Source organism: Mus musculus, chromosome 19 (genome assembly GCF_000001635.26).
Source record: "Mus musculus strain C57BL/6J chromosome 19, GRCm38.p6 C57BL/6J".
NCBI lineage: Eukaryota > Metazoa > Chordata > Mammalia > Rodentia > Muridae > Mus > Mus musculus.
In genome coordinates this window covers 57,431,245-57,575,423 of record NC_000085.6, presented here as the reverse complement: position 1 = coordinate 57,575,423, position 144,179 = coordinate 57,431,245, and the positions used below count along the sequence as shown (strand labels likewise).

Sequence of the window (144,179 nt, the reverse complement as noted above, 5' to 3'; positions counted from 1 at the left end):
GCAGTGTGGAAGTAACTTTAGTTCCAAAATGTAAACACCTAGCCACATATCCGTTTCTAGAGAGCCTATTCTGAATTGGGTCACTTGCTTTCTGAGTGTTTGGCCTGCGCTCAGATGACGAACTCTGGGAGCCTGACTCAGTGGCTACAATGTATCCGGTCCAGGGTAATCTGAAGACATTGCTTTTCAGGATCAAAGCAAACACAAAGCCAGAAGCCTTGATTCCAGAGGTCTGGGACAAGGCAGCCACCACAAGCACTGAGCAGCGGGAAGGGAGAGAACCGTGCAAGGAGTCTCGGCAGGAGCAGCCTCCTGCAAGCTTTTTCTCAGGGACTTGTTGCCTCAACAACAAACAGCTCATAAGCTAGCAAAGGTACTGAGCTCCAGACACCACTCATTCGCTTTATCTCCTGCCCTCCTGAGCTGGTTTATGGAAGCTCTTACAAACTGTAGGAAGACCTCAAGGGACACTGCTCTCAACACTTCATACTACCAGCCCTTGCCCCAGTAAGCTCAGCCCCATCCCCAGCCCTCCTAAGACCCACTAGCACCATTAACACTGCAGGAAGGCAAGGGTAGGCACACGGAACAGAAAATGATGGAGCCATAGACCCCACAGCCATGAGGTGTTAGAGGCTAAGACCTTGATACCAACAAAGGCTTTAGTGTGCCTCTCTGGGTTCTCTTTGTACTGGTCCGAGCAGAGAAGCACAGCAGTAGGTGATGGTAAGCGCCTCCATGGAGATGTTCTTCCAAATGATGGCAACAGTTGGGGGTGAAAAAGAGAAAATGGAATAATCAATCAAGAAATGTCTGCCGTGGACCTCCTTTGCGAAAGGCACTGATAGGTGCTGCATGGGGCCTACAGATGGGTAGAATATGGCCGACAGCCTGAAGAAAACTACACTCTATTTGGGGAGATGAGGCATGCACACAAACAGAAGTTACCCAAATAAAGACAGCCGATACCAAGAACTGTAGGTGGAGTAGACCACACAGCTCCACAAGTTTGAAAGCAGCATACAGCAGTGCAAGCTGGCGCTTTATTAGTTCTTGGTTGCAAGGAGACTTCAGTCAATGTTGGCCAAAATAAGTACTTACTGGGGAAAAAAAAGAGGCAATGACCTAGACTGGATAAATTGAACAGTGGGCACTGGAGAGATGGCTGAATGGTTCAGAGCACTTGCAGAGGTCTCGTATTTGGTTCTTAGCATCCACAGGGCACTTCATAAACTCTCATAACTCTAGCTTCAGGGGACCCCACAGCCTCTTCTCCTACAAGTGTCCTCATGTACACACACATGTATGCACACACACACACCATACGCATACACACATTCACACACATACACTCACATACCACACACACATGCACACACAATCACACACACATGCCCACACACACCACACCACACACACATGCACACATACATATACCATATACCACACACACACACACACACACACACACACTCCCCACAGTCACACAGACTCACATACACACACTCATATACCACACCACATAAACATTCACATACTATACATACATGCACACACACACACACACACACACACATACACACCACATACCACACACACACAGACACACACACCATATACACACACACCACACACAGACTCATACACACATTCACATACCACTCACACACCACACCACATACACACACTATACAAACATGCACATACTACACACACACACAGACCACACCACATATCACACCACACAGACACACACTCACACACACATGCCACACACACACCACATACCACACACACCACACACTCACACAGACTCATATACACATACACCATACACACACACTATACACACATACCACACACTCACACAGACTCACACACATTCACATACCACTCACACAACACACCACACCACATACATACTCACACACTATACACACATGCACACACTACACACACACACAGAGCACACCACACAGACACATAGACAACACACACACACTACACCACACCTATCACAAAATGAAACAAAATGTTCTTTTTTTTAAAAAAAAAGAGTTAAACAACAGAGTTTGAGAAGGAAGGAGGCAGAGTGACCCCAAATAACCTCCTTGTTGCTCACCGTGATGATGCATGTGAAGAATCAGGCCTGGGCTTGCCTGGACAGTGGAGTAAAAGGGGCAAGGACAGGGATGTAGAGTTCCCACATCCTCTAACCAGAGAGAGTTTGTACTTATTGCTCTGAGAGTCAGGGAAGAGATGACTGATCAGTGGTAATTGATGCAGGGACTGAGGAGACCGGGAGGTGCTTGTGTATCCTGGAGGGCAAAACTATTATTATGGCTGTCATGTCAGCCATAATGAGGAGTTCTCCAAAACCGTCAGAGAGGGAGCGGCTAGGGATTTTTAACTACTTATGAGCCAAGAGCATCTCTCTGAAACCATCTGTCTGTAAGCTTTTCTGTGCTGGGACATCGGTTCGGCAATCAGTATGCAGGAGGAAACACTTGACGTTCTGGTTTTATTGAGCAGTATCGACACGCCCATGCATCCATGACAGCTAATCACAAAGTTCCAATTAGCTCCTGTCTCCTGATGCCCTTCCACCAGGATATGCTGTTCAAACAAGGACAATGTACACTCTCGCTCTCGCCTGGAAGAGACCCCACAGAGGAAAGCAAACCTGAAACATTGCCAGGAGGTGGTGAGAAAACAAGCCTGCATTTACAGGGTTTGGACACTGTGCTGTGTTTTATGGAAGAGGAAATATATTTCAAATTTTTTAAATAATATTTTTAAAAGTCTTCTGGCCACAGGATGGGAGTTAAGGAGTGGGTGCAGAAATGACAGCATCATATGCAGCAGTCACAGATGGCTGCTTCAGCTCGGCCGAGTAGGCGGCAGAAAAGTTGACAAAAGTCTCCCCGAAATCTTTCTTTTTTTTTAATTAGATATTTTCTTCATTTGCATTTCAAACGCTATCCCCAAAGCCCCCTATACCCTCGCCCTGCCCTGCTCCCCAACCCACCCACTCCTGCTTCCTGGCCCTGGCATTCCCCTGTACTAGGGCATATAATCTTTGCAAGACCAAGGGCCTCTCCTCCCATTGATGGCCTACTAGGCCATCTGCTACATATGCAACTAGAAACACAAGCTCTGGAGGGTACTGGTTCGGGTTGCAGACCCTTTTAGCTCCTTGGGTACTTTCTCTACCTCCTTCATTGGGGGCCCTGTGTTTCATCCTATAGATGACTGTGAGCATCCACTTCTGTATTTGCCAGGCACTGGCATAGCCTCACAAGGTCCTGTCAGCAAAATCTTCTTGGCATATGCAATAGTGTCTGGGTTTGGTGGTTGTTTATGGGATGGGTCCCCGGGTGGGGCAGTCTCTGGATGGTCCTTTCTTCTGTCTCAGCTCCGAACTTTGTCTCTGTAACTCCGTCCATGGGTATTTTGTTCCCCATTCTAAGAAGGAACTTAAGTATCCATACTTTGGTCTTCCTTCTTCTTGAGTTTCATGTGTTTTGCAATCCAGAAAAATCATTTAGAAATTTAAAAAATTTTAAAAAATGGGGTACAGAGCTAAACAAAGAACTCTCAATTGAGGAATACTGAATGGCCGAGAAGCACCTGAAAAAAATGTTCAACATCCTTAATCATCAGGGAAATGCAAATCAAAATAACCCTGAGATTCTACCTTATATCAGTCAAAATGGCTAAAATCAAAAATTCAGGTGACAGCAGATGCTGGCGAGGATGTGGAGAAAGAGGAACACTCCTCCACTGCTGGTGGGATTGCAAGCTTGTACAACCACTCTGGAAATAAGTCTGGTGGTTCCTCAGAAAATTGGACATAGTACTACCAGAAGATCCTGCAATACCTCTCCTGGGCATATACCCAGCATATGTTCCAACTATAATAAGGACACATGCTCCACTATGTTCATAGCAGTCTTACTTATAATAGCCAGAAGCTGGAAAAAAACCCAGATGTCCCTCAACAGAGGAATGGATACAGAAAATGTGGTACATTTACACAATGGAGTGCTACTCAGCTATTAAAAACAATGAGTTTATGAAATTCTTAGGCAAATGGATGGATCTGGAGGATACCATCCTGAGTGAGGTAACCCAATCACAAAAGAACACACATGATATGCACTCACTGATAAGTGGATATTAGCCCAGAAACTTAGAATACCCACAATCTTTCTAAGAGTTTTCTTATTACTAAATGACTCAGTGACTGCACTATTAGGAAAGGAGCCCTATTCTCCCACAACTTAAAAGCCCATGAAGGATTCCAGGAAGCTAAACCTACTTGTCTCCTTTCATATCACTGGTCCTGGCTTTACCCAGATCATCATATGATCATCTCTTAGCAAGAAGGGCCTGACTCAGTGTGTCCCACTGACTTCTGTGCTTGGTTCTTTGAAGTAGTCTGTCTTTATCCAACCTTAGCTACCGCCAGGCTGTAAAAGTTCTGGTGAGAGAGACATTATGTGTTCAGCTCTGCTTATGACAGAGTGGTGACTCTGTCCTCTTGTTTGGTCATGAAGAGCAGGAAGCCCATTGGGGGCCACACAACAAAGCCATGTTCTTCGGTGTCTCTGGAAGCTCCGCCCTCCTCCACGGAACTCCTGAAAGAATCCCGATGGCTTCAGAACTCAGGGGTAAAGGAAAAGTGGTATTCCAGTCCCAGTGTCTCACGAACTTTAAAACAAGCAGAAATATTCGTGAATGGTACTTGCTACTTTAAACAGCATACTTCACACATTTGCAATCACTATGTGCTCTGCAAGGTCCTATTAGTGGTAATGCAGTTGTTATTACTATAGTTTTATAGATCAGAAATGAAAGATTCAGAAAGTTTAAACTCCTCACCTTATAGAACCATATAAGGTTTCTATATGGGTGAAGCTAAGGCTCCCACCTGAGTTTCCACCCCACCCGGGGTTCTAAAGGAACAGACAGTGGTGATTCCGTTCTCTGAGGTAGGCGCGAGAGGCATGCAGGCTTTGAGCCCCTGTGCAGCCTTTCCTCTGCTCGGAAAGATGCAGAGTTGTCAGCTCTCCTCTCCTGAGCTGGAAGGTAACCCTAGGATCGTCTGTGTGACTTCACTGAGTAACAAGGGCAAGTTAACCAGTTGGTGAGAGCCAAGGTTCAGCTTTCAGCATGGATATAAGTGACCTGAGAAAGCAATCTATTTACCAACTTAGGTTCAATGCACAATCAGCTCATCCATAACTCTACAAGATCACATAAACAATGCAATGAAATCATTTTAACCTTGAACTGAAAATACTCTGTGTTCCCCCTTTTAAATACTTGAGATGTCTCATCCGATATAAAGCCCTCTTGAACAGAATCTAATTTTTGGTAACGTTTCAGCAACATATAATATAAAATGTAAATTGGTATAATCCTCTTAGGAAGCATTTGGGAAATTTATATTAAGAATCAGAGAAATGGTGATACTATTTGATTTAGTAATTCCACTGGTGGGAAATTATGTAAAATATCTAAGAAACCATACTCTGTCACAGGAGTATTCAAAATAATATAGACAAGCATAATTCTTAGCAATTTGTCTACCGTTTATAGATGTTCTTGGTGGCAGAGAAAACAAATGAGCCCAAGTATATTCAGTCAAGGAAAATAGCAGGGAGTAGTTCCTGGACTGAAGGACACAAAGAAAGGTTAGAGTGAAGGTCTATCCAGTTTCAAGGTCCTTGGCATTGAGGTCTCATGAACCTTCAAGTTCAGGTCTTAAAATGGGCCACTGTAGAGAGAATATAAGATACTTCCTCAGTCTCATGTTTGGCCCCATTTGGGGGCACAGCCTTTGGGGCTCAGAGAGGCAAGCTTCTTTGAAGGAGCTCTGGAGGTAGGCCCGGAAGCCTTGGGGCCTGGCCTATGTCCTCTGGGCTCTGTGCTGACGGCAGATGCTATGTGACGTTCCTGCTACCACCACTCACACACCCCGCCCCGTCATGAACTGTATCCTTACGTTGCTGTCTGTCCTACATTTAGCCACAGCAACAAGAAGACTAATGCACATACCCTCTTCCTACCCACACTTGAGCAATGGGATATGGTGCCCAAGGCCCTATTATCTAGTGATTGCTCATAACTGCATGGAAAGAGTCTCTCTAACCCCTGAGTAACTCAAAACTGGGATGGAAAATGCTGTGCTCAGTGGCCTGTGCAGACGAGTGCAGAGGAGAAAATGGCATTTCCCTAAAAGCAAAAACGTAGAGCAGGTGTCCACCACCAGGGCAGGTGGCCAAGTACATTTTTAATGTGTCAATTAGACAACATCTTGTGGTCATAAAGATGGCAGTTACAGAGACTAGAATGATTGTTCTGTCGTTTTAAATAAAAACGCAGGCTAGTCAAAATTTTACCTGTTGTGCTTAGGAAAGAAAAAAAATCACTCAAATCTCTATGAGCAGCTAGGTATGTTTCTGTCTTATCTATGCTGGCAGGAGAAAAGTGCTTTCCTTCATGGGCTGAAACCAGAAAGTGGTACAGGGGCTGGTTCTGAAGATGCCACACTTACCACAGGAAGGTAGGAGGGTGGGATCTCGTAGGATTAGAAGGCTGGCCCGTGTCATCTAGTCTGATAAGTCAGAGATGGAGCTGAGAATGAAAAGGATGCCCAAAGTCAAGGGTTGAGAAGGGGACAGTTGAACAGTCGCTGCCTTTGGTCTGAGCTTGGCTGGGTCGCCCCACATCCCTCTTCACAGAGACCTTAGTTATAGGAGAAGGCCTCAGGGAGGGAGCAGGAGAGGGGAGAAGTAGATTGATTCCACTTTGTGAACATTTCCCTTTTTTACTTGATTTTCAGGGTGTAGTTTAATGGTAGAGCATATGCTTGGTGTGCACAGGACCCTTGGTTCAACCTTCAGCACTCCCTAGCCCAAAAGTACTAGTACTCATGAATAAGAAGAACAAATAAAAATGTACTGCAGTTTTAAATTTTTGATCGATTCTATGTGCTTTCTTCTTAAATGCCTGGTGCATAGTCTAAAATGCTTTGCATTTGGAATATGAGAAACGTCTATTAAATTCAACTGCTGTCGATATACGGGAACTGTAAAAATGTTATTGGTTTGGTTTAGATATTACCCACCTTTCTCCAGCTCCCAGAATGCAGTCTTCCTATTCTATAACTTAATGATCCAAAAGGAAATCTTTCTCAATGCTCAGCTGAAATGACTTCATGATTGGTTCCTTCCAGGTTCAGTAATCTTTTGTTTTTATAATGCTCCAAAGATTCAAGGATGAAAGCATCGCCTACAGCCTTCTTTCAAATGTCTACAATGTTTCCCTTGACAACACGAAGACAAGGAAACTGTGACTAACAAGTCACTTTACACGAAAATGGATTCTCTGTAAAACAAAGTAACTGCAAGACTATATGAATTTGTGTGTGGTTAGGAACATAGCACCCTTCTGAATCTCCATGTAGTTAAAATAGACATTACTTCTAGCTTCAGATTTTCCATAAGGGAGGCAAAAAGAAGAATGTCCAATCCATGCAGACATAATTATATAAAAGTTTTTGAGGAATTTGAAAAAGAAAGTAGCAGTGTTTCCTGACAGCTGATCATCATTTTTAAGGTTTATCTTTTGCACTGGCTAGTTTTGTGTCAACCTGACACAGCTGGAGTTATCACAGAGAAAGGAGCTTCAGTTGGGGAAATGCCTCCAGGAGATCCAGCTATAAGGCATTTTCTCAATTAGTGATCAAGGGGGGAGGGCCCCTTGTGGGTGGTGCCATCTCTGGGCTGGTACTCTTGGTTCTATAAGAGAGCAGGCTGAGCAAGCCAGGGGAGGCAAGTCAGTAAAGAACATCCCTCCATGGCCTCTGTATCAGCTCCTGCTTCCTGACCTTCTTGAGTTCCAGTCCTGACTTCTTTCAGTGATGAACAGCAATGTGGAAGTGTAAGCCGAATAAACCCTTTCCTCCCCAACTTGCTTCTTGGTCATGATGTTTGTGCAGGAATAGAAACCCTGACTAAGACAAATTGGTACCACCATAGTGGAGTATTCCTGTGACAACCTGACAATGTTTTGGAGAGGACTGTGGAAGGACTTTGGAACTTTGGGCTAAAAGATCAGCATTACAAGCTCTGTGGGATGTTGTATAGGAGCTGGGAAGATAATGTTGAAAACAGTGCAGAAGATGAAGGCCTGGCTTGTGAAATTTCAGAGGGAAGATTAAAGACTCTTTTCAGGGCCATTGCTATTTTGATTGTGAAGATCCTGTGGTTCTGGTTAGAGGGGGCTGAAGGATCAGCTGGGATTAACAAGATACCAGAACTACTAAAGTGAAAACTTTGCATTGCTGGGACTATTGATGCTGGTTAGCTGGAGCTAAGAAATTAGCAGTGATTAAGAAGAGACCAGCATCGTTGAGGTGACATCTGGGAAGTGTTTTCTGAAAGCACAAAGAGGCTGTGTTCCAGAGATAGCCAAGGTTGTACTCCTGCTGCACTGGGACTTGGTAATGTGTAAGGGTCACCCAGGTGGTACTGGTTTTGAAGGCATGAAGAGATCACGCAGAGCAGCTGAGGCTCAGCAATGTGAGAGGCCATGGAAGGCCATAGGTGAAGGTGCAGCCTCAGTTGCAATTGATGGCCCTGGGTCATGCAGGGTTTTAGAGATGCCAGGACCATGAATGACCACCAAGAACAGCAGCAGCAGTGGAGTACAGGCATCTGGAGCCTAGAGGAAAAACTGTGTGCTACAAAGGACAGGGCTGAAGAAGTGACCCAAGCCCTTGGAGGAGCCCAGAAGATTGTGAATGGATCCCAGACATTGGACAGTTGGAGTTTGATTTTGTTTTTCATTGTGACTGTGCCCTGTGATGCTTTTCCCTCTTGAAGGAAGTATTTTAGTGGAACCCACAGTTAAGAGACTTTTAATTGTAAAGACTTTGGATTTTAAGAGAGATTGGAATTTTAAGAATTTGCAAAGACTGTGGGACTTTTAAAGTTGTTTAGATCTTGGGGATGAATAAGAAAGTAAGGGTTGAGGTTTACTAGTGAAGTGTTTGTGTGTCAAGTTGAGAAGGGGTCAATTGTACTGGCTGGTTTTGTATCAACTTGACACAGGCTGGAGTTATCACAGCTTCAGTTGGGGAAATGCCTCCATGAGATCCAGCTGTAAGGCATTTTCTCAATTAGTGATCAAGGAGGGAGGTCCCTTTGTGGGTGGTGCCATCTCTGGGCTGGCAGTCTTGGGTTTTATAAGAGAGCAGGCTGAGCAAGCCAAGGGAGGCAAGCCAGTAAAGAACATCCCCCCATGGCCTCTTCATCAGCTCCTGCTTCCTGACCTGCTTGAGTTCCAGTCCTGACTTCCTTTGGTGATGAACAGTTATGTGGAAGTGTAAGCTGAATAAACCCTTTCCTCCCCAACTTGCTTCTTGGTCATGATGTTTGTGCAGGAATAGAAACCCTGACTAAGACACCTTTTTATTTTTTAAAAAAATTATCTAATTGTAATTACATGTATGTCTATGTGTGAGTATGTGAGTTTGAGTGTGGTTGCTCTCCTTGATTCTCTAGGACTGAAGTAATAGGCTGTGAGCCACCTGATGCTCATGTTTGGGCCTAGCTCTGAAACAGCAATGTTCAGCCTTCCCACAGGAGCCAATCTATGCTCAGTTTTTAGAGCAAGAGAAGGGAAAAAATTACAGAAAGATGCCAACCCTATTGTACAGAACTCTTTAACACTTCCAAGGGGAAAGATGTGCCATAAGTCAAATGAACTTAAAAAGTCAGGTGAGTCTTCCTTTAATATAAAACTGTATCCTCTATTCTCTGGCATGTCCTTCAACCGCAGAATTCTTTTTTCTTTTCACAAAACCCACAAAATTTAAAGTGGATATCAGGAGGCAGGTACTAAGACAGAAGATAGTCTCTGTGTGCACAGAACCCTCTGCACGACCCAGGACACCTTGAGAACTGCACACTTCATCTTCAGTGCTGTTAGAAAGCTTACAGTCCTCAAATACAAACCAAAGGTTCCAGGGAAAATTAACTTGTTAAATTAGAAGAGGGGGAAGCCAGCTTGTCACTGGGAATAATGAATACCATAATTCAGCAGTCAAATGATATGCCCCAGACATGAATATTCAAATACTCCCAATGGGTTTGCAATTCAGCTTTGATGTAGCTTAGTATTCTTCTCTTAAAGAGAATACTTCTCTTCCTCCTCTTCCTCTTCCTCTTCTTTCTCCTCCTCCTCCTCCTTTTCTTCTTCTTCTGCCTCTCCTCCATGCAAGCACTAACCCACAAATCTGCGTATCTAAGCACTAACTCCCACAAGTTGGCCTTTTGACATAGGCTTACTGTGGTGGTTTGAATAAAAATGGCCCCCTTAGACCCAAAGGGAGTGACACTAAAAGGAGGTATGTTCTAGTTGGAGTAGGTGTGACTTTGTTGGAGGAAGTGTGTTATCAGAGGGTGGGCTTTGGGGTCTCAGATGCTCAAGCCATGCCCAGTGTGGCATTCACTTTCTGTTGCCTTTAGCCAGATGTAGAACTCTCAGCCTCCTCTCCAACATCATGTCTGCCTACACACTGCCATGTTTCCAGCCACAGTAATGATAGACCAAACCTCTGAACTATAGCCCCAATTAATTGGTTTTATTTTTTATTTTTATTTTTGTAGAACATGATTTTAATATTTTCAAATTAATCTTCAACAAACAGAATAATTATTTTAAGATATATTTCATTGTTATATCTCCCTTTCCATTACTTATTTCATTAATTTGGATACTGTCTCTGTGCCCTCTGTTTACTCTGGCTAAGGGTTTATCTTGTTGATTTTCTCAAAGAACCAGTTCCTGGTTTTGTTGATTCTTTGTATAGTGTTTTTGTTTCTACTTGGTTGACTTCAGCCCTGAGTTTGATTATTTCCTGCCGTCTACTCCTCTTGGGTGTATTTGCTTCTTTTTGTTCTATAGCTTTCAGGTGTGCTATCAAACTGCTAGTGTAAGGTCTCTTCAGTTTCTTTTTGGAGGCACTTAGACTATGAGTTTTCTTTTTACCATTGCTTTCATTGTGTCCCATAAGTTTTGGTATGATGTGTCTTCATTTTCATTAAATTCTAAGAGTCCTTTAATTTCTTTCTTTATTTCTTCCTGGACCGAGTTACCATTGAGTAGAACGTTGTTCAGCTTCTATGTGAATGTGTGCTTTCCGTTGTTTTTGTTGGTATTGAAGACCAGCCTTAGTCCGTGGCGATCTGATAGGGTGTATGGGATTATTTCAATTTTGTTGTATCTGTTGAAGCCTGTTTTGTGACCAGTTATATGGTCAATTTTGGAGAAGGTACCATGAGGTGCTGAGAAGAAGGTATATTCTTTTGCTTTAGAATGAAATGTTCTATATATATATATATATATATATATATATATATATATATATATATATATTAGTTCCATTTGGTTCATAACTTGTGTTAGTTTTGCTGTGTCTCAGTTTAGTTTATGTTTCCATAATCTGTCCATTGCTGAGAGTGGGGTGTTGAAGTCTCCCACTATTATTGAGTGGGATGTGATGTGTGCTTTGGGTTTTAGTAAAGTTTCTTTTATGAATGTGGGTGCCCTTGCATTTAGAGCATAGATGTTCAGAGTTGAGAGTTCATCTTGGTAGGTTTTCCCTTTGAGTAGTATGAAGTGTCCTTCCTTATCCTTTTCGATAACTTTTGGTTGAAAGTTGATTTTATTCAATATTAAGAATGGCTATTCCAGCTTGTATCTTGGGACTATTTGCTTGGAAAATTATTTTTCAACCTTTTACTCTGAGGTAGTGTCTGCCTTTGTCACTGAGGTGTTTCCTGTATGCAGCAAACTGCTGGGTCCTGTTTACATATTTCTAACTCCAGGGCTGTATCCCTTTCTGATTTCTTTATTGTTTCTATTTCAATTTTTAGGTCTTGGATGGTTTTGTTCATTTCCTTCAACTGTTTGGTTGTATTTTCCTGTAATTCTTTAAGGGATTTTTGTGTCTCCTCTTTAAGGGCTTCTAGCCGTTTACCTGTGTTGTCCTGTATTTCTCTAAGGGAGTCATTTCTGTCCTTAAGTCCTCTATCACCATCATGAGAAGGGATTTTAGATCTGAACCTTGCTTTTCCGGTGTGATGGTGTATCCAGGACTTGCTATGGTGTGAGAATTGGGTTCTGATGATGCCAAGTAACCTTGTTTTTTTGTTGCTTATGTTCTTAATGCTTGTCTCCCACCATCTGATTATCTCTAGTGCTACCTGCCCTTGCTATATCTGACTGGAGCCTGTCCTTCCTGTGATCCTGGGTGTGTCTGAACTCCTGGGAGTCAAGCTGCCTCTGAGACCCAGAGATCCTGGTGTGACCAACCTCCTAGGATCCTGAGATCCTTAGATCCTGTGGCATATTAGAGTGCCTGGGAGTGGAACTTCTTCTGGGTATTGTCGGACTGGCTGTGGAGTTTACACCCAAGGTCTGCTCAGGGCACCAGCCCAGACAGGAAGAAACCAGTGTCACTGGTCGGGTGGAGTTCCTGGGTTGCCCAGGTTCCAGTGGTTGTAGTTACTTCTGGTTTTGGGGCAGATGTTGTGTCCTCCTCACCTCTGATCCTATGATCCTGGGCGTGTTAGAGCACCTCGGGGTAGAGCTTCCTCTGGGTGTTGTGAGTTTTCTTTTCTTTTCTTTTCTTTTCTTTTCTTTTCTTTTCTTTTCTTTTCTTTTCTTTTCTTTTCTTTCTCTCTCTCTCTCTCTCTCTCTCTCTCTCTCTCTCTCTCTCTCTCTCTTTCTTAGTGGCATGGTCATGGTATCTCCTCAAAGCAACAAAACCATAACTAAGACATTAACTTTAAACTCAGTATAATTAAAAATGACCTTGAATTCTTGACCCTTCTGCTTTTATCTCCTAAGTGCTGGAATTACCAGGCATGGACCACCATGGTTTATATGGTGCTGTGGACTGAACTCAGGGCTTTTGGCATGCAAGGCAAACAACCAATAATTGAGCTATATCCCTAAACCCAAATTGAATTATACTTTATTTTCTTTTTCTGTTTTCTTCTTATTCTATTTCCCCTTCCACTTCTCTCTTCAGTGCTGGTGAGTTAAAATACTAGCAGCCTGCTTGAAGGGCATGGAGATACTGTTAACCATCTCTGTTGAAACAAACCAGTGCGCGCACACACACACACACACACACACACACACACACAAACATACAGGCACACATATCACACACTCACAAACACATAAACACACACACAAACACACATAGACACAGACACAGATGCACACATGTGTAAATGCACAGATACACACATGCACACACATACAAATATACAGATATACGCAGAGATACACACACAGTACACACACACAAATACACAGAAGCACACAATGTACACACAGACACACATGCACCCCTTAACTTTCCAGGATCCTCTTAGAAAATGAATTCCCTTATCACTTCAAGCTATGAAACATGGTCTAGGTAAGTATGTTTAAATGAAATACACCTAGATTTCCAGTTTTAGAAGAAGACGATCTCCTTATGCTCCCAACACTCTGGTCAGTGGCAAGGAAGATCCCACAGTTGAGGATCAAGGAAAATCTGTTTCTCTTTTGTCTTTCTCCTCTGACCCAGGGATTCTCTCCCTCCAGCTCCTTGCTGCAAAGAGGAAGCTGCGATAAAGGGACTTCACTCTCCACTTACCCACTTGTCTGGTACGGTGGTGGGGTGTGATATCTGAGTTTTCTAAGTTTGCAGTCCATTTACACTTGAATGTGTCTGAGAGAGAGACAGAGACAGAGAGACAGAGACAGAAGCAGAGAGAGACAGAGAAAGAGACAGAGACAGACGGAGAAAGAGAGAGGGAGAGACAAGAGAGACAGAAAGAGAGACAAAGAGAAGGGGAAGGAGGGTGAGAGACATAGACACAGAGAGAGAAAGAGATAGGGGAGCGAGGGAGAGACAGAGACAGAGAGAGGGGAAGGAAGGGAGAGAGAGACAGAGACAGAAATTGACAGACAGACAGAGACAAAGACAGACAAAGAGACAGAGAGAGGGAGGGAGGAAGAGAAGGAAAGGGAGGGAGGGAGAGAGAGACAGAAGATAGAGAGACAGGGAGAGAGACAGAGACAGAGAAAGAGGAAGAGAGGGAGGGGGAAGGAGAGGGGGGAGGGAGAGAAGGGAAGAGGGAGAGAGAGGGAAAGAGGGAGGGAGAGAGGGAAAGAGGGAGAGACAGAGACATAGACACAGAGAGAGACATCAGAGGGGGGAGGGAGGGGAAGAGAGAGAGGGGGGAGAGAGAGACAGATTGGGCAGTTGTACCATGAGGCTGTGATTTGAGTTCTCACACAGTCACCACCTATGTCAGGAGTGAAAGTCAGATGTCATCTTAAGCAAGTCTGCTTGCCAGGTCTGTCTGGGTTCTGGCACACCCTATTGGAAGAAAGCCATCGCCTCACTGAGTGCTGCCTCTGAGTTCCTTCATGTGACACTGTGGTTGTTTCTAACCCCCTCAAGCCCCATCACTGGGGATGTAATGAGCCGGCATCTTGCTAATCTCTCTCCACAGGGAATGGGAATCCAGGCTCCTGTTGCCTGCTGACTCCTCTTTCTGTGCTGAGGGCATCTCCTCCTCCAGGCCGGTGCTGTATAAAACTCTAACATTGGGCTAAAGAAAGGACTCAGCCAAGGACCCAGGTTCCAACGGACCTAACACTCTCTCCTGACCTCCTCAGGTACCAAGCATGCACACAACGCACATGCATACATGCAGGCAAAATACTGAGACACATAAACTAAAACAAATCTTTGTTTAAAAAGCCAATAGAAAGCTGTATGCTCTTCAGGGACCTCTTAAATACTTCTCAGTGGAGGCCATTGTGGCCATCTCTCTGAGGGTTAATCTCCCCAAACTGCAAACTAGAAACTGGACCACTGGGTGATAGTTTCCACCCCTTAGGCCATTGGGATAGGTTGGTGAGGTCCCTCTCCACGTTGCTGGAATGAAATGGTAGGTCCTTCTTGCCTGTCCATGGTCATAAAGTAGGATTCATTTACAGCATAGGAACACTACTCTAAAAACATCTCCCATCTCATTTCCAGCTCCCCCCTCCAACCACCCAGGGTGGGAATACTTAACGTTGGTAACAGATCTTCCTCGCCGCTTCCAGACCACACAGATGTTTCTTTTCAGCCCCGTATGGCCATCTGATGTGCAATTTTGGAACAACCTGTTTTAATTTTCACTCCATCTTAGTGAAAACATCTTAGTGAGTACCTTTTAGGAGAGTATTCTAGCTGATCACGGTGGGACACACCTTTAATTCCAGCACATGAGAGCAGAGGCAGGTGGATCTTATGAATTTGAAGCCAAGCTGTGTCTACCTAGTGAGTTCTAAGCCAGCCAAGGCTACAGAGTGGGACCCTGTCTCAAATAATGATGGTGATGGTGATGGTGGTGGTGGTGGTGGTGGTGGTGGTGATGGTGGTGATGGTGGTGGTGATGGTGGTGGTGGTGGTGGTGGTGGTGGTGATGGTGATGGTGATGGTGGTGGTGGTGGTGGTGATGATGGTGGTGGTGATGATGGTGGTGGTGGTGGTGGTGATGGTGGTGGTGGGTGGTGGTGGTGATGGTGGTGGTGGTGGTGATGATGGTGATGGTGGTGGTGATGGTGGTGGTGGTGGTGGTAGTGGTGGTGGTGATGGTGGTGGTGGTGGTGATGATGGTGGTGGTGGTGGTGGTGATGGTGGTGGTGGTAATGATGGTGATGGTGGTGGTGGTGATGGTGGTGGTGGTAATGATGGTGATGGTGATGATAAATTTAACTGACTTACAGTTTTAAAAATATTGTAATTCAGCCCCAACCTATAGAATGCAAATATATTCCAGGTATATAATGCTCCATATTGTTAATAAAAGTTACAGTTGCTATAACCCAAAGGTAATACAGTGTGGATGTAAAAATTCAACGATATAAAGTAAAGATACCAGAAAGGCAGTGCCAACAAGGGTGCCCTGATCCGTCAATATCAGAGAAAGGGTGTGAGACCCACGTTATCTGCAGAGGGTGTTTGCTTTTATCACGCTGCCTTTGTTTTCCTGCCTATAAATTTTCTTAGCAGGAGTCCTCCCTTGCTGCCTCCTCCGGACCAGGCCTCTCAGTCAATCACCGGGCCTCTCTTTCTCACTCACTTCAAGGCCAGGAGGAAGCCTTTTCAAACACAATGCAACAGCCTGTTTCTTTTGAAGCAAATAAAATGGGACCATCATCTTCAATATGTTTTTTTTTTCTTTTTAATTTTGTTTGAAAAGTGACAGGAAAAGAATGTATCTAAAGAGACGAGCCTGGGAACATTTTCCTCAGCAGACCGAGCAGCACTACATTAACAATGCACTCCCTGATGGGGAAGCAGCGAGTCCTTTTGTTTACTAAAATACCTCAATCAATTTTTCTTTTAATGACTTTCATCCCCACTGCCTATGGGTGCTGCTGAAGGACGTGTTCGCCCTGAATCTTATCTTTCCTCCTGTTCTTTATTGTTCAGGACAAGCCCACGCCGCAGTCATGTGATATTCCTTGTTAGCTGTAACTGAAGCTTAACGGATATAATTAATGGATTATTCCAAGGCTCTCTTTGGTTCCACGGTTCCTTTTCTTCTTAAAGAGATGAATTCTAATAAGGGCCTTATCAGATTCTAAGTACAGTGGAGGCATCGTAGAGGACTGAACCCCCTCGTGACTTAGCACGAGGCTTATTGTGGTAATGAAGTAAATGCCTTTCTACGGGGAGAGCGCTGGATTTTAGACCGTCCCCCTCCGACACATTGCCGGAGATGAGAAATCTGGTCCCGACATCTTACCAAGCCCTTTATGCACTGTGTATGATCGGCAAGTGATGTACCCTCTGGCTTGTGCCATCTGCAAAATGACCTCATCATGCAGCCGCCTAGCTGGATGATCGCAGTCAGCCACGCTATCCCAAAGCTCTACCCCTCCGTGCTACATCGTGTTCCTTGAATTTGTTCCTGAAGGGTTAAGAAGAATACCAGGGCCGTGGCTATACCTTAGAGTTCTTGCCTAGCTTGCGTGAGGCCCTGAGTTCAGTCCTCACTGTGCAAACAGAACATGGTAGTACATGCCTGGAATCTTAACACATGGAAGGCACAGAAGACATGAGGGGGTCCAGGGCTACTCCCAGCTACATTGCCAATTTGAGGCTAGCCCGGATTACATGAGAATCTGCTTCAAAAAAGAAAGAAAGAAAAAGAAAAAAAAGGACATGTGGCTAAATTTTGAGATAATTTTCAAAATTTAAATTTCAAAATAAAATTAATTTTATTTTGTTACTGTTTTCTAGAGTTTCTGTTATTGGTGCAAATTACTATTAGAATAAGAGAAAATGTTACTTTTAAAGAGGACAACAAAAACCTAAAATTAAGATTAACTAAAAATACATTTGGGATTATACATAGCCTAAATCTTCACACATTTATCTTGTTTTTAAAAATTGGTACGTAGCACTTATCATGATGATAAAACCTAGTCAGAAGGCCAGGGTATAACGCTGCACTGGGCGTCAATAGCATTTGTGGAACATTTACATCTAGAAAGAACATATATGCAAAAAGTAATTTTAAAGACAAATCATATGCTATCCAACTTCATGTAAGTTAGTGGTTCTCAGCCTTCCTAAAGCTGCGACCCTTTAACACAGTCCCTCATGTTGTGGCGACCCCAAACCATAAGATTATTTTTGTTGCTACTTCATGACTGTAATTTTGCTACTGTTACCAATCATAATATAAATATCTGTCTTTTCCAATGGTCTTAGAAGACCCCTGTGAAAGGGTCATTTGACCCTCCCCCCCCCAAGGGGTCATGACCCACAGGTTCAGAACTAATAACATAAGTTGACAATTTCAAAGGGGAGCAAACTGTGATCAGAAAACCTCAGTTTTACTCCATTTTGTTCCCCCAACATTATTGGGCCCGAGGCCTTAGAGTGAAGGTGGCTGAGATTAAGGCGGAAGGGGAAGACAGGAGGGTACTTAGACAAGAGTAGTGAGAATAGATGTGCCACAGTATGAGAGCTGGTGTTTAGAAACATTCTAACTCTTTCTAAATGAGTTCAGAGTTTGGGTTTTTGCTAAGGAACTTCCATGTGGGGGCAGCCTGAGACGTTAAGCAAATTATTTAACTGTTCTTTGGATATTCTGAGTTGACAACTAAAGAATTTGAGATTTCAATTTTATATTTGCATTTTGGATGTTCTTGAGTCATGGTCTCAAGTTGCCCAGGCTGGCCTTAAACTCTGTTCTTCTTTTTCTTCCTGCTGCTGAGATAAAATACCCTTACGTGCTGGTTATTTTTATGCTAACCTGACATAAGCTATAGTCATCTGAAAGGAGGGAACCTCAATTGAGAAATTGCCTCAATCTGATTGGCAAGCCTGTAGGGCATTTTCTTAATTAGTGATTTAAGAGGGCCCAGCCCATGGTGGGTGGTACCACCCCTGGGCTGGTGGTCCTGAGTTCTATAAGAAAGCAGATTGAGCAAGCCACAAGGAACAAGACAGTAAGCAGCACCCTCCATGGCCTCTGCATCAACTCCTGCCTCCAAGTTCCTGCCCTGCTTGAGTTTCTGCCCTCACTGCTTTCTATGATGAAGTACAATATGGAATTTTGAGCGAAATAAACCCTTTCTTCCTCAAGTTGTTTCTGGTCATGGTGTTTTACCAAAGCAATAGGGACCCAATTAAGACAGAAACTGGTACCAGGAGTGGGGTATTGCTGTGACAGACCTGACAGTGTTGTTTTGAGGCTTGTAGAGGACTTTGAATCTCTGGATTAGTAAGCCATTGAGTGTTCAAAGCTTGGTGAGTGTTCTGTGGGAGTTTGGTGATAAGAGTGTTAGGAGACATGGAGTTGTATAGGCCTGGCATGGCAAGCTCCAAGGGAAGTTTGAGAGTCATTTAATGACTATTGGAGTCATTGCATATTTTGAATTAAAAATCTGTGATTCTGATTAGCTGGGGCTGAAGAATCAGCTGTTATTAATAAGATAGATCAGAAAAATGATGCTTTTGCTTTGCAGGGACAATGAGGACCCATTAGTTAATGGTATATCTGTGTGTGTATATGTGTATAAGACATACATACATGTTCATATGGGTGTGCAAACATGTGTGAGCAGGTAATATGTACCCTAGACCAGGGGTTGGGTATCTTCCACCATCACCCTCTGTTGACTTTTTTGAAACAGGATTTTTTTCACTGAACCTAGAGGTCACTGATTCTACAAGTCTGGTTGGCCAGTGAGCTCCACAGATTCAATCTAACTTCCTCAGTCCCAGGGTTAGGGCTGCAGGCACATGCTGCTGCATCTAGCATTTGCATGGGTGCTTGGGATTTGAACCCAGATCTACATACTTTAATTAATTTGTGGAGTCTCCCTGATCATTCACTACTATTGACGCTCTATGCAATTAAGTCATGTCTTACACTTCTATTCCCATATCTCCACATCTATTAAACTATCCAGGTACCCAATTTGCAGATAGGAAACTGAACATTTAACCTAAGTATACACAATAAAGCAAATTTGACTCAGAACTTCCCCTTACAGATAATTTCTCCTCAGATATTACTGACTAAATGCGGTTATAACAAAAAGCAAATATAAAGGCCTGTTAAATTAGGGTCTTTAGAAAATATATATGTAATTAACTGGCTGGAGCTTTCTTTCTAATTTAGAGACACGCAGAAAGTTCATACTTTTTTTTAAGTCCAAGATTTTTCCAGTTTCTGTAAATCTCACACATTAACCTTGAAGCCACGAGCTTTTCTGAAATTCTTCAAATTCTTTAAATAGATCTGGGGGCTGGGCAGGGCTGACTTTTACAAGCCTCATGGTTTCAGCAGATAAAACCCACTCTCCTTTGTTTAAGGCGTCATCACTGGACAAATTCAAAGGGGAGAGCATGCAGTCGTTTGACAATCCACTCAGGACCAACACAAGTCTTACGTATGAGAAGCCATCTCCTTGTTATTTATTAAAACATGTTTGAAATTAATGTTTTAATCTATTCACTATTTAATTAAAATATTTTTTATGGAGCTCCTGGTATGTGAAAGGCAAAACATTATTATAAAACATGCCCCAAGCTTTCATGTGAATTTATTCCTTTCTTTTGACATTAATATGATTCAGCCCTTTAAAAATTCTCTGCAGACTGCTGGGGGCTAGAAGAAGGTTGGTGCTGAAAGGGCAGCCACTGACCATGGTGGAGACAGCCAGAGAAAGTGGAGCAAGCTTTGGCACTACTGACATTTCCAGCCAGACGATTCTTTGTTGTAGGGATTCATCCTGTGCTTTGAGAGGTATCTAACAGCTTTCCTGGATCCCACCCACTGAGAGCCAGCAGCGCCCTATCTTTCCCTTCCCCAAGTTGTAACATAGCTAATGGGAATCAAGTTCACCTCTGATTAAGACCAGATGAGCTACAACGATTCTCAGGTAATGTACCAATCTCCACTCCAAGTATATTCTTGGGCCAGTGATATGGCTCAGTAGGGAAAGGCACTTGCTGCCACCTGACAACCTGAGTTCAATTCCTGGAATCACACGTGGAAGGTAAAAACCAACGCTTCAGCCCTCCACCTGCACAGTGTGGGATCTGAGTAGCACACACACACACACCCATAGGCACACACACACATACACATGACAAACACACACACACATATACCACAAAAAATAAAAGCAGTGTTTTTTACAATGTATGTCTTTTGCTTCCTATAGATGATAATAAACCCATATAATCTGTATAAGGAGGCTTCACAAAGAACAGATTTTCATTCCCATTTCCCCCTCCAGAAATAATGGTTTCAGGTGATCTCTTCATGAAAGAGAGTGAAGACGTAGCCATTGGCCTACAGTTAGAAGTTACCTTTCCTAAACACAAGTCATCTATTGCCATCTAGCCTTCCTGTCTGGCAGTCCCTCATGCCTTGGCTGCTTCACCGGCATGACAATGTTGAGATGATGTTGGTGCCTAGTCCTAGAGGCCAGAACAGCCTCCGGGTTTGGTGAGGTCTCTCTTCCTGTTTTCAGCTTGCCAGCTTCCCATTGCAGACAGAGCAGCCGCTGGCCCCTTTAGAAGGTTCAATACCGTTCTGAAGGTCTCCGTCCTCATGACCTCCTAAAGGCTCCAGCTCCTAACACAATCTCACTGAAGTCAATATTAGGATATTTCTGTAGGGAGATAGGCCAGAAATATTTATTTCATAGTATTTTTCATGACTAATACAAAGAAACCACCACATAGTGCCACCAGGAACTAGAGAGTCCAGAAGTGCATATGTTCTGTAATTAGCAGAGCTGTGAGAAGGAGTCTCCAGCCCTCACACTGCAGTATATAAAGTACCTAGAAATCAGATTACATTGCAGATCTCTAGGCCCCACCAGGAAAGAGTTTGACTTAGGAGATCTGGGGGAGGCATCCGTTTTGCCTTCTTAAGATATATCCAAATGACCCACACGCAGGCAGTTTAGAACTCTTTGAAAGTATCAACCTGGGTCTGAGGATGTAGCTTAGTCATTGTATGAGGCTCTGAGTTGAATTTCCAGCACGGGGGTAGGGGGTGGGGGGTGGGGTGGGGTAGGGGAGGGTGGTGCGGCAAAACAAAATAAAAAACATCCCCCCTTAAAAATAAAAAAATAGCTAATAGGTCTTGGCTTTTAACCCAGTTGGAGCCATTGCAAGGTCACAAAAGGGAATTAAGAAGTTACCTGGGCACAGTCAGCCTTAGTCATGCCATAGTGAGTCTCTGAAAGGACAATGTCCACTTAAGCGCAAAGAGTGAGCACAGCCTGTGCCTTCCTTAAGCCTGCATCTTCACTCTGGAAATAAGTACTTAGTATCTTGTCACTAAACGTTCAAAATATTTAACTAGCTCCTTCTGTATTCCTTTGGGGAAAATACCCTAGGGCAAGTCTCCTCAGAATAAATTAATAAATTGATATTCTGATGGTATATATAGATGACGGTGATTCTGGGTGACACGGATCCTCCCCAGAAATACAGCTCTATTCTTAACATGCCGAGAAAGCTAGGTGCTGAGTCTAGAATCCAAACTGTGGTAAGTTAATAACCATGAAATCAGTGGTTTGTTGGGAAATCTCCAGCAGACAGCAGGGAGGGGGAGGGAGTACCTACATTTGCATCTTTGACCAATCTTCATGAGCCAAATACTTGCACTCACGTGCCAGTTGCGGGCAGCTGGGCAGCAAGCTCTGTGCTGCGATGGACTTAGAGTCGGGTCAATCATGTTGTTTACTGCAAGCTTAAACCATTAGCCTGGGGTCATCAATCCTTCCTGTGTGTGTAGCCCTTGTGCAGACCAGAAATAGCCTTCAGCACGTCATTTCAACTGATTTTTAAAACTCCATAAGCTAACTATAAAAGATATTGTTCTCTTTTATATATGAAGAAATGCTCAACTGTTTGCCCATGGTTAAACAGCTGGTGCATGGCAGAGCAGAGACTTACGGCAGCTATATTTGTTAAGTGTCAAACTGGAGGCCAGAGACATGAATATCTTGTCTAATCTCGAAAGCAATCTTGTGACGTAGGCCTTCTCGGCTTATTTTGTGTGTATGAATGTGGAGGTCACAGGTCAGCCTTGGTGGTATTCCGTCTTGCTTTTTTGTTTTGTTGGTTTGTTTTGCTTTAGAGACAGGGTCTCTCACTGCCTGAAACCCATTGTCTCAGGATCTACTGTCTGTCTGGGTGAGCTCAAGGTGAAGATAGAAAGCCTTAGGTGTCTTGCTGAAGGTCACCTGCAGTCTTAAAAGCAACAAGGATTCCTGGCTCAGGACAGCACACACACACACACACACACGCACACACACACACGCAGGTGCATGCACATGCACACTGCACACACATGCATGCACACACATGTACACACACATGTACGTACATACACACACGCACAGGCACACATGTACACACAAAGGTGCCCGCACACCCACACGCACACACACTGTTCAGTTGAGCAGCCTGAAGTGGTCTGTACCTGAGGCTCAGCGCGGTTACTTGTTAACATCTTAGGTCAAGGTGAGAGCACAGAAGAGGGTAGGTAAATGTTTTCGCTCATCCTCCTCCACTTCCCAGTTCCAGGGGGAAATAATGAGTCAGCATTTATCTTTACGGTTTATCGAGTGCGAGCTACGGATGCTTCCATAGCTCCTGAAAAAAAAAATGATGTTTTGTTAAAAGAGCTTTGGTTCAGTGTGTCATATCTGCACACTAACAATTATTAGGCAATTTGTTTTTTAAATAATAAGGGCCCCAGGAGTGCTTGCCCAATTAAAAATTATAATTATGTTCAATTGCAGCGTATGATTGGAGGAAGTTTTTGACCCAGCCTCACTCTTCCTCCCTCGCCTTCCTTGTCAAACACCAGGCAGTCTCGGTGAGCGTTCTTATAGCAACTCCTTCTCTCTCCAGCGTTCATTTCATGGATGACCCGGGACGGCAAGGCTCACTGCATTTCCAGTGTTCAACCCTATCCAAATGATGAGTGGCTTTCTCACTGGAGGAGCTTGGGGTATCTTTTTTATCATCCCTCTCCACTGTGATAGAATGCTGGAGTGCCATTTAGGGACTTCCAAAGTCTAGGCCTCACATTACCAGGAAGCCCTAGCCCTACATATTAAGAGCTTGTGATTGTCTCTGGACTTCCGGGCCAAGTGTACAGCTTATCTACAGGAGAAACACAGAATCAGAATTTGGAAAAAGGAGGGCAAATTCTCGGGTTTGAGTGAAAGTCCCTTCTTGTCTACTGAAACCGATGGATTTGGATTCTTGCCATATCCAGCGTGTGCCCTGTGGCTGAGACATCACTAAACTATCACAAGCTCTCTGTTCTTTCAAGAGCACACTTTTTCGCCCACATCCAGTCAAGTTTCTTCTGGAGTCATCCCGAAGTCTACTGCCTGTGAAAGATCCTGACAAAATGTAAAAGGACACAGAAGCCCTGAAATTGGCAAGATAGATGTCAGTGTTAGCAGAACTAGCTTCACTGATTTAGAAAAATAGAGGTGCACAATGCTCTGACCACTCCTTGAACTTGTGTGTCTGCCAATGTTTTGACCATTCCTTGACCCATGTGTGTGCCCACTGATGAAGCCCATTGCCAGGTGTTTGTGATATTGGTTGTTGAGAAAGAGTCAGAAAATCTCCCCAGCAACCACAGTCCAGCCAATCCTGAGTTGCTACACCTGCACCAGACTCTTTCCTTGTACCCCTCCCATATCCATTTCTTGAGAATAGACATTGTTTAGATCTGGAAATCCCCTACTCCCCTCTTCTCCTTTTCCCCTGAGGGCCTATGAAAACTGGGACCTCTTTCCTCTCATATCCCTGCGTGGGATATGAGTTGACCCCAGAGCTCTGGCTTTCCCCGAATAAAGCCTCATGTGGTTTGCAACAAGCTCGGTCTATCATGAGTTCTTGGGTGTCCGCTATTGTCCTGAGGCCTGAGTGAGGGGCTCCTTTCGGAGTCTTTCACCTGCTGGCATCCATCATGTGCGACACAGGCTCCCAACGGACATCAGAACCAAGGGACTGCATACTTTAGGACATTGCCATCTTAAGCACTCAGCATTCCTCACCCGTGTGTAGCTCTTGGATGGTGATGGCAGTGCAGAGGCTATTCCTCACCCGTGTGTAGCTCTTGGATGGTGATGGCAGTGCAGAGGCTATTCCTCACCTGTGTGTAGCTCTAGTATGGCAGGTAGTGCTGAGGCTGGAGTCAACAGCCCCACCTTGAAGCGGTGTCTCATTTGATCACAGGCTTTGGTTGGTTGGTGGGTCAGTTGGTTGGTTAGACTTATCGCCCTTGATTTTCTAAATCGGAAGAGTTGGGGAGGAGTCAGTTCTCTCCGTCCACCTTGTGGTATCAAATCTGGGTCATCAGCCTTGAGGGTCGGAACTCTTACCACTGAGCGGTTCCCGGGATCTTCTTTCTGTTTTTTAATTAATGAATTAATCAACTTGTTTGCTTGTTTGTTTGTTTGTTTGTTTGTTTATTGAGACAGACTAGCCTCAGAATGGTAGGACCTTTCCTGGTACCATGCCTGGCTTGACTGGTACTTTGACAAGCAGCCTATTACAGATGTCCTTTCTCTGACTGGCCCATTCATTCTATAACACACACACACCAGGAACAGATAGGATGCATAGCATCAGGTAAGATTTGGAGGGACCTGACAAGGGTTACCAGTCCAATATTTGCTATTGAAGTTTGCCTGGTACCTGCTATTTCTGATAACGTGTCATGGCTGGTACAAGGAGAACCCTCCAGATGTGCTTGAGAGTATCTTCTGTGTCCCTCTCAGTGGTGCCAGGATAAGGACCATGATAGGGACTTCACTTGCAGCAGCAAGGACAAATCAGTTTGGCAAGAGGACATTCTCTGTGTCTAGGGAGAGATGGGAGCTTCAAGCCTAACCTGCAACATGTCCTTTGGAACCTCTGCCAGGTTGTCATTTTAGAGCAGTTAGCAAAGGGGAGAGCCACTGGCAGCCCACTAGATATTTGGTTTCAGAATTGTAGCATCTGTATGAAGGCACAACTCTACCATTTTCCCTCCCTATGGATTCTAATTGCCAGCACCTAAGCCTTGCAAGAAAGACAGCAAGGATTTCCTCCCTGGGTGTGAGGGAAGGCCATCAAAGGCTGCAGAGCAATCACCCCTAGGAACCTTGCTATCAGATCTAGGTTAGAGGACGGCTTCCACCAGGCCTTTCACCCATGCAAAGATAAAGACCTTAAAGCATGTCTCTGTGATGAACTGCAGCCTAGTCAGCATCCTTCCATCAGAAGCCAGGGTTCCTTCTAAGGGGTAAAGAAGCTGACAGTGAACTGGTGTGTGTGTGTGTGTGTGTGTGTGTGTGTGCATGTGTGTATGAGTATGTGTATGTGTGATGTGTGTGTGCATGTGTGTATGAGTGCATGTGTGTGTGTGTGTATGAGTATGTGTGTGTATGTGTGATGTGTATGTGTGTGAGTGTGTGTATGTGTATGTGTGTATGTGTAATGTGTATGTGTGTATGTGTAATGTGTATGTGTGTATGTGTGATGTGTATGTGTGTGAGTGTGTGTATGTGTGTATATGTGATGTGTATGTATGTGTAATGTGTATGCGTGTACATGTGTGTGTATATGTTTGTGTGCACAAAGAGGGAGAGGAGACAGAGACAAAGATAGAACCAGGCAGGCGGGAGTGAGGAGGCATTGAACAAATGAGTGTTCTCTATAATGGACATGGAGAACATTCTCCCACAAGCCAGCTCACAGCTCACCAGTGCGTCTGAGAGACCAGACTTTATGTACCGTTTTTTCCTCGGTGAGCTTTCATCCCCTCAGTCTGCCCGGCAGTTTCTTGAGAGCATTTCCCAAACAGGATGATGCAGCACAGTAAGTGACCCCAGGGACTGCTTCCTTCAACCTTAAATCAAAAGCTGTTAATGCTGTCTGATGGCTGCTTGGCAGTCTTCGAGAGGAGTTCACAGAGCGGCTTCCGACCTCACCCTGGCTCCCGTCAACTGACCAAATCAAATGGAGTCGCTGCTTTGGGGCCCTGGGCATCAGAGGCAAATGGACCTGAGGTGAATCTTGCCTTTCCCTTCCAACCTTCAGATTCACACATTCGAGACCGTATAAATCTAAGCAGGAAGTGGGTCAGAGACATGGATATTTACTCATGGTCATGTGATCCTCCCAATTCTCTATGTCAAACCATTCCGATACACCAGTAAGAATATGGGTAAGTATGTTTGGACTCTTACCAAAGTACAATTAAAAGCCACTCATAAATTTAAGATGAGTCAAAGTTTTTACACAATTATCTGTAGAAATAGAGCTAGTAAACATTAGATAATGGAGCCAGTGAGGGGGCTATGATTGGTTGGCTCAGCTGCTTTGGGGCCGATGGGGAGACAGGACCTCACCATAGGAGTGCAGAGCAGGAAGCTGCAACCGGAAGTAACTTCTTCCTAGGAGGCCCAACCTCAAGATTCTACCAGTGCCGCAACTGAGTGGCCACGTTGTTTCACAAGACTTTGCTGGACATTTAAGGCCAACTCTAGCATTACTCACGTGACATCAGTCACGTGACAGCAGAGGCGAGTGTTCTCCTCTGAAAGTCATGGGTGCAAATGCTACCGGGCGTGCCCGGTGCGCAGCAAAGCAGCTCTCCAGTGGTAAGGAGAGACCATTCCTGTAGTGGGGGTGGGGTTATCATACAAGGATTGTTAGGGGACATGTTAATAATTTTGTCTTATAATAGGTAACAAAATACCTGACTCGGGGAAGAGGGCTTATTTTGCCTCACAGTGTGGTCCGTGAAGCCAGGGAAGGCAAATTTACACCGGGTAGTAGGAGCATGGAACTAGCATTGTCTTCGTGTACATGCACCAGGAAGCAGAAGAGGCTTGACTGTTGGCAGGGCTAGGCTCCAACTCTCAGGGTCCACCGCGCAATTGTGACAATTGAGCTTGTCCACTCGATTGCTGGGATCAACTAAGAGACACAGCTCTGGGTGGGTTTGTGAGACTGTTTCCGGAAAGGAGTGGCTGACGTGGGGAAAAGCCTTCGGAACTGGCAGTCCCTTCTAATGGCAACCTACCTAGATGTAAAGAGGTCTGCGGAAATCCAGTGCAGCTTGCTTTCCCACCGAAGACTCTTGCTGGCGAACGGTCTATCTTGCTGTTGATGTGGCCACCACCACCACATTTTGCCACCACCACCACATTTTGCTACCCCAGGATCTACTTTCTTTGGCATTCCACCAAGGTTTGAAGACCAGTGGCTCCCCAGGATTACCACCCCTCCCCCACCCCTCCCCCACCCCACCCCTCGGACTTCAGCACTATTTTGGAACTGCTAAGGCAGCCAGCATCACAGACTGAACAGCTTCCGGGTCCTTAGCTTCTTCAGTGTGAGACACCGCCCACCACTACTGGGCTCCCTGGCCATTTCCTGTAAGTCAGTCTAATAATTCCCTTATACAGTGGATTCACTCTCCTAGTCCTTTTCCTCTTGGGCACCCTGACTGGCTCATTTCTTCTATCTTAGCCCTGCAACAGGAACCCTAGTTTCCTAAAACAGCTCCCCCAACTTGGGAACACAGACCTATGGGAGACATCTACCTCAAACCTGTAGTGTTTGCCAGTGGGCAGGAGGATTCATCTTCACGAAGATCAGAATTTAGTCAGATGTAGGCAAGGCAAATTTCCTTCTGTATTATTAAAGTAGAACAATTTTTCATTACAAATGATCATCACTATTTCTTTTTACGCTGATAAAATCCTGCTGAAAGCATTCAGAGCATGCATTATCTTTTCAACTATCATTTATGATTCGGATGGTGGAAGTCGATGTGAAATGCACGAGGCTACTCGTCTACCCATTTGAGAACAGAAGTGTGTGATTGTTCTGCGTGCTGGAACCCTTTATAGCCTGGGAGCCATTTTAATTTTGCCAGTGTTAGAATTTGCTGTTTAAGAGAGCTGAGCTGATGATGTTTTGAGCCTCTTCCCCCGAGCGCCAAAGCACAGCAGGCAGAACCATTTCTCGTTGGAAGCTGCAGAGCATCCAACACCGATCAATATGTTTGCACGGTGGCCAACGTCCAGCTCTGTTTCTTATTGCTATGAATCATCCAGGAGACCAGGCATTTCGTTTCAATGCCTTGTTCCCTCAGTGCCAATGGTTATGACTTTTTTCTTATTTACAGAATCACAGAAATGAAATTCAGTTCATCACGAAACACTACTTAAAAATGTACGTATGGTTTCCTGAAAATCAGGAGTCAGAGATGGAAGCTGCTGCAGCCTGTATCTAGTGGATCCAAACCGGAGCGTGGCAGCACAGGAACCAACCTGCTGTAGCAACTCAGGGCCTTCATGCTGATCACCAAAGATAACCACCTAGGTGATCGGTGATCCCAGAAAAAGAAACTTTGCCCAAAACCTTGGACACTTCTGCTCTAGTGTTCAATATCCCAAGCAAACACTGGCTACAGCCAGAACCACCCCTGTGTGATTCTGTTCTTCCTGGTGTGGTCACATGGGTGGGGGTAGGGGCCCATACCTGGGCTCTAACTCCACCCACTGGGGGGCGGGGACCAATGCCTGGGCTCTGACTCCACCCACTACTTGGGAGTCTCTGAGAACTGAACCTCTGTTTGCTTTCTCTAATCAGTTATTTGTGTTGGTTTTTAAAGGCATGCTTAAGTTTCAAAACCATTTCTATCACTTTTCTTAGAAGTGTTTTTGTATATTTTCAGTCCACAAATAAAAATAAGGGAAACAATTGGCATAAACTACGGGTATTCCAAATACTCCCATTCCTATGTTTCCTAATCTGATTCTTTTTTTTGGGGGGTGGGGGGTTCGAGACAGGGTTTCTCTGTGTAGCCCTGGCTGTCCTGGAACTCACTTTGTAGACCAGGCTGGCCTCGAACTAAGAAATCCGCCTGCCTCTGCCTCCTGAGTGCTGGGATTAAAGGCATGCGCCACCACGACCGGCTCCTAATCTGATTCTTACACTAACTTTATGAAGTGGGTATCATTTCCCTTCTGAAATGGAAAACTGAGCAAAAGCAGAGATGCTAACTGGCTCAATCTAGTACAACAGGGACTCAGGTATAAGAAAGTCTGGCTGTAGAGGCCATACCTCCAGCCTTTTACCAAGCTCTTCTATATGCCAGCTTTCTGTTATGTGGCCCTGACCTTCACGTAGCCAACACTTCTTTACCTTTTGTGACTACCTTTTCATGGTTGCCTCTGTGACTTCCGCTTTACCACCCCTAATAGAGCCCCTTCTCTACACAGTAAGAGAAGAACTAGAGAATTGACTAGTGGGGAGTGGGGGGGGGGAGAGGGAGAAAGGGAGAAAGGGAGAGGGAGAGAGGGAAAGGAAGAGGGGGAGGGGGAGGGGGGAGGGGGAGAGGGAGAGAAAGTGTACCAGAGGAGGAAGTCACAGAGCTTGGTGAGAACTTTAAGGTCCACTGATCACCTGCAGTGGCTGTCACTCAGTTCTGAGGCTGATAAAAATAGCCAGACCCCATACAATTCACTGTCACCAAATGTGGCTGGCAACCAAACCATAAAATTCCACACCCAGTTTCATGAGGTGAAATGTCCCCTAACTTGCTAATTAGAGTAGATCAGAGAGAAAGGCTGCTCTTGAACAGCGACCTCGTGGTAATTTCTCCTGTTGTCCAGGATAGCCTAAGGCAGGACTGATTTTGTTGAATGAATGAATGAATGAATGAATGAATTTTGAATGGCATCATGTCATTTTCTGGACTGTCATAACTAGGAACATTAGAGCCAAACCAAAAGGTTTTCCTGACCTTATCCAAACTGGAGGCCCTCCTTTGCTACAGAGGGTATCTACCTTTGCTGTACAATTAGACGTGTACCTGCTGCTGTGACAGTGTCTCTCTGTGTGTGACGCTTTGACCCAAGGAGACTACAGAATTGTCTGATCAGTCCCAGAAAGTGCTAGGAGTGAAGCACCTGTCATCTGCCTTGCCCCTTATGTGTGCAGAATGAGAAGACACGAAGGAAGGTCAATGTCCTGCCTGAGGTCACTGTGCTTGTCCGGCTCAGCCACCCTGAAGCCTGCTTCCTAACGTGTGCTGGCCCCGAGCCATCCCATGGTTCTTTTTGCTCTCTTTGGCACTTAATGCCATTTGCGGGCTCTGGTCATTTACGCATTTCCGTTTCCTGGTATCTGATTCTCTTTTAGTGCCCACGAAGAACATTTCCACTGTGGCAATTACTCCATCATCCTCTCCAAGCAGGAAGGTTTGAAAGGAGGGCTGCTATTTTTCCATGAGTGCAATTATTTATGTGCACAAATAACTGTGCACATAATTGGCTAATGGAAAGTGCAATCGGCCACATGTGGGCATAATTAGCCACTTGCCCCTCGTTCTGAGGGTGTAATTATCAAAGCGGGCAATTTTATATCTGCGGATAATTGTACATGCAAGAGAGAGTCGGCTAGGAAATTCAGTCCTTAATTACGTTTCATGTCCTTGTTACCGGAGAAGCAACACAAAGTAAAGGTAACATTCACGTTTGGGATGAGCCATCCGCTCTAGCAGTGCAGAAGATGTAGTGTTCCTACCTAAGCAGGGATGGGCCTGGATCTCATGGATGAAGCTACACAGTCCTTGCCAGAAAAGCCCCAGCATCCAATTACCCTGGCGGCCTCAGTGAAGGCCTCCTAGTGGTCAGCCATCTGCCTTGGCAGACAGGAAGCCTCCGTTTCGCTCTTTCCCTGTCTCGGGTATCATCTTTTGCCTTCTCTGTTTTAACATTTCCCCCTGCTTTGAGGTTTTATAATCTGAGAAACTCCTGTCAGCTTAGACCGGTAAGTGATTTGTTCGCTGCTGGGAGTGGGTCATTTAAAAAGCTTAACAATGTCTTTAGTCATCCGTCCAGGCACGCACAGAATAATGAAGTGAGAATGCGCGCGTGTCTCTGTGGTTCTTCTAAGACCTCAGATGGCAGAGCTTCCTCAGTCTCTGCTGTGCCCCCTGCATTCTGGTTTAAACAGCTCTGCCGAACCCTTCCCACTCTCCCACTCAATCACACAAAAATACACTCGCTAGCAGCAGAACCTAAAAATACATGTCACATGCAGGCACAACGGAGGGTTTAAAAAAAAAAACATGAATTGACTCTTTAGGAATATGCAGGCTGAATGCAATTTTAAAAAAAGAAACTAAACATCTCTGATTACACGCTGCTTCTCCATCAGACTGGTGTCTTCTGGACGGGGCGGTGTACCGATGTGGTTGGGGAGGGGTCTTCTAATGTTACAAAGACCCATGTGCAATGCTGTGGAACGGTAGATAAGTTGCTTAAACATTTGGTTGGGTTTCTTCATGTAAACAAATGCAAGCAGAGCCCTGAGCCCAATACTCAGGTTCCTTGTAAAGGCTCTGGTAATGAAATCTATATCACAAGTATTATGAGTGTCCTTCATCTCTAGTGTACCCTGTCTCTACCAGGCCCATGACACTATGCATATGTGTGTAGTGCACAGGCTTCATTTTATTTACCAAATGGACAGGAATGTGGGCTTACACATCTCTGAAGGGCACATAGCCTCATGCCTGTAAGAGGTGCCTCCAGAGCAAGTGATGCCTAATAGTCGACCGTCACACAGCACCACGTGGCAGCGTATTAGCATGTACTGAGCTCAAGGCCAAGGTCCTACTTGCTTTTATGGTTTCTGGACCTGAATGCAGTCTTCTATTCTTTACTATTCCCTCTGGGACCACCCTCACAAATGTAGTTGGGGATCTCAAATCTCTGTTTCTATTTCCTTAGCTTGAGGACCACTGACGCTCTGTCTTTCCTCAATGGAAAGTCTCACGATCAGAATTTTCATTGACTTTGCTGATTCATCTTTCTGACCTTGCCAAAGACCTGTGCCTATTTCGTGCCCACACTACTTTGCGCCACTTCATGTTGATAACTTGAAACTGGTTGTAGTTAAAATATTTATAGCATAGAAGCAAGCAAATGAAACATAGCAGGGCACCTCCTCCAGAAAAGTCAGTTGTTAGACATTTTCCTGAGGACTGTTATATATATACATGTTTATATTTATCTCAGACCTACCCCGCCCCCATCCCTTCACACAAGTGTTCTTCACCAGTTCTCCCTGGCTTCATTTACCTTCCTATTTATATCATAACGGCTTTTTTCAATAACACAGTGACTTGGTCTGTTTTGTGCTGCTATGCCAGATACCTGAGTTGAGTAACTCTTGAAGAATGGAGACTTATTTCACGGAGGATACAGCGTCTAGCTGAATACAGAGGGTGTACCAGCTAGATGTTGTTTGGGGGTTGGTTTGGTTTTTTTCAACTTGACACAAACTAGAGTCATCTAGGGAGACAAGGTTTGCTTCCATTCGATTGCCTATGGTCAGGTCTGTGGTGTGTTTTCTTGATGAATGGTTGATGTAGGAGGGCCCAGCCCAATATGAATTGTACCACTCCTGAGCAGGCGGTCTTGGGTATAAGAAGGCAGGCTGAGCAGCCAGGAGGAAACAGATCAGTAAGCAGCACTCTTACCCGTGCCATGGCTTCTGTTTCAGTTCTTGCCTCCGGTTCCTGCCTTGAGTTCCTGATTCTGATACTTATGTATCTGGTAAGGTCTCAGATACACAGTATCGACAACACAAATGATAAAAGCTTCCTTATTTAACCTCTACACCCTATCCGTACCAGGCACATGGACTGCAACTGTGAACAGAAACAAAAGACCATTCTTTTTAGGTGCCTCTATGGCAATGAACCTACCCTGGAGAACCTGAGTGACTTACACGCCCATTAAAGGTCTCAACTCTCCACACCGCTGTATTGGGGGCTGCCATGGTTTGTATATGCTTAGCCAGGGAGTGGCACTATTAGAAGGTGTGGCCCTGTTTAAGTAGCCTTGTTAGAGTAGGTGTGTCACTGTGGGCGTGGGCTTTAAGACACTTATCCCAGATGCCTGGAAGCTAGTATTTCTGCTAGCAAGCCTTCAGATAAAGATGTAGAACTCTCAGCCCCTCCTGCAGTGTGTCTGCCTGGATGCTGCCCTGCTCCCACCTTGATGATAAGGGACTGTAAACCTCTGAACCTGTAAGCCATCCCCAATCACATGCTGACCTTTTTTTTTTTTTTTTTTTTAATTTACTAAACCTGATAGTGCTCATCTCACAAAGAATCCAATCATAAATATTACCTTGTTGAAATTTAAAAAAACCTATGGTGGTGTGCTTACCATTGCAGAAATATATTCCAAGAATGGCTCTAACATACCAACAAGTGACCCTCCTGGTTTTCCTCTGAAGTCCACTGGATAGAAGCCCGAAGCAGGAGGCAGGAAGCAGGGAGGTGTAAAATGAAGAAGAGTGTTCATTAAGGATGTGGCCCACTCCCCTCCGACCTCTGCACAGGACACACTGGGTTGGGAACACTGGCCTGCATAGACCTTTAGGAAGTGTAAGCAATTTTACAAACGCGATGAGATTTCTGACTTCTCCTGAGAAATCTTCAGGAATGGCCGCACGGGGTTGCCTTCTTCATCAGAACACACTTGGCTGCAAGTGAGCTGCTCCTTCTAAAACCTCCAGGCATTCCACAGCTGGAGCAGTTCCTCGTACTGTCCGACTTCCCCAATACTGCTTCCGTACAGCCCGAAGAACCAATCAGTCCCGTTGTCTGGGGTCATGAGAGGTTTTGACGCTGGCCTAAAAGGAGCCCTTAAGCTCACTCACTTTAATTTCTTCCCCTACAGTGATGTTGTGCATTGTCTCTGGAATCTCATTTTCATTCTGAACCTTCATAGTTCATCATACAAAGTAGATGCTTAGCTAACAGAATGAAGTCTCACTGAATGACAGTCTTTGAGCAGGAGTCTCTCCAACTTCTCCCAAGGACCACTCTCCTGCCGCAAGGCTCACTGAAGCTCAGGACCATTCTCCTACCGCACAGTGTGCAGAGAACCACCCACAGCGTTTTACCATGTACTTTCTTGGTAGTGGGGAAATCTCATGTAGTCCTTACCGGACCCGGGGATCTCTGAACCAACACACCAGCGAAGCTCCTTCGATCAGAGAGATTTCTATTGGATTGAGACTTCAGTGCTTCATAAAAGGCCCATCGTGCTAATGAAGTCTCGTCATCCTGGTTAAGATAGTTACCACAGTTGGCCTCAGTTTCCTCCTGGGAAAAGCACAATAAACATTCTACAGGTTCCCACCTTGGTTTCCTCCTAAAGTGAGGTTAGTACACTAGATATACGGGTACTTCCCACGGCTCTTCATGAGAAGACTCTTCACCAGCTTAAAAAAAAAAAAAAAAGATAATTTCTGAGTTCCTATTAAATAAGCACCTTTGTGCTTTGATATAGGATGAAGTGGAGGACCTTGACCTTGGACTCGCACTGCCAAAGCTGTGTCACCGCTGATGTGGAAGAAGGCCTGGTGCGCACGGCTCGCAAGCGTCTGGCAGCTCACGCAAGAGTGGCTCTCATACTAATTAGGGCGGAACAAAATGGATGCCTTCCCTTTTTTTGGTAGAAAATTAAAAACCAAGAAAACTGTTGCCCCATCTTTTGATGTGACTTAACACCAGAGGCGGGTGTGAAGAGAGGCACCTGAACTGAAAGGAAGGGGAGAAAATACCATGGTGCTAATTGAATTCCTATCTTCTCCTTTCTCAACGCCAGAAAAACACAACCAAAGCTCTAACTGACCCAAATGGGCCCCTTCTCAAATTAAAAAAACTAGAATAAATAAACTGTTGCCAACTGCACCGGGGTTAAAAGTGCAGTGTATACAAACGGTTCCTAAGGAAGCAATTTCCAAAATAGAAGCAACAGGATTATTTTAGGGAATATTTATTTATCACATACCAAGGTGAAGTAATAAAGTAATAAAGTAAGGACTTCATTTAAAACTGTATTATTTACTTTTATACTTCATACTTTCTTTTCTGAGACATGGTCTTATTATATATCCCTGGCTGGCCTAGAACTTGCTGTATAAACCAGGCTGGTCTCTAACTCAGAGGTCTGTCTGCCTCTGCCTCCTAAGTGCTAGTGGGGGAAAGGCATTTGCCTCCACTCTGAAAAATGTAGAACTCTTGTATCTAGTCAAAGAAAACAAGACAAATATCTAAGATAAAGACAGGTAATATACACTTATATTATGCCATCACTTTTGAATTATTAGGAATACTTAAGTATAAATTAAAATTTTTTTGATGAGTAGTCAAAATAAAAACTAGAGCTCTTGAACAGATCTTTAATGCTGTCTAGTACTTATTATCTATTTCATACCAGATACTCTCTTGAACACATCTAATACCTTTGTTCTTTTACACAAGCAATCTTTATTCCATTGTATAAGCAGAAAGAGAGTGTGAAAGGCCAAATGGATAAGGTCATTCAATAGGTAGATTTGAACAAGGACCTGACCAATCTTTTTTTTTAATTAATCATTTTATTTATTTACATTTCAATTGATATCCCCATTCCCGGTTACCCCTCCACAAATCCCCCATCCTACCCCCCTCTCCCCACCCCTTTACCTCTATTAGGGTGCTCCTCCACTCACTCCTGCCTCACCTCTCTATCACCCCCCTATGCTGGGTTATCAAGCATCCACAGAACCAAGGGCCTCCCCTCCCATTGATGTCAGATAAGGCCATCCTCTGCTACATATGTATCTGGAGACATGGCTTCCTTCATGTGTAGTCTTTGGTTGGTGATTTAGTCCTAGGGATTCTGGGTGGTCCAGTTAGTTGATATTGTTCTTCCTTTGGGGTTGCCATCCCCTTCGGCTCTTTCGGTCCTTCCCCTAACTCTTCCCCTGAGGTCCCCAGGCTCAGTTCAACGGTTGGCTGTGAGTATCTGCATCTGCATTGGTCAGGTTATGGTAGAACCTCTTAGGGGACAGCCACACCAGGCTCCTGTCAGCAAGCGCTTCTTGATTTCAGCAATAATGTCTGGGTTTGGTGTCTGCCGGTGAGATGGATCCCTACGTGGGGCAGACTCTGGATGGCCTTTCCTTAAGTCTCTGTTCAACTTTTGTCCCTGTCTTTCCTTTGTACAGGAACATTTCTGGGTTAAAATTTTTGAGATGTGTGGGAGGGCTCAAGATTATGAATTCGACAAGTTCGGCTTTGACTGTATGCCACAGATTTTAGATTTCAGAGCTCAATCTTCATGGTATTCTCTCTCTCTCATCCATATATATATATATATATATATATATATATATATATATATATATATGAAGAAAGAAAGAGTGGTTTTTTTTATATAGATAAAGGAATGTATAGTACAAAAGTATAGAGGGTTGTATGACAAAATCTTGTGTGACAAGCTTCTGCGAGGTCTGAGGTTTGAATCTCTCTAAGCTGCACCATGTAGAAGAAATTCTGGAGGTGGGGGCTGGAGAGATGGACCAGAGAATAAGAGTGCACACACACACACAGTTACTGAAGCACAGTCCTCTTAATGTATGCGTGTGTCTAACTGTGGGGGAAAGCACTGCCTTTCTTCAACATCGTACTAAGCAGAGGCATCTAGAGCCGTGGAGAGAGCACCTAGCTAAACATGACCAGTGACGGATGCTATGAGCCATTTTGTTCTCCAGTACTTTTGAACATGTCTGTTTATCTTTGTCTCCCTCTCCTTCCCAGCAAGCCACTTTAGCCCCTGTGCCCAACAAACGGGTGACACCTAGAGAATAATCACTGAACAAATACAGTCATTGCTGGAAGAAACTCAACACATATTGGGTTGGACCCTTGGACCTTGCACTGGCCAAAGTCCAGCCAAGTTCTCCAGCCGCTCTGGATTCTAGGAGCTAGGTGCTCTCCCTGTAGACCTGAGGCCTTATCCAGCGTCTCATCTGCTTCTAGCTTTCTCTTCTCCCTCAGTGTCCTGTGTATAAACTGTCACAGGTCTAAATTCTGGGAGTTAGACAAAAGCCAGCTCTCCTCAGGGACTGGTGAAGCCGGTTCCTTTCTAGCGAAGAAGCCATTTCCCTTGCCAGTGTCAGAAGAGACAGATGGCTGTCTGTGGTGCTTATTAGCATACCAGAATGCATGCTGACCTCTGGGCTCCCTCCCTCAGTATCACAAGTACCTGTTATATATTCCAGAGTCCATTCTGTGTCTTCTCATCATACCCCTTACCCTAAACTCCAGGTCTTCGGCACCTCCCACCCCAGTTTCTCATTTCTACTTATAGCCTGGCTATTTCAGCTATGCTCTCTCTGTCTCTGTCTCCCTGTATCTCTGAGTCTCTCTATCTCTGTGTGTGTGTCTCTCTCTCTGTCTCCTTGTCTCTCTGTGTCTGTCTGTCTCTGTGTGTGTCTGTCTGTCTGTCTCTGTCTCCCTGTTTCTCTGTGTCTCTGTCTCTGTATGTGTGTGTCTGTCTGTCTCTGTCCCCTTGTCTCTCTGTATGTCTGACTCTGTACGTGTGTCTGTCTCTTTCTCCCTGTCTCTTTGTGTCTGTCTCCCTGTCTCTTTGTGTCTTTCTGTCTCTGTCTGTCTGTCTGTCTATCTGTGTCTCTCTCTCTCTCTCTCTCTCTCTCTCTCTCTGTGTGTGTGTGTGTGTGTGTGTGTGTGTGTGTTCCTCTCTCCCTTGTTCTCTCCTGGTTTTCTTTACTCCTCTTTCTTGCTTGTCTCTTTGTCTTCATCTCTCACCACCCCCATGGCCAAGCCCATCTACTGGCTCACTCACTCACTAGCATCTCTCCTTGTTCTGTACCCTTTCAGATGCCCCTGCCTGTACTCTCCTTCATATCTGCAATAAAAAAAAAAAAAAAAAACCTTCCCCTCAGCCATACATGGCATGACCACGTCGTCAGTTTTTATATATCTGGTGCTGAAACCCTCAGTTTCTATACACAGGTGCATACATGGGGGACTAACTATGCTGCAGTTTGAGAGAAAATCTAGGCAAATGGATGCTGAGGCATAGAGTGGGGTGGGGCAGGGTGGGGGGGGGAGCGAGAAGCATGATGTCAAGGCTGGAGAGGGAGCATCCAATTAAAATGAGAAGTTGACAAATTCCCTTAGATTTGCCAATTAGGTTGGAGGGCATGGGTCGCCTCTGCTGTACAATTTAGCGAAGAAGAAAACAGAGACAGAAGGTATTAAAGAGCTATTTAAAAACTGTTAGTGCAAAAGAAAAAAAAATAAGATGTTAGCTAGCAGGAAAGCCAAGGACAAGGACGACTCCCTTTGCTTTCAGCTTTTGTTGTTTCAAATCCTCGGCAACACTGCAGTAGAAAAAAAAATCTAGAGCAAAAGAGAGATTTCCTTGCTCTCCAAACCTGTTCTGAAGGAGGCCATGGTAATTTGAAACGTGACTTGAAGTCAGCCATGACATAACCTTCAAAGATTACAAGAAATCAGGGTGAGAAGCGAAGGCCTTAGAGAGAGTGTGACTATACAACTAAATGTCATTTTGACAGCCTTTTTCTTGGAGGTACATTTCAGATTATTTGAGTTGTCATTTTCTCTGGGAAGACTTCACTTTAATTACACAAATATTGAATATTTTTCAAGATAAAGAAACGGTAAAAAGTCTGCTTTGAAGTCTTTAGCCTTCAAACAGTATTACAGGAGACCCTCTTTGGAGGAAGTGGGATTAAGAGCAATGGAGCCAGGCAGCGAGGGGCTGTGCCAGAAATGCAGGAGCTTTAATCAAGATCTTTACTGGGCCAGTGGAGGGGCCTTATTATTTTAAATATCACAGCTCCACGGTTTCCTGGGGAAACAGAGATAAATATTGGTAACATGCCTATAAGGGCAGCAAGGCAAAAGGGGGAAAAAAAAGCCAAAAATTTGAGTCTGCCATTTAAAAGCCACCTAACCTTTTATTTACCGCCTTTTTGTGGCAAACCAGATCTAAATAGCTAGCGAGGTTCTTACCCTGAACAGACCCTGAAATATCAACTATCAGGGGATTTAAGGTATAATTGCTTTGCTCTGGGCTTGAGTGCAACCAACAGGAAAAATTGAATTTAGCCTGCCGGTGGATGAGGGCAGTAGCAGGGGCAGAGATGGCTGCTGGACTAGAGTCCTTGCTGTGTGGCCTGAGAGACCAGCTAGGGCAAGATATGCCTGCTGACCATGGCTTTTATACTCTGCAGCTGGGGGCCCTGTGTAACTTAAAATTTTTTCTGAGCCTCATTTCCCTCAACTGTAAACTGGCTGTATTCAGATATAACTTAGGGACCTCTGGTAGATGGGAGGTTAAAATGAAAGGTCAGAGTTCATGCAAGAAGTGTGTATCAATACCGCTATGTGCCAGGACCTGCACTAGGGAAGCAGTAGGGAAAAAAATCACTTGGATGCAGAGGACACAAGACAGAGAGTCTGATCCAGACACTGAGGGGTGGAGCAGAGATGCAGCCACACTCCAGTGTAGAGCGCTGGCAGTGACTCTACCTCCTGAGGTCTCTCCCTCCCGCAGGTCCTCCTGAAACCTTGACAGCTGTCATAGTTTGGTTTCTGTTGCTGTGGTGAATTTCAGTGTCCTAGCTACTGTTCTGTTGCCACACAGAGGCACTCTGAATAAGACAACTTATAAGGGAAGTTTATTGAGCTTATAGCTTCAGAGGGCAAGTCCATGACCATTGTGGCAGGCAGCATGGCATCAGGAAGGCTGGCATGGCACTGGAGCATATCTGATCCACAGCCACAAGGCAGAGAGAACCAACTGGGAATGCCATGGGCTTTTAAACCCTCAAAGCCAACCCCCAGTGAATGGCAGACTTTCTCTAAGACTACACCCCCTAATCCTTCCCAAACAGTTCCACCTACTGGGGACTGAATATACAAACATATGAACCTACGGGACCACTCTTATCCAGAATACCATATTTAGTTTACAACTCCAGGATAAAATCCACCATTGTGGGGAAGTGGAGGCAGGATTTGCAGGAGCTAGTCTCATCCACAGTCAAGAGCCTGGGAAGAGTGGATTATGTGCCTTCTTATTTATTCCCAGCCCTCCTTCACCCTTACAAAGTCCAGGATCCCCTGCCTGGAGAATGGTACAAACCACAGCAACCTGGCTCCTCCCACCTCAGTTAATGTAACCAATACAATCCCACCACAATGACAGATGTCTCGACTAACTCAGAAAGTTTCTTACTGACTCTCCGCCTGGGTAATTCTACATTGTGTCGAACTGACAAAGCCAACTGTTGTTATCCATCTATAGCTGAGGAGTGGGTTGTGGTCTTGCTCCCCTCAGAACTGTCCGAGTTGAGTTTGCAGCTAGTCATTCAAAGAGAGGATATGCAAGTTATGTTGCAAAGTCTAGGCGAGGTCTGGTGAGCTAACACAGCTGCTACTTTGTCTACTCACTTCAGCCTCGCTCCACTGAAAGTCTCTGCAGCCCTGAGGCCAACGCTCAAGGAGAAAACTAGCCTGGGAGGAGGGGCCACATAGATGGGCTCTGAAACAGCAGGTGGCTAGCTCCAATTTTCTAGTCCTGGCCACTGACTGAGTGCAAACATATGAGAGATCCAAAGTCCAGAACAATCAATCCATTAAGGATTTCTGTCTCTATTTATTTGTAAATTCCGGTAGCTATGGGAGAGTTATATGTGACGATTCCTACAAGCGCCTAGTGAGTCTTGGAGTGACTTAGGCAGCAACAGATGAGAGGAACAGAAGAGAAGACCAGACTGCAGACTCTGATGGAGGAACTGGGGAGCTACAGTGTTTGGAGAAAAGTGTTCTAAAGAGAGGGTGGCTACGTGTTCAGGGCACAGGAAAGGGCAGGGTGTGGCTGGAGCAGAAGCAGTGAGGAAGATGAGGTAAAGACCGGACCTTGTGGGCTAGCAGGTCACCGTGACCATCCCTTTTTGCTTTGAGCTGGAGGACACCGGGTAGTCAGAGTGCGACTCTGGGGTAGGTTCTCCACTGCATCTGAGACTTTGATTCTGAGTTTCCTTACAGTGTCTACAACAATGTGTCCCAAGCCATTAAGTTCCTAGTCACAACAACTGGAGGTAAAACTAAGCTGTCTCTTTTTAATCTCTTTCTCTCTCTTTTCTTTTCTTTCCTTTTCTCTTCTCTCTCTCTCTCTCTCTCTCTCTCTCTCTCTCTCTTTCTTTCTTTCTTTCCTAAGATTTAAATTATGTCTGTACATGTTGTGTGTCAGGGTATATTTATTCTGAGAGCACTTGCCCAGAGGCCATAAAAGCGCCTAGTCTTGGAATTATACGGGGTTGTGAGCCGCCTGATAATAGGTACTATGCCTGATAATAGGTACTAGGAATGGAGCCCTTTACAAGACCAGTATGTGATCTTGAGCACTGAGCTATGGCACCAGCCTTTTGCTCTGGTCTTAAGAAAGTAGTCTTTAGATGGTCTCAGGTAGAACTTTGGGACCAGCCATTGCTGTATCTTCAGCTCTTCCTGGTCACATGCCTTTTTAGGACGATGAAAAGCACAGTGGCTACAAGTTTAGAGTGCGGACAAGCCATGTTCAAATCCTAACTTTGCCATTTGTTTGTTTGTTTATGAGACGAGGTCTCACTGTGAAGTTCAGTCCGGTCTTGAACCTGTGACTCTCCTGCTTCAGCTTCCAAAGTACTAAGAGTGCAGGCAGACAGCACCACACCCAGCTCAGCTTTGCTTGTACAAACTCTACCATTAATGCATCTTTCCTCTCTGTGCCTCCATCTGTAAAACAGAGGCAATGACTGATTGCCTAGAAGGGTCCTGTAGGGGTTAACATAGTATGCATCTCAGGCACTTGGCCCAGTACCTGGTAGGTAGGAGGTGCTTAATCAAGTCAGTGCTTAGGCAGGGCACACAGCCTGGGCCTGGGCATGCTGCCTCATCTCATATTAGCAAATCCACCATCCTGCCCACAACCCCTATCGCGTCCCCTTCCCCGCATCCTCCTTCCTTTAGGGCTCAAAGGCTCCTTCCCTCACATTTGTCTAGTCAGAGGATCTCTTAATCTCATTCTCTCTGTCCTAAGGGATTCTGCTTTTCCTCTCACTGTGATTTTTAAACTCTCTTTTTTGATGACAGAAGTCACAGCTTTCAAGGCTGCTGTAGGTGACATGGTGGGACCTTGTCTCTCAGAAACAAAAATCTCCTCAGGAGGACAGGATAACTCAGGAGACCCAGTTTCTACAACCTCTTCCTGGCTCCCCTCTTTTGTGGTAGTGACTGCTCTTGGGAACTCCTACCTCCTGCCGGTCCCCCCACACAGACTCTGCACTCTCTTCAATGTCCCCCTCCACCTCCAGAACCCAGTACTTCTCAGACAGATGCAGACAAACGCTGGCACACAGTCTTTTCTCAATTGCTCTGTCTCAGTGACCTTCCAATAGTGCCACTCCAGCCAGGGCTCTGAGATACTCTGTCAGCACAACACAGGCATGAAGGTGTACCATTGCTCTCAGAGTTCTTCAGAACCCGTGCTCTGTGGGCTGGAGGGAAAGGGCTGCCCTGGTCATCCGAAGTGCTGCTATTGCTGCTGATAAATTAGGTGACTTCAAACCTCTCCTTTTCCAGGTGTTGGTTGTCTGCAGTGAGGGGACAAGACAATTCAATAAAAAGAACATGACTAGTCAGAACTTCTGCCCTAGTGTATTCAAGTGACCCTGAACAAGCCACTGGGGGTTTTTGTCTCTATCTGTAAATTCAGGTGGATAGAGAGTTGTCTTGGATGGTTTCTACGAGCATGAAGATTTTACGCTTTCTGAGATCGAAGTCCTAGTTCTGTCCCCAACCTCCAACCCCCTGCTCCCATGTCTCCTTCCTCCTCGCTCTGGCTGCAGCAAGTTTACATTCTCATCATGGTCCTCGGGACCCAAACTTGACCCTTCTACAGTCTCCCTGTGTCCTATGGTACACATTTCCTGGGACACTTCAGCTTTCCAGGTACCCATACCACCACCACCACCACCACCCCTACCCCAACCACCTTGCTGCGGTTCTTTCTCATCTTTATATGATCTTTGCCCACTTCAACTTGGAGCTGACTTCTTCTTTATTATTATTTTTTTAATTCTTAAAGATAAAGATCTTTTTTTTTCTTTTTTTTAAATTAGGTATTTTCTTCATTTACATTTCAAATGCTATCCCAAAAGTCCCCCATACCCTCCCTACCCACTCCCCTACCCACCCACTCCCCTACCCACCCACTCCCACTTCTTGGCCCTGGCATTCCCCTATACTGGGGCATATAAAGTTTGCAAGACCAAGGGACCTCTCTTCCCAATGATAGGCCATCTTCTGCTACATATGCAGCTAGAGACACGAGCTCAGGGGGTACTGGTTAGTTTATATTGTTGTTCCACCTATAGGGTTTCAGACCCCTTTAGCTCCTTGGGTACTTTCTCTAGCTCCTCCATTGGGGGCCCTGTGTTCCATCCAATAGCTGACTGTGAGCATCCACTTCTGTGTTTGCTAGGCCTGAGCATAGCCTCACAAGAGACAGCTATATCAGGGTCCTTTCAGCAAAATCTTGCTGGTGTATGCAATGGTGTCAATGTTTGGAGGCTGATTATAGGATGGATCCCCCGGTGCGGCAGTCTCTAGATGGTCCATCCTTTCGTCTCAGTGGAGCTGACTTCTTTATAATCCATTTTGAGGTCACCTACCTGGAGTACTCTTTAGGGCTGATTTTCTTACAACTTCGTTTATCCGTACCATAGCTCTGAGGTCATTAAATGATTTCCTTTGTGATTGTGGTTCGTAGAGCTCACCCTTTTTTGCAGCTTCTGAAGCAGGGGCTAGCTGCTGGTCCTTGATGGAGTGCTACTTGGTGGATGGAGATGACACAGCACACAGAAGGATGCTTTAGCCATTAGGACCTGGGCTGCAGGGCTTGGACATAAAGAAAAGCCAAGCTTAGAAGTAGGTGTCTCCCCCTTTTGAGAGGCATATACTGTCCGTGGGACTGGTCTACTGAACTGCCTCATGCAAGCTTCATGCTTTCTGTATCCAACACTGCTCTCACAGTTACCCCTTGAGGGTAGCCCCGGGTAAATACTGCATTTTAAAAGAAGTATTGGCTTCTAAAAATTTGTCTCTCTGCATTTCTTCTTTCCTAGAATTTTTTTTAGCAGTTTCCTGGAGACTTCCTGGCTCTCCTCCATCATACTTGAACATACTTTATAGACTGGCCTTCCCAAAGTGTGATCTTGATTAGGTCAATGGGTAGAATCCAGCTGTTTTTGTGATCAGAGCTACAAAGATATGAATATTCACAAGCATAACTCGACCGCTTACTGTTTGAGCCATCTGAATGGTTACTTTCCCTCTCTGATTTTAGCTTCCCTAATTAAACATGAGACCTGCAAATATCCTTGGGCTCTACTGGGGCAGGCAAGCAGAGCATGAGATAAGGGAACCGCAGAGCCTCTGCCTGATGAGGGCTACAGTTGCCTGCTTATTTGTTTTCTTCCAGAAGTTGTCTGTACCGACAACAGGTCTCCATGGAGAAAAATCTTTGTCTTGATAATGAGTTTATTGGATGGTTCTGTGGGTAATAAAAATGCAGGCAAGTAGGGACCTATTATTCTAAATACAGTTATCTGACAAGGTATTTTTTCCTGTACAAACGTTGCTTTCATTTAAGAACTTTGGGTAGATGAGGCGTACATAGCAATAGGAGAGCATTGGGCCATTGTGGATCAAGTTGTCTTCCCCCAAAAGACAATTAGAGGTCCCAACTGCCAGCACCTCAAAGTGTGACCTACTATGGAAATATAGTCATTAAAGATACAATTCATTACGGTGAGGTAAGTAAGGAGGAGAGTGTGCCTTTTAGCCATCATTCTGGCTTACTCGTGAGACAAAGAGAGAAGGTCTGTAGCTACTGTCATTAACCAAGGCCACTTATTAGCCAAGGTCAGCCCCACATTATCCTTTGATGTCCCAGGTGATGGCATGACCCTGAGCCAAGTCTCCCTGTCAGCATTGGCAGACAAAGTTTTGAAGACAGAAGAAACCCTCCTGTTCTGGACATTGAAGGACAAGGGTTTGGTGACAAGGGTCCCTCTTTTTATAGAATTATTCCAGGATTCATGTACAAGGGCAGTGATGTCCCACACCATGATTCCACTGGCAGAAAGTCAGTCTATGGGGAGAAATTTGAGAATAGGAACTGGAACGTATTGTTCTAGAACCTTCCTCATGGCAAATGCCACACCAAACACAAACAGGTCTGGGTGGATGGTTATGAATAAAAACTAAAACTAAAGAGAGGAGAGACAAGGAGAAGTGTGGCGATGCCAACAAAGACAGTAGGGCACTATGGGGTGGAGGAGGCGAAGGAGGAGGTACTGCAAGATAGGAAATGCCAAGGCTTTCCAGAGAATCACCAAGATGCAGTATCTCTCACGCATTTCTCAGGGAGCATGGCCCTGGCCCTAGCAACACTTGGACTTCTCTAGGATACAGAGAATATACACTGTCTTAAACTACCCAGTTTGTGGGATTTGTTATAGCAGCTTAGGAAGATAAATAAGAACCTTCCAGGAGTAAAGGAAACTGATCACTATACCCCAGACTTGAGGTGAGCCTGAGGTTGCTTAGACATGAAGAGCTCCACTGAGTGGCTTCAGTGAGCATGTCCCCCAGAGGCCAGATGTCCCCCCAGAGGCTGGGTACCTTGACCCTTGGTCTCCTGTTGATGGTGCTGCTACGGGAGTTTCTGGAAGCTTCAGGAGGTGGAGTCTTGCTGGCAGCACATCGCTTGGGGCAGGTTTTGAGGGTCGGTAGTCTGGCCTAATTGTGGTTTTCTTTCTCTGTGATCTCTCAGTCCTCTTCTGACCTGCTGCCAGCTGTCCTCACCATGGTAGATTCTCAGCCTGGAGTCACAGTCACAAAGAGTAACAAAGACAACCCCTGAGGTAAGACAACAAACGGATGTCTAAAACAAACGGATGAACGGACAGCCAGAGTGCCTAGAACTAGCCATGTGCATAATTCCTCCCCAGCCCTGGGGAAGTGAGTCTTCATACAGCATGTGGCCCAGGTCAGGACCTTCTCTAGTTCCGGACAGTGTGGACAGGGAGCACGGGCGTCATTCTCCGTAGATCACGCACTGAAGGAACCTGCAGGTGGTTTCACTATGAGGTGGTGCCTCTCAGAGGTAACTTGTACAGTGAATCCTGTGGATGGAATCCTTAGCCTGATAGATAAAATGACCCAGAGAAGACTTCTTTCTGTCCCTTCCACATTAACATTTCACGAGGACATAAAAGCCATCAGTCTATGGAAACTCAGCCTTTATCAGGTGGCGAATCTCCTGGATCCTCTGTCTCTACATCCCTGACTTCGAAAACTGTGGAAAATGAACTGCTTTCTTTAAGCTGCCCGGTCTATGTGATGTTGAAATGGACCAAAACAAAATGGACCTCAGACATGTGGAGGAGCGGTCTCCCAAAGCAATGTAACGTGGATACCAGCGGCCTCTAGTTCTTCCTCTTCATGGTGTTTAGTTATGAAAAACATACTTTACAGGAGATTGAATAAAGAAAAGGAAGCTCTCAAGAAGATATTGGACTTCCTGATAATGAGGGGAAAGTGGGGCTTAGAGAGATTAATTAGAAAAAATTTAGAACAACGTTGCTCAAGTTGAAAGGCAGGTTAAATGGGCAAACGGGGCACACACTAGCAAATGCATGGTAGCCTGTGAAGGGTGAAGTGTTCCTGGAATAACCGATGAGAAAATCTATTATAGGAAGGTTCAAAAGAGATTTTCTGAAACCTATAGTCCAGTTTGTTGAACCAAATCTCTGAATAGACTTCAAATAAAATCTCCTCTCTGCAGAAGTGAGGCTATTACTCAAAATCAACCAAGAGCAAGGGAGCAGCATAAAAGCAATGGAAACTGGTCAGCTGCTTCCATGCAGAACCGAAGTCACAAAAATATCCATTTTCTCAGCCATAGTTTGTCATCAGTTATACGTTCTGCCTGGGAAAAGCAAGGGCCGTGTCACAGCCCAGCCTTACAGGATTATAACATGACTGCATTGGTGTCCCTTCATGAGAAAAATTGACAAGCCAGCAAAATGTCTGACGAAGGGGGTCATCTGTATGCCCTGAGTTCTACAGATTGGAATAGTCATGCTTACTCACCCTTAACATGCTTGCATGACTTCTTGGTGGGATCTGTAGAATTTCTATGTTAAACTGGTGGTTGCATAATAGGAACTCACACAGCCTCCAAGAATGCCTACTGGGTGTCTTATTGCATAGATAGAGGATACTTTAAAGGGAGATAATACAGTCCTAAGGATGGAAGAAAATCAAGATGTTTGCCCCATGCACAGGAAAAGATCTTACTCTAGAGAGTCATAAAAGGAGGAAAGAGACACACGCTGGGGACCCCTCTAATCAGTACCTGGCAGCGTGTGCTGTGTTTCCTTGTCACATGCCTGCGTCGTCATGGTTTCAGCTACAACTTTCTCCATCCTCACAATGGGCACAGTGTGGGAGCCAGACTGACCCAAGACATCCTTAGAGGCACTGACAAAAGGGAACTCTAGCTCTGTGCCCTTGTCTACAAATGGATTCGGCAAGGCCTGCCTGGGGCTGGCACCAGTGCCTCGGAGGAATCAAGGTTGAAGCTTCTAGAGACCCAACTCTTCCCCCTAGGTCAGGGTTATCAGTCCTGAGGCAGCTGTGTCTGAGGTGTCCTGTGTCCTCCTTGCCAACAATGCCTATTTAGCTCTCTGCTGACCTTGGCTGTTCTCCCCTGTAAATAGTATTTACGATGCTATTCTTCTTAATAAACTTGCTTGACATAAGACATCAGCTTATGTGAGGCCTCTCGGTCCCAGCTACTGCTTCCTCCTCTTTATTTCTCACCCCCAGTCCTTCCCACTTAACACCAAGCTGTCTGGCAGCCCTTACTTCTGGAGGTTCAGGGTAGCACAGCAGCCCAATGTGACGCCTTAATGGGTTGGTGTCTAAAGTGAAGGTCATTGTTTCTACTGCCTCCTTGGATAGTGCCAAGGAAGGCACGCTGCCGTCTTCATAACCTCTTTTACGCTTCCTCTCACCCCTTCTCTCATTACAAACACACGCTGTATGTTTCCTTCCTCTTCCCCAGGAACTCTTACTGACTCCTTCAGGGCAAGAGGATAGGAAATGAGCATAAAGTCATTCACTCCAGAGATGTCTATCAGCGCATCCTCCAGAGAACGGTCTGTGGTAGCTGCCGTGAGGGATGGGAAGATGTTTAGGGCACGATAAGTGTTGTGAGTAGTCTACAAATACAGATAACAATATAGATGATAATAAAACTGGATAAGTCTGCACAAATGCACCCTGCAACAGAGCTCACGAACCTTCAAGCCAGGGAAAGCCCTTGGGAGCCCCGGATGAGGTGCCGAGGTGCAAGCAAGCCCTTTAAAGTTAGTGAAAGAGCACACCTCAGGGAGGGAAGCCTGGTGGCATGCATCAGGGAGAAGTGATGTGAGCCAAGCCCTAACAGGGTGGCATTCTGGATTCCCACCAGTCACTAGCCTAGCTTGGTTAGACAGTCTGTTGTCTACAGTCAGCTTGCAGCACACTGAAGTTCATTCAGGAAATTTAGCTACACTTTGTTAAAGAGGGCATTAAACATCAGGCTAAGATTAACATAGTTCTTCAGAGTGGTTTCTGTTTAGCTTGATTTTGCTTTTTTAAGAATTATGAGTTGGGCTGTGAGTTTGAGGCCAGGTGGGGTACACAGTGAGACCTTGCCTTCAAAAAAAAAATTATGGGTTAGGAGACTTGGTGAAATGGCCAAGTCATCCACAGGATGCTCCTACAGAGAGCCTGGCTCTGAATCGCAGCAGCCACAGAGCTGCTCACAACCATCCAACTCCAGTTCCAGGGGTCCAGAAACCTCTTCTGGCCTCCACAGACACCTGCAAGTCACGTGGTGCACATACACATGTGCAGGCAGAGTAATCACACACACACAATAAATACATCTTAAAAAGGAATCTTGGATTGAAAGCAGAACTGTACTCTCACTGAATGAACAAAACACTGTTTCTTCTGATCTTGGTCATGTGCATTTGTGCTTTTAAATGGTTCCCTGGAGCTTGGGATCTAGAGCCCTCTGCTAACACACAACAGGCCACATGCAGTCACTAAATGTTCCTAAGAAAGGGGAACATGGAATTCAGACAGACTGTTCAGGCAGCATATCCAGTAGCACTGCTGAGTTAATGCACCAGGGACACAGCAAGAGTAAGATAACCAAAAAGTGGGAGGAGGAGGAAGAGGAAGAGGAGGAGGAGGAGGAGGAGGAAGAAGAGGAAGGAGAGAAGAAAGAGGGAGGAAGAGGGAGAGAAGGAGGGAGAAGGAGGGAGATGAGGGGAAGGAAGGAGGAAGGGAAGGAGGAGGGAGAGGAGGAAGGAAAGGAGGAGGGGGAGGAAGGAGAGGAGGAGGGGCAGGAGGGGGAAAGGAGAAGAGGAGGGGGAGGAGGGGCAGAAGGGGGAGGAGGAAGGTAAGGAGGAGGGGGAGGAAGGAGAGGAGGAAGAGTGACAGGAGGGGGAGGAAGGGAAAGAGAAGGGGGAGGAAGAAGAGGAGGAGGAGGGGCAGGAGGGGGAGGAAGAAGAGGAGGAGGAGGGGGAAGGAGAGGAGGAGGAGGGAGAGGAAGGAGAAGAGGAGGAGGGGAGGAAGAGGAAGAAGAGAGGATGAGCAGGAAGGGGGGAGGAAGGAGAGGAAGAGGGAGAGGAGGAGGGGGAGGGAAAGGGGGAGGAGGAAGAGGATGAAGAGAAGGAAGAAGAAGATGAGGGGAAGGAGGAAGGGGAGGAAGAAACAAAGATAAAAAGCAGTGGGCTATCATTTGGAATAGAGTGAACACTGACAGCAAATGACAACAGCAGGGAAAGACATAAAGAGGTATTGCCAAGGAGTAACAGGTCCAGTTTCGAGTGACTGATTGATTGTAAGGAACAAAGAGAGGGTAATGGGTTTTGTTTGTTTGTTTGTTCTGTTCTGTTTTTAAGTCGTAAGTCTAAGATCCTAGGAAAGGTACAGGAGCAATGGCAGGAACTAAGCTTGCGGGGAGCTGAGGGGTAGGGAAGAACAGATTGCACTCTGCAGAGAGATTCAATTATAAATGTCTAGGGACATTTGAAAATGGGAGCCTGTAACTCAGGAGAAAGACCAGGGCTATTGATATAGAAGAAATAATGTAATAAAGGCTTGTGCGTGGATAAGATGACACAGAAAGTCGTGGAGGTGAGGCGGATGCTGGGAAGCAGGGGTGTTTCTGGGAAGGGAGGAGGAGGAGGAGGGATGCTAAGATGGAGGGAGCACCACAGCTGTTTCACATCACAAAAAACCAAGCGACCTTTAAAGGGAAAGCAGTCACACAGGCGGTTCCTCCAAGGGCACCGGTGAGGAGATCGTGGTATTTCAGACTTGTGTTTACTTTCCACGATCAATTTCAAGTATGGAGGGAGGAGGTCTGAGTCTACCAGGTAAAGGAACAAAAGGGTGGACAAGAAAAGGGAACCATAGTAACGAACCATGCTCCCAGAAGCCCACAGAGAAAGAAACGAAGAAGTTGATGGTGTTGGGGTTGAATCCAAAGCGTCCCTCACAGGATGCTTTCACTTCACAGTCCCCAGCTTGTGAGAAGGCTAGGGAGCCATTAGGAATTGGGCCTGGCTATCAGCAGCGCTCACCAGGCGTCGACATTTGAAAGCTCTGGGCTGGCTTTGTCTGCCTCCCGGACTTGGACAAGTTGACAAACTGAGGCAGTATTGACACGGGGCGCTCCTCTCCTGAGGCAGCCACACTCCTTCCCCACCCAGACAGGCTGAGGTCCTCTAAAACTGAGAGCCAAAACCAGCCAGCGCTCCAGAGACCTCATCACAGCCGGAGACGGAGGATACGGTACAACAGGAAACTGGGAGTCCTTCCTTAAAGTGGGAGACCGCCAGGAGGGTCACCAGCACCTAGGAAACAGTCAAACAGTCAACAGAAGAGAATGTATGGCAGAGGAGATCAGTGAAGTTAAGACATCGGAGTGATTAAAGCCGTACTTTTCAAAGCCGGAGACCTAGCCGGGAAAACCGAATGCTTGGAATGTGAGCCCAAGCCTGGTAATTGGACAGTAATTGTGTATACTGCTGTAATTTAAGCAATCCCCGTGAAAGATGCTCCACCTGGAAAAAGCTCACGTGCGCTCAATTAGTCATCTGGCAGGCGGCTGAGCAGCGACTCTCCCAGTCACGTGGATGAGAGACGTTTCCCCACCCTGAAACGCTGTTAGGAGCCAACTGAACATCAGGCCGCTGAACAAGGCCTGCAATACGCGGAGCTGTAACTTCTAAGAACCCACGCTTTGCTCCCTGGGCTTTTCTGAACAGAGTGACCTGAAACTTGGTCCTCGTGGAGAGGAGCCAGAGGAGACACTGAATGTGTGGTATCCCAAATTCTCAATAAAGGATGGGTGTTAGTATCAGTATTGGGTAATTGTAATAAAGAAACAATAGCTGTAATAACTGTAGTAACTGGAGATGGGTGGAGGTAACTATGCTGTCTTCATACGTTTTTCTGTATGTATAAAAGCAGCCTCGTGCCAGGCACTGTGCCTCGTGCTGGATACTGTGCCTCATGCTGGGCATTGTGCTGCATGCTCAACCCCAGCACTTGGGAGACAGAGGAAGTCAGATCTCTGAAGCCAGCTTGGTCGACTGAGCTCCAGAAGAGCCAAGGCTGCACAAAGAGACCCTGTCTTAATAAAAGAAAAGAAAAACAAATGGAAGTGTTCTTAAAAAATAAAATCTTGCTAGGTACTGAAGGTGCATGCCTTTAGTTCCAGCACTCTGGATGCAGAGGCAGGCAGATCTCTGTTGAGTTCAAGGCCAACCTTGAACAGAGCTGGTTTCAGAATAGCCAGGGCTACACAGAGAATAAATAAAATCTATTTAAAAAAAAAAACCTTCAAAATAAAAAAAGGAGAAGAGGAGGAAGAGGAGGAGGAGGAGGAAGAGGAGGAGGAGGAGGAGGAGGAGGAGGTTGGTCAGTCCTGAAACCTCACCTGGACACACATGCTTTCATCAGCATTCACAACATAACTCCATGGATGAGCTATGCTTTGGACTCTCGAGCATCCCCCATTCCTGTGCCAACATGGGTGTGTGTGTTGGTTGGAAAGTTGGACCCATTGTGGGGGTGGAACTTTGTGAACCTTCAGAGGTGGAACATACTGGAAGGTTCTTGGGCCAGTTGTGGCTTCACTTGAGTACTGAGTTGTTGGAAGCAGTGGCCCATACCTGTAATCCCTGTACTCCAGAGGCAGAGGAAGAAGACCACAAGAAAGTCAAGCCAGTGTGGTCTATGTCATGAATTCTAGACAAGCCAGAACTCTATAGTAAGTCCCTGTTTCAACACACCGGCCTGAGCAATAGCAAACCTGAACAATAGCAAATCCACAACAATAAAAAGGAGACATTATTAATTCATCTGAACTCTGGGTCTTGTGTGCCAGTTTTTGTCTATCTGTGCCTACCACCTCCAAGCTCTCTGACCTCCTGTTTGAAGAAGTGAACTCTTCCCTGAAAAGACTCCTGGCATTGTGACATCACTCAACTATGATGTCCATTCGAGAGCTGTGTTACTTCTCTTGTTAAGAGGCACCTTAAGGGAAGAAGAGCTTATTTTAACTCAGAGTGTAACATGATGCAGCCAATTATGGCAAAAAGACATGGCAGCAGGCAGGGTAAACATGACAACAGAGGGTAGACATGGCAACAGGAGGATAGACATGACAATAGGGTAGACATGGCAACAGGGGGTAAACATGGCAACAGAAGGTAGACATGACACAGGCAGGGTAGACATGGCAACAGGGGGTAGACATGGCAACAGGGGGTAGATATGGCAACAGGGGGTAGATATGGCAACAGAAGGGTAGACATGACACAGGCAGGGTAAACATGACCACAGGAGATAGACATGGCAGCAGGGGGATAGACATAACAACAAGAGGGTAAGCATGACAACAGGAGTGTAGACATGGCAACAGGAGTGTAGACATAACAACAGGAGGGTAGACCTGGCAGCAGGACTGGGGAACAGATAGTTACATTGCATCTGTAGCCAGGCAGCCAAGAGAAGAAAATTGGAAATAGGATTGTGCTATGAAACATCAAGGACCACTCCTTTAGTGACCCAGTTCCTCTAGCCAGGTTCTACCTCTTAAAGGCTCTCCAAACATTTTTCAAATAGTGCCATCAACTGGGGACCAAGTGGTCAACCATGCACTTATGCTGGAGAACGAGGCAAATCATAGTCAGCTGCTGCAAAGCAGCCCTGTATCCCCACACCTGAGATTCAAACAAAAACGTATTCTTATAATTTCTGTGTTTTCAAAATTCTCACTATGTATGTGTTCATGTGCATGAGTGTGTTCGTGTGCATATCAGTTTGTGTGTGTGTGTGTGTGCATACAGGCATGCATATGTGTATGTAAGTGCATGTGTGTGAATGTGTGCATGTATGTGTGTGCATGTGTGTGTGTGTGCATGTGTGTGCTTGTATGAGTGCATGTGTGTGTGTGCATACAGGCATGCATATGTGTATGTAAGTGCATGTGTGTGAATGTGTGCATGTGTGTGTGTGCATACAGGCATGCATATGTGTATGTAAGTGCATGTGTGTGAATGTGTGTGTGTGTGTGTGCATGTGTGTGCCTGTACAAGTGCATGTGTGTGTGTGTTGGTGTGCTACAGTGTACTTGTGGAGGTCAGAGGATACCTGTGGAGGTTCTCCCCTCTGCCATGTGAGTTTGGGTCATCAGTTGTAGCAGAAAGCACTTCTATCTGATGAGCCATCATGCAGGCCCCAAGATATTTTTTATATGTTAAAATTGTCCAGTTTGGGAGCTAGAGGGATGGGTCAGCAGACGCCATCACTGGCTGTTCTTGCGGAGGACCAGGGTTTGGTTCCCAGCATGTACACGTCAATTCACAACCTCTTCTAACTCCAGTCCTAGGAGATCTGACCGCCCCCTTTGGTCTCCCTGCATACCAGGCATACACACACACAGACATACATGCAGGCAAACTCATAAGTATACAGTAAAATGAAAGGGAAATTTTTTCCAATAAGTACTGTATCCATTAGTTCAGTAAGCAAGTTGAATTGTAAAGGTGGCTGTATTAGTCAGGGTTCTCTAGAGTCACAGAACGTATGGATAGTCTCTAGATAATAAAGGAATTTATTGATGACTTACAGTCGGCAGCTCAATTCCCAACAATTGTTCAGTCGCAGCTGTGAATGGAAGTCCAAGGATCTAGCAGTTACTCAGTCTCACGCAGCAAGCAGGCGAAGGAGCAAGAGCAAGAGCTAGACTCCCTTCTTCCAATGTCCTTATATTGTCTCCAGCAAAAGGTGTAGCCCAGATTAAAGGTGTGTTCCACCACACCTTTAATCCCAGATGAAAGGCATAGCCCAGATTAAAGGTGTGTTCCTTAACTCGGAGATTCAATCTTCTGGAATCCATAGCCACTATGGCTCAAGATCTTCAAACCAAGATCCAGATAAGGATCTCCAAGCCTCCAGATAAGGGTCACTGGTGAGCCTTCCAATTCCGGATTGTAGTTCATTCCAAATATTGTCAAGTTGACAACCAGGAATAGCCACTACAATCCACCCCTTGTCAACTTGACACAAATAATATCTCATGTTCACATGAAACAATAACAAGGTTGTAAATACGCCTAACATGATATAACTATCCCTCGTACAATCGCAAACGCATTAGTAAATTTACAATGGGCATTCATATTACTTTATAATCCTCGTTTCTGCAACTGGTTACGTGGCCTTAATTGGTATTTATAACTACCTTCCTCTACTACCCATTCTGTATTTCCTTCACCTTCAGCCAGCACCTCAGCAGGTCTTGGCTCTTTTCCTGGAGGATTGACCCATACCTTCATTCCTGATGGGTCTGCGTCCTTTGTCATCCTGCTTGGATTAGGCTGTTGTAGTTTCCCATTGACTTTAATCACAGGACATGGTAGTACTAAGAGACGCCCTAAGGGATCTCCTGCACTCCAGACATAATCTTGCTTACCACCATTGTGAAGAGGTAATCCAATTTCCCCATGGTAATCTGGATCTATCACCCCTCCTAACACTGTTATTCCTTTTTTAGCCTGTTGGTTTAAGGGCATTAGAAGCCCAAAATGACCAGGGGGAAGTCTGAGCTTCCAGTTCAATGAAATGTTTGTTGTAGCTCCTGGTAGGAGCACTCCCCTCTCTGGAGCCAAAACTTCTAAGCCAGCAGAACCTAGAGTTATGGGGACAGGAAGCAAAAATTTTCCTAGAGGGTCACTAGGAGTGATAGTAAGTGGAACTATTCCGTTTTCCACCCCTTGATTCCTGGACCCATGAATCCTGGCTATGGGTGAAACTGTACCATATATCGAGCGCTGATTCAAAGCATATACTGCCTTCTGAAGAACTCTGCCCCAGCCTTCCAAGCTGTTACCACCTAATTGGCGCTGTAACTGCGTCTTCAAAAGGCCATTCCATCTTTCTATCAGCCCAGCTGCTTCAGGATGATGGGGAATGTGGTAAGACCAGTGAATTCCATGATCGTGAGCCCACTGTCGTACTTCTCTGGCTGTGAAATGAGTTCCTTGGTCAGAAGCAATACTGTGTGGAATACCATGACGATAGATGAGGCATTCTGTCAGTCCGTGAATGGTGGTTTTAGCAGAGGCATTACGTGCAGGAAAGGCAAATCCATAACCAGAATAAGTATCTACTCCAGTAAGAACAAAACGCTGTCCTTTCCACGAAGGAAGTGGTCCAATGTAGTCAACCTGCCACCAGGTTGCTGGCTGGTCACCTCGAGGAATGGTGCCATATCTGGGGCTCAGTGTTGGTTTCTGCTGTTGGCAGATCTGGCAATCAGCAGCAGCTGTAGCCAGGTCAGCCTTGGTGAGTGGAAGCCCATGTTGCTGAGCCCAAGCATAACCTCCATCTCGACCACCATGGCCACTTTGTTCATGTGCCCATTGAGCAATGACAGGGATGGCTGGGGAGAGAGGCTGACTGTCCACAGAACGGGTCATCTTATCCACTTGATTATTGAACTCCTCCTCGGCTGAAGTCACCTTTTGGTGAGCATTTACATGGGACACAAATATCTTCACATCCTTTGCCCATTTGGAGAGATCTATCCACATACTTCTTCCCCAGATGTCTTTCTCACCAATTTTCCAATTGTGATCTTTCCAAGTCCCTGACCATCCAGCCAATCCATTGGCTACAGCCCATGAGTCAGTGAATAATCGTACATCTGGCCATTTCTTCTTGCAAACAAACTGTAATACCATGTGTACTGCCCGAAGTTCTGCCCACTGTGAAGATTTCCCTTCACCTGTGTCTTTCAAGGTTGTCCCAGAAAGGGGTTGTAATGCTGCAGCTGTCCACTTCTGGGTGGTGCCTGCATAACGTGCAGAGCCATCAGTAAACCAGGCTCTAGTCTTCTCCTCTTCGGTCAGTTGATCATAGGGAACACCCCATGAGGCTATAGGTGCATGCTTGGCAGCAGATGGCATTGTAACAGGAATAGAAACCATAGGCATTTGAGCAACTTCTTCATGTAACTTGCTTGTGCCTTCAGGACCTGCTCTGGCCCGATCACGTATATACCACTTCCATTTGATAATAGACTGCTGCTGTGCGCGTCCCACTTTATGACTTGCAGGGTCTGATAGTACCCAGCTCATGATGGGTAGTTCAGGTCGCATAGTAACTTGGTGTCCTATTGTCAAACGTTCAGTTTCCACTAAGGCCCAATAGCAGGCCAAGAGCTGTTTTTCAAAGGGAGAATAGTTGTCTGCAGATGATGGTAGAGCTTTGCTCCAAAATCCCAAAGGTCTTTTCTGTGATTCACCTACAGGGGCCTGCCAGAGGCTCCAAACAGCATCTCTATCAGCCACAGATACCTCAAGTACCATCGGGTCTGCTGGGTCATATGGTCCAAGTGGTAGAGCAGCCTGCACAGCAGCCTGGACCTGTTGAAGGGCCTTCTCCTGTTCCAGGCCCCACACAAAGCTAGCAGCTTTCCGAGTCACTTGGTAAATAGGCCTAAGTAACACACCCAAGTGAGGGATGTGTTGTCTCCAGAATCCAAATAGACCCACTAAACGTTGTGCTTCTTTCTTGGTTGTAGGAGGGGCCAGGTGCAATAACTTATCTTTCACCTTAGAAGGAATATCTCTGCATGCCCCACACCACTGGACTCCTAAGAATTTCACTGAGGTAGATGGTCCTTGAATTTTGGTTGGATTTATTTCCCATCCTCTGATACGCATATGTGTTACCAATGAGTCCAAAGTGGTTGCTACTTCCTGCTCACTTGGTCCAATCAGCATAATGTCATCAATATAGTGCACCAATGTGATATTTTGTGGAAGATCCAAACGATCAAGATCCCTTCTAACTAAATTATGACACAGGGCAGGAGAGTTAATATATCCTTGAGGCAAAACTGTGAAGGTATACTGTTGGCCTTGCCAACTGAAAGCAAATTGCTTCTGGTGGTCCTTATGGACAGGTACTGAGAAGAAGGCATTTGCCAAATCAATAGCCGCATACCAGGTGCCAGGAGATGTGTTAATTTGCTCAAGTAAGGAAACTACATCTGGTACAGCAGCTGCAATTGGAGTTACTACCTGATTTAGTTTTCGGTAATCAACTGTCATTCTCCATGATCCATCTGTTTTCTGCACTGGCCAGATAGGAGAGTTAAATGGAGATGTGGTGGGAACCACCACCCCTGCATCTTTCAAGTCCTTGATAGTGGCAGTAATTTCTGCAATTCCTCCAGGAATACGATACTGTTTTTGATTCACTATTTTCTTTGGCAGAGGCAACTCTAAAGGCTTCCATTTGGCCTTTCCAACCATAATAGCCCTCACTCTACAGTTCAGGGAACCAATATGAGAATTCTGCCAATTTCTGAGTATATCTATCCCAATTATACATTCTGGAACTGGGGAAATCACCACAGGATGTGTCCGGGGACCTACTGGACCTACTGTGAGTCGGACATCAGTCAAAACTCCATTAATCACCTGCCCTCCATAAGCCCCTACTTTAACTGGAGGGCCACAATGTTTCTTGGGATCCCCTGGGATCAGTGTCAACTCAGAACCAGTATCCAGCAGACCCCGAAAAGTCTGATTATTTCCTTTTCCCCAGTGTACAGTTACCCTTGTAAAAGGCCGTAGGTCCCTCTGGGGAAGAACTGGAGAAAGGGTAACAGCAAAACCTTTGAGTGTCTTATCAAGATCCTTCCTCAGAGGAACCTGGCCACCCCTTCATTCAAGGGGTTCCGGATCTGCAAACTGTCTCAAGTCTGGAAATTGATTCACTGGCCGAGATTGCTGTTTACCACGATCTAATGTAGCCTTTCTTTCATTTGTTTGAGAATTTTTCTGCTTATACAGATCAAACAAATATGCAGTAGGCTTCCTATGTATTTCATTCCTGGAAACACCATGATTGATTAGCCAGTACCAAAGGTCCAAGCGAGTCATGCCATTATAAATTTCACCTCTCCTGTGCTGACCATTACTGGGTATGTTATTATAAACATTCTTTTGTCTACGCTGTCCATTATAATAACTAGGATCACCTTGTCTCCGGCGATTCAATGCTGCCACCTGGCCCTTGTTACCTCGGGATCCAACTAAACCCAGTGAATTTAATTCATCTAATTGAGCAGAAGCATCTCCAATGCTAAGATCTGGCACAAGGAAAAGGGAAAGAACAAAACCCTTCAAATGTGCTGGTGCCCCTCTCACCAATTTGCGTCTTATAGAGCTGGTGAAAGGCATATCTTCTGGACCTTCCCATTGTGGACAATTATGCTTTACACAATATATCCACTCTAGCATTGCAATTTCCCTAAGTCTTAAAATCCCTTCATCAACACTAAGCCACGGAATATCAGGCATCTCCAAGTCATTTCCAGTAGGCCATCTTTTGATAAACACCTCAGCCAACCATTCAAACAAACTTTTGACACCTTTTTTAACTATGCGAGCTTCCGTATTAAACCTAGAATCTCTACTCAGAGGACCCATGTCAATAAACTCAGCCTGCTCTAGTTTTATGTTCCTTCCACCCTTATCCCACACCCTTAAAATCCATTCCCACACATATTCACCAGGTTTCTGCTTGAATGAATTAGCAAACTCATTAAGCTCCTTAGTAGTGTAGCGAATTTCCTCATGGACTATACTTTCTACCTCCCCTCTAGGAGCCTGTTTTGCTTTGAGTCTGGTTACAGGTCTAGAAGAAACTATTGGTGGGCCGTGAGCAGACTCTGCAAAATTAATTTCCTCATGTGGGGAAGGCATTATTTCAAGAGGTGGGGCTGAGGGTACTACTTCCTCAGGTGGGGCAAACCCTTGAGAATCTGAGGATTCAAAATTCTCAGCTTCAACATGGTCTTCCCACACATCCCCGTCCCATGTTGTAGGATCCCATTCTTTGCCAATTAGAGCCCTTACTTTAACTGTCGACACACTCTGAGGCTGAGACTTGAATTTTCTCTGTAGTTCAGCCAACCTTACAATGAGAGTTTCTGTTTGATTTTCTGCAACTTGAGCTCTATTGCTACAAGAGAGAAGATTCTCCTCAAGGACACACTTAGCAACTTTTAGATCGTTTACTTGTGTCTGGAGCCTTTCGATTTTATCACACAACTCCTTCCTTTCATTCATCATTTTTTCCACAGATACTAAGAGCAGCCAGCCAGTAAAATCATTTTTCGATTTTTTCCCCATCTTGTAGAAAGCTTTGTGCACTGAATCACCCAATTCATTAAGAAAATCAAGGGCATTAGCTTCTTTAAGTTCGGAATATAGTTTCAACCATGGGTCTTCAAAATTCTCTGAGCTCCCAGGAGGGAGAGAATCTGGAGAGGTTTCAATATTTGAAAGTGCTGGTGGATCAACAAGCCAATTCCAGTATTTTAAAAGATTCATCCTTGTACTTCTGTTACTCTAGAACCACTCCTGGTACCAACTTCTGTATTAGTCAGGGTTCTCTAGAGTCACAGAACGTATGGATAGTCTCTAGATAATAAAGGAATTTATTGATGACTTACAGTCGGCAGCTCAATTCCCAACAATTGTTCAGTCGCAGCTGTGAATGGAAGTCCAAGGATCTAGCAGTTACTCAGTCTCACGCAGCAAGCAGGCGAAGGAGCAAGAGCAAGAGCTAGACTCCCTTCTTCCAATGTCCTTATATTGTCTCCAGCAAAAGGTGTAGCCCAGATTAAAGGTGTGTTCCACCACACCTTTAATCCCAGATGAAAGGCATAGCCCAGATTAAAGGTGTGTTCCTTAACTCGGAGATTCAATCTTCTGGAATCCATAGCCACTATGGCTCAAGATCTTCAAACCAAGATCCAGATAAGGATCTCCAAGCCTCCAGATAAGGGTCACTGGTGAGCCTTCCAATTCCGGATTGTAGTTCATTCCAAATATTGTCAAGTTGACAACCAGGAATAGCCACTACAGTGGCCAAGCATGTAAAACCTGCTGCTGCTTGGTGTTCATGGGTGACAGAACTATCGAGATTATTATTGCTATCCTCTAGCAAAGCACTGCCTGGTGCTTCCGCTGTAAGGTTTAGCACTAACAAGGCCCAACGGGGACTGGGCCACATGCTCATGGATGAGAAACCCATGCCTAGCTAAAACTGAAATTATTTTTTAAGAAAAAAAATCCTTTGAAAAACTGGGTTCTACGGATAGTTCTGTGTTTTTATTTGACTGGTGGTGGGGTTGTTTCTCAGTACATAGGTTGTTTGTTTGTTTGTTTGTTTGAAAGAGGGTCTCTGTGTGTGCCCGGCTGTACCGTAACTTACAATATAGACCAGGCTAGTCTTACACTCCCAGAGGTATCCTGCCTCTCCCTCCTGAGTGTTGGCATTAAAGGTGTGCACCTCACTACCAGCCCTCGAAGAGCCTATTTTTATCCACCTCAAGTGTATTTGGTATAGCAAATAAGATAAGAAAAACAAAACAAAACCTTAACCCTCCCCTGAGGGCTAGCCAATTACTGCAAGATCCTGCTCCCGTTTTATCACTTTATGCATTTGCAAACTCGTGTGATATCTGTCTCACTGATCTGCAGTGCCAGTCCCAGCTTAATAACTTAGCTTCCCAATACAGTTTACTAGTTTGTATTTCCTATGATTAGAATGATTTGGTCTGCAATTCTAGGAAAGATTTAGAATGATAGGGAAGGTTGAGAATAGATTTTGAATCTCCTCCAGCAGGGAGCTTTCCTTTTGATGGGACTTGGTTGAGCCGATAGTAAGAAAGCCAGTGGTCTAGTTGCGCACTGCCTGCTCTTTCTCGCTCTCTGTCTTCTCAGCCTCCTTCCATCTCGGCGATGACTTCACAGAACACGTGGGCACTCAGCTTGGATTCTAAGAGTTTGAGGAGGAGGACACTACAGACCTGGGAACAGCCTTGAGTCTGGTGCCTCCCTTGCTGGCATGGACTGAGCTGCCTGTGTGTCCCGGTGAGCATGGCGCCTTACAGAGAGGATCTGGCAGACTCCTGGACACCTGAGGGGCGACTCTCCAGTCCCAGCAAATTGATGTGAGGAGCCCAGAGGGTTGGCCTGGAGTTTCCCAGCTGCCTCTAGGGAGCCTTCCCTGGCTGCTGCATTCAGCATTCATAGGTGGGCAGCTGAGTTCTCACTATCAGACCCCTCCATGCCATGATAAACTAGCTTTCCTCATAGTTCCTCTTTAGACAAAGACTGTCTCACCTCATGACCCTCTGGGATACAATTTCAGTGATCCTGTTGGGCAGCACCAAAGCCTCGTCCCACCACGATGTGTTGGGTCCTCGAGTTCACGTTAGATACACTGTGCTGAGTGCTCTCACACGGAGCCGTAAATGTGGTCTATGGAACATTTTAAAGACTCAAAATAGTTAATAGTCTGCTAGTGACGTATTGAAAAGAGAATGCTAGAACCTCTTTATTAGAATAGTCGATCAGGTCATGGTAAGGGAACAGACAATGACAAGAAATAAGCCTAGTCAATAAAAACCAGGCACATGCTTTAAATCCTGCGTTACAGCAACGGATAATTTGAGTGAAACATAGCATCAGCTACTGCCTGCATTTTGTGAAGGAGTAAGGAAAGAGCCGGAGATCGGCCCAAGATAATTGGCTATGGAAAAATGTTACCTCCATGTGCCACTCCGAAAATGAATATAATGGAAATGAGGGCTTGAGGAAAAAAAATATAAGATCTGAGGAGATAAGGTGAAATGCCTTTCTGCAGAACTTCAGTGCTGAACCGAGGTCCCTTTGTCACGCATGGCTACAGATCGCGTGTGTGATTTGTGACACTTCATGCGGTGTGATTTGGGGGTTTCTCTGTATGAAAACTCAAGTGCAGCTGGTGACAAAAGTCTTATAATAAAAAGAGAAAACAGATTTATCTCGCAGGATTCCCAAGGGCATAGAAACCCATCCACACAGAGGCTCACATTCTGCTATCTATTAACTGTTACACACTTCGGAGACACAGTCAAAATTTCCAGACTCCTGTACAAAGTTTGGTAAGCAGTCCTCTCTGATATATTGATCCCTCACCTACAGGGCAACTGAAATCACCAGCAATTATTTCTTTATCCCATTGGTGGGGCCATTCAAGGCCTCACTCTGAAGCTCCGAGGCTGCAGGTCTGAAGGATGAAGTAAGTCTTAGTTTAGCTGAGCTCACATCTCGAGAGCCACTCAGGCCATGCTTTGCTTCCAGAACATTCCTCTTTCTGAGAGCGTGGACATGGTGGCCGGCACTCTGTTGTATCCCTTCTCTTTGGCATGAAAAGATTTCAAAGAACAGCTCTCCACTCGAACCAAAGGCTATGCCCTGCAGAGGGAAGAAAGGCAGATGAGCTGCAGCCAACATTATCAAAGAGCAGTAAAAGAGAGGAAGCCAGAAGCAGCCAGCCGGAGGAGCAGCCGTACTAAGGGTGCTGAGCACCACTCCGTCGCTATGGCCACAGCTACATCAGAATCTGCCTTAGCTACTTCTGCACCTCAGTGACCAACATGCCTCATGTGTGCTAACTAGGGAGGGAAAGGCTTTGTCTGGTCCTGTCATGCTGTTGGTGGCATCCTGAGGTTCATGTGGTAGAAGCATGCCACGGGCATGCTTTACCAGAAGGACTGGAAGCAGGAACCGAGTCAGAACCGAGGCCAGGCTCTACCTTCAAAGCTTGACCAACAGTCACCTGCTTCTCTGGCTCAGGCCGCATCTCCTAACTGGTCCACCACTCCAGGAAACAGCACAAGTTGGAGCCTGAGCCTGTGGAGAACATCCCAGATTCAAGTCCTGTCGCTTTCTAATTTTGTCGAATTCCTGCTATGGTTCTCACTTGCTTCCGCTCAGTTTTGGAGCTGCTGTCAATCCAGCAAGACACGACTCCTGAGTGATTCTGCAGATCAAATGAAGTAAGATGCCTAACTTCCTTCGTATTGAAAGTGGCCTTTACAGAGATCAAACAAGGAAGTCAGAACTCTGAATCATTCCCTGACCATTTTCTCAGTAAATTATGTGTACACACAGCGGTGAGACCGGGTCTTAAAAATCTCCTTGTGTGAGACAAACAATTGGGAGATAGGTTGGAAAGTACGACCCAACCAACGGCTGACGCGAGCTTCCACACCCTGTCAGGACACACACGTAAGCAAAGGCACACCAGAACAATCACCCGTACGTGGTGACCGGGGTGGAGCGTGATCAAGACACAGGAACCAGGAATGAATACATCAGCTAGGAGCAAGGGCTTCAGGGATAGCAAGGCAATGTGCCCTGCACTGAAGGGGTGATGTAGTAATTCAACTCACTGTGCTGAGGTTGAAAATAAAGAGATGATAATAACTTCTAGAGCTTCCACTCGCTCTCAGGTTGGGATACCTTACACACAGACCCCCTTCTAGCCCTTGCTCAGGTGGGGATGCTGGGATGCCCTGCACAGAGCACCCTACGTGGCCTCACTCCGCCTGGAAGCTCCTTCCTCTGGCTTTCTAGGTGACTTAACACACCAGGGCATAAGTGTATTAGTATATCGAAAGCAGCATGCTCTCTGCATGTAGTCACTATGGACTTCAGAGCTAAATTACAGGCATTCCAAGTATGTGACTCCATCTATAAAATTAGGGCAAAGTAGGAAACACACAAAGAAAAGGTGGTGATTTATCATCCCGTTATTCCTTTTAAGTGGAAGGTCACAATGCCTCTTTTGGCCCACGGGTTTAAGGCAAGATAAATGGAAAGCAGTTATTATCACGTCTCTTCAACACACATGGGTTCCCCTGCTCACCCCTCTGCAGGAGCTCTCTTGCCTCGCATCCCCATCTACACGGGCGGTGAGAGCACAAGTGACTGTGACCTGGGGTGGCGCAGACCCTTGTCACTTAGCTCCGTCTGTCTGTGCTGGCACAGAGAAAAGGAGGGACTGAAGAACACTGGTAACAGACTGCAGCTGGAACACTGTCTCTAGCTGAGCTGAGGACTTCCGCTGTTGACCGATACAGTCTCCTGCTTTTCCTCAGTCGGCTGGAAATGAGCCAGGCTTCGCAGAACCTTCTCCAAGGTCACCTTCAGTCCGAATGGCCTGTTCTCTGGAGAAAGCAATAACAGATTTAGGGGTTGAGGAGGGCTGTTCTGGTATCCATTATAGGATCAGAAATATGTTCCCCTGGCAGGCTTTCTGTTCCTAACATTACTTTTCTTCGTGGTTACGTACACACCAGCATTGTAACCCGGGTAAAGACATGACTGAATCAGCCCCAAAGGATTTCTGTTCTACCTCAGCCCACGATGCCTGCCACCCTCTGCTTGGATGAAGACTTCCTGCTCTTCACTGACGACGACGATGACCTGTGCAAAGTCTTTCTCCGCCTCTCCTTGGCTTTTTCTCTTGTGGCTCCTTTGTTCCTCTTTCTTCTCCTCCTCCTCCAGTCCCCGTGGTGTGTGTGTGTGTGTGTGTGTGTGTGTGTGTACATGTGTGCATGTGTAAAATCCAATGCTTGGCTTTTAGTTAAAATATCAAAAATTACTTCTATCATCAGAAATATTAAGGGAGTCAAACTTTGACAGTCGACAGACAAATATGTGTGACTTTGGATCAGAAGAAGTCTGAGAACCTTATCTTTGTAAGAGTGCTTAGGAGTTTAGCCCTGACCATTGCCTAGCTCCCTGATTCTGTTCTGGTGGGCTTGTCTTTTTCCACATAGGAACCCAAATCCCACAGATCTCACCCATTGTCACAAATTCACTTTTCACTTCCCTGTAAGCAACTCTAGTTGTTATCATCATCATCATCACCACCACCACCACCATCATCATCATCGCTAGTCATTTTACCCGGGATAAAGCACACAACAAATAGATTTTGCTCTCAGACGCCCACTATGGGTTTTTCTCCCAGGAGTTTCAGACTTGCCTGGAGACCAGTTTTTCACCAGCTAACCCTCAAACTCACCACTTGCAGTTGCATCCATTGTTTGTGGATTTCCATACCTGCCTCTGCCCAGACCTCACGTACCTCCAGCAGCACAGAGGGGAGAGTCCTGTGAGGAACAAAAGAAGCCTTTTGTGGCTCAGGCTGGATCTGTGGGATCAGGAAGATGACGGTATCCATATCCCAGGTCCTTTACCACGGGAACCAAATGTCAAAACTTAGTGTCAGCTCTCTGAGCAAGAAGGAAACGATGCACAAAGACCATAAAAAGCAAACAACCAGGAACGTGCTGAGGACTAACAGGCTGAACACCTTACTAACTCCCACTGCATGCGATGGAAGGAAGATGCCACGAGCAAGCTTTCACGGGAGCCAAGGCACAGTTGAAGGAGTGGGATGTCACAGGTGAGGGCCGATCCCCTACGGCCAGGCAGCCATTTCCAAGTCCTCTGAATCCTCTTGTCTGTCTTTAGTTTTCAAAAAATTAAAAGATAGAGCGTGCAGAAAAGATGGAGAAAGAACAATGTTTAAATTTCCTCCTCCGCCTAAAACATAGCGCATGCCCCCTTTGGACCGCACCCACCCATGATGGCGTCCACCCTCACATGGTGCCCACCCATGCATGAGAGCACCGTTTAGCCTCTCTCCCTGTATTACACAGCAGTGGTCAGAGAGCAGACCCTGCCCTCCTCTGTCTTGTAGGCTCCTTGCACACACGCCCACATTTCCTTCCATACATTAGGGCTTTGACAGTTGCTGGGCTAAATCAGATTCCTGAAAGACCTCAAAGGGACTTTCCAGAAAAAAGACATGTGAGGCAAGAAACGTAGCCTCGAAGATTTGAGAAGCTGCAGCTGTTTTCAAAGAGCATTGACTCAGGAAGAATTGGTGTTAACTTAAAATGAGAGAGTAGCTACATCCCAGAGCATCGGATGCCATCAGTAACATCAAAGCCTGGTTCAGAAACAGAGCCCTCGCTGTGCCCTAGCTCACACCATAGCTCACAACGTAGGCTCATGCCCCAGCTCACACTCCAGCCCACACACCAGTTCACACCCCAGCTCACACCCCAGCTCATACCCCAGCCCACACACCAGCTCACACACCAGCTCACACCCCAGCTCACACCCCAGCCCACACCCCAGCTCACACCCCAGCTCACACCCCAGCCCACACACCAGCTCACACCCCAACTCACACCCCAGCTTACACCCCAGCTCACACCCCAGCTCATAGCCCAGGCCACACACCAGCCCACACCCCAGCTCATACCCCGCCCATACCCCAGCTCACACTGCAGCTCACACCCCAGCTCACACCCCAGGCCACACACCAGCCCACACCCCAGCTCACACCCCAGCTCACACCCCAGCCCACACCCCAGCTCACACCCCAGCTCATAGCCCAGCTCACACCCCAGCTCATACCCCAGCCCACACACTAGCCCACACCCCAGCTCACACTGCAGCCCACACCCCAGCTCACACTGCAGCCCACACCCCAGCTCACATACCAGCCCACACCCCAGCTCACACCCCAGCCCACACCCCAGCTCACACCCCAGCTCACACCCTAGCTCATAGCCCAGGCCACACACCAGCCCACACCCCAGCTCACACTGCAGCTCACACACCAGCGCACACCCCAGCTCACACTGCAGCTCACACCCCAGCTCACACCCCAGCCCACACCCCAGCTCACACTGCAGCTCACACCCCAGCTCACACCCCAGCCCACACACCAGCTCACACCCCAGCCCACACCCCAGCTCACACCCCAGCTCACACCCCAGCCCACACACCAGCTCACACCCCAGCCCACACCCCAGCTCACACCCCAGCTCACACTGCAGCCCACACCCCAGTCCACGCTCCATCTCATACTGGCAGGCTCCTGGCTTCTGATTCCCTTGCAAGAGCTACCTTCTTTTGATTTGTTACACTACCTACCCAATAACAAAGTTGACCATTAGTGACTTCCTGTCTAGTATTCCTGCTCACACCCTTCGTCCAGTCTCCCTTGCTCTGTCTTGCGTCCTAACATGACTTTAACCTGCTGTGACCCTACATAAGTATTGTGCTGAGCCCAATATTAGAACCCATACTTGTCATTCCTTGGTTCAGTGCTCCATCGATAACGCACTAGAATTCTCAGAGGGATTTGCTATCAGATAAGGTTAACTGGCCTTGGTGATGGTGGTTGTCCTGGGTGGTCTTCATTGTACCTGTTTAGGGTGACGAACGACTTTAATTGTTTTAGTGTTCCCTCTGTGCTCTCACGGGACCCAGGTTTAGAAGACAAGTTAGCATTATCTTTTTAATTCCCACCCTGGCTCCCATCACAAGCCAGGCAACTGTATATAGACGGTCTTTTCATTTGTGTTGTGCTGTCAAAGGGATTAAATAAGCGCCGTTGATTGTCACAGAAAGCACACACAAGAGCACAAACAAGACTTCCATCTCTGGCCTGCTTTCTGAACAGAGCTCTAACTAAAATAAACACATTAGCCCAGATGTCACCGGTCAAGTGTACTGAAGTGACACACAGCTGTTTTTCTATGAGGGGAGAGTAAAATATCAAAATAAACAAACAAGAATTAAGACTTAGATTACACAACAAAATATTCAACATTTAAAATCTAGGATTACTGATGGAATTTGAGAGTGCAAACCAGCTTAAATTCTCAAAAGCAGCAACAAACATCCAGCCTGACATTTTTATTACAAATTAGAATGCTCCTTGTCTCTAAGTCTGTGCCAATCCTCAAAGAAAAAGTTACAACGTTAGAATAATGTGCAGCTATAACTATATTTTTAGCTCAGCAATTTCTGCCCAATTTCCAGCACTAGGGTTTCATTAGAATCAAACATTTCCTGGATGGTTTAAAAAGAGGATAGAAATCTGGCCCTTTTTTCTGGAGTTCGTGTGAATACAGCTTAATTTATTTCTCAAGAATAATGAGATTTTTGCATTAAAAAATTAAGCCCGGGCTGACAAGATGGCTGAGTGAGTAAGGAAATTTTCCACCAAATCTGGGCCCCCAGGAATCCAGATGGGGGGGAAATAAACACCTCCAAAGTCTACTTCTGCCCTGCCTGTGAGCATGCATACATACAAGTCCCCAACAAACAGAAAGACAGACAGACGGACAGATGGACAGACAGACGGATGGATGGATATAATATAAAAACTAATGGATGGGTAGATGTAATATGAATAAAAATTAAAGCAATACCCAAAGGTCCTTCTTTATTTTTTTTAAAAGAAACTAAACTTGCTATACACATTAAATAATTCAAATCAATGATCCTTTTAAGTCCCTAGCAACGCATGAACCAGTGGGGGAAAGCCATCTAATACTTCATGCATTTCGGGGATTACATTAGAAAGACTTTTAGCCTGATTCCGCTTTTATAAATGCAAACGTATGCAAACCAGACAGATCGGGATCTGTACAGTTTAGCAGTGATCGAAACTTGTAATTTTTGAAAGTGGGGCAGATGTCCAGCGTTAAGATGCTTCTTGCTGAAGATGAGACTAAAGCAAACAAACAACCCCTCTCACCTCCTTTGAGAGGAAACAAAGCCAAGGCGGCCTGCTCTGCTCGCTTGCCACAAGTCTCGCTTCCTTCCTGGGTTCTAAAGCTGAGCGGCAGCGTGGCGTACCAGAATTAATATCTCCTATGTTGTCGCTGCATTATTTATCATCCTGTTCTCAAGAAATGGGGGAAACTGTTGCCCACTCAGGGACTACACTGGGTGAAAGTCTAAATTAGCGAGCAGCTACAGTTCCTGGGCGGTGGAGCATGCTCTCTTTGAGCCAGATGGGCAAACAGGCCACTCTAAAACCACTGCGCATGTGCCGGACAAAGGCCGGCTCACTAGAACTAGTCACCTAAACTCGAAGAGCTCTCACCCTCTTCCATTTGGAACGTCACAGCTGCTGAGGTCTATTCAGTGACGTTAGACTATACCAGGCACTGGGAAATGTGGACCAAAACTGTGTTGGTTCACCAAAAGCCTAGAGTCTAGCAGGGAAGAGAAGCGATTGAGCATAGTATTATAATGCGGTGTTAAGTATAATAATAAGCTTGTGTATGAGGTGTCAAGATGACTAACACAAATATGGATTAATTCTGATCGGAACACACACACACACACACACACACAAAGACTTAATTACCACAAGTCTTAAGTTGAGGCAGCTCTGGTTGGGAGCTGGCTTGAACATGCGCTGGAGGCGTGGTCTTCAGTGTGACATTGTGGAGGGACCCAGGAATAAGGCGGTTATGCCACCCAGTGCTGTCTCGGAAGGGATCAGCTTAGCTTTCCTGGGCTTCTAGTCAGTTTGCAGAAAGCAGACAATAATTATGAGTGAGCCTGGCTTTGTACCTCTTGCTTCCTTGACTTACGGTGCGAATGCTCCCACCATGGTGCTGTCTGTGGAGAGGAAGGCAGAGAGGACTGGTGTTGCCACCATATTCTGGACATGCACAGCTCTGACTTTTCTTATGGATATATTTTTGAAGCACCAGATATTTGTTGCAGCAACCCACAATGGCCCGAGAGAGTAGTCAAGGGAGAAGACCATCTTTTGCACAGAGGTTAGGGAAAAAAATGTGTGCGTGTGCGTGTGCGTGTGTGTGTGTGTGTGTGTGTGTGAACACACACACAGGCTCAGAGAAAGGACAGTGGGAGATGCCTTACCCCATACATTCTGTCAAAGCTTGTGCATGCACATATTCGCATGTGCACTTGTGTGTACAAATGTGGCTCCACGTGAATACGTGCATGTAGTGAGTCAGTTAGACCGGCTGGCCAGCAAGGCCCAGGTGAGCCGTCTCCTCAGTGTAATAATAAACATTAAAATTTCCGGCCCCGGGCTTGTTCCTCTCCTTATGCCATTTATGTTCCTGGATGAAAGAGACACACAACCTTGATATTTCTAATATGCCACAATAGCTGGGCAGCTGCCTACCCCTCTATGCTGTTAGAATTTCCTTTCCCACCGATAATTCCCGAGTTATTACTATTTACCATGTTCCATCTGGGCTGCTCTTAACTCCAATTGGACAGCCCTCGAGGCCATGGTTTTTTGACCTTTAGATCATGGCCACTCTCTTCCCTCCTGCATGTTCTTCTTCTTCCATGATAGCTTCCTTCTCCTTCCCTTCTCACCCAAGCCTGAGAAACATCAAACTCACCTATCTCTCTTCTTCTGCCCAACTATTGGCTGTTGGCATCTTTATTTACCAATCACAATTAACTGGGCACAGGGCTACTCAGCATCTTACTGACTCTCTCTCTCTCTCTCTCTCTCTCTCTCTCTCTGGCCCCAGTCTTGGGGGGGGGGGCAAATCAGCATTACAACAAGCAGCCAACCCCTTATACCTTAGCCCCAGACAAAGTCTCTCTTTTGATTGGTTGGTTGAAACTGGGTCTCACTACGCAATCCTAGTTTGCCTAGAACTCTCACATAGACCAGCCTGGCCTCCAACTCAGAGATCCACCTGCCTCTGTCTCCGAAGTGCTGGAATCAAAGGTGTGTGCTACCATGCCCAGTCCCCAACAAATTGTCACTAAAGAACATCTGAGAGGAGTGGAGCCGAATGCCATGGCTGTGTGGGAAAATGAGCATGGCTTATCTGGCCTTCTTTGGTAGGTGTGAGGAGCCCAGGCAGGCAGAGGAAGATGCCAGGGAGCCTAATTATCTCTTCTTCAAGAGCCCTGGTGGTAGAGATTGACCTGGCTAGAGAAAAAGTCCTTGTGAGACACATCCCGCCCACTCCACCTCCCAGTTAGGCAGCTCCTGCAAGCCCAGAGTCTCCCTCACAGCCTCTACTTCTTTGTTCCTGCTACACACTGCCCTACTTGCGCCTTCTAGAAAACTTCAGATGCAACGGCTCCTGGGACAGCAGGCTTTGTTCATGCTTGATTGCCGTCAGCAGCATCCAGATCAAATATTTATATCCCTCCTGCAAGCTAAGAAACAGACAAGGCCTGTGCTACAAACGCTCTTTAGAGTTCCTGCCATAAACATTCAAAGCAGGAAGGTGAGGCGGGGTCCTCTTCAAGAGAGGAAATGACAGAAAGAGTTTGCTTTAAAAATCCTTCATTAAAAACAAAACAAAACAAAATAAAACCAACCTGCAGAGCTGTGAATCTCACACATGCTAGGCAAAGGACTCTCTCAATGAGCTACATCCCTGTGCTGGCTGTTTTTGTGTGTCAATTTGACACAAGCTGGAGATATCACAGAGAAAGGAGCCTCCCTTGAGGAAATGCCTCCATGAGATCCAGCTGTATGACATTTTCTCAATTAGTGATCAAGGAGGAAGGGCCCAGGCCACTGTGAGTGGTGCCATCCCTGGGCTGGTGGTCCTGGGTTCTGTAAGAAAGCAAGCTGAGCAAGCCAGGGGAAGCAATCCAGCAAGCAGCACTCCTCCATAGCCTCTGTATCAGCTCCCACCTTCAAGTTCCTGCCCTATGTGAGTTCCTATCCTGACTTCCTTTGGTGATGAACAGCAATGTGGAAATGTAAGCTGAATAAACCCTTTCCTCCCCAACTTGCTTCTTGGTCATGATGTTTGTGCAGGAATAGAAACCCTGACTTAGACAATCCCCAATTCAATTCTCTTTTGTTTTGATTTGGTTTTGTTTGTTGATGCAATGTGTGTGAGCACACATGTGTTCAAGGGTGTGTGTGTGTGTGTGTGCACATGCAGAAAAGTTGGTGTCTGATGTCCTCCTCTGTCACTTCGTGTGTTAATACTGAAGCAGGGTCTCTCACTTAACCCAGAACTCATAGCTTTCGTTTGCCAAGCTAGCCTTATTGCGTGTGGTAGCCTGTCTCTGCCTTTGATGTGTCAGAACTACAGGCTGCTCACAGGTATACCTACCTGGCATTTATGTGGGTACAAGGGATTCAAATGCTGGTCGTACTTGCCCAGCAATTACTTTTACCTGAAAGACTATCTTTCCACCCTCTTTTTATTGTCTTCTGGTTTTGTTTTGTTAGCTTCATAGATGTTTACTGGGGTTTTCAAAGCTTTCCCTTTCATCTAGACATGGGGGCACAGAATTCTAATTCCAGTGACTCAGGAAGTTAAGACAGGAGTATTGCAAATCAGCTGAACAAACACACCTTCACTCCCATCTACACACACACACTGAGGCACAGCGACAAACACATACAGACACACACAGACATGCACATACACACAGACACACACTGAGGCACAGACACACACACAGAGATACACACACACATATACAGACACACACACACACACTTTTATGAATGGCCCTTTTTTCTTCCCAAAGTCAACAAGAGGGGAGTGCTTCCCAATTTAAGAGACCGAGGTCCAGTCATTCCAAAGACATTGGATCTTCCCTCATGACAGAAGATAAGGTGTGGCCAGTGAGCAGTGGCCCAACCACCCGCCATTCACCTTGAAAGACCCATCTCTGCAGTGACACAAGAGATGTGTGCTGCTAAGGGTTTTCTCGATTTCTATCTATAGCTTTGGAAAGGGCCTTTCATCTCAACAACAAGATGGCAAAGGTCGTGGGTCCTGGTCAACCAGAAGTCTGCTCACCTGGCAGAGGTTATTTCAAGTCCCAGAGTCCAGGGACAGGTGTGTTGCTGAAAATATAATCAATGCTTTTTACTGTGAGACTGTCCGAGCATATGAGAAAGCAGAAGGATCAAAATGTACTCAGCGCTTCCCATGAGCTTCAGACGTTCAAGAGTTTGCCAAACTGGCCTCATCCACCCTTCTCTTCTCACCTCTCTCTCTTCTTCCTGCCCTTCTTTTCCTTCGTCTTTTTCTTTGCTGCAGTATTTAGAAGCAAACATCTTTATAACAATTTGTTGCATGTCAATAATCCAGTGTACATAACACTGGGGAAAAGACTTAAATGTTTTACATTAATTCTCTCTCTCTCTCTCTCTCTCTCTCTCTCTCTCTGTGTGTGTGTGTGTGTGTCTGTGTGTCTGTGTGTGTGTGTGTGTGTGTGTGTGTCTTCAGTCTGATTAATAATGAACTTAGTCAACAATAATGCATCTGTATCACACCAAGGAAAGAAATCAAAGCTCTTCCCCTGGATGCCACTTAGGCAAGAGCCAGCCCAGATTTGAATCCTCTGCTCGGCTTCCCTGTCTTCTGTCATCCTCTGTCTGTTGTATGAGTCTGAGTCTGAATGCTGTCTTGTGAATCTGACTGTTCCTGCATATGTGTGTGTGTGTGTGTGTGTGTGTGTGTGTGTGTGTGTGTGTTGGTCTGTCTGTCTGTCTGTCTGTGTGTTGGTCTGTCTGTCTGTGTCCTACAGAGGGTTTTGCTCTCTCTTTTCCTGAACAGCAAAGAAAGCATCATACGGCGAAGGAATGAGGATTCTTTGTACATACTTAACAGATTTTTATGTGGCATAAAATCGCTGACTTTAACTGAGTCCGCCTGACCGAGATTACAGACAAACAGACACTATTAAGCAATATCTGGATGCTGTTTTCAGACTGTGTGGTGGATGTTCATTTTATGAGGGCACTTTCATCCTATATATTTCCAGCAAACAATTATGCTAACACACATGCATTACTCTGGGTCAGGGGTATGGGAGAAGGTAGCTTCAGATTACAGCAATACGTTAGCTTACGTTAGAAATGTTGGTAAATGAACTTCAAGGCAAATAAGGTTGATTGTTACATTGTTTTGGGTAAGGCAGCGCAAACAGACTGAGCACCCAGTAGGACAGCAGTCCTCAGTGACTCCCAGGTTAAAAAACAGGCCGAGCACACAGTAGGACAGCAGTCCTCAGTGCTGCCCCCCCAGGTTAAAAAAAAAACAGGCTGAGCACACAGTAGGACAGCAGTCCTCAGTGACCCCAAGGTGTATTATTAACTCTAATACACCCAAAATCCGAATCCCTTAGAATGTAAGAGAGATTTTTTATCATAATGGATTGCCACATATGTGAGCATATCTCCCAGCATCCTATGTAAAGGTCGGAGGGCAACCTGCAGGAGTTAGCGCTCCATTTCCACCACACAGGTTCTGGGCAATAAGCTCAGGTCATCAGGCTTAGTGGCAGCACCCTGACCTGTTGGCCTATCTTGCTGCTTTCACTTCTGTCTTAGTTAGGGTTTTACTGCTGTGAACAGAGACCATGACCAAGGCAAGTCTTATAAAAAAACAACATTTCATTGGGGCTGGCTTACAGGTTCAGAGGTTCAGTCCATTATCATCAAGGTGGGAGCATGGCAGCATCCAAGCAGGCATGGTACAGGCAGAGCTGAGAGTTCTACGTCTTCATCCAAAGGCTGCTAGTGGAAGACTGACTTCCAGGCAACTAGGGTGAGGATCTTATACCCACACCCACAGTGACACACCGGTTCCAACCAGGTCACACCTATTCCAACAAGGCCACACCTTCAGATGGTGCCACTCCCTGGTCCAAGGATAAAAACTATCACACCCCCCTTTTGTTTTTTGGGGAAAGGTTCTCATTTTCCTACGCTGGCCTCTACCTTGCTACACAGTCAAGGATGATCTAGAATTTCTAATCGGCCTTCCTCCTCCTCCTCAATGCTGGGATTGCAGGTTTCCACAACTATGACCAGTTATTATGCTAACACACATGTTAACACAGTGCTGGGAGACTGGGCTCAGGGCTTCATGTGTGCCAGGCAAGCACAACACCAGCTGAGCTGTATCCCCAGCCCTGCTGTTTCCGTATAGAACCATAACGCCATTATCACAGTGGCCAAATGAATAACAGTTCCCTAGCATCTAATACCTTGTTCCCAAGAAAGTTTTAAAAACCATAAGGCTTGAAATTTCTATTGCTTCTCTAGAGAAAGGCTATGCCCCTGCCAGCCTGAATAGATTATCAGGAAAAAAAATTATACGCTTAGCTTACGTTTTCATCCTATTTCTGCACACCATGCCCCTGTGTGCTGTGTTAACTGAATAATCTTCCTTTTTAATGTCTACACACTTTAGATACTTGTATAAACCTAGCCTCCCTTCTCCTCATTGCTTAGCTGAGCTGCCCATGTTTAAATCTGCTGGTCTGTGCTGATAAACCCACCCATCAGCTCTTCCATCGTACTGCTGCTTGTCTTTGAACTGTGCCCAGCTGGTTTCTATAAAATCCGTGCCGAGTAGCCCCAAACCAGATGTTGTCCCAGAGTGGTCTCACCCATTAAAGCACTGCCGGTTCCAGCCAGTGCTGGGGCTCAGATCAGAAGCATCTAATTTTCTGCTGTGCTCAAATGGAAGAAAATGTCTGGTTCTCTGCTTTTAGTCCCAGATTTTATTTAATTTCTTTTCTCTTCCTTCTTTCCTTCCTTCCTTTTATTTTGGCATTACATCATGTGTTTAGACCCTCCCTCTAAACATCTTTGCCTCTGAGCACCTGTCTCCAGATGCGATGTAATAAGAAGAGTGCAGAGAGCCCTAACTCTGCCATACTACCAGCATAACTCTTGGTTGGTCACCACGCCCACAGTGACACTTTAAGTTCTTCACCTGGATAGCATATAAAAACAGATCTTGATGTCACAAAGATAAGCAGGAAGGGACGGGACGGGACCGGTTAAATAATGTAAGCGAAAGGATTTTAAGGTCATTGGCCCCTTATTGCAGGGGCACATTCCAAGGTCCCCAGTGAACACTTCAAACTGCAAATAGCACAAAACTGATGCTTGTCACCTTCCCCTATGCCCTTGTTTATGATGTACATGGGCAGTAAGAGGACAGCCACCAGCCACCAATAAGGAGCGTTATGAATCATTATAATTTCAGGTAGCAGTTGACTACGGATGAATGAGACTGGACTGTGAAACCACAGAGAACAGGAGCCGCTGAGCTAGTGTTAATGCCGAGTCTATACATGTATAGGCAGGTCTGGCTCAGCACTGCTTGGTACCCCTTTTATAGAAAACAGCTGGGCATAGTTCAAAGACAAGCTCTCAGATGATGGAGGAGCTGATGGGATGGATTAATAATCAAAGAGTAAATGAGTTAAGCATGCACACACACACACACACACACACACACACACACACACACACACACACACACACACACACACACACACACACACACACACGTGTTGCCCTAATAAGAGAAAGCACCTCGGAAAAACATCGATTAGAACCGTTACCCAGGAGAGCGACGCCCTCTGCGTAGTCGGGCGAGTGATACCTGCAGCTACTCACTGCTCACTAGTTCCTAAACACCTTAACTGGATCATCTAATTCAAGGTTCAGGGCTTTGTGGTGAAGAGTATTAATACCCTCACTTTACAAGCGAGGAAAATGGGCTTTGGGAAAGTCAGTTAACTCGTCAAAGGTCAGTAACAGTTGACAGCAGCAGGAGGGCTGGGAAAACCTGTCACCCAGAGCCCACACGATCAAGATCAACCATTAGCAAGACTTACTGTTTCTGGTCTCAGTTGGGAAGCCGTAAGTATAGACTAAGGTCAACAAACCCCTGCACACCACACGCTCTGAAGAGCCTTTCCAAAAGGCTCATCAGCTGGTGAAAGACGAGCATGCGTGGTGGAAATCCCATCAGGCGAAAGAGGAGCATGCGTGGTGGAAATCCCATCACAGGCAACAGTAACCAACCACCCGATGCTAAGAAAACGCTACTCACACAAGACTTCGGCCTCATTTCCTTTAAGGAAAATGAATGCTAACCATTTTACCCTCCACTTCTGTAACCTCGGCTATCGAGCAAGTCACAAAGGACTAGCAGCTTCTCCTTTGCTGTTCATTTAAATGTCCATCACCTGATAGTCCGGTTTATGACCTCAGTGCGCCCTTACTGCGCTGCGCGCATTTCTAACGCGGTGCCTGCCTCCTGCTTCACCTATTTGTGCTCCTTAAGGTATCTCCTTAAGATAAAGTTGCCACGTGGGGCACATCACAGGATCCTGACCTTCAAGGCTCCAAACAGCATCATCCCAATTGATGGAGAGCCTTTTCCCCGTCAGACTAGACTCTACTGAGTGGCCGACCTTGCTGTGTCCCGCATGCTGTGTCCTCGGCTGTCTTCGCAGGACTAGTCTCCTCCTTCAGCTGTTCTCTCTTTACACTGACACTCAGGAGTGGAACGGGTGTTCTGAGGAGTGAACTGTAGTTCCGTTAACCCCTTCTTGGCAAACACACTCACTGTTGTTGATATTGGATCGCCCTCACTGCCACTTACCTCTGTGTGTGGACCGCGTCTTGTACGCCGCACCTTATCACCTCAGAGGGGAGTCACTTGCGACTATTTTGACAACTGATGTGTTTAAAATTGCACAGAATAAAATGAACCAGCAGTCAGCCTCCAGTCATATCGCCAGCTCTGTGAACCCAGAGCGCATGAGTTACTTGATAGCTAGCCTCTCAGCGCTGTCCTGGCTAATGCAATAGTTTGGAGTTGGAAGCCATTTTTCTATACTGTCCCTCTCTTATGATGGAAGAATGAGAAAGTGAGATATTTCAAAGCACCTCAATACATGAAAAGTTAAAAGTTTTCATTAGCCTGTTGCTAGGCAGATTATGACTTTTAGTGTGCGGGTGTCAGTTGTGAGTGGATGGAGGCCACACATCAACCTCGGTAGCTTTGCAGACTGCCCGGCCAGGGAGCACCAGGCGGCCAGGGAGCACCAGAGGCCTCTTCTCTCTGCCTCCCTAATGCTGGGCTCACAAGCATGTGATTTTCTACTACTGCAGGTCCTCATGCCTGCACAGCAAGCATTCAGCAAGACTGGGCTCTCTCCTGACAAAGCTCTCTCCTGACAAAGCTCTCTCCAGGACTCTTGACTGTTTTCTAAGGAACTGAGATTAACTACAACATTAGTTTTGCAAATTAGTTTGTCTTAAACACTTTGAGAATGCAGCAGGTTCCATTTTTTAGCAAAAATACTTTCATCTAGAAATTCTGACTCGGGGGACCGATAACTTAAGTGGACAGAAAGCCTCGGGAGAGTATCAATCTACGCTCACAAGAACAAAACGCTGGATAGTGCTTTGAGGCATCAAGGACTGAAGGCTGAAGGTAAATTAAGTTCAAAGGGGTGGGAAATCCCTCTAAGAGATGGGAACACACACACACGGTGGGCAGCATACCGAGCAGGCAGGCACCATGAAGTGAGGGAGTTGTCCTGATTCTGCACTAGAGCTAAGAGGAGATAGGGTGGACAGATGGACAGAGGACAGATGGAAATATAGACAAATAACCATTTCCTTGTTCCCGGTCTTTGAGTGAAAACATTTTTCTGCTTGCTTGTTTTTAACAAATCTATTACTGGCTATAAGATTTTCAGGGATGTGCAGGGTGGCTAGGGGCCCATGGATCTCGGTGAGTTCCAGGCCAATCTGGTCCACAAAAGAGTTCCAGGCCAGCCAGGGCTGTTACACAGAGAAACCCCATCTCAGAAACCAAAAACAAACAAAACAGACCTTCATAGATGTTAGTTATCGGGCCACAAGCGCTGCGTGTTGTTAGCCCTTGGTGCTTCGTAGGTTTTATGTGGCTGTAATTCCACTTAAAATTATTCCCATTGTGATGTCTCTTTCATCCAAATACTGGAGGGATTCTCTGATTGGTGTCTTAATTTTATAGTGGTTGTAGATCACACAGTATACGACTATAAAATATCCAGCTTTGATCTTGTGAGTGTATTACAGGTTGTCCTATGAGACGGAAATAGTTGACCCTGTAGTGACTTATGTCCGCTCTTTACTACCTTTGTTCCACTGTTGCTGGTGGCCTCCTGGAAAAGTCACTTAGGTCACATGACCCCTTTATGTTCAAAGTTCCCATAGCATGGCCACATCTGGTTTTGTTGTTTGCTGGGTTTTAATCTACTTTGTAAGTCACAGGGAGAGCTGATGCCCCCAGTTCTAACAGTGGGTCCTTGGTTTCTCTCTTCGGCTCTGCACAAGTCACATTTGGAGCAGGGGTGACTCTGGTGTGCCTGGCAGAACAGATCTCCACACCTCTGCAGGGATGACGGTAGCAAACAACTGTCCTCATGGATAAAGATTTGTGGAGTGAACCCAAGTCCCCACTTGGCAACACAGAGGACACAGTTTGCTTTGACTGAGAGTCAGGAAACCCAGCAAACAATTTTACAGCACATGCTGTATGAATTTCAGGTGACAGCTAGAGAGAAGGCTCAGCGGTTGAGAGCACTTGCTGCTCTTCCAGAGGACCACAGTTTGGTTCCCGGCGCCCATGTCACGTGGTTGGTTTAGAGCATCTGTTACTCAAGCTCCAGGGAACTCCATGCCTCTGGCCTGTGAGCAGCTATAGTCATGTGTACACACTCACATGCAGACAGACAGAGAGACAGATAGGCAAGCATGTGTACGAACACACACAAATATACTTAGTTTTTAAAATAATAAAAATAAATAAATAAATACCCAGAATTTCAAGTAAATGAATAACTAGAGGCCACTAAACAGAATTAACCAGGAAAGAGACTAGGAAATAAGACCAAACATAGCTGGAGAGGATTTGGCTGGGGTTGGGGACTATTGGAGCTAGGCTGTGATGACACAGACACCCATCTAAGTGGCTAAGAAGGATCAGGATATTTAGTGCCAATGCTGTGTGGAACTGCCAGTTTCTAGGTGCTGGAGTTCCTGGGTACTTGCTGCTAAGCTTTGAAAACTTGTTCCTGGAAGCTACCAAACTTCACATACACATACCTTACCACCTAGGCTCCACTGTTAGAAAGAGTCAATACTAGACGGTTCACAGAGCCACCGGACACTGAAGCTGTGAATATCATTACATAAACTGAGGTGAAGGGGTAATGCTAATAAGTACAGTGGATACTAACCTGAAATGGGATGCTACACCCACGGCCACAGGCGGCAGCCAGGACCTGTTTCTGACCCCCAACATCTGTATGTTGATTTTGTATTAGTGCTGTGATAAGCACCGTGACCAGAAGCAGCTTTTAGAAGGGAGGTTTATTTGTGTTTGTGGTCTCCAGGGATCAGGATCCAGCACAGCAGGCAGGTGTGCAGGCTGAGTCAGGAAGCTGCGCTCACTTCCTCAATTACAGCACAAAGGAAGAGCAAGGCAAGCAACAACATGGAGCTTTTCATCTCAAAGGACTGGTGGCCAGCCTCCAGCAAGGCTGTGTCTCCACAGACGTGCCACCACCTGGGGCCAAGTATTCCTTCACTTACCTGAGTCTGTAGGGAATATTCTTATTTAAAAGCAGAAATAGCCCAACCCCCAACATGATCATTTAGAAAGTGGAGCCTCTGGGAACCAATTCAAGCCTAGGTGAGGCCAGGAAGGTTAGAGCCCCAAGGTGAGATTTGTGCCTGGTATGAAGGAATGAGAAGTGGCTACTCTCATACAATGCTACAATGTTACAATGCTACAATGTTACAAGCAGTTACTCTCCCTGCCGGATGGAGGCAGGTGCTCCTAAACAAAGTCCTCCTGCAGGGCTCGGGCAGGCAGGGTTAGGCGTGTTCTGATTCTTGATGTACACACTTGTCACTATGTGTTCAGTCTCTGAAAACATATGAAGCTATAGACTTATGAACAATTTCCTGTGTACATATTAAATCATTAATAAAAGTTTAAAATACACATTCATAGAAGTTCTGATGGTGAAATAAGACAACACTGGACTTGGGATACAGTATAGTGAGAATTCTCCACCTTTGGGTTCTTTTTTTTTTTTTTTTTTGAGACAGGGTTTCTCTGCATAGTCCTGGCTGTCCTGGAATTCACTTTGTAGACCAGGCTGGCCTCGAACTCAAATATTATAAGAATATGTTTTCATTTTAATCCAAGGTATCCAAGATGTGGGGATGTGGGGCTGCTCTGGACTGTCCCCAGCAGCTGACTATGATTTGCCTCATGCTCTAGCAGAGGCATGGCTTTGCCAGCTGCAGATACTTTCTGTGATTGTGTGCTGTTTGGAATTCTGGGAACTTTTCAAAGGAAACATAAATGCTCGGGTCTAGAGAGGAGTTGGTGGTTTTTGGTCCTTCAGGGAGAATGGTTGTGGTTTGTTAGTAGTCATGCTCAAAGCAGAAAGAAATTAGATTCAAGGATCTTTCTACCCTCTATAATTTTTTCTCTCCTATATAGTGAATGGGGGGGGGGGTAAAGGTGTGGGGGGGGTGAGGGTGAATAAAGGGTAGAAAAAAAAAAGAACTCATAAACTAGCAAAGACTGGCTACACTATAGCTCAGTGGAAGAACACTTGACTAAATATGCATGAGATCCTGGGCTTGATCCTGTGTCATGAGGAGGGGCAGGCAACACACACAAGAAGAGATAGATTTTAAATTATATATGTATGTGTGTGTGTGTATATATATATATACATATAGTATACTGTGATGTTTCGGAAGTAAAAGCAGAATACAAAAGTCACTGAAATAAATAATTGTTACTAAGTAGAAGTAGCAGAAGGAAGCATTTGGAAAAAAGCTCTGAGGAAACTTAGGGTTCAGCACAAAGAGATAGAGATGGGGACTGTGAAAGAGCTTTATGTCCAAAACGACATGTGAGCACACAGAAGGACAGATAATAGAAGATGTGTATTAGTCAAAGCAATGGAGGATGAAAATCCTCAGAGCCAATGAATGTGGTAAAACCCAAGTTCCAGGGAACACAGTGACCCACGGCTGGAAGCCTAACGGTTCTAGAAACCAGCCAGACCACCTCCTTTGTATCAAAGGTGGGTAAACTGAGTCCCTCAAAGACAAAGTGCCGCCAATCAAAGAGCTGATTAATGATAATCAAAAAGAATCGGTTGTTTTCTAAGAAATGAAACAGAAATGGAGAAATGAATTCGAAAACAATTCCTAACAACTTTCTGACTGGCCTCAGCATTTTTAATATCATCCTAAAAATGTCTTATTGTAGAACTTAATTTACTTGATGATAAATGAAGACATTATGATTTGAGGGCCATGGAATCTCTGTTTAACATCTGTATTTAAAAGCTGACCAGGGCAAGCTACAGCCGCTCACACAGCACCTTGAGAACAAAACATTTTAAGACGGTCCTTCTATTTAAAATTTAAGGCTATTACTATAATTTCAGTGCCCAAACTGCATGCTGTTATCTTTGTCTGACTTAATAAATGCATCTGTGCTTGACAGTGCTCTTGAATTACATTTCTGCATTATCCAGAGCATGATACAATTTAAATTACCTTTTTCCTCTGAAACAGAACGGCTCACCCTCTAATGGAAACTCAAAATGTTCGTTCTAAGTTTGATTTCAGACTGGTCGGAGGGGCACAAACTGTACCAGCATTTCTGAGGCGGGTGGTTCTCCATGAGTCAGCAACCTCGAGTTAATTCATGTAGTGAAGAGCGAAAGACCCAGCGAGCTCAGGAAAACGTTAATTTGTCTCTTGTTCACCAATCACAGCTTTGAATAAATTCCTATTATTTTAATCCTTGTAGATTTTAAGGTCAGAAGATAATTCTGTGACTATTTTAAACATTCACATGAGACCAACATTTCTCAGAAACCTAAGAGTTAAATAATCACAGTGAGGTGATTTGGTATGTTCCGTGCTGGGATATCTGAAGAAAATTCTAACTTACTTTTTTTGCCCATAAGTAAAATGACTTTAATCATGCCAAGTATCTCAATGCCTGAAATATATAAGTCACATATATTTTTCTGATGTTCTGATTAAATTTTAAAGAGGATGAATGTTGAACTAGTTCAGACCTTGGGTCTTGGTTTCAGCTACCCATGAAAGTTAAGAATATTTAAAAATCGTAATAAATTTTAATTACTCATATTTACACATCTGACGGTAGTGAAACCTAAGAGTCAGCAAAACCTAATATGTTTACAAAGCAAGACACAGGTTGGTGCTGCCAGCCCAGCTGGCTCTTGAGTGCCCTGGGAGATAACCCTGGGCACGCCTGGGAGGATGATCCTGACAGGCTAATTGAAGAGGGATGTCTGTGTTAGCAATGTGCAGGGCCACTCCCTAGGCAGGGGCTCTGGGCCGCGTTAGATGGAGAAAACCTGCCGAGCAGTACCATTGGCTGCTTGCTGTTCCCGGCTGCAGATTTATGAGACCAGCTGTCTGGACCGCCCGCTCTGGGATCCTCAGCTGCAGCCAGAGGAAGCACTCCCCTTTAGGTCCCGTTTGTCAGGGTATTTCATCACAGGACCTGGAGAAGAAACTGAGACAGGCCAGGAAAACCACTTCTGCTAAGAGCTTACTGCAAAGAACTCGTGTTACATACAAAGAAACATTTATTTAGACAAATGAACAGGGTGTGAAGGTAGGTCACACAAAAGCAGGGAAACTTTAGCAACAATGTATAAAATCCCAAACAATGGTGGTACTATATGTTACAGCCCAGGGGATCACAAGCTCTTATTGCTTCCCCTAAAATAACCACATTACAAGAATGTGTCCTAGAAAAAAAAAAAGGCTGCTTATGTGTGTAGCCCCGGGAAAGTAGTTTAAATGAACTGAGTACAGAGATATAACAGATATATTCGTGAAGACTAAATGTGCCCAGATAAAATCGTCTCAAGAATCAGTAAGAGCAGAGGAGCCTGAATTATGTAAATAAAGAGGAAAATGCAATATAAAAATAAAATCCAAAATGAGTGCATTAAGATGGTGAACATTATGGGCATTTTTAAAACCTGCATAATTTCTCCAGCATTTCCAAACAAAAGGAAAAGACTGACTGCCATTTCTTGAACTTGCTTGCTTTTTCATAAATTTTACTCTTCACTATGAGAAGAGTATAGATTGACCCATGGCTGCAGCCGCATATGTAGCAGAGGACAGCCTTGTAGGGCATCAATGGGAGGAGAGGCCCTTGGTCCTGTGAAGGCTCGATGCCCCAGAATGCCAGGGCAGGGATATGGGAGTGGGTGGGTGGGTGGGGGAACACCCTCATAGAAGCAGGGGGAGGGATGGTGGGATTGGGGGTTTCTGGAGGGGAAACCGGGGAAGGGGATAACATTTGAAATGTAAATAAATAAAATATCCAGTAAAAGAAAAAAGAAAAAAGAAACCTCTAGGCTGTATGGTCTATTCAGGCTTGAGCTGTTCATGATGAAGACATACCATGTACAGCCTAGTCCGTTCTAACGGGCAGCAGGATCTAACATCACCTTTGGTTACACGAATTACAGGACATTAGATAGGAATATATAAAAATATAAACATACAGGGTCCCACTCCGAAGTCCTGTGTAGTCCTGGCTGACCTGGAACTCACAGAACTCCACATGGCCACGCCTCCTGAGTGCTGGGATTAAAGCTTCACCGTGACATCAGGCTCAAAGCTGTGTAACTTCCAATTCATCAATTTACCATAATACAACACTTGTATTTTTCAGTCTCATACTAAGAATTCGTTTTTAAATTTAAAAACATTTCATTCTTTTGGTTTTTTATGTGTGGGGGATGGGCACGGTGTACGCGCACTGCAGAGTGTTTGTGGACAACTTGCTGGGGTAGAGGTTCTCACAAAGGTTGCCCAGGGGTCAAAGCTCAAGTCATTGGTCCTGGTGTCACCAGCTGAGCCAGGTTACCTGCCCTGAGTTAACATTAACGTTTTTATTAAAACACGTTGCCAGTCTGCTGAGAATGCCCTGTTGAAGCACCCAACTGTTTATATTAGGTTTGCATTACATTAACCACAATAAAACCGTCAGTCTGCTTATTTAAAATATTTTAGAGGCAACAACCTCTAAGAGGAAAGGTATGAAAAATATAAAAACTTGTACTTTACGGAATGTTTAATAAATCTTCTTTTTGAAAATATACGTTAGTAAATGAGGGAAGCCTTGACTATTGCCACAGCTGTACAATACCTTTCCACATTCCTGCAGGAGTCAGTGGCCTATGCCTCTAACCTCTACACTTGGGAGGTAGATACAGGAGGAGTCTTGGCTACATAATGAGTGGGGCCATCCTGCGTTAAATCTCGATATCTTAAAGTAATTATTTTATGTATGTGTGTGGAGGCATGGGTGTTCGTTCACAGGGGCCCACAGGCCACAAGTGGGTGCTGGGTCCCTTGGAGCTGAAGTAGCGAGAGCCGCCTGCTGTGGGTGGGTGCAGAATCTACACTCCGTGCCTGCTGGACAGGCAGTGTGTCTTCGCCTCTCCAGTGTCCTCAGTTTCCTTGTCTTCAAGAACTCAAAACACACAATAAAAGAATAGATATTACTATAACAAAACAATGAAGCACTCATAAAATCTGCTGTTTGAAAATGTGATCATATTCTTCATAACTACAGAAACCATGTCACTGGACCAGGGTTCCGCAGTCACAGAGAGGCGCTAACGAACAGGCAGGAGAGCATTTTAATTCAAGATACATTCTTTAGTTTATATTCTAGAAAATCACATTTTTGGTACTTTGATACCATGTGGTTGACCACAGAAATAGCTGCCACAGTCCACGGCTACAGGAGCTGAGCTCTGCTGAATACAGGATCTGAAATGAATCACGTCTCACGCTATTTACATTCTGTCAGTGGCCAAAGCAGGAGTTTGTGCATTTACAGATATGTATTAGGACAACGTATTGATTCCCGGGATTTAAGAAACACAGTCACAGCTGAGTACAGCCCACCAGCACCTTCCAGCAGCCATAGGCTCTGCAAACACACAGGACAGCTCGACACTGAACACTTCAAATGTATTCAGAGAATTTCAAAACAACGAACGCCCCCTCCCCGAGTCTAAGCAAAGCAAGTTTGACACTTCTGTGAGACCAGTGGAACCTGCAGCTCAGACTTCAGGATTCTGTCATTAGAATATTGTTTAACTTTTTCATAGGAAAAAGACTAAGGGAAGATCAAATTCAGAAAACTTATTTATCTGAATCCAATCAGATCCATCATTCAGAGACATTAAGACATCTTGCAAAGAACTCAAGAGGTGTATGGGCATTCCTGGTCGGGACAGACACCAACCAGGAAATGATCCTCCCAGGCCGGCCTCACAGTGTCTTAACTGCGTCATCTTCTCTCTTTGTGTCCCTGAGAGTTATATATCCACAGCTTATAACCTGGTCACTGGAGTTGTCAGATTTTAGTTTTTTAAATGTCAGCTCCTCCGGCAGAAGAGACGTGCAGCGCTCGAGGGACTGTTCGATGTCATCGATGGTCCACCTGTCTTCGGGGAGGGCGTGCTGTGCAAGTGTGAAGGGCCCCTGTTTGGTGCGGGTCAGCTCCAGCACGCTGGCACAGGAAGAGAGCTCTACGGTACCCAAAAGGAAAAACGCAAGATGAGCCGCGTGGCGTTCACAATCCACAGTCTTCCAGTCAACAGAACTTCTGACCTCCCAGGGTGCCAGCCCAGCACCAGAGCCCAGAGCCTGAGGTAAGTCACTGCTTCAGCAGGAAAGATGATTTAGGGATGTAAATTTATACCTGTTTTCCTTTCTTGGCATTTGAAGCAAGCCCGGGACATAAATATTCCCACTACCTTGCAAATAGGATAATGTGACCTGTCCACTCATGTGATCAGGGGACAGCAGAGGCAGAGAAGGCACTTTCTGGGTTTGTAAGATTATGGCTTCCAGTTTTTGTTTTTTGTTTTTAAATGATTTGTATCAATGTAAATAATTTTTACAAGGATAACTCTTTGTTCTTCTGACCTCTACTTTGAGTTAAAATGCTTTTTACTTGGAAAGATGTAGGCTTCCCACCCACTCTCGCTGTGTTCATCTTCTGCCCCATCCGTGCTCCCTCTTCCATTACCAGCACCTCCCGGCAGCCACTGGGACTCAGAAGTGCACACTATAAACCCACAAGCATCTGAGCTCAAAGCAGCAGCTCAGTCCCTCCGCCAGTCCTCGGGAAAATGAAAAACAGAAATTTGCCTCTCCCGTCAGAAAGGAGCATGACCGTCTAAACGATGGTTCATAACTCATTCTCTGCTTACCTTTGCCGATGTCACTGACCAGGCTCCGGATGTAAAAGCCTCCTCCGCATTCAACATCTGGAAGGTCAGCAGTGCTGTGGTGAGAGGCTGGCCTCCGGAGAGCTCCACTTTACATAGAAACCACGCTCTTCAACACATGTAAAAATGGCTATGCAAACAATTGAGCCATAAAATATTTATATGCTGAGCCATAAATTATTCATCCAGCAGCATATGTGTTTGTGAGATCCAAAAGTCTGAGTGTGGAGTAGGCAGAAAGTCAGGAACACATTTTAAATTAACTGGCAAGCCGAACCACGTTAATACCTCAGCCTTGTTCATTTAATAGGTTTGAAATAGAAATCCCAGCTCTGCTCTCATGAGCTCGAGATGCTAAAAAGAATATCTTCAGATCTGTACACTTTGTTCATTTACTGTGCTTGAAATGGTCAGAAATCTCAGCTTTTCTATTGCGAGCCGTAGATTTCTTAAATATTTTCAGATTTTATAACATTTGAAAAAACATACATATATAACCAAGCACCAACCAAAACTCCCTTTGCCCATGAGAAGAACTATGCTTCGGAGGCACACACCGAGAGTCCTGTGTGCTCACGTTTCCTCGGAAATACTTCTGAGAAAAACATAACCAAAGCATTAGATAAATCTAAGCCACACAGTGCCGTGGAGGGTGACTCCTGCATGACACCCGACTTTGCAGAAGAAACCAGGTACACTCCCTCTTCCACACTCTCCGGTCAATACAGTGAGGCACTTCTCTGACTGACTGGCAGCCAGGAAACCCTGATCCTCCAGGTTTTACTGGCTCTGCCAAAGTGGAGTCTGCGTTTTCATGGAGTGAATGGAACGGACCACTTGGTAGGTCTGGGGTGTTTGTGTTTTTGTTCGTTTGTCAAGTCGTTTAGAATCAGGAAACATAAGACTGAGCCCGGTTTTGACTGCATCACCGTCTGCAGGAACTTACTGTGTATCACAAGGAGACACTGTGATGGTGGAGGAAGGATAGCTTTGGGAAACCCCATGGGAAAGAGATTCTATTCACCGTTACTGTGAAATTATTCACTGGATCAATTTCAGGAGCCCGAGGACAAAAAACTATATAGGCTTGTACAACTTTAAAACTGTATAAACAAGTATTTTGGCTTTTTATTTGACTTCAAGTATGCATCACATATTCCAATTGAGAGGCTTAGCTAAAACTGTAACCAGGTGTCCAACCATGCTTTTTGTCTTAGCTACTTTAACATCAATTAACTTGCAGTTCACAGCGGAGGGGCCGGCCAACAGAAATCAGTCTGCTTTTATAGCCTCTTATTCCCAATGAACAAAAAGGGCTTCGTTCAAAAGATCAATATTTACTCTAAAATGAAATATATTAAGTATAAAAAATGGAAGAAAAAGTATCTGTAAGATAAAAACTGTAATTTTGTAAGAGTTCTATTTACTTTAATTGTTACATTTGTGGTCTTTATTTGTGCATATGTCTGAGGACTGTGTATCTCCTTCCCAAAGAGGTCAGAGGGTATAGAATTCCCTGGGACTGGAGTCATGGAGGGCTGCGAACCGCCATGAGGGTGCTGGGAATCAAACCCAGGTCCTTGGAAGAGCAGTTAGTGCTCCTAACTGCTGAGCCATCTCTGGAGGGCAGCCTCTAAAATCTTGAAAACACTCATCCTCGACGTATTTCTCTAAAGAGATCCTAAGTATTCAATCCCAAGTTTACAGTAAGATGATAGTCAAACACGAGCATCGGTCTACTCGGGTTACCCTGAACCTGTAAGAAGTTACATGTACCTCAGGAAATCAAACCACAACTTTTCTTACATTCAAAAAAAATTCCAGCGCCGGGCATGATAGCACATGCCTTTAATCCCAGCACTCAGGAGGCAGAGGCAGGCGGATTTCTGAGTTCGAGGCCAGCCTGGTCTACAAAGTGAGTTCCAGGACAGCCAGGGCTATACAGAGAAACCCTGTCTTGAAAAAAACAAAACAAAACAAACAAACAAACAAACAAAAAAAATCCAAGACTATAGAGATCCATTCCAACTGTGTAAAATCAGCCAAACACAAAACAAAGACACAGGCAGGGTAGACCGTCAAACCTCTTACCCAGCGTGAAGAACGGAGGCTGGAACTTCAGGAGGGAGATACTGTGGACAGTCACGGGCCGGGCCGGTCTGGCCTCCACCACCTTGCCTTTCTTCATTAGCGTTGAGAGTCTCTGCCCATCCTTCTTCAGCGCAGAATAGCTTGTGCGATAAGGAGAGAATGAGAATGAGACGGCGAGGGGCTGAGGGAGGCATCCCTCAGAGGCACCAGGGATCGGAGGGCGATGAGCAGCTCCTCCCACTGAGAGCACTCCCGAAATTCAGCTAGTCTTTCCTCACGATCTACCCATCTCGGGATGAAGTCCCAAGCATCTCTGAGACGGATGTAGGCAGTGAGCAGCACCCATCTTTTTCTTTAATGTTCCTGGGGATGACCTCATCAGCTCCCTTCACTAGTCCCCATCTCAGGGACAGCTTCTCCCTGAAAAATGTCTCACTCGGTAAACACCACCAACTTGTGGGTAACCACAGAGAATGCTAAAGCAGTTCATATACGGGAAACATATACTTAACTTAGTTTAACAAATGATTCAAACATTTAATGTAGATTTTACTGAAAAAATGTACACGTTTTATATTTGAGGAAAAATCTTGAAGAAATCTAAATTCTAAAAGAACCATCAGTTACACATCCTGATGCGTCCTGTAGGCACGCACGCATTTGTGTCAAACAGCAATGTGCACACAGGCGTGGCTGAGTGGTGCTTCCACCTCCTAGTCACCAAGATGGTGGTGTCAAAGGGAGAGGTTTTTTTGGAGAGTGTCTAGGTCAGAAACAGAGCCCTCATGGCAGTGGACATCCCTCAGCCACACAATGACACACCAGCAAAGCACTCTGTCAGTGCCTTGCCCTGGACATAGCCTCCAAAACCATGTGGAACAGCTTCCTAGTCTGCGGCATTTTGTTACAGACAGATACTCTAACGCACTGAGCGAGACAGGTGTGAGGTAATCTACACTCACGTCCTTACAAAGCTGTAACCTATCTGTGGAAAGTGCTGGAGAGATGGCTAAGAGAGATGGTTAAGAGCACTACCTATTCTTCCAGAGGTCCTGAGTTCAATTCCCAGCAACCACAGGGTGGCTCACAACCACCTCTCCTGGGATCTGATGCCCTCTTCTGGTGGCAGGTGTATGTGCAGATAGGGCACTCACCATAAAATAAATAAATAAATCTATAAAAAGATTTATTTAAAAAGTAAGATATCCTGGGGCCAAACAGGCAGCACTTGAGACCCTGAGTCACCAGTCTGTTGCTCCTGCATAGCAACAGACTGCTGTATTCTCTGGACTCTGGCACTGCCCTGACGTCTATAGATAGAGCTTGAAAAGCCAGTGAAGCAGGATGTACAGAGGCCAGGCCGTGCTACCATCCAGCACAGACTGAAACACACCTTTTCCTTGGGACCAAAGCTTTACACCCAGGCTGGATGGGCTTAGCTCTTTTTTCTTATATGCAATGACCAGATTAAAACCCAGCAAATGAGCGCCCACTTTATTTTAATTCGGGGTTAACCAACAGATGATAAAATTAAACATAAATTCAATAACTGAACTTACAGCGGGGGTACTTGCATTATATTCCCAGTAAACTTCTGCAGAATGCCTTCGATATCTTCTCGTGTTATTTTATCTGCCAAAAACGAACCAAGGGAAGATGACAATGGCCACAGAGGCAACAGCCTCAACTGTGAAAAGTCATTTTTCTTCTAATAAAACATAAATTACAGAGGCTGGAGAGACGGCTCAGTGGTTGAGAGCACTGGCTGTTCTTCCAGAGGACCTAAGTTCAATTCCCAGCAACCACCCGGTGATTCACATCTCTCTCTGATTCCTGTCCTAATGAATCTGATGCCTTTTCTGTCCTGAGAAGGCACAAGGTACACGGTAGCTTACACACATGTAGGCAAAACATGTATACAAATAAACAAATAGAACACATCCAGAGATCTGCCATCTATACAAATAAATAAATAGAACACATCCAGAGATCTGCCAACCGCCATGCCATGTCTGGAGGTGCTGGTGAGAAAAGACAGTTAAAGACCCACCATCCAACCACAGAGTGGCAGGGCAGAGGACACAGAGACCGGCCTGGCCTGGCACCAAACCACGCAGGGCCATGCCACTCGGTGCAGGAGGAGAATGCCCACAGACCTGCCTGCCACCATGCCACCTAGAGGCCCATTGCTGCCATGACATGCAGTGTGGACAGAGGTCACCCGGAGGCCCACCTGTAGTGGGAGCCACTACAGTGTACAAGTGTGTGGTGACAGACAGGAGAGAAAGAGAAACGGAACAGTGTGAGCCTTATGAAAAGAGACGGAACTGGAGACGTGAAGGAGGGATGGAATAGTCTGTTGTGAGTAGCCAGTAACCATCTGAGTCCATGGTGAAGTCTCAGCCCATGCTGCCCATGAGGGTCATGTCCAGGTCTGTGGCCATGCAGTGGCAGACATCTCTGCCGATGTCCATGGTTCCTATTACCACCAGAGACCATGGGGATGTCCCTGGTCTGGGGCAGCTGCCTGGGACCATATAGATGTTCAAGGGCTGTGCAGAACTGGCCCTGCCCTTCAGGCTGAGGGACTCTGGAGAGTTAGCCCGATCTCTCACTGGCAGCAGCACCTGGGCAGCACAGTGGAGCTGGCCCTTGTAGTAGGGGCATGGGTAAGCTGGTCCTCAGGGCATGACTGTGGGAGAGCTGACTCCACCACTTCTCTGCTGGGAGGTGGTGTGGGTGCAGGGGTGATGCCCTCCCTGGTCCTTCACCACCCGCAGCAGTCAGGAGAGGTGGCCTCCGGGTCATGAGAGTGGATGAGCTCACTCTGCCCCTTGCCAGCTGCAGCACTCAGGAGAAGATGCCCTACACCTCACCTGGGTGGCCCTGGTAGGGGGCAGGTGCAGGTGAGCTGGCCCCATGGGTGTGAGCACCAGAGAGCTGACCCCACTACCGATCTTTCACGAGGTGGAGTGGGTAAGGGGTGATGCCCTCCCCAACTCGCCCATCAGCTGAGATCAGGAAAGCTAGCCTTGCCCCATCCTTGGCTGTCACACTCAGGAGAGGGGGTACTGTACCTTGCCTGGGCAACACAGTGGAGCTGGCCCTGATGGAAGGCATGGGTGAGCTAGCCCACAGTGTGTGAGGGTGGACGAGCTGGCCCAGCCCCTCACTGGCTGGGATACTTGGGAGTGTGGGCCCTGTGCCTTGACTGGGCAGCACAGTGCAGCTGGCCCTGGAGACGTGGGTGTGGGTAAGCTGGTCCCCAGGGCAGGAGAACAGGAGAGCTGACCCTGCCTCCTGCTACTCAGGCATTGGGTGACCCAACCAGAGCAGTGCTGGAGAGCTCGCCCTGGTGGTACAGGTAAGGGAGAGCTGGATGGATGACCCAGATCTGGGGCTTTGAGTTGGCCCACCCTAGCATCTACATCATCTGTGGACTGTTGGAGCACAGGGAAGGGCTGGCCAGTCCTGCTGATCAAACCGCAGGATCTCCATGACACAGGGCAACAGCAACTGGCAGGAGTCCCAGTGAGGATCCAGTACTGATGGTGTCACGGAAACCAGAGATCTCGAATCGGACCAATGACTCAATGCAATGAACACTCACGCGTGGAGATGTGTGGGCCGAGGGACACACTGTGGGCACACTGGAGCTTCTGCAACAAGATGCTTTCTATGATTTGGGCTTTTTATTTTTGTTTTGTTTATTTGCTTATGTTTTTTATTTTGGGGGGGTGTTGTGAGGGCAGACGGTAGATACGAGAGGACGGGGTACATGATGTGAAACTCACAAAGAATCAATAAAAGGTTAAAAACAACAACGATACCAAAAAATAAAAAATAAAACAAAATAAAAATCCAAACAGTTCCAAAAGGCAAAACTTGGGTTTGCCGTGTGCCGAGTTCCCTGCACGGCCACATGAATGAAGTGATACTTGGATCTGCCTTTTGTCCTGTCATGAACCCCCAGTCTCTCCAGGGCTCCTTATCCCACCATCTAGTTCATGTGTGGTGTGCTTAGGCATGTAAAAACATAAAATTAATTTTAAAAGAATGGATGAAAACAGTATAAACCACAGTGCACATCCCACAGGCCAAACACTGCCTTTGTTGAAAAGAATAAAATACATATTAATGAGATGAAAAGCAAAGAAACTTTTTTTTATAGACACTTAATTTTCCTTGGTTCAATTCTCACCCTACCCCAGTCATTCCTCACTCTAAAAGAAAGTATCATATTTGTATTGGTGATTCTGATGGTGACTTTAAAAAAAACAAGAAAGATATGAAATTAGCTACAGACACGGTCCTATGGCGATCGATACAGGGTGATCACAGGGCAGGCAGATAATGCCCGCACCGCTGCACTCAGTTCCTCTGGGCTCCGGGTCCAGTATCTGTCACAGCAGAGGACAGCGGGCACAGCTGTACCGTCACTCTCACTTGATAGAATTTAAAACTAGTCTTATGCTATGGAATAGATTTCACACACACACATTCGACTCTGTCTCCAAGCAGAGCTATTGATCTGTCTCCTGACCCTTCTCTGCTCTTGGGACTTCCCTCTGCTTTTAAATGATCACTCTCAGTCAGCTTAAAAACAAACCAGCACAGAAAAGGAGTACACCCAGCAAGGACGTTGGCATGCTCGGTAAGCATTTTTAAAGGTGGATTTTTAGAAAATTTGAAGACTTATATAAAAAGCTCTCCACATGTCGGGCACATTTTCAGGTCTGTTGGTGCATTCGACAGAAGGATGGCAGTGTTGAAATCGCTCTCTGCCTGCAGACAGTCACACGCACAGCACACACACTCAGGATTTGTGTTTTCATACTTGTAGAGGAGTCTTTACATCTGCTTCAAGAACAAACCATGCCTTGGAAATTCTCTATAACTCATTTAGATCACAGTCAATGTTTTTATTTTTCAGAAAATTTAAACTTTTTAGGTAAAGTATATTTGATATTACTTGAAGATATGAAACAAAAATTAGTGTGCTCTGAATTGTTCCAACACCATGGTAGAACTTTAAAGGACATCAGGGAATACTGTGTACACCCAACAAGACAGTCTTAGCCTCACTGTGACCCTGTAAGCTAAACACAAACAAGACTCAGACAGTGAGAGGCTGCAGCAGCCTCCAGACCACAGAGCCCAAACAGCAGCTCCGCCTTGTTTGCTGCACAGAGATGTGGCTCAGAGTCTGGGTGAGGACTTTCCCATTAAAAAAGTCTCCCTCTACTGTGACATTAAGAAGTGATTGAACACGACACCTTGGGTTAATCCAAGCTTGCCAAATCTAGGTGACTATGCTGCCACCAGGCTGAACTTGCTAACAAAATGCCATGGTTGGTGAAACTACTACAGTGTGTTAACTCAGCCAGGCGGTTCAAAACAAGACCAAAGAGCTTTCCATTCGTGCCAGGCTCCGTGCCTCCCTGGCGCTCCTTTTCTGCGAATGTGCGGCCTCTGTGCTGATTCTCTGACTTTCTCTCACTGATGCGTGCGCACGCACGCACGCACGCACGGGTGCACACACACAAGACACACACACACAAAGACATACACAGACAAACAGACAACACACAGAGACACACAGACACACACACATGCGCACACACACACCACACAGAGAAAGAGACAGAGAGACAAAAACAGAAAGACACACACATGGAGGCACATACAAAGACAGATAACACACACACAGAGACACATAAAGTCACACACACACCCAGACATACACACTACACACAGATACCACACACAGAGACACACACATACACCATACACAGAGAGAGACACACAAAGAGGCACATGCACAGGCAGACAGACAGACAGACAGACTCTGAGACATTCTCCCTCTCATCACATTTCCTAGCTCAGGCATCCGTGGTACATACTGATTGTTGTGCCGTTTTCCACTGCATGCTAAGCTAATAGCTCACCAGCAAAATCCTGGGCTTTGAAGACAAAGACAGTTTTTCCTCAGAGATAACATACACTATAAAGATGGCACTCAGGACGTTCTTGCTGAAATTTAATTTGCTCAGGGTAATAGAATCTCCAGGTTGAAGGACATTTAGAAGTCACCTAGGCCAATCATTTATCCAATGTTAGGACGACCAGACAGAAAGCCCACAGAACAGGTTACCTCATAATAAAACCCAAGCTCATGGCACATGTGCACGAAGTGAAGCGGCTGGCTGTGTCTAAAGCCCAATACGAGTCCAATCAGGCAGCTGTCTCATAATTTAACAATGCCTCTACCATAGGATCTTAAAAATGCACAAGAAAATTCTCCACATCAAAGATACCCAGTGAGGAACTCAGAGAAGAGAGGCGTAGCTCAAGTGCAGGGGGCTCTGGGGGTCTCACACTTTGCTCAATAAATAAAGAGCCATCGGTGTGAAAGCATTCATTTGAGCTGCATTTTAAAAAGTAATTCTCTAGGCTTAGGTTGTAGCCCCGTGGTAAAGCAATTGCCTAACAAAAAAAAAAAAAAAAAAAAAGTCCTGAGTTCAATCCCCAGCACTGATATCTGCACCTACACAAACACACACAGACATACATACATGCACATTCCACACACACACAGATGCACACACCACACACATCACACACACACACACACACACATATGCACATTCCACACACACACAGATGCACACACCACACACATCACACACACACACACACACACACACACACACACACACGCACACGAACCACACACATCACACACACACACACACACACACACACACCAGACACCACACACATACACACTCTTTATCCCCATGAAACTAACATATACATGAACAAGCTATACAATCTCTGCTTACCACGCATCCATCCTTCTGTGCACGCAGCACAGTGGTTGATACCTGAACAACAGAGCTAAAAGCAGAACGACCGGGCTGAGTACAACTTTGTACCACACTAAGCCATCCTGCGACAGAGCAGCCGCTAAGCCGGCAAAGCATCCGTCAACCACCGTTTCCGGCCATTCAGTCTGGCAGGAGTGTGGTCTCTGAGAGAAGAAAGGGGCCAGAACCTTAAAATGTGCTTCTGCCAGGTAAGGATCGGGATTTCCCTGGCCAGGTCAGTGGGTGGGGAGTCAGGGAGAGCCAGGATTTGAGGCAAGTACACAGAGAGAGACGTGGTAGGATTTCTGAGACCTGGCCGAGTTCTAAGCTATACATACATATAGTGAATATTTATAACATCAAAAACCCGACCACTGTTGAAAGTTTTCCAAAGGACTGAATTTCAAGCACACAGAAGGAACTGCTGAACACCTTAGACACTCAGCATAGACTCTAAAAAAGCTGGTAGCCACTAGCATAGGTCTGACAAACTGTCTAGACTCATCCTAAGAATCTAAGTCAAAAGCGATTTGTACAGATGAGTTAAACAAGGTTGAACGATGAAAAGACTAATATATAGTCAACTCCATTTCGATATAGCAGCAATGAATAATCAGAAGTTAGAATCTGACCCTGTTCCCAAGAACAACAAAATCTGAAACACACAACAATTTCATATACCTAAGACATGAAGGAACACACTGAAATCTAGGAAGTACAGCTGCCCAAACTGACGACCTACACTGAGGAAGAGAGCGCTAATCTTGTTTCGTGGGTTGGGAGACTCTACAAACTGATAAACAGGATCAACTAAATGTAGAAATCTCAGCAAGCACAGACACGCACATCCGGTCTGCGTGTGTGAGGTGAAGAATGAGGTGCAGGGTGGGGGGTGGGGGAGGATAGAGAGGAAGGGAGAGACAGAGACAGGAGTGGGAGCGTGAAACACAGAGGCAGAGAGGGAGAGAGAGAGAGGAGGAGAGAGAGGGGGGAGGGCCTACTCAAAATTCGTAAAGAAATGCAAAGAAAAAAAAGAGCAGTAAGTCAGAGAACTAACAACCTATGGCTCAATGTTCCAGTCATCAGACAGAGCATGGGGTATAAAAGCAGGAAACAGATAAAAGGATGACAGCAAATTCACTTTCTGTTCATGATTTAAAAGCACATCAAATTTCGGCAAAAGAAAAAAGGTGACTTCTTTCAATAAAATAGCCATTTTTAAAGGGGGGCCTGCAATAAGCAAGGTGGGCAGATCTATTTTTCCTCTAAGATAGCGGATCCTTTGGTGCTGAGACAAGGAGGGACCAGCTTGCTGAGCTGACAAAGCAGATTACAGACAAGCCCACACCCACTGAAGAGCTTGATCTGTGACACGCAGAACCATGGAGGAAGAGCACAGCATATCCCCTAAGGAGAATGACGGGCCGGACGTGTGTGTGTGAGAGCAAAGCAGGAAAAATCCTACAACACAGAAAAACATTTGCTTGCTTAAAAAAACTGCATTCTTGTGTATGTGTGTTGTGTGTACTGTGTGTGTGTGCGCCTGTGTATGTGCGTGTGTGTATGCATGTGTGTGCATGCATGTGTGTGTGTATGCTGTGTGTGTGTGTACTATATATGTGCGTGTGTGTATGTATGTGTGCAGGTGTAGTGTGTGCTCTCGAGTGTGGGTGCATGTGTAAATGCAGGTGGGTGTGAGCTCTTTACTCAAACACATCAGTGAGACAACTCCCCAGAGAAGGTAGCGGGTGGCACACCCACGCTGTAGGTACAGATTGCTAGGGCACTGTCCTGCCCATCCCTGCCAAAACCACCATGGGGTCAGTGGATTGCTGCCCCCTCGATGGAATGCATGACGCTGATAACACTGTGGACATGGCAGGGCACCGTCCAAGTGGAACTTGCACAGTGTGGCGGAAACACAACTTTGGAAAACCATTTTACCATTTCCAGTTCAGTTAAGCACCCGTGCACCCTGGGACCTGGCAGCTCCAAGAGTCTGAACACAAGAGGAATGAACACCTCAAAGTGCAGTTTTGTTTTGTGAAATTCCAAACCGAGAACAGCCCACATGCCTATTAACAGAAGAGGCCTAGTTCCGGTGTTCAGTGATATACAGCCCCTGCCACCATGTATGAGGCCCTGGATCCAACACCCAGCAAAACCAGACAAGCATGTGCAGGCCAGAGAGATGCTCAGTGGCCACAAGCACTGGCTGCTGTAGCAGAAGACCAGGGTTTGTTTCCCAGGACCCACACAGTGGCTCACAATGGCCTATAACTCCAGTCCCAGGGGACCGGAGGCCCAAACGTGGAGTGTAGACATGTGCATGTATGCACATGCCCACGCAGGAACTCACATATACACATAAAACAAATATGTAAATCTTTTAAAAACAAAAGAATGTGTGTTGTATGTGTTACATGTTAGAATATGCATGCAAGCATAGCACTAAAAAAAAACTTCAAGATATGGTGATATGTATTCATTCAATACATTCATTCAAGACATACATATGGGAGAATCCAAACACAGAAGGACACACACTGTCTAAGACTTCTCACCATAACTCGGAAGTTAGAGTCTACCTTGGGAAAAGGAGGAAGGGCCATGGCTCCTGTCAGGCAGGGAGGGAGGGGTTCCAAAACTCTGTTGCCTCATGATAATGAACTAAACTGTGGATTTATCTGTTGCTCACTCTATAAAAGCTAATAACAAAGCTTAAGTACAAGTAACTACAAGGACTCCAGCATGAGCCTCTGAGACTGCTAGAACCTCACCATACATCTCAAAACAGACCATTCTTGTCTAGCTTCACACGTACTGAGTCACTGACAGGCCTGTCATCGTGCAGTTGGTGGTTCTTAGCTGCTACTTCCTAGAGCTGTGGTGTCCTGGCGTCTACATTTGCATATCAGCTACTTTCTGCAAACTGTTCCTTCTTTATAGTCTACGAGCTGCACTATGTTGATTTTAGATATACATGTTTGCAGGCAGGTCCAAGCTTCTGATTTTATTTTAAGATAGTACTATAAAGGCATATGAAACACTTGCCTCAGAGGACTGGAAGCAATTCCCCCTTAAGGCAGAAGCGAGCCTTTAAACCCCCTTTTCTTGTCCTTGGTGGCTTCACCACTGTGGCTTCAGATAGCAAATATTTGATGATTACTGAAGGAAATGGAAAAATCCTGCCAATCTGCTAAGAACGTCTGGAGCTGTCATCCTCCAATCTCAAATACTGCTAGGCAAACGGTGTGACGGACGTGTCTCCCTGGAAAGCTAACCTTCATCTTAGGAGTCATCAAATGGGCTTTCTTTCACTTTTAAAAAGTGTGTGTGTGTGTGTGTGTGTGTGTGTGTGTGTGTGTGTGTGCATGCATGTACACGTGAGTTTGTGTGTGTATGGTGTATGTGAGTATGTGTGTGTGTGTGTGTGAGAAAGAGAGAGTATGTATGTCCATGTGTAAGTGTGTGTCTGAGAATGCATGCGTGTGCCTGTGTGTGTGCCCACCCATGTGCGTGTGGCAGGGGCACACATGTGGAGGTCAGACGACAACCCCGAGTCCTTGCCTGTCACCACGCTTGCTGCTGCATATGCCAAAGTAGCAGGCCCATGGTTTCTGGAGGTTCTGCTGTCTCTGTCTCTGCTTCCATCTCCCGATAGGAGCTCTGGATGTCAAGATTCCAGTATGAGTGCAGACCTACGTGGGTCCTGGGGATTAGAACTCAGGGGTTCACACTTGAGCAGCACACTTCACCTACCTAGTCTCCCTCTAACCCTGAGCTTGCTTTAGCATAAGCGAGGGTACAAATTAACAAATGCTATACAGATTTTTTTCTATGACTCCAAAATGCTTACAGCTAGGAAGAAAGTATTTCCCTGCATGGCTGCATTCCCTAGCCAGTTTAGAACCTCACGCCTGGGTCACAGCTGATCACCTTGTTTCTGCCCCCACAACTCATCAATCATCAGGGAGTCTTGCTAGCACTTTCTAGGCTCGATTTGATGCTAACTACAGATGACGTCTCTGGCTCCACCATGAGTGCCCTACTCCAATTATTCTCAGTTCAGCCTCAACGCCTGTGCCAGCCTCACGACCATGACATGTCTGTGTGGCACCCAGTCACCCTTTAGTACAACAGGGAGCTAAAGCATCCCTCTTCTGGAGACGGCAGATAAAGAAGTAGGAAGTGCTCACAGCCCAGGTGAGGACAGGGCAGGTTCACTCTTCCTCCGGCTGCGCCTGCCTCCTCATGCTGCCCTCCTCCACCACAGCTCCGAAGCGCCCTTTCCTGGTATTCTTGGCGAATGGGGATGAGGACACGGGAGGCTTACACATCTATGTGTCACGGACTGTCACCAGCAGCACCACCGGCAAACTCAGAAAGTCTGTGTTACCTCTTGTCATGTGCCTGTGTCTTTCCTCTTAAACCCCACTGTTAGAGCTGGACTTCAGCTGGATTAGGTCTGCTAGCATTTACTAATTCCAATACTAATGTCAAGGATAATCCAACATCTAGAGCATGGAAATAAATGAGTGGTTTTAATTTTCATTGTATTGCTTGATTAACCGATCGAGATACCAAGTGCCACAGGGGTGTCAGCGGGGCAAGAGAAGCCGTGCCGGCAAGAAAAGCCTGGCCTCGCTACTGGCTCGATATGGAATATGTCATAAGGGCAATCAACACATAAGCACGGGGGAGCGGACGCGACACTGTCTGCAGCCGAGCCAAGAGGAGTTGATGTCAGACCTGGGGGAAAACCAGAATGCCAATGAGTAGTTCACAACTGGTGACACAGCCACGCAGGTGAGCTCACTGGCAACACAGCAAGTGCGGCATTATAAATAGCTTAGGCGCTGTGTGAGTTGCTAGGAGACCGGTTCGTTTATCTACCCTTTCTGAGAATAGTGAAAAGAATAGCAGACAAATCAAGGTGGGCCCTGGGGAGTTCCCTCCACTTCAGAGAATTAGTTCTCCCGGTTGGATCACTTCACTCCAGGACACAGGCACGTGACGACTTTGAGGGAAATGACTCGGGCACATTTACTTCAACCAGCTGGGAAGTCACTTAAAAAACATAAGAGGCTCGACACAGGTCAAATCCAACATGATGGTAACTGTGTCTTGTTACCCACTCGTGGGGAAAAACAGCCTAGATCCCAGCTATACATACAAGTAATTTCTGAACATTACAAACACTCCTGTGGGGAAAAGTACTTACAACGCTTTGTTAAGCTCACAGCAAACACGGCGCAGTGTGATGAGCAGTGTCCAGTCTGCTCGAGAATGTACTGAGCCTGGGCAGCATTGAGCCACTGGTTTGTTTTAATTCTGCTAGGACTTTTCTCTTGGGGACGGGGTCTCATGTGTGGCCAGGCTGAGCTAGAACTTGCACGGGGTCTCATGTGTGGCCAGGCTGAGCTAGAACTTGCAATCTTCCTGCCTCACTCTCGCACGTGCGGGGATTACCAATGGACAGCACGCATGCTCCTTAAGTTCTGCATTTTGCGATCACAGGGACTTTAACTGCAGAGGAGAGTGGCGTCGGAGGGCTCCTTACCATACGGCTTCTCTTCCGTTACCTTCCCAGTAGAATCCAGGGTGTCCGTGGCTTTCCCCAGTTCTCCGATGGTGATATACCTCTAGGAAAGGAAATGACAAAAGTGGCCCTGAGTGACACAAGACTGTCAGGCATCCCTCCTAAGGGACAGAACTTTATGAACACTGCCAACTGAAACAAAGTGAAGGCAGGAGGACGACACTGAGACCACTGTGCTGTTTGTTTCTGTTGTGTGGGAAGCATCTGGGAGCCCAGAGACACTCGGTTCTCTGCATCATGAGTTCCACATACGCACATCCAATCAACCACAGATCTGAAATATTCTAAAAATAAAAAGGAGCTGTGCTAATTATGTACAGACTCGTCGTTATCCCCTAAATAAGCCCGTCTGAAAACTGCTTACACAGCAGTTCCTTTGTAGGAGGTGCCACGTGCTACAAGTCTACAAGGGATGCCACGTGCTATAAGGAATGGTTAACGTTGTGAGGGGAAGGCCTGAGCTGTATACAATCGCATCGTGTTTTAGCAGGGGGTGAGGAGCCGTGGACGCGGTACCCACAGAGGCCCTGGAACCAAGACTCTGAAGAGAGCGGGAACATTGCCCACGTGGAAAGAATAGCATGACAGACCACACAAGACAGCCTCCCAAGAATCAGTCATTTTAGTTGCACGCAGTTAAAGTGACTTCCAGTAGCATGAGCTGCCACTTCTCCATGGGACACTAAAGCTCTCTTAGTGACCCGATCGCTCACACAGAGAAGAGCAAAGTTTTGGGAACCTATGGGGAACACTAGGCTGGACCACCAGGTCCAGCAGCAGCACCCTCACCCAGCAGTGTGTTTTCTCAATAAGAGGACTGATACTAAAGCTCTCTGAAGGGAACTGGCGTTAGAATGGATCATGCTCGGTAAACGATGTCAGCCCTCGTGGAACTAAGCCGCCCTGGCTGAGGACCGGCCACACCTGCAGGATGCCATCTTTCCACTACTCTTCTGGACCAATCCTGGTTTTGTTGAGCCTGTGACAGGAAGTGCTATCGTTTCTTCGAGAAAAGAATCTATACTTGTGTGACTCTTTACAGTGAGTGACGGTCCTTTAATCCCAGCACGTAGGGGGCAGGGGAGGTCAGATGGCTGTGAGTTGGACCATCCAGGGCTACAGAGAGAGTTCCAGGTAGGCTACACCAATGAGACCCCGTCTGGGGACAGAACCTCAAAGTATTTTATAGAAATGCAAATTTACTCATGATAAACTTGCGGTAGTAAAAGAACTAAAGAAAGAAAAGAAAATTAAAGTTGTGACGTCCACAAATATGCAGACGTGACAGCAAGTGGCCTTGGATGAAGCCACCTTCCTATCCCATCAAATTTCTTAGCTCAGATGCAATGCAGGAGGAAATTTCCTGATATTTTTGAGCCACTCTTTTGAAAGACTCACTAGGACTGCAAAACTTAGTTCCTCTTAACTCCATACTCAGTCCCATCACCCGGGACACGTGGCTTTCCCCTTCGGCTAAGAGCAGGCAACTTTGAGTCAGCGTCCCTTGGGGAGGGCACAGAAGGATACGAAGCAGGAGCAGAGACGTAGACGTAGACTCGTGGGAGGCAATTACAGCTCCCTCACAGATGGTGAAGCGCTTAAGCACATCTTAACTGCTCCAGGACCGGTTAATCTTCAAGCGGGGAAAATGATATGTGCCTCGTGAGAAGCAGAGAAGAATCTAAAACAACAGTTTCTGTCCCCAGTAAGCAATGGATAACAATCACTACCACACAGAAACACAGAATGATTCCAAGTTAGCAGTGTCAGAGCGAGTCACAGAGCTACAGTGAGTTCTCACAGGTGACACAGAGGCAGGCTAGGGAGATGGCTCAGCCCTTGCTATACCAGGAGAACCCAGAGCATGCATAAAAAGCCAGGCATAGAGAGAGGTGTGTGTTTGTAAAACCAGTGCTTGGAAGACAGAGATAAGTGGATCCCTAGGGCTCAGTGGTCAGCCAGGCTAACCTAGTCAGCAAGTCCTAATAAGAGACCTTGTTTCAAACAACCAAGGTCAGGGGCTCTTGAGGAAAAGCACCCAAAGTTGACTTCTGGCTTCCGTGTACATGCAGACCAGCACAAACTCCAAGTAGGGGTCGGGGGTGAGGGGTAATCCATTGTCTATACTTGTAAGAAAACCATGACAATGGGTTATATAGTGTGCCTTTGAATGCATCTACTGTTATATAACATGTTCGAACCGGGCGCCTCATGCTTGCCAAGTGTCTGGCGTCCATTTTGGTCTCCAGATTCTCGATGCCCTTGGAACAAGTGAACAATCTCCATTTTCTTCTCTCTCCTAACCATCGACGCCTTTCCTTTTTCAAAGCTGCCCTTTTAATCCCCCCTTCTCTGGAGCTTTCAAATCCTGCTCTCTGAAAGATGGACAATAGGCGGTCAATATAAACGGTGTAACACATACACAAGTGGAGGGCTGCCTCGAGCCCAGGTGCCGCCGCACTTCCTCAGAACTATGGAAGGACAAGATACTGTCCTCCGTGTGTATGAAACTCTCAGACACAAATTAAACAGGTCACAGGGACTCTGCACCTCTAGGAAGTTACCGTGAAGGGGAGACATTAGAGATGGTTGTGCGGAGGGAAAGGGACACGCTCACCTTCCTGGGCTCTCGCACTGCGCTGCTCAGAACGTGACCGCCTGCGCACATCCACTGTTTCCCAAGTTTTACAACCTGATCAGCACTTTCCCAAATGATAAACTGAGCAGAATTTTACATTGTTGTTCTGCTGTTTCCCTACTGGACAGAAATGGTATCAGCTTGACACAAAGTTGGTAGATTCACATACAGGCCTGAGGAGTGTCTGCCTGTGCAATTCTTCATACTTCTGCCATAACATAGGCTATCAATGGCAACTCTCCAAGAACTCCTGGGTCTTCCTTCTGTCCTGCAGCATGTGAGTTCTTTTTAGAGGACATCATATCTACACCAACAGTTCTCAACATTTTGGTTTCAGAACCCCTACATGTGCTGAAAACTCACTTAAAAGCCTAGTGTGGTAGTTTGAGTATTTGGAGGTGTGGCCTTGTTGGAGGAAGTGTGTCACTGTGGGCTTGGGCTTTATGACCCTCGTCCGAGCTGCCTGGAAGTCAATCTTCTCCTAGCAGCCTTCAGATGAAGACGTAGAACTCTCAGCTCCTCCTGCACAAAGCCTACCTGGATCTTGCCATGCTCCTGCCTTGATGATAATGGACTGAATCTCTGAACCTGTAAGCCAGCCCCAATTACATGGTGTCCTGACAAGAGTTGCCTTGGTCATGGTATCTGTTCATAGCAGTAAAACCCTAACTGAGACACCTTAATTTTTAAAGTTAAGAATTATTTATTTGTATTTTATGTGCATGAGTGTTTTGTGTGCACATATGTATGTGCACCACATGAGTGCTGGTGCCAGCAGAAGTCAGAGGAGGGCGTCAGATCCCTGGACCTGGAGTTACAGGTGGGTGGAAGCTACAGTGTGGGTGCTGGGAACAGAACCCAGGTCCTCCACAGGAGGAACAAATGTTCTTAATCACTGAGCCATTGCTCCAGTCCTGTTGATAAAATCTCAATATATAGCATTTGTTTCACTACCTCCTGAATTTATTCACCACCCCGGCTGTCACAGTGCACATCAGGCAGGAATTCTGGCCTGTGTGGTTTTGGGTTCTGAGATTGCAAAGGAAAAAAAAAAGGCAAGATTATTAACATGGTTGTGATTTCCACGGAGCCTCAGGGGAGTGCCGTGACTACTCCTTGCAAAGATTGTCTAAAAGATGGCTGCTTTTTCTTTATCTTACCCTGGCATCTAGTGAGAATAAACCTTACGTTCTACTCGGTTATCGATAAGCCACTTGGAAAAGCCATCCAGACAAAGCGAAGCTCCGGCTCATCACCAAAAAGATACGGGAAAGAGGAAAGGGGACGGGGAGCACACACAGCCGAGCGTCCTCCTGTGTGGGGTGTGACGCGCTTCTTCTCGCTTGCCTACGCTGCACAGAGCTGGGCTCTGGAGTTATCTATTCTCCAGGATGGCACCTGGGACCTGTGAACTGGCTGTGTACCTGGGTCTATGGCTGCATACTTTATACAATAAAACCCTGTAGAAAATTCCCCTGACATTTGTGTTCTTTAGGACTTGGGATTTCTGGCTAAGAAAACTTTGCCCTCTCTCATCTCAAGCTTGACCAGAAGTTCACAATTCAAGACCGCACCAGGGGGAGGGGCATCGGCAATTACACCGGCATGCCCTGACTGCCGAACCCCAAAACACTGGCATTCTTGGAGAAACCTCTGCCCTCTGACCACATCCAGGGTGGGAGGCTGTAGCCAGTGATACTTGTTGTGAGACATGCCAGCTTTGCCTGGGAAACCTCTGTGCTCTGCCTCCTCGTAGATTTGGGTTAGCCTCGTATCTGTGCGATACTAATTAGATTCAAGTTTTCAACGCAGGTCAACGCTTTCATTTGCTCATCTGGTCTCTAAGACATTGTGAAGTGGCCAACTTTAATCGTCATTTAGGAAGCTTGTAAAGGCAGCTCTCCAGAGCCTCATCAAAGACTTGAGACTTCAAAGTGCACGTGCTATCCAGCTCTTGCTGAATTAACTGGTTCAGAGTTAATTCAGGGAGAGTGGGGAGGCACAGGCTCGCCTTCACACCACGCATTACACACCAGACACCAGTTCACTCTCCAGAATAAACTTGTCTAAATTATATTTTATGCAGACCCATATCTACTTGGATTTCAAACTTTTTTTTTTTTAATTTCTGAAACAGGGTCTCAGTGGGTAGTTCTAGCTGATACATCTATGTAGACCAGGCTGGTCTTCATATCTTCTGCCTCTGTCTCCTGAACAGAATGTTGGTGTTAAAAGCATGTGCCGGCATGCCTGGCTTGTAAACTATTTTTACGATCCACATCTATCCTCATCCCAAATCGTTTACTGTGTGAAATTTCTGTCTAAGAAATTGCCTCGTCCTCCTTCCCCTCCTCCTTCCCCTCCTTCTTCCCCTCCTCCTCGTTCTTCTCCACCTTTCCCATCTTGTTCATTAAGAGAGAGAGAGAGAGAGAGAGAAGCTTTTTCTTTCTGATGTCTGCTATTTTCTCTACAATGTGAGAAATTACAGGGATTTCTAAAAAGAAGAAAAATTAACTGTATTCAAGATTCCCACCAGAACTTGTTTGGGTGAAATCGACTTCAGGTGTATATAGAATGTGCGGTTAGGGCAATCAAGCAGGCCTGGAATTCAGAAGAGAGGGGACTTGATGACCCATGAAACACTTGGGAACAGTAACAACTACTTATGTGCGGTGAAGAACCGTAAGGAGAACTGAGATTCGTTTCACACACATTATGCACACAGCCTCAACAGAACAGTGAGAAATGCAAGACCACAGGCGGACCACAGGCGGAGCCCAGCGGGGACCCAAGCATGCAGGGCTGGGCCTGGAAGTCAGGACTGGAGCGTGCAGGGCCGGCGTAAGAGACTGCAGGGAAAGAGCTGGGTGTCTCTTCACAGACGTTAGCAATAGTAGATGGCCTAAAGATTATACTGTAAGAGTTCCATGGTGGCACAACCTTTAATCCCAGCACTCAGGAAGCAGTGAGTTGCAGGCCAGCTGGGGCTGTGTAGAGAAACTCTGCCTCTAAAAAGCAAGCAAAGCAACAAAGTCCAGCATTCTGCCTGTTGATCTATAGCAGAAAAGACTCCTAATGATGTTTCCTGCCTGCAAAAAGACACGCAGCCAGTTGGAATAGCAGTGCCTCCAGTGTGGCCTAGCTCGGGAGGGAGGGCAGTGGACACAGTACTACATAAGCTGAGCACCGACCACCCTGGAAGGAAATAAGACAAATACACCCTGCACAACCTTACCCATGAGTGTGATGTTTCAGGCAGTGTGTGAGACAGATGAAGATCCATCATATGTTTAAATAGAGAAAGAGTGAACATTAGCTCAATCACTAAGTCTGGGGTCAAGCTAGGGGGGCTACAGTCCCTGAAATCTTTTTAACTGAACTAGAAACAAAATGTCAGAAGCATACCAGGGACTATGCATCATAGCCACATGGTGGTACATGCCCCTAACCCCAGCACTTGATGGGTACGGACAGGACAATCAGGAGTTCAAGGCCAGTCTTGGCCACATGAGACCCTGCCTCAAACAAAGGTACTCCATGTACAGGACTGGAGTTATTTACTGAAACTATTTGCTTGTATAGAAGTCTGTGCATATAGCCTCGCAATAATCTGGATGTATCACGGTCTACATGACAGCTAATCATCTCTATGGCAACCTGATGAGATTGGGAAGCACAGTGGAAACAAATCTTTGAGCCCACTAGTGAAGGAACTGTGGAAATGAGGTTATATAAGGTGGGAAGAGCTGCCTTAACGTAGGTGGGACTGATCCACAGGCTGAGGTCCCAGACCAGCTGAACATAAGCATCCGTCACCCTCTGCTTCCTCACTTACACGGTGTGGCCGGGACCTCTGCTCACCTTAATGCCTTCCCCACCATAATGGACTGAGCCCAAGAGCCTCGAGTCCAAAGAAACCCTTAAGTTACTTTTGTTGTGTATTTTATCACAACAACACACAAAGTAAAATAAAATATAGTCTATCAGAACAGTAAAATAGTTACTAATTACTTTCTAACAGAATGTATTCTTCAACTCAAGTCAACATCAAATGACTTCGTCCATTTAACAAATACTCAACATAAAACGGAAAGCATGGGAAAAGCCACACCCCAGTGCTGATTCGCAATCCATGGAACATGGAGCCTGGCTTCTGGGACGAGACCCAGCTGGGGTGTCTGTCTCTGTTACCGTCATCTGAGGAGCCCTGCTTTCTCTGTGTGTGACATCCAACTTTTCTAGCTGAACACCACAACGGCCTGTAACAAATAAAACCCGACCCAGATGTGTTTCTATCTTCAGTCATCATTCTTCCAAAAATATGCTTAGAATTTACAAGAGAGCCTGTTCAGCACTGATGGAGCACCGTGCATGCTTATGGCTTTGTGGGGAGGGGCGAATAGCAAATATTTCAGCGGCCTCAGCCAATCTGAGCTTGGGGGGAACGTTTGAACAAATTATTAACGCAAGTATGTCTTTTGGTTGCTGACATGAAAATGATTTGTTTATTGTAAAACTTTTAGAGAATACCAAATAGTGTAAAAAATAAAATAAATATAATCCTAATTCCCCTACTGAACAGCCATCATTTACATTTTGTAGTTAAGAAACAAATCAACTGTGTCAAAAACCCTGTGTCAAAAACAGACTGTAAACTCTGCATGGTAATATTTAAGAACAATGTATTAATCTACCTGAAAGTGATGACTCACATTTTAAACATTTTTTTTCCCTGTATGTGTGGGTCTGTGTACATGTCAGGGGCAGAGGCGTGGGGGTGTTAGCCTATGGAGGTAGACAACTTTCACATCCTGACTTTTTCTACAGTCATCCTTCCACCATGTTGAATGACTCAAGTGGCCCCAGAGGCGCCGCCTCCTCCTCCCCCTCCCAAGTGCCTAAAAAGTACACTTGGATTTAGTTAGAGTTACTTTCATAGACAAATAACATCATTTATCATCTTAAAGAGGGTCCTGCTGTCTTCTTCAGTGGTTCATATTTGTGTGTGTGTGTGTGTGTGTGTGTATGTGTGTATGTGTGTATGTATGTGTGTGCATGCGTGTGTACATGTGTGCATGTGTGCATGTGAAGATGTGTGTGGAGGTATCTGCATGTGTGGAGACAGAGATTGACACTGGAATATCTTCATTACCTGTTTTAGGTTGGGTCTGTCACTGAGCCTGGAATTCAGCTTTCTGCCGACACTGGGTGACCAGCAAGCTCCTGGACCCACTTGTCTGCACCCCTCAACAAGGTCAAGGTCAAGGTCCGTGCCACCTGAGATTTGAATCATCTTCCCAGCAACCCTCAGTGCCTTCATTTTATAACGACTGAAAATAGCCCCATATGTCTAAATACTTGGCCCTCAGTTGGTGGATCTGGGAGCCATTAGGCATTGTGGCCTTGTTGGAAGAGGTGGAAGTAGGCTTTGAGGTTTCAAAAGATCCCTGCCATTCCCAGTGTGCTCCATGCCTCCTGCTCCAGCTCTCAGCTGCTGCTCCAACCCCATCGCCAGGTCTCTGTTCCACCATTGTAAAATCTAACCTTCTGGGGTAGTTTGTCCAATTACACTCTTTGGTAAGTTGCCTTGGTCATGGTGGTTTGTCACAGCAATAAAGAACAAGATGGTCACTGAGAAAAACATCAAAGAAGAAAGAAATACATTCTCACAGTCTTACCTTGGACCCCGACAACATACTGGTCAACATTTTTGTTCCTCTTCCAATCCCAACCACTATGAAAGAAAAAAAATATTTTGACAATGTATTCTGAAAACGAGGTTTGTCAAATATCTGCACACCTTATTCATAATTTACTGGCCTATGTAGTGCAAGGATGAGAAAATATACACTTAACAGAATTTGGGGCTGCTATTAATCCAGTTAGATGATGTCAGACAGCTAAGATATTCTGAATATGGAAAGGAAGAAAAGAATATCTTCCCGTTCCCAAATATTAAAGACAGCAAATGCCTGAACCCAGCCAATCAGAGGATGAAGATTCAGAGCAGTCTCAGAGGGCGCACTGGGATTTTATATGGGTACCATAAAGAAAATACACGGTACAATTAGCCATGTTCAAGCAGGCTGAGGAAACCCTGACAGGCTTCATCACCAAACAAAGCAAAAGCCATCATCGTAGCTAACGAACCATTAAGGATGATTAGTAGCACGCAGAACACAATTGAGAAGAGAGAAACTCGGGTAATCAGCCCAACAGCCGGAATGAGGGCCAACAGAACCAGTTTAACCCAGACCAGCCAACCACAGCACAGCCCTGCTGTCTTCCTGTTTCAGACGTTACTTATCCTTACACACTATGGCTCACCAGGGATGGTAGAGTGTATTTAACCATTTCTTTATATAAAAGCCTGGCCACTGCACATCTACATCCCAGTCCTTCCTTTTCCAGCTTGGACCACTTCGTAACAGTTTCTGAAACCCTCACTGTGCACACTACAAAGTTCACAGCAAGCCCAATTCCTATGTCCCAGCTTTTTTTTTTTTTTTTTTTTTTTTTTTTTAAATTCATTTATTTATTATATGTAAGTACACTATAGCTGTCTTCAGACACTCCAGAAGAGGGAGCTAGATCTCGTTATGGCTCCATGTGGTTGCTGGGATTTGAACTCTGAACCTTCGGAAGAGCAGTCGGGTGCTCTTACCCACTGAGCCATCTCACCAGCCCTGTCCCAGCTTCTTAATATTCAACCTTAATGTTAAAAATCTAGCTCACGCCTCAGCTCATTCATAAAGTCTATTCCAAATTCCCATGACACCCACCAGGACGGATCCTCCATCTCTAAGTAGGATCGTAATCGTTCGAGAACTAAGATCAAAGGTCGTTTTGCTTTCAGTAGCTCTGAAGAGCTTGGTATTCTTCAAATAGCAGCACTTGCTAATGCTGCTGCTGAGGCAGAGACTTGGTATGACAGCAACAAAGATGTGATGTAGTCTAATCACATGTAGTTTTTGAGCGGCTACTATATGTAGTCCTGAGAGGACGACACAGGGCTGGAGAACTGTTTCCTGCTTTGAAGCTTAAATATTCTCAGGGGGAAGCAGATGATAGATAGGAAGAAATCAAAGTGCTCAAAACTGTTGGCCCAGCTAATGGGTGAATGCTGCTACATGTCATGTGACAGTGCACAGAAGTGTCCATGTGCCCAGGGGGAGGAGCAACTGGGAGAGGTCGTGAGAGGAGCATTCCGAAGTCTGAGGCCAAAGGAGGCTCCGTCCATCAGCACTGCAAATGCAGTAAGTTGGTGAGGACACACATGAAGAAGAAACTCGCGCCCTCAGGGAACATCTGCACACAGTCTCCGGACCAGAGTGGGGGCAGTGGGTTCATCAACGTGACAAGCAGGCTGACATGGGATTCTAACTCAGCGGCATGCTGCACAGGGAGGTGGCTTCCAGCCTAGCGAGGCGGTCCAGAGTGAGGAACTGTCAAGGACACACTGAGAGCCACCCAGAAAAACCCTCTCATTGTGTATTCAAGAAGAAACAAGGCCAGAGGTGGGGTGGTTAGTGAAAGTAGAATTTGGAGAACGCGGGTGTAACAGTGGCATCTAGGAGACTAACTGGCAATCTTACATCAGCCCCTTAAGATGGAAACCAAGTTTCTTCTTATCACTTTAACTAGATACGTTTAACTTTACAGGTTATAAAAAAGCACGGTGAAAACTTTCAGAAGTATTGCAAACATAGCCGATAAATAATTATTTACGATTGCTACTTCTACCAAATGACCATTCTTAACTCTGTCTGCTGTATCTCTTAGTTGTGGTCTCGCTTATTTTTTACTTTATTTGGTGTCGCTGAGTGATGCCAGAGGAGAGTGTTGGATCCCCTGGAGATTAGGGTTATGGTTGGTTATAACCTGCCACGTGGGTGCCGGGAACTGAACCCCAGTCCTCTGGAAGAGCAGTCGGAGCTCTTAACCGCAAAGCCGTGCCCAGGCACAGAGCCGCGTCTCTACCTCTCTCCAGGCCTGTTGTTCCAAAACTGAGCTCTGCGCGTGGTTTCCTGCTCCGGTTTACACTTAACAGAAGTAGTTTTCATGATAGTTTTAAAACTACGATACTTTGAAAACATGTTGTACACATTATCTTTTTCTTATCTTTGTGGCAGTAAAAATACGATGGTGTGATTGGTTCTCCAGCTGAGGCCACGGAGGTAGTTACCAGAGCTCTGATTGGTTCTCCAGCTGAGCCACGGAGGTCGTTACCAGAGCTCTGATTGGTTCTCCAGCTGAGGCCCACGGAGGTCTTTACCAGAGCTCTGTTCAGAAGGCTGACATCTCTAAGAGCATCCTTCCCAGTCGGCCTCTCGGGTGCTTTGCATTACTAAGGAGATTCCTCCAACTGTAGTGGCACCGCTAGCTCAGGGTGTTAGAGACTTAAATAAACCCCAGCAAGAGCTCCCAAGTGTGGAAGCTGTGTACGGCAGGCAGCACAGTGCCCTCGCCTGTGGGCGCCATGTGCAGACCCCTTATACCTAGAAACTAGTGTCCTGGTGGGACCTGACATAGGCTTTTCTTTTTTTTTAAGTTCTCCTATAGCTATTGTGACAAACTTTCCTTTAAAGACACCCCACCACCCCTGACAGACAGTTCTCAGGTCAGAAATCTAAAGCAGGCTACCATGAGCTACGGCCATGATTCACAGCAATTTTAAAAGAACTGTAGGGCCTGGCGTGGCTGTGTTCCTTCTGTAGCCCCAGGGGGAGAAGCTCAGCTAAACGCATCCCCAAGCTAAGCTAAGGGGATCTTGCCTTTTCCAGCTCTCAGGGACCCGCTGCCCACATTCTTGGCTTGTGGTCCCTTCCACCTCCCAAGCCGGCAATCACATCCCTGCAGCCAGCACTTCCACATGTCCTGGCTTTCTTGTGCCTCTTCCACGTCTAAGGATGCTCACTGGGCTCTCCTGGAAACTCCAGGTAATCTTATTAAATCATCTGCTCGGCAATTTTAACCCTGGCTGCCCCCTCATGACACAGCCTAGCATGCTCGGAGGAGTAGAGATGAAGATGATGTAACTCCAGGGAACTGCTCTTGCCTCCAGATATATTAGTTTATTTTGCAGGCTCTCCTGTGAGATATATATATATATATTATATATAAAATAGAATGAAGAATCTTATTTTATTCTTAAATTGTCATCTTAGACCAGAGGTTCTCAACCTGTAGGTTGTGGCCCTTTTGGGGTCAAAGGACTCTTTCACAGGGGTCACATATCAGATGGGCTGCATGTCAGACATTTACATGACAATCCACAACAGTAGAAAAATTACAGTTATGAAGTAGCAATGGAATAATCTTATGGTTGGGGTCAGCACACCGTGAGGCAGTATTAAAGGGTCACAGGGTTGGGAAGGCTGAGAACCGTGCCTCAGACCTTGAACCTGAACCACTATTACAGAGCACACAGCCTGTAAAATGGGCAGAGCACTGGCAGTAATATGGCGGATGAAACGCTGCCCCGTGTGACACGCAGCAGGAGCAGAGCCAGGACGGTGAAGAATCGAAGCAGGATAAAGAACACAGGACGTCACCGAGGGACAGAGGAATGACAGGGCAGCTGAGAAGCACAGAGCCACAGCACGGTGACTCAGTGAAAAAGAAACACCAACCACCATCCCGGCCTCCATCTGATGCTCCCTGGTAGGGGAAGCAGAGGACACAGAGGACAAGAGCACATGAACCAGAGGGCAGCGCACAGCGTCAGTGCCAGGACAGCACACCAGTCAGTCCCAGGACAGCACAACCCAGCATCAGTGCCAGGACAGCACAACCCAGCCTCAGTGCCAAGACAGCACAACTCAGTGTCAATGCCAGGACAGCACACCAGTCAGTCCCAGGACAGAACAACTCAGCAACAGTGCCAGGAGAACACACCAGTCAGTCCCAGGACAGCACACCAGTCAGTGCCAGGACAGCACACCAGCATCAGTGCCAGGCCAGCACACCAGTCAGTCCCAGGCCAGCACACCAGTCAGTCCCAGGCCAGCACACCAGTCAGTCCCAGGCCAGCACACCAGTCAGTCCCAGGCCAGCACACCAGTCAGTCCCAGGCCAGCACACCAGCATTAGTGCCAGGCCAGCACACCAGTCAGTCCCAGGCCAGCACACCAGTCAGTCCCAGGACAGCACACCAGCATTAGTGCCAGGCCAGCACACCAGTCAGTCCCAGGCCAGCACACCAGTCAGTCCCAGGACAGCACACCAGCATTAGTGCCAGGCCAGCACACCAGTCAGTCCCAGGCCAGCACACCAGTCAGTCCCAGGCCAGCACACCAGTCAGTCCCAGGCCAGCACACCAGCATTAGTGCCAGGCCAGCACACCAGTCAGTCCCAGGACAGCACACCAGTCAGTCCCAGGACAGCACACCAGTCAGTCCCAGGACAGCACACCAGCATTAGTGCCAGGCCAGCACACCAGTCAGTCCCAGGCCAGCACACCAGTCAGTCCCAGGACAGCACACCAGTCAGTCCCAGGCCAGCACACCAGTCAGTCCCAGGCCAGCACAACCCAGTGTCCATCCCAGGCCAGCACACCAGTCAGTCCCAGGCCAGCACAACCCAGTGTCCATCCCAGGCCAGCACACCAGTCAGTCCCAGGCCAGCACACCTGTCAGTGCCAGGCCAGCACACCAGTCAGTCCCAGGCCAGTACACCAGTCAGTGCCAGGCCAGCACACCAGTCAGTGCCAGGCCAGCACACCTGTCAGTCCTAGAAGAACGTGTATATACAATGTTTCTCTCCAGGAAATATATCAAAAACATAGTTTCCAAGCTTGATCTGGGGTTGGGAAGTGTCCCCTGGCACCCTCTGCCTGTATGGGAGCCCTGAACTCCAGAGTCCTACAGGAAGACAGTAGTGCACACAGTCCAGACACAGCAAACCAGGATGGTGATCCAGGGAAGAGTGGAGTACTTCCTATAATCCAAGTTCACAGATGCTAGGCATGCCCAAGCCTTTCAAAACGCAACAGTTTCACTCCTGGTGGGCTAACTGTTCTGCTCAGAATCAAACCTTTGCTCAAAGCTCCCTGCACACATAGGAGAGGCAATGGTGCCATGTGCTCTGTGATGCTGTGTGCTGTTGCTCTGTAGTGCTATGTGCTCTGTTCTGTGGTGCTGTGTGTGTGGTGCTCTGTGCTGCTGTATGCTGTAGTGCTGTGCTGTGGTGTTGTGGTGCTCTGTGGCCCTATGTTACTCTGTGGTGCTGTGTTGCTCTGTGGTGCTGTGGTGCTATGGTGTTGTGTTGCTCTGTGGTGCTGTGTGCTCTGGTGCTATGTGCTGTGGCATTATGGTGCTTTGTGGTGCTGTGTGCTCTGTGGTACTGTGTGCTGCCATGTTGGATGGTCTGTGGTACTGTGTGGTCTGAGGTACTGTGTGCTGCCATGTTGGATGGTCTGTGGTACTGTGTGGTCTGAGGTACTGTGTGCTGCCATGTTGGATGGTCTGTGGTGCTGTGTGCTCTATGGTACTGTGTGCTGCCATGTTGGATGGTCTGTGGTACTGTGTGGTCTAAGGTACTGTGTGCTGCCATGTTGGATGGTCTGTGGTACTGTGTGCTCTGTGGTACTGTGTGCTGCCATGTTGGATGGTCTGTGGTACTGTGGTCTGAGGTACTGTGTGCTGCCATGTTGGATGGTCTGTGGTGCTGTGTGCTCTGTGGTACTGTGTGCTGCCATGTTGGATGGTCTGTGGTACTGTGTGGTCTGAGGTACTGTGTGCTGTGGTGCTGTGCTCTGTGGTGCTTGTGCCCTGCACCATTCAAGGGCTTCGGGGAAGAAGGACTTGTAACCACGGTATAACTAGAACACTGCAATGTACAGTGAGGCACCAGGACTCAGCTAGCATTTCTGGTATTGAAGGAGAGAGTCATTAAACTTCCCTCACGTCTCTTACCCAGAACACCTTGCGCTGCACTGTCCAGCGTCCCTCCGTGTCCGACTTTCAATGTCTGCTTTTGCCTCTTGTTCCATTCTGGAGAAGGCATTCCAGCTTCTACAGGAGTAATCAGAATTTTTAAAAAAAGGTAATTACAAGTCAGGAGGAGCATGGGAGACAAGATAACCTATTCAAAAAACAAACAAAACATACAGGTATAAGGCTATGACCACATAACTAGCAAAAACAGGTTTTAGAATGTACAGTGGGCTCAGTGTGGTGGTGTACGCTTTTAAACAATGAGTTTGAGGCCAGGGTGGTTTACATACTGAGTCCCCATAGCCAAGGATATATGCTGAGACCCTGTCCCAAAACACAACAAAACTGTATAGCCACGCCTAGGAAGATAGCTCAGTTGGTAAACTGCTTGCCACTCAAGCATGAGGTTCTGAGGTCAATCCCCAGGACCCATGTTAAAGAAAAAGCTGGGGGTGGTGACATGCATTTATAATCCCTGATCTGAGACAGGGGCTTGGTGACATCTACTTAGTGAGTTCCAGGCCAGTGAAACACCTTGTCTCAAAAATTAATGTGGACAGAGGAATGACTCCTGAGGTTGACCTCTGGCCTCCACACATGTGTGAACACACACACACACATGAAGAGAGAAAGATTTCCTAAATTACAAAAGAACAGTATTTCAAAATTAGTGAAATAGAAACTGAACTCATTTTAAGAGAAACAATTAGGTATGTATGTATGTATGTATGTATGTATGTATCCATCTATATGTGTGTGGATCTATCTATATCTAGATGTGTATAGACAATCTCGTTACATGTATATCTGTAAACCATGTACATGCAGTGTCTAAGGAGGCCAGAAGAGGGCAGCAGAGTCCTGGGAACTAGAGTTCTAGATGGACATGAGACACCAAGTGGATGCTGCGAATTGAACCTGGGACCTCTGGAATATCAGCCCAATGTCCTTATCTGTGGAGCCATCTTTCCAGCCCCAAGAAAAACAAAAGTCTAAGTCAATATTTAAGCTAACTGGGTGACTTCTAGTGATATATCAATAGTTAGAAAGTAACAAAAAAGTTAGCTTTGGCATATGCAGCTAGTTTTAAGAGACCTCAGCTACAGTCTCTAAATGTCTGTGATTTCTTCTGTCCCTCCCTGGCGTCTACTAACTGGGAGCACATCTCATACAGGGCTATTTCTATCTACACCTAGTCCTCAGCTAGTTTTACTACTTGTCCACATGATCAAAACTTTCAATTCATTAAAGACGCTAATCTCAACAAGAGCTTAAGTGTCAGCTCAGAGCTGTTAGTTACCACTTGACTTCTGAAGCATTTAATAAAGAAAGAGAGGATTCCAACACTGCTTACATCACATCTCCATCATTACAGACGAGCTATACGACACCTGTCACAGCAATCCCCTGACCCTCAGCCTGTTAAACCTACTTTAAAACTATTGACACCAGGAGACAGAAAACAGCACACAATGAAAAGAGGGCAGGGCAGAGACAGAAGCCAGCTTAAACTCTCAGACGGGGCTGGAGAGATGGCTCAGAGGTTAATAAGTAGCACTGACTGCTCTTCCGGGGAGCCTGAGTTCAATTCCCAGCAACCACATGGGGGCTCACAACCATCTGCACTGCCTCCTTCTGGTGTGTCTGAAGACAGCAACAGTGTACTCACATAGATAAAATAAATAAATAAATCTTTACAACAGAACATTCAGATGGCTGTGCTGGGCCGCTCAACCTCACAGCCTGACTACCATGCCAGTGGTTCAGAGCCTTAAGATCGGGTGTACACTTGGACTCTAACATCACCAAACTTGGAGGAACGAGATCCCAGCACCGTGGGCCTGGACTTCAAACACTTCACCTTCCACTTGCAATGTATCATGGATCTCTGTCAGTGAACTTACAAAAGTACACTGGGGAACTCCGAGTTTTTAACTTGATATGCCTTAGTATAAAGGTCTCATAAATTCAGTCATCTTGTCTCTAACTCATTCACACTGTTGAAATTGTGTTCACTCTTGAATCGAATACTCAGATGGCTGTTTATGGATGACCATTTAAGGTCCTTTCTACCTATAAAAACCTAGCATGCTTCAGGCCTTGAAAGGTTCAAAGTCACGGAGAAGAGATTCTACAACGGGGGAAATCAATGTAAGGACGGGCAAGGAATGTTTTTGAAGAGGCTATGCCTCCTGGCTGAGCGAATCAGTGGTTGTCAAACCTGGATAGAACAGAATGCTATCTTTTAGAATCTTGCAGGGCGATTCTGACAGGTGCTTAGCCTGGGACTGGGAAAGCTCAATTAGCTAGTATGAATACGGAATCAACCAAACACAGGCACTGGGGAAGCCTGAGTTCGCTACTAGGGAATACGGAATTACCCAATCGCAGGCACTGGGGAAACTCTCTTAGCTAATATGAATACGGAATCGACCAATCACAGGCACTGGGGAAGCCTGAGTTCGCTAATAGGGAATACGGAATTACCCAATCGCAGGCACTGGGGAAACTCGCTTAGCTAATATGAATACGGAATCGACCAATCACAGGCATTGGGGAAGCTCGCTTAGCTAATATGAATACAGAATCGACCAATCACAGGCACTGGGGAAGCCTGAGTTCGCTAATAGGGAATACGGAATTACCCAGTCACAGGCACTGGGGAAACTCGCTTAGCTAATATGAATACGGAATTGACCAATCACAGACACTTCCCCAGTGGGAAGCTCGCTTAGCTAATATGAATACAGAATCGACCAATCACAGGCACTGGGGAAGTCTGAGTTCGCTAATAGGGAATACGGAATCACCCAATCACAGGCACTGGGCTAGGAAGCTCGCTTAGCTAATATGAATACGGAATCACAGGCACTGTTAGGAGAGGAAGACTTCAGCATATCAGTGGGTGCTCTGCAGAAACCAGCCTAGTGACAGCCTTGAAGCAATCAGTCCCAACAAAGTGCAACCAAGAAACTTCAGCGTTTTGATGCTATGAAAAGCTTCTTTAAGAACCGTAATCTTTGGTACAAAAAGCCAGTTTACTAACAAATCAGGACAAACGAAAGCAACATATCTGTGAAAGAAAAAAACAACAAACAAACAAATACCCCATCACAATGATTCCTTTTGATGCAAGTCCTCAGTTCAATGTCCCCTAAAATCCGATGCGCTAGTGTCATTAACGCTGTAATAAAATACCCTCAAAAGGTAACTCACGAGAGTCTATTTTAGCTCAGAATTCCAGCTTACTCTCTACCACATCCACAGTCAGGATGAGATGAGAACGAAGGCTCACACACTTGTGTCCAGCTCCAGTTCTCACACAGTTCAAATGCCCTGTCTAGGGGAGGGTGCCACCCACAGCAGGCCGCGTCTTCCTCTCTCAATGAGCTTAATTAAAACAATCCCTCACAGACATGGCCACAAGCCAACCCAATATAGATGTTCCCTATCCCTTACTGAAACTGGGAATTCTAGATGATATTGGGGTGGCAATCAAAGTTAGCCACCACACTTAACGATGAGCACAAATGAGCAAGTATAACACCATTGTTTAGCATCCGGAAGAATGTGTGTATCTGTTCAATAAACATTTAAATTAGCAAAGTTTTTATCAGAATAGTTTGGCTCCTGGCTAAAAGAGAAAATTTAAATCAGAATGGAGGTGCCCATCTGTAAGTCTCACATTCAGGAGCTCAGGCAGGAGGATCACTGAGTTGAGCTCAAGGCAAACCTATCTCAAAACAAACAAACAAAACTAGATTAAGTCTTCCAGGTGACACTGAGCACTGTGAGAGGTTTCTCTGTACCTGTAACAAGACAAGCTAAGCTGAAGCTCTGGAGAATCTGGAACTGCAGAGATCACAAGACTGTAAGCCGACTTAAGGGAAGAGGCGGCCACTGTTCATCCTATGTCCCTATAGGATTCCACAGATGCAGCTTAACATGAGAATCCAGTAAAAGAAAGGCTCCGTGGGGACTGTTCACAGGGTAAAGTGCTCGCCAAGCAATAGTGAGGACCAGAGCTTGGATCTCCAGCACCCCTATAAACACGAGGGTGACACTGAATGCTACCCTGATTCCTAGCCAGTTGTCCCTAAAACAAGCTGAGTAGGCAGACTTGCCTAATTGGCAGGATCTAGGTTCAAGTGAGGTACTCTGGCTCAATACACAAGATGGAAAGCCATGTCTGAAGATGGCCAACATCACCTCTCACCTACAAACACACACTCACACTGCATACACATTCACACGCAAAACAAAACTAAAGGGTTTTGGCTTTTTAATGCTCCTGTTATAAATGATCAAGAGGAAGAATGGTTAGAAAAATGGCCATCTTCTATTTTAATGTTCCTCAAAAAATACTACATTAAAAAAAGAAGAAGAAAGAAAGCACAATCTGAAGCAATAGAGCACAATTTCCAAAATAATCCCAGATCTTCAGACTTTCAGGGTCTGCAAGTGTGGGGATCAGGAACCTGCATTTGTATAGAAGACGAATCACCGTGCCCACTAAAAGGTGAAAGTGGTGTCCTTTCTAAATCCTAGCTAACTCAGCCTATGTGCTTTTCAAATAAACTTTTAAGTTTGCAACTTAGGGGTAGAGAGCCTGCATTTCCTCTGGTGGTACTCATTCGCAAGAGTTAAACAAAAACCCTGGGAGGGATCAAACTACAGAAAACTGGGCTGCAGCCACCAGGGTGAAAACCTGTATATGCAGACTGGTCCCCCAACTCTACACGTACTTCCCGTGAGAAGCTCAAAGGGCCACTGTTGAAAGAGTGTGCACTTGGGTAAGTCCAAGCCTAAGATGCCCTGGGTTTTCGTCCAGAGTTAATTCGGTGGTCACTCTTTCTATCTTGAGCCACAGACGCACAAAGTAAGTCAGTAAGTAAAAGAAGAAAGACTAGAGATAAAAATCCCAGTGTGGTGGAGAACTCCTCAGCCTGGTCCCTACCCGGGCGGCAGTACCTGCCAGCAGCTTCTCCTTCAGCCGGTTCAGCAGCTCGGCTGAAGTGGGCCCTTTGGGCTTGTGCACGGCGAACACGCCGCTCAGCGACATGAGCTTAGCAGCCAGGGCGGCCTTGGAGGCCGGGGCTTGCGATTCAGTCCTGGCCGCTTCCGCCACCGATGCTGCTACAGAGGCCTCGGCTGTTCCTGAAGTGTCAGGAGCTGTGTCCACAATCAGAGGTGAAACCACCTCTGCCTCTGCAGCTGCCATGCTTTCACGGCCTGGGCCAAGAGGCGAGCAGAGATGACACCGATGTGTTGCAAGGCCTTCTGGGAATTGTAGTCCATAGGCTCGGTATAGGCCAATGGCTTGCTCTGGCATCTCGGAGTTCTGCTGGAACCTTTAATATCTCTGTTACCAAATGCTCTTAGTCGTGAAGAGGTACATTGGAGTTGCCGCTGTAAACTATCCAACGCAAACACCTAATTTGTGTATTTGAGGTAGAGTCACTTCCTTTCTGTACCGCCCCCCCATAACCTGCATGTGTGTGTGTGTGTGTGTGTGTGTGTATGAATTTTGAATTTTTGACTGCAGTTTTTGACAGTTCTAAAAAAAATGTTAATGTTCTTTTGGAGTTTCTATTCCTTTATAGGAATCAAAAACTATATATGGTTGATCCATTCGTGGTGGTGCATGAAGGGCTCTCTAACAGGCATGGCAAACATGGCACCAACAGGCTTTACTCTTCTTCCCCTTTTCCTTCTCCCCTGCTAAACTGTAGGTTACATTCCTAAAGCTAGCCCCAAGGTCCATTCAGTTATTTGGCCACTGTCTCATTCCTGAGACAAAACATCAAGGACCAACAATCAAAATTCATTGTTTGACTAATGTGTCCGATCAGGATTTACCAACTCACTCTAGCATAAATTCCCCCTAGCCCCCTACAGTGAATGCCTTTAATCCCAGCATTTAGAAGTCAGAGGCAGGTGGATTTCTGTGAGTTCCGGGCCACCCAGGGTAACATACTGAGACCTTATCTCAACAAACAAACAAGTAAAACCCAAAACAACAAAAACGCCTATGGTTTAAATTAATATTTAAACTCTTTGCAGACCTCGCATTAGGCTGTCCCTCTAAGAGAGGAAAAAAAAATCCTTTTACTTCTTCCCCAAATGCATTAAATGGAAGTGTGGTTATTATGGGATAGCCACTTTGTCTTCTTTGTTTCCCCACATTGCCTTACAGCCATTCTTTCTCATAGTGCTCTGCCAGGCTAACATTCTTCCCTAATGATGCCTCATTGCCTAATGATCCCAGTCAGGGGATGCCAGTTACACGTCTACCATTCACGCAACAAATGTATGTCAGAGGAATCATTACAGATAGAGTATTCTGGGCATTAGAAAAATCAAGCTCTAATTTCCTAAAGTAGCCAACATCTTACACATTGGACAAGCCTTTAACTCACAGGTCATTTTATTTAATATTATATTTCAGACTGACTAAGACAGTCTGCCATCTCTCCTTCCCTCTCCCCCACCCCCACCATATCTCTTTTCTGCTACCCTCTAATCTATGTTCTCTGTTCTCTAACTGTGTGGTGATTTGGATAGGAATGGTCCCCACAGCCTCATAGATTTGAATGCTTTTTCATTAAGGGAGTGGTGCTACTTGACAAAGATTAGGAGCTATGGCCTTGTTGGACTAAGTGTGTCACTGGGGTGGGTTTGGAGGGGTTTCAAATGCTCAAGCCAGTCTCCTAGTCTTTCTCCCTCCTCTCCCTCTTCCCCTCCCCCTCTCCTCCTCTTCCCCTCTTCCTCTTCCTCTCCCCCTCTCCCTCCCTCTCCCTCTCTCCCCTCCTCCTCTTCCCCTCTCCCTCATCTCTCTCCTCTCCTCTCCTCTCCTCTCCTCTCCTCTCCTCTCCTCTCCCTTTCCCTCACTCTCCCTCTCCCCCTCCCCCTCTTCTCCTCTTCTCCTCTTCTCCTCTCCTCTCCTCTCCTCTCCTCTCCTCTCCCTTTCCCTCACTCTCCCCCTCACTCTCTCCCTCACTCTCTCCCTCACTTCCTCCCTCCCTCCCGCCTGCTAATCTGGATGTAGACTCTCAGCTCTTTCTCCAGCACCATATCTGCCTGCATGCAGCTATACTTCCCACCATGATGATAATGGACTAAACCTCTGAACTGTAAACTAGCCCCAATGAAATGTTTTCTTTACAAGAGTTGCTGTGGTCATGGTATCTCTTCAGAGCAACAAAGCACTGATTAAGACAGTCTGCTTCTAATAAAGCATTTCACATTGTTGGCTTAAACTTTCTATTTTGACCCAGTCTCCAAAACCCTCTGGATGAAGTGACCCACTTGTAGAACATAGCACCTCCTTTCCCTCTCTCTTGACAACACTTTCCTATCTCCATGGAAGCTCATGTTCCTGCTTAATTTTTTTCCATGGCACCGCCTCAACTGACATATTACATACTTTACTAATTTTGTTAATGTCTGACCTCCTTTGTTACAATATAAGCTTCATGAGTACAAGAATCCTTTGTTAATTTCAGCCTCCAGGGCCTGGGATAGCATCAGATACAGTGCTCGATCAACGTTTTGAACACAAATGTATCTGACAGCTCCCATAGAAACCTCTGCAAAGGGAGAGTAGGGACAATCTCCCTGAGAGTGGAAGTCTAGCATGTAAAAAAATAGATATGTGTTACAAATGTAGCTTGCCATACATGTGTTCAAATGCCTTTATCTCTTTTAACATGTGTGGAGCTTAGGGGAAAAAAAAACTACCTGTGTCATCTAAGAAGGCTCTTTCTACTGGATGTGGTGACACACTTTTAATCCCTGTACTCAAGAGAGGCAAAGGAAGTTAGTTCTTTGTGGATACAGGCTAGCCTGGTCTACAAAGGGAGTTCCAAGGCAGTCGGGATATACAATGAGGCGTTGTGTAGTGGTCTGGATGAGATGTCTCCCACAGGTTCAGATTTTTGAATACATGGTCTCTAGTTGGTGGCTGTTTGGGTAGGCTTCAGAAGTGTGGCCTTGCTGGAGGAGGCATGTCACTAGGGACAAGCTCTGAGATGAAAAGCCTTGCATAATTCTCAGACTTCACTCTGCCTTCTGCTTGTGGTTCAAGAGCCTAGCTCTGACTCCCTGGTCCAGCCTGCTGCTTGCCCCTAGCTTCCCATACCTTTCTAAGGTATAAATATGTGTAAGAGTTTTACTTTGATTGCACATTCCTTTTGTGATTAGGAAAACAACTGCAGCGAATAAAACTTAAAATTAAGCAAGGAATGTTTTTCTTTTAAAAAGAAAAGACCCGTGACAAAAGACTGATCTTAAAAGCATCGTAGACATGTAGGAGTAAGGCCAAAAAAAAACCTGATGCCCAGTGACCCAGGAATGGGAAGAGATCCCAGGGATGGACGTTCAATGAAAACAAAAGGAACTTTTAAAAATATGGAGAAAGAGAGAGTTGTACCATGTATGATAAAGACGAGGGGTTGGGCAAAGATAAAGATGGAAGACAACATATTTTCTCCATCAGGAAAAGTTTAGGGTAGAAATGGGAAGAGCAAGAGAGAGAAATGTCCTAGGAGCTGAAAAGATGGAATGAGACTCCATGCTCAAATAAGATTAGTGCTCCTGGGGCTGGTGAGATGGCTCAGCAGGTAAGAGCACCCGACTGCTCTTCCAAAGGTCCAGAGTTCAAATCCCAGCAACCATATGGTGGCTCACAACCATCCATAACAAGATCTGACTCCCTCTTCTGGTGTGTCTGAAGACAGCTACAGAGTACTTACACATAATAAATAAATAAATCTTTAAAAAAAAAAAAAGATTAGTGCTCCTGATCTAGAGGTAGATAGATAGATAGATAGATAGATATCTAGATAGATAGACAGATACATACATACATACATACATGGAGGGATACATACATACATACATACATACAAATTCAGATAGATGATAAATAGAATGAACTTTAGATAGATAGATACATACATAGATAGATTCATAGATAGATACATAGATAGATAGATAGATAGATAGATACATACATACATACATACATACATACATACAGGGAGGGAGAGAGAGATACATACATACATACATACATACATACATACAAATTCAGATAGATGATAAATAGAATGAACTTTAGATAGATAGATACATACATAGATAGATTCATAGATAGATACATAGATAGATAGATAGATAGATAGATACATACATACATACATACATACATACATACATACATACATAGAGGGAGGGAGAGAGAGATACATACATACATACATACATACAAATTCAGATAGATGATAAATAGAATGAACTTTAGATAGATAGATACATACATAGATAGATTCATAGATAGATACATAGATAGATAGATAGATAGATAGATACATACATACATACATACATACATACATACATACATAGAGGGAGGGAGAGAGAGATACATACATACATACATACATACAAATTCAGATAGATGATAAATAGAATGAACTTTAGATAGATAGATACATACATAGATAGATTCATAGATAGATACATAGATAGATAGATAGATAGATACATACATACATACATACATACATACATACATACATAGAGGGAGGGAGAGAGAGATACATACATACATACATACATACATACATACATACAAATTCAGATAGATGATAAATAGAATGAACTTTAGATAGATAGATAGATAGATAGATAGATAGATAGATAGAGACTGAACTTCATTTCTGTCCTGGGGATGGAGGCCATGGAGCTCACGAGAGAGACAACTACAGCAAACAGGCTTTGGTTGAATACCAAAGCTGCTGCACGTGTTATGTGCTGACACTTAGCTTTTCCCAGGCGTTTCTATAATAATTCTCATTAAAAATAACATGATAGCACAACTTCACAGCAAATTTGATGCTGTGTGACTTTTCCTGGGGACATTTGAACAACTTTCAGGTCATCCCAGATAGAGTACAGACACAAAACCCCAAAAGCAATTCTACTAAAGTTGAGCTTAGTGAACCAGTGAGTTTTTTAGTGTTAACAGGAGCCCTGGTGACTCCAAGGCAGCTGCATCACTGGACAGCCCACTCCAGCAGGGGTGAAGAACCATGAAAGCTGCATCTTAGAGCTCCTGGCACAATTGCAGGTGGCTAGGATTCATCGAAGAGTCTCTACTCCTCATCAACTGGCTTAGATAACCTTGGGGAGAGAGCCTTGTGGATCTTTGAGTTTTAGAAGCTTCCTGAGTCCTGTAAGTTTCATTTACTTCCTGAATCTTATGAACTTCTCTCTGCCTTCTAGTAGGGAATGCTTCCGTTTGAAGAAAACAGCCACAAAACAGAATGATGATAATGATGATGATGAAGAAGAAGATGATGATGATGACGATGATGATGATGAGGGGGGTGATGGTGATAATTATATTCCCATCTTATAAGACCATGAACCTAAAGAAAGTTCATTTGACCCAAGGCACATGACTAGAACAGAGTCAGTAGTACCTTGGGAGTCACCAAAAGCAATTCAAGCCAATTCATGAGAAAGTCTTGGGGTTCAGGAAAACTCTAATACTCGTGGTTAAAGTTGGATGTATTTAAAAGTACACATCAAAATGTGTCAGAGGCAAAGCAGATGGCTAAAGTTATGCCAAGCTTCCATTTTCTTCTCTCAGTGCAAGCACAGGGTTTAACATTCCTAACGCCATTGTCAGTCAGGGGAACGCATCTGAGCCTTTGTGCCAGGTGTCTTTATTAGCAGTCAGTCACATAGACAAGGTTTTTGCATGACTGACTTTACTCAATCTCTAGACTTCAGAGGCCAAAACAATGCTGCAGTGGCCTGAGGCCTGAGACATACCGTTATATTCTTTTCAGGCAGGATATTGGAATATCTGAGGTTGATTCTCCCAAGGGCCAGTTTTTTTCTTGGAATGTTCAAGATTTGAGTTAAACCAAGCTTGATGAATTAACACTTTACTGCATAGGAGAAAGGCTGACACAAGATATGGAGCTTGTCTTACTATAGATCATTACCAAACATCTGAGAGGACCATAATCCCAGCAACCCAGAGTCAGAGGCAGGAGGATAACAAGTTCAAAGCCAGCCTGGACTATCATGTGACACTCTTGTTTCCAAAAAAAACAAAAAACAAAACAACAACAACAACAAAAAAAACTGCAGTCATGTAATTTGGATATCTTTTCTGTCCAAGGAATTGAAGATAGACTCAGTAAAGTATAAATAAACATCAGTAATATTCTTGAAGTTCTCAGGAAGATAATTGTATTTGAAAAAGAAGAAGTGATTATAATAATCCAGAGTAGAGTTAATAATTCGATAAACATTTATATCCAGACTCGGCTAGTAAGGCAGTGGGGCTCACCAGCAAGCAAACAGAACATATCTCAGCTTTGGAATTCAGCAAACACACAGCGACTTCCCGCTGCCAGACGTGCAGATCTCCTTTTAAATAAGTCATGGTACACTAACACTCTTCCTCCTGGAGAGGTTCTCGGGGCTGGAGCATGAACAAAATCAGTAGCTATGCTTTATTTATGCCTAAGAAAGCTGTGTGGGCTTTTGTTATGATATTCTCAAGAGTAAGATGGTGAATGGGCTCATTGTAAGAAGAGATAGATGAAATAGTTTGAAGGACAAAAAGACATTTAATAGATGACTGTCACCCAAACAAGTTATTTCTAGTTTTGTGTAACAGGCAGCATCGGGGTCCTGTCATGATGCGATGCACATGTTGAGATTGCTGCCTTTGACAGGAATGTAGAAGATATGTGTATGTTGTTTGTCCCTGACAGGAAGGTGAGGAAAGAGAAGAAATACACTTGAAGACAGAAAGATAAGTTCTGAACGCTGACCATGTATCACATGCAGAATGATCAGCAGGAAAGGACAGCAAACCCCCTTGCAACTCATCTCACCTCCTAAGGCATAGCATCACCAAGCAAAGATAAGCAAATGGATGTCTAAAGGTGCCAAGAGGGTGCTGAAGGCACAGTGACTGAAAATGACAGTTGGTAGAACCTGGGTGTCCTGGGTCCAAAGTCCATGAGGTTCCAGTACTCATACAGACAGGACAGATAGGCCCAGGTCAGGCACAGAGATGGTCACAGGGTCCTGGAATATAAAAGTTAAAAATTAAGTTTCAGGGCCAGGCCTCTATGTTTTCTATAAACATAGATTAAAATCAACTATAAAATAAAATCATGGAATTTCGGTCTAGAATGAACCTCTCATGAGTGATTTATATGAATATAAAGGGGCCATCTGATTAGCTAAAACCAGTTTTTTTTCTCTCTTTCTTCCTCCCATAGCTTCTTCCCTCCCCACCCCACTCTCCCCACACTCTCCCCTTTCTTCCTTCCCTCCCTCCCTTTCCCCTTCTCTTTCTTCCTTGGCTTTTGAAACAGGATTGTGCTACATATCTCAAGCTGGCCTTGAACCCAGAGCAGTCTTCCTGCCTCAACCACTGAGTCCCGTGGTTGTATTTGTGAGCCACTATGTCTTGCTGTGTGGTCTTGGACACAATAACAGAATTATGTCTATCTGGGAGGTGCTACTAGACCCCGACTCTAGGTAGTATTTTGTATTCTTTCCCTGTCGCAAAGGTTTCCTGTCCTGTCTCTTCTGCCTGTTAAGTCAGTGTGACCCCCTCCCCCCCACCCCCCGCCCCCCCCCCCCAGGAAAGAATTTTGTGAGCCAAGTTCAGTAAAATCATTTGAACTCAGTGAGCTTAGACCTGTGACAAGTTTGATGAGTCCCTCTGCCGAGACATTTGCATCTCAGCCAAGGAAGCCAAGAGCTCAGGGAGAGTCCAGATTAGTGAGGGGAGATGCTTGTAAGCACAGAGACATTCTGCTGTTTGCCAAGTCTCACCCGGCCTGACCCACATTTTCTTGACAATTTGTTCCATTAAGTTATAACAATACCGCTTCACGGCTTTTCTGGTCCACATCCATTAAATGAATTCATGCTGCTGCCTCAGCCAACTCATTGGCACTAAAAGCTAAGCTCACTTAGCAGTGCACCAGCTGGCTCACACAACCCACCTGTCAGAAAACACACAGCACGTGTTCATATTTGTGTACAAAAAAAAAAAAAAAAAGAAATAATATGCCCTCTAGTTTGTTAGCACTTGGGAAAAGATTCTCTGTGTGTATGTGCACACATGCACGCAGTTGTGTGCTGCAGAGACACGTGGAAGTCAGAGGACTTTAGATGTTGGTGTTCTTGCACCTCATTTGAGGCAGAGTTCCTTGCTGCAGATGAGTGGAGTATTGGGCCCTGGGACTCTCCTTTTTTCTGCCTCCCTGTGTCTCCTCACGGAGCACTGACTGGGATTGCACATGTGGGCTACTCTATCCAGCTATACATGAGTTCTGGGGCTCTGAACTCAGGTCCTCCTGTGCACACAGCAAGTGCTTTACCCACTGAGCCTTGCCCCTTTCCCTGTGCTGTGGAGAAAACTCAAGTCACAAACAGCTTGAGGAAGGAAAGGTGAATCTGGTTCACAGTTTCAGGTAACGGGGTCTCCTGACTCAGTGGAATTGGCAGAGCGAGGTGTGGTAGGAGTTAGGAGGATAACAGAATATCCTGGATATCACCTCTCAGCAGACCAGGAAAGAGGGCAGGGACTCAATGACCCAATTCCAGTGACCTACTTTCTCTAGTTAGGTCCTACCTCCTAAAACTTCCAGAACATCTCAAAAATAGTGCTGCCAGCTGGGGGCCAAAAGCTGAGCCTTGAGGAGGAGACGTCCTATCCAAACCATAACTATTTATCTCCCATCACTTAAGTCAGAGATGAAAACTCTAAACGACGCAGAAGCAAAACAGATAGCATATAACACAGCCACACCTAAGGCCATAAAGTGTCTTATAATGTATAAAGCAGGAGTACTTAAAGTTTTAGCTCTGGGGGTCCTTGGTGAAAACCTATAATTACTCCCAGGCTCCCAAACCATTCATGCAAAGGGCTCAGTAAGTTCCCAGCAAAACACAATTCACTATCAAAGGATGTTAGAGGGAACCGAGAAATCTCCAATTAAACAACTACTGTATCCAAGGGGATGTAGTAAAGAAACTACACACCCAAGCACTCAATGACATGATTACAGTTTTTATTGCTCTGTAGGGAGATACATGGAGAGAGAGAGAGAGAGAGAGAGAACACATCTGGAAAATTCCAGAGCAGAGAGAGAAAGTAGACTGAACACAGCCAGCAGACTGGATGCAGCCAGAGTTAGGGAACTGGGAAACAGAGGTAGAGAGAGAGAGCAGGAGACAGAGAATAGAACACAGTCATGTAACCAGAGTGAAAGAGAGTCAGAGACTATGAGAGAGGAAGGGAAGGATGTAGGGAGAGAAGGAGGGAGGGAGGGAGGGACGGAGGGAGGGACGGAGGGAGGGAGGGAGGGACAGAGGGACGGAGGGAGGGAGGGAGGGAGGGAAAAAAGAAGAAGGGAGGGAGGGGGAGAGAGAGAGAGGAAAGAAGGAAGGGAAGAAGGGGGAAGAAGGGGGAGGGGGAAGGAGGGAGGAGGGAGAGAGGATGGTAAAGACAGTGACCTGGGCAGGGGAAGAACTTTGCCTTTATAAAGAGAGTAAATAAATGGGTATGGGGTGGGGTGAGAAGGCAGCCTGCCAAGGCGGAGGCTTTGAGTTGTATCAGGTACTTGGGACAGTGAGGGGAGCTTAGGCCCATGTGGTCTTTGATAGGCATCACGTTTGTCCCTCTGTCAGGTAAGGAGAAGGACTCCTTTTGGCAGATGGGAACCGGTTTCACAAGTTCCTGAGGAATGCTGGCACTTTTTTTTTTTTTTTTTTACATCCAGAAACCCTCCTATATAGCTCAGTTTTAGCAAATCTCTGGATATTTGGATGGTCCGAGGGATCTAACAAATATAAATATTGAGTTTTCATTAGTTTGCATTCAAAGTGTACACACTTCTGTTTCCTGTGTCTCTCCGTGTGTGCTTCCTGTGTGCATGTGCTTGATCAAGTCAGATAAAGAAGTTGCAGGTGGTTGTGAGCTCCCCGGCCTGAGTGCTGGGAACAATGGGGACCCTCTCAGTGAGCTGCCTCTCTTACACATTTTTAAGTATAACCACATATATGTATTAGATTACAAATACCACAGGCTAGACTAACCGGGCCCGTGAAGTGTAGCAACATCTCTTGCATTTGATGGCTTTTATGTAAATATCTTTTGTCTTCTTTCTCATTTGCATATATTTATTATATACCTGCTTGTTGATGGGCACATACAATAGCTTACATAGGGACCATTCCTGTGTGCCTACGGGGCCATTTTAATGAAGAACTTGGAGGCAGTGCTATGAGCATTATTTGTAAGTAGGCTCTGAGGACCCGGAATGTTTAAAGCCACTCTCTATTCCCATTCTGAAGATAACGTACAAATTGTCTCCATTGATTAATCTATTTTATCATGAGCCAGGGAAATGTCTTTCTGTGACTTCAGTCTTCTTTGAGCGTTTAATAATGTTCTCCACTTGAGGAAGAGTTTAAGGCTGGGCTCAGAGACACGGGAGATGGATGCTACCCATTACCGAGTTGAATGAAAGCCTCTTATTTAGCATGGGCTGCCTGAGGCTGAAAGACGCTGCCCTGTACCATTCATTATCTCAGATCCTGAAGGCTTCAACCTCTCCTATTACTACTTAATTGAATTTAGAAAAGGCATAATCTGCCTTTTTAATATTCTACATATTTTAAAATGTGAGGTTGGCTTGGGGGGAGGGTGGAGAGAGAGAGCTGGATGCTTCTCCTGGTCTGTTCTGTGGTATCTCTTCCATCTAAGCATTTTAGCCCATGGAGAAGGGAGAATGTGTCCGTGCATTGGGAGCCAAGGCATATCTAAGTTTCTAGATTCTTGCAGTTAGCTGATAAGTATGGACGCCTTTTATTGAAAAAAAAATCAAAGCTTGCATATGGATACTAAAATTAGGATTTATAATTGAACACTGAATTATATACATTTACTTTATGGGCTGTACAATAGCATTCATAAAAATAATATATGAACTATACCTACCACATATGTCCAAAATAAATGTTATTTTCCCCCTCTCTTTAAACTAATAATTATCAAGAACTAATTAGCCATCCTTGTGATTCATCAACAGGAAGACACGAACTTTTTGCCTTGATCCACTTGAGTGTATAGCCATCTTGCCTTATTAAACATGTGTGCTCTCACACACGCATACCGGGAAGGCGCACTTCACGAACGGGCCAGCATGTCACAGGCAGGGTGTCATTTCATCGAGTGGTACGTTTTCCCTGATAAATGGCTTTGCCTTCCAGGTCCTTGTCCCCCACACTTTGCAGAGTTTGTCAGTGGACATTTATAACCTGCCTGGGAGAACTATCATCTGCAGTGTGACTTCACCAGCTGTTCGTCTTCCTCCCATTCAGACTCTGAAGGATGGCGTCCCTAGAATGCTCTCCCTAAGTCTCTGAGTCATCCTGTTAACTCCTGCAGTACACATAAAAGACACATCTTGTGCTCCCACACTGGTCTCTGGAGACAGGGCCAGCCGCGAGACTTCGTTCTCTTGACTCAGGTCACAAAGCATTCATGCTTGTCACCAACCAGTAGAAAATCAACCCCACCAACTCCAGAGGAGGTGTTGCTGTCCCCAGATGTTTCTGCAGCCAGGACACACCTCTGAAAGTAAAGAAATAGCGTGTGAGTGTGGGGAAAGAATTCCTTTAAAAGTGTTCGTAAAAGAACATTTTCTGCTGGCGGCAGCATTTTATCACCAGTCACAGTAATTGACTCTTTAAATGCATGGCTTCCCCGAGAAATCATGAATAAGCCAATCCTGATTCCTGGGTGCATAAATTGTCCAGGATGTATGTCTCTTCCAAGTACCAGATTATATGTCTGTATTCTGCCCTAAGAGGAGCCCTGGAAAACACATCACCTTGCATTATTCTCTGAAATATGCTACCATGGTAAGCTGAAGGACAGGACATTAGCTCAACGGGCAATGGAAAAAATCGCAACGCTGACAAGTGTCTCCAGCACAGAAGCCCGTGGTCAGAGCTGCTGCCGGGCTGGCCAGGATGTCCACACCTCATTTCCTTTGTACCATGAAAGAAAAATGGAAATTAAAACTCGGAAAACACTTTTGTCTAACTTCATGGGTTACTGTTGACTAATTGGTCCACTTAACGTTCGTCAAATACTTCTGAAGGCAGACTTCACTGAACACATACAGTTGTAGGGAAGGGTTCTTCCAGTGTGTCCCAGTGCTCACGGATGTGGTCAAAGAACTGGAAAAAGATGTGATGTATTCTGGGATACAGAGTAGTGTGACAGGAAAATCACATTTACAACCTATTAAAATGAATGTGTGTGTGTGTGTGTGTGTGTGTGTGTATACCCCAAATGCTCAAAAGCAATCCTCTAACTATGTGGCGAAGTATCCCAGAGAACAGAGCAAGGTGGCATTTCTTTTAAGGCTCTTCTTGGAGCAGGATGAAGAAGTAAAATCTGGAACTTGGAAGAGACACCCTAGACAATGTATGCACCCCTGAGTGTTTTCCAGAATGCTTACCATGATATGATAAGATACCGATTGATTCTTCTGATTATGTATATATGTGTGTGGTTATGTGCACATGGTAGAGGTGCCATCAAAGGCTACTAGAGAGCCTAAAATCCCCTGGAGCTGGAGTTACAGGCATTTGTGAACCTCCTGATGTGGGTGATTGGAACTGAACCCCAGTCCTCTGAAAGAGTGGCACGTTCTCTTAACTATTGTGTCATCTCTGGATCCCCTCCCCCAGAAATGGTAATTTTATAAATACACTATATATGAACTGCCAGAAAATTTAAAATTTAAAGCCCAAATTCGATGCTGTATTTATTATCAATACTCTCTAAAATATTTCTTTAACCTTTCTCAAATGCTTATTCTCAGCGTCTACCTTCATTGCATCATAGACTGATGCCATTCTACAAATCAGCTCCGAGCGGCATTGACCAAACCAAACCATCATCTTCTTGCTTTATGTGCTTTTATTATTCAAGTACAAACTTCAGCATTAATGTAATCTAACAGAGATGCAAACCTTCCTACAGAAACCTCTCCTCAGCAGAAGAATGACAACCCCGTGTTAGTGTGGCAGTAAACACCACCCACCCAAGCTCAACTTCTGCTTTATAGACTTGGCACATGATTGGTTAATATACACAGGTTTGGGTTCAGACATGAGTTGAATCCCATCCTGTTGTCTACTGGCAGTGCCACCTTGGGCAACGTGGTTAGCCACTCTAGCAAGCAGAATGGTCAGGGTGATTTCCTCTTAACATTGCCATGACAATTAAATGTAATTGTGTATATGATATGGATGGGATGATGTTGATATGATGGAGTGGAACTATCATTATTATAAATAGCAGCTTATCCAGGCATGGTGGTTCACTACTGTAATCCTGGCACTTGGGATGAAGAGTCAGGAGGACCAGGAGTTCAAGGTTAATCACAGCTATGTAGCAAGACTGATGCCAGGCTAGGCCCCAAATAAAGGGGCTGGAGATAAGGCTCAGTGGCTCAAAGCACTTGTTATGCAAGCCCAAGGACTGGAATTCAGCTCCTAGCTCCTAAGTAAGGAGCTGGGTGTGGCCCCACATCTGCCTGCAACCCTGGCATGGTTTGAACTGGAATTCACTGGCTGCCAGCCTAGCTGATGAAACTTGAACTCTAGGTTCAGGGAGAGAGTCTGCCTCAAGGAAATAAGGTAGAGAATAATAAAAGAGTACACAAGATGCCTTCCTCTGGCCTCTGCGCACATCCCACAGTCATGCGTACCCCACCTGTGTGCCTTTGCGTGCGCTGCATCGTGCACGGGATTCTCTCCATAATGAGCCTCGGAAGGTGCTTCATTACGTCAGTTACAGAAGCTGGAGTGGATGAGATGCTCATTCCTTGGCCAGCCTCCAATGAGAGATGAAAGTGGCCTCGGGCAACACACCGCAGCTATCGGACTAGCTGTCTGTCCGTGGTTAGTTAGTTAGTAATGTAGCCAGCGTTACACCAGGAAGGGAGTGCGTGAGGCAGCGTGACTCAGGAAGCACCCCACCCCCACAGAGAACAATTCCGTGGCTCGATATCATCTGAAGAGGTACAATCTATCTTCCATGGCTTCTAAGAGAGCGCTTAGCAGGTCTTTATGAACAAATATCATGTATCTTGGAGCTGGAGACCTGGCTCAGTTAAGAGACATAGAGCTTTCTTAAGAAGACCCGGATTCAGTCCTCTCCATCCATCATCATGGACCGACATCCATCTCAGGCAATTGTAACTGCCTGTAATTCCATCTCTAGTGGATCCAAGGCCTCTTCTGGCCTTCACGGCAACTGCACTCCTTACCTACCCACACCCTTACTCAGTCACACATGCATGTCCGTAACTAAAACTAAATCTCTTTAAAAACAGTGTCAATGATGTCACACAAGGTCAGACTTCAGAGCCAAGCTTACACTGCAGACAGAGTGGCCCTGCTGGCCAAGCAAGGCTATTTATGATGGCTCTGGGCTGCTGGTAGAGACAGGGAGAATTAGTTTCTGCCTCAGATGGCATCGAGCGTGTGGTGTACATTCTTGGAATGAGGTCTTTTTCAAACACTGTTAGCTGGTCACAGATATAATAGGAAATGAAACCGGACTCTGGCCTTTGCAGTTAAAGAAATAAAACCTACAGCTGGACACCTGTGTCCAGCGACTCATTTGGAAACAATGGGCCTTCTCTCCACTCTCCTTTAGTAGGGGGGAATGGCCTCCAGACAAGCTATGTTTTAGAGTCTAGAGAAAGACACAGGCTTGGTCATTCTCAATATCCTCTGAAAGTTTACAATGCACCCCCCTTTCTTGCATTTACGCAGAAAGTTTTTCTGTGGTTTTTAAGGAACTACTTGATTCTGTACTTCCAGTGAGAGAACAATTACATCTTTTTGCTGAGGTTGAAGTAAAACATTCATCCGGTCAGGACACTATGCTCCGGTCAGGACACTATGCTCCGGTCAGGACACTATGCTCCGGTCAGGACACTATGCTCCGGTCAGGACACTATGCTCCGGTCAGGACACTATGCTCCGGTCAGGACACTATGCTCCGGTCAGGACACTATGCTCCGGTCAGGACACTATGCTCCGGTCAGGACACTATGCTCCGGTCAGGACACTATGCTCCGGTCAGGACACTATGCTCCGGTCAGGACACTATGCTCCGGTCAGGACACTATGCTCCGGTCAGGACACTATGCTCCGGTCAGGACACTATGCTCCGGTCAGGACACTATGCTCCGGTCAGGACACTATGCTCCGGTCAGGACACTATGCTCCGGTCAGGACACTATGCTCCGGTCAGGACACTATGCTCCGGTCAGGACACTATGCTCCGGTCAGGACACTATGCTCCGGTCAGGACACCGCGCTCCAGTTAGGATACCACGCTCCGTGCTCTGAGGATATTTAGCAGGGTAATTACTTCTCTAGATAGAATTGACAACGACCACTGCTCTCTGAAGTAATTCTCTCTTACTTCTAGGAAGGAGTGAAAGAAAATGTGCAGGTTTACAACTGCACAGAGGAACCAGTCCTTGTTTTTATATGAAATTCTAATTTCCATCATATTGAATTCTGAAAGTTTCCTACCACGCTTTAATTGGGAGTTTTGAAATTTTTTTTTTCAATTGGATACAAGTTTCTAAGATGTTCAGTCCTGGAAGCTGATAAACTCCAAGGTGTTTAGTAACAACCTTCTCCCCTATGACATGTTAAATATTTGTGAGCGTTGGCATTGCGTGTATCATCAGCAATGTTTCGTTTTGCATGTCTGCAGAGTTCAGCCCATTATGACAAGAATGCAGGCCTAGGCTGACATCAGAAGAGTCGGACTGCCCGCGGGAGAATGAATGAGAGAGATTTTATAGTCCTTTGATTTCCTCCCAACTCAGTGGGGCTTTGATTCCTAGTTTAAATTTATAAGATTTATTATAATTCCCCTTGCAATAAAAACACGCTCATTTTTCAAGTAGTAATCTCCCTAATTAAGAAGGGAGGAAGAAAGTCCTGGGAAACAATGAAATGTAGCTCTTCAAGAGCTTTCCAAGAATTATCAACGCAAACAACTGGTTATTCTGGGCGGGAGATGAATCTTCCTGAGTTCTGGCAAGACATGAGAGAGAGAGAGAATGTTCCCTACAGTCGTCCTCCTTTGTCAGTGACAAAGACAGAGATTAGGGCCTACACGGACATACACTCACACAATTCATCCCGAGTCCGTTATAAAAACCTTGGACAGAATTTGGCTCTGCATCAAAACCGTGATGAGTCCCAGATGTAGTCCTCAAATTGGTGAAGTAAGTTGTGTCCCAGGGTCACTTTTCATTTTGTAATAACCAGAAATACGCAGGTCACTCTGAGTGGGTCTCTGGTGACCAACCCTCTCCTGACCTCTGGTTCTGATGCAAGATTTCAAAACAGGAACATGTTCAGGGTGATTCCACATTGTCTGTCGCATAACCCAACCGTCTATTCTTCTCCTCTCCCCCATGTTCCGAGGCCTCAGCTGCTGGCTTGCTGCTCTAGCAAACTGCTGCAGTACTGTAATCGTGTCCCGTGGTTGGCTGGATGTCTCGGGTTCTTGACCTCTTGGTAAAGAATTGAAAATACCGTTTCACGTGGATTCACAAAAGAAGCAAAGTATTTTGAACAATGTGATAGGACAGATTAAAGAAGGATGCTGTGGAGACAGACAGCAGGCAAAGTGTGTGAGTGTTCGAGAGCACTGAGCACTGAGCACTGTCTGGAGTTGCCTTTCATGGGGTATGAGAGACGGGGAACTGGGTTATGAAGAACCGGTTATATAGAAGCTGACTTGGGTGGTTTTTACTTTAGTGTAAGTAGCTTAGGCTACATAATCATTTTCCAGCTGTACATATGCCTTCTGATTTTAATCATACACACATCCAGTTTTGCATAAGATGAGTATTTATCCAAGCAGTGAGAGGGCACACTTTCACCTTTCTCTACATACACTGAGTTCTGTGTTCCTAGTCTTTGTGCCTTAGTACACTGGCATAGAAACTAGATTTGATTGTTGCCAGGGTATTCATACTACCATACTACATCTGTAGCCCGATGTAGAGGGGGTAGAGGGGCTCTCAGGTTACTAGGTGCCTTGTGTGGATGTAGGGGCAGTCCTGTTCCCCAATTGTTCTTGACCTGTCAGTAAAGAAGCCATGGGCCAATGACTGGGTGGAAGGAATAGGCTGGACGTCCAGATCCAGGGGGCAAGAGAAGGGTGCAAGGAGGTGAGAGGAGAGTTCATCAGGGTTCTGATGGAGAAAAGTTGGGCAGCCATGTTAGATCTCAAAATGGAGTCGCCACACAGGCCGCTTTTGCAGACTGGTGGTCAGTGGTTAGCAAGAACTGGATGTAACTGATCAACTAAAGTTTAGGGCAGGTGGAGAGGTGTGGAGCTAAGAGTATTGATAAGGGCACACTTTTCCAAGTGGGAAATAAGTAAGGCCCAGCAATTGTGTCAAAAGGCAAGTTGAAACTGAACAACTCGGTGTGTGTGTGTGTGTGTGTGTGTGTGTGTGTGTGTGTGTGTTTTATCCATGGGTTAGAGGGAAGCTGGGCAGGACTGGCAGCAGGGTCTGTTCTCAGAGCATAGGCAGCAGAGTGAAGCTTCACGCAACATGTGGAGAGGGATGTGTGCGCATAGTAGGTAAAAGAAGTTGGCTGCCAAGTGGGTTACTACAAAGGTGTGTGTGTGTGTGTGTGTGTGTGTGTGTGTGTGTGTGTAACCAAAAATGAATGGGAGTCTCGTGGTACTTAACTATCCCGTGTCTGTCTACCTTGTAAGGGGTGTGTCTTAATGCAGACAAGGCCTTCAGCACATGGCAAGGTTAGGCTACATGTTTCTCGCCATGGCTGATATCCATGTACTTCAATGTTAGGGGTATTTGCCCTTCTGCTTCTCGATCCACCCATAAAGATTTTTATTTGAGCTTTCGGGTTTTGAATTCTTAAAATAAATGATTTCTCATCACTACAGGGTGTGTGCCTGTGCATGCCACAGTGCCCATGTGGAGACTGGTTCTCTTCTACTTTTATGTGAGTTCAACAGGCTTGCTAGGGCTGTATACACTAAGCCAATGGTTCTCAACCTGTGGGTCATGACTTCTTTGGCATCTGATGACCCCTCTCTAGGGGTCTCCTAAGATCATCTTGCATATCAGCTATTTACATTAAAATTCACAACACTAGCAAAATTCCAGTTATGAAGCGACAACAGAAATAATTTTACGGTTGGGGAGTCACCACAGCATGAGGAACCTATTAAAGGGTCACAGCGTTAGGACGGTTGAGAGCCACTGCAACAGGCATCTCATGAACCCTGAATCCTCCTTTACACTAAGGTCCATGATACTGATAACAACCCAAACACGCTTCTTGCTCATGATGTGCATCAGGGTGGCATGAAGAATAAGCTGCGCATAGATGGTCCTAAGGCTGACCTAATGAGTCAGTGACTGAGAGGGAGGGACCTCAACACTAAGAACTATTGACCAGTTCTTATTAGAGTGTGTGCTGCAGCTTCAGACCTGTGACAGGAGCCGCGTGGGAAGCTGTGCAGAAAAACAGAACAGCCCTCCTCATCCATTACTTTAACGCAAGTCTTCTGCCCCATCCCCTCCCCAGGAGGGGATGGTAAGTGCAGAGTCAAACAGTTTTATCTAACTCTAAAACATGGCACTTTTCACAGACACTTCAGGAGGAGACTCACATTGGAAGAAAGAAGGCATATCCAAATCAGAGCCAGTAGGAAGGAAGGAGCCGTGGGGTGTGTGTGTGTGTGTGTGTGTGTGTGTGTGTGTGTGTGTGTGTGCATGCTCAAGCACCATTAAGCAGATGGTGCTGCCCCTTCTGCTTTGTCAAACCTGACTATAGTGCTTGAGGTCCTCCTGAGCTAGAAACTTCACGTTAGAATTACGAAGTCACAGCTGGTTCGCTAATTGAGTTAATTTAGATTCCGGTCCTGATAAGTCAAATCCCAAAGAAGAAATTCTGATCTGAATTAACTAGTTTAATTGTCTGCGAAGTCTAAATTGACCAAATAATTGCAAGTTAATCCTTGTGTTTTATGTCGTGGGAAGGTCCTTGGTCTGATTGGAAATGGGCCGTTTGTATCCTCCTGGTACTTGTTGTAACGGGGGTGATACCTTTCAGCAGCATGGGGTGGGAAGGCCAGGAGTCACTGGCTAATGTATGGAGAGGCATTGTCGGTTGCCAAGACTAGGTAGGCACTGTGCCTGGCATCCAGGGGGTGGTGGCTGCTAAACACCCTGAGATGCACAGAAGACGCTGCTCCCAACGGAGATTTATCCAGATTGAAAGGCAACCTGCTGCTGTTGAGAGACAAGGCTCTCCTCCAACAGAACTTAGGAGGGAAGATCCGGCCGCTTGAATGTGTGTAGTACAAGCAATTTAAGCTTATCCTCGACTAGTTTCTCTCTCTCTCTCTCTCTCTCTCTCTCTCTCTCTCTCTCTCTCTCTCCCTCACTCACTCTCTCTCTCTCTCTCTCTCTCTCTTGTCTTTCTCTGCTTCTACTACCCTCTTAACTCCCCTCCCCATTCTCTTAATAAACTCTCTTCTATACTATACCGTGGTGTGGCTGATCCCTCACAGGGAGGGGATGCCCATCAAGGCACCCCCTTCCCTGACACCTCATAGACCTTAGCCCCATCTCTTTATCTTTTTATAAACACACCACACAGCAATAGGCCAAACCTCAACAAACTTTTTACGACAGTACAATCACTTCTTTGAGACCTGAGACCCCGCAAAGTCATATTTAAGTTTGTCTCATCGTATCATCACAGTGAACCGGGAATGGCCCTATTTCATTTCCTGTTTTCAAAGTGTGTAGTGGATACGTCTTGAGACACCGTTACCTTTTCTGTTTCCAGTCCGTGTTTCCTGGAAGGTTATCAAGCACCTTTGTGTTTGAAGTCCATTTATTTCTCGTGGAGTAACAGTAACCTTGGTGTTTCCTAGGTACGGTAACATCAGTTTCTCCCACTGTGTCTAGTGAAACATTAAGGAGACGCTCAGGCATACAGAGATTGCCTGATTACTTCATTCATTTTTAATGAGCTTGCTACTTAGGCGAGCAGAAATTGGATAACATAATTCTTTCTGAGTGGAATGCCCCTAAATTTGACTCTCAAGTATTAATCATGTAGGCTGAGAACATTAAAAAGTCTCTTGCCCACATTTTTAAATCTTCAACTACATCATTTCTATCAATAGGTTTCCTTCTCAGAAATTTCTCTTTAATCAATTTTTGTGGCTGAAACATCCACTTTTCTTCAGAGTGCTGGCCCTTACCATTTAAGGCTTCAGCAACTAAACCTCATTGTAAAATTCCAACTTGAGGCTCCTGACAAGAAACATTATATTCACATCAGTTTCTGAAATGTAAAGGCAAGTTGCTGCATGAAATAATAATCTATAACTCCTAGAATCAAGATAATATCTTTAACTCAATATCTGTGCACACCTAAGTCATCTAAATGTATTATATTATTTTTAGATTCTCATCATATGGATTTCGAGCACAGAAATTCATAAATATTCCACTAGTTTTGCAGCTATTGAGTAATCTAAGCCCCGTGGCAGCAATGATTATAGAATTACTCAGCTAGACAGTTCCTCGCATAGTTGGCCACACCTCGGTACAAAGGAAGGTTAAATCTCTCCTTATAGTCAACAAAGAACTTCAGCATCCGACCCCTTTTCTGCCAGCAACTCCATCCACCAGTGAAAGACAAGGAAAATCAGCAGCAAGGTATTATCTTGACACCGACATAATTCTTAACTGTATCAAAACAAACAGCCATTATCATGTAGCAAACCATGTAGCAATTGTGCCAATTTCAGGGGGCTCTCAACCAATTCAGCATGTATTCCTGAGTTTAGCCCCTAATCTTTCTAAATTGAGGCAAAGGAGGCAGTCTACTGAATTGATGGACTCATCAGGAGGAGACACTGGATAACTGACACCTCTCAGGCACTACACTGCTAGCCAAGGTTGCTCTCAGCCGGAAGCAAGCAGTTTGACTGAAACCTGAAGGGAGAAAGTTGTGGTGCTACTTTGCAGCTTGGCTTTTTGTAAACATATAACAAATAGGATTGTCTGGTCTCCGCTGGCGGCTTTGATTATTTGAAGGTTTAAGGAAGTGCACTGGTTACAAACTTTCCCTAAATCTCTGCAGGGAGAGGCTCAGAACTCAAATGGAAATAACAGATCTGCTGCGAGTGAAGCTAGACTAGAATAAACTACTTGTGCCCAGTGCCAAGCCATAGTCTCCGCTCCTCTTCCCTGAGTTGTCTCTGGCAGGTGCACATCAGAGGCTTAGCACTGCAGGGGGAGGGCTTGCACCTGCACTGGCTAGTTCTGTGGCAACTTGACAAATGCTAGAGTCATCAGAGAGGAGGGCGCCTCAACTGAGAAAATACCTCTCTGTAAGATCTAGCCGTAGGGCATTTTCTTAACTAGTAATTGATGAGGGAGGGCCCAATCACTGTGTGTGGTGCTACCCCTCGGCTGGTGGTCGTAAGTTCTATAAGAAAGCAGGCTGAGCAAGCCATAAAAGCAAGCCAGTAAGCAGCACCCCTCCATGGGTTCTGTATGAGCTCCTGCCTCCAGGTTCCTGCCCTATTTGTGTTTCTTTTGTGAGTTTCTTCAATAATGAACTACAATGTAGACGTGTAAGCCAAATAAACCCTTCCTCCCCAACTTGCTTTTCGGTCATGGTATTTCATTGCAGCAATAGAAACTCTGACTAAGATACTACCTGAACTGATAAAGAACATATGCAT

General features: G+C 45.7%; 1 protein-coding gene and 2 long non-coding RNA genes across 8 annotated transcripts; all 3 read right to left on the bottom strand.

Moving 5' to 3' along the window:
- Positions 1-44,263: 44,263 nt before the first annotated feature.
- Gm32932 lies at positions 44,264-53,196 on the bottom strand. The gene is made up of 3 exons (XR_877962.2): positions 52,675-53,196; positions 46,287-46,486; positions 44,264-44,498 (listed from the first exon to the last, which is right to left on the bottom strand). It is a non-coding gene; the product is annotated as a predicted gene, 32932 (long non-coding RNA).
- A 9,439-nt stretch (positions 53,197-62,635) lies between these two features.
- On the bottom strand, positions 62,636-66,860 carry 6720468P15Rik (RIKEN cDNA 6720468P15 gene). 2 transcript variants are annotated; one of them, NR_040306.1, is made up of 4 exons: positions 66,480-66,860; positions 66,189-66,276; positions 65,025-65,325; positions 62,636-63,568 (listed from the first exon to the last, which is right to left on the bottom strand). It is a non-coding gene; the product is annotated as an RIKEN cDNA 6720468P15 gene (long non-coding RNA). The 2 variants fall into 2 exon arrangements; NR_040307.1 differs by lacking the exon at positions 66,480-66,860 and having other exon boundaries at positions 66,252-66,358.
- A 17,558-nt stretch (positions 66,861-84,418) lies between these two features.
- Positions 84,419-122,532, bottom strand: Trub1 (TruB pseudouridine (psi) synthase family member 1). 5 transcript variants are annotated; one of them, XR_386517.4, is made up of 8 exons: positions 122,228-122,532; positions 117,236-117,334; positions 110,999-111,054; positions 102,644-102,725; positions 91,771-91,843; positions 90,212-90,351; positions 88,103-88,250; positions 84,419-87,415 (listed from the first exon to the last, which is right to left on the bottom strand). XR_386517.4 is itself a non-coding variant. In NM_028115.3 (8 exons), exons 1-8 carry the CDS (start codon positions 122,475-122,477, stop codon positions 87,156-87,158), a joined length of 1,017 nt encoding a protein of 338 aa, NP_082391.1. In that variant the 5' UTR covers positions 122,478-122,518; the 3' UTR covers positions 84,419-87,155. The 5 variants fall into 5 exon arrangements, 4 of the variants coding, with proteins under 4 accessions (NP_082391.1, XP_006527420.2, XP_006527419.2 ...); NM_028115.3 differs by having other exon boundaries at positions 88,103-88,159; positions 122,228-122,518; XM_006527357.4 differs by having other exon boundaries at positions 84,419-88,250.
- Positions 122,533-144,179: the final 21,647 nt, after the last annotated feature.

What these genes read in the sequence shown, in the direction of transcription:
- Trub1 (NM_028115.3), bottom strand. Translation starts at nt 122,477, where the DNA reads ATGGCAGCTGCAGAGGCAGAGGTGGTTTCACCTCTGATTGTGGACACA. An exon ending in AACGGAAGAGAAGCCGTATG is followed by an intron (nt 91,844 to 102,643) that starts GTAAGGAGCCCT and finishes CGTTTTTGGCAG; the next exon opens with ATAAAATAACACGAGAAGAT. An exon ending in GGTCAGTGACATCGGCAAAG is followed by an intron (nt 87,416 to 88,102) that starts GTAAGCAGAGAA and finishes TGGGTACCGTAG; the next exon opens with AGCTCTCTTCCTGTGCCAGC.